The following is a 128889-nucleotide window of genomic DNA, read 5'->3' on the forward strand; positions in this document are numbered from 1 at the left end:
TTGGTGCAGCGCTGCCGATGGAGAAGGTACAACCACGTCGAGACAGGGCTCACAGAGGCATAAATGCCTTTAAAGAGATGCCTTCACTGGTAGGTGGCAATATCTCCCCACTGTGGTAAATTTCCACGGTAGAAGTGGGCTCCCGTTGCTGTGCGCCCGGTGTGAAAAGCATTGCTTTTTAATATCAACACAGTGCTCAAAGCTGCTATAAAACCATAAAGCTACACTCCAGCCCGGCGGCTGTTTATGGCTGTATCTCTGTAAAACTAATTATGAAATCACTCTTTCTTTCCAGCACTGCAGTGAAACAATTTTTTTTTATTTTTTACAATCGAATGAGTGAGCTCTGAGATAAAGCAAAGCTGCCTTATAGGATCTCTAACCGACTACACATACATAATATAGCATGATAACGTAACGTAACGTAAAGTAACGTACGTTATTGAAATTGTTGCACTGTTGCAACCATACCTAACGCCCAGGCTAAGGGCGCAGGCGCCCGGCTGCACAGCATCGCCTGTGGCGGGGCCCGCAGCTCCACCAGAGGTCACCGAGGGTTTCGGGGTGCCTGCCCCCCCGGAGCTCGCATCGGATTCGGGGTGGGGAGACCCGGGGCGCGGTGGCACGCCTGACACACACGGCGTGTGCGCTCCAGCCCCCGCGCCCCGGTCCACGAAGGACGAAGGGACCGCCACAGACACCCGCCAGGCCGGCCCAGACACCGCCGCCCCGCTCGGCGCCACCCCCCCACCCCCCTCTCCCCAGCCGGTGCCGAGACTCGAACCCACGGCAGCCAGCGCAGCCCCCTCGGGGCCTGTCCCCCTCCTTCGGCTGTCGGCTCCGACTGCGCATGCCCAGAGGCCCCTCCCCGGGAGGAGAGGCGAGGCGCACGTGCCGCCGGCGTGCGCCGAGGGGGGACGGGGGAAGAGGGAGCGGAGGGCAGCGCGCATGCGTAGGCGGCGTGGCCGCATCCCGGCGCACATGCGCGGGGGCGCGAGGGCGGGGCGGGGCGTGGCGGGGGGCGGACTCCCCGGAGGGCGGCGGGGGCTATAATCGTTGTTCCCGCGGGCTCCTTCTTCCCCTCATCATGGACGAGCAGAGAGTGAGTGCCGGCGGCGGGAGCCTGCCTCCCCGCGGGTCGCGGCGGGCGGCCGGGCTGGTCGGGGGGCCGGGCGGGCCTGCCTGCCCTGCCTCAGCTGGCTGTGCCGCCGGGCTTGGGCGCGGGGGCCGCGGCGGGCGCCCGGGCGGCTGCCGCTGGGAGCCGCCGAGGGGGCAGGCGGGGCGTTGCCCCGGTGCTCGGCCTGGCTGCCTGAGGCGAGGGGCGGCGGCTGAGGAAGTCAGACGTTACCGGCTGCGTTGTGGAAGGGCAGCAACGCGGGAAAGGCGCTTGCCCCCCTGGGGTACCGCAGGAGTTGAGGGAAGCCTCCTGCGGAGAGGCAGGGGAGCGGAGTGGCGGGGCGCCCAGCGAGAGGGGCTTCTCCGCGTCTGCTTGCTTGGCGTGCTGGCGTTACCGCTGCAGCTGCCGCATCTTAATGAAGTACGGCTCTGGTGTAGAGCTCTTTCACGTTGTGTATTCCTGTCATAAGTAATTATGGTGCCTACATAGGCCCTTCTGTTTCCCACTGATGTAAGCCCGTGTTGAAGGGAACTAATTAATAAAAGCGTTTTATAGTGGTGGTGTTTTTTTTTCCCCATGGCCGCTGCCCTATAATTCCCTCCTTCCCTTAATTGCTGTCTGCCCCCTCAGGGAAATCACAGAAGAGCAGAGATGTGCCTGGCCAAGGGCTTGGCTTTCTAAAAATGACACTCTCTGCAAAAAGTTCTGACTCAGCCTTTTGGCTTTCAGTCTCGCAGTCCAAAAGGGCTTCTGTTACTGTCTCTGTGAAGACTGTGCTTTCCTTAGCTTGGAAACTGGCTTGTGAGTAGGGTCTGGATTAACTAGCAGTACTAATGGCTTGAAATTTACAGATCGCAGATGTTTGCTATTTTAGTTAAGTGTTTGTGCACTGCCACTTCCTACTCATCTATGCTTTGGAAAGTGAGATGTGAAATGCCAAAAAAGTGTGCTTCTGGTAGATACTATGTGAATTTGAGTCTGTCTGCCTTTGCCTGCTTTGTGGAGAAGGAGTCTCTTGGAGAGGGAGTAAATGAGGGCCGCAGCTGTTGTAGGTGCTCTAGGTGGATGTTCCTGAGTGGTGTCATTGATCATATTTAAAATTCAGTGCTTCTCAGAGGTTCTGATTACAGTAGTAAAATTGCAGTTGATCTTGTATTTTACAATACTTTATCTGTTAATTTGCTATTGTCACCTGTATTGTCTTAAGTACTTCTTCAAACTCTGGCAACTTCAACGTGTGGACAAGTACAGAAGGTTAAATTAATGGAGGCTAAGTAAGTATGTCCTCTTGTTTGAAATTTGATCTGCACACGAAGGTTAGTATGACACAGGGTTTTGTCCTAAGCCCAAGGCTGCTTCAGAAACTCTGTTCTGCATCCAGTCATGTCATAAGACTTCAGTGTGACCTTGAGCAAGTTGATAACTGAACTGATGTAGTTGTTTAATTTATCGAAGTTTACTCTAACTTTTATGAGGTGCCTATCTGCTTCAACAGGTGCTGTGTGATGTTAGTTACTAGCTATTCAAAGAAGGATATACTGTCTAGTTTTATGCTCCTGGCAAGACTACAAGCCGCCATATGTTGCAATGTTTCCTATCCTTTTTCATATTGTTTTATGTTCTTCATCCCTTGCGCATCCATGCTGTTGCTTTATGAATGCCATGCATTTTTTTCTGCAAAGAGTGTATTAGATTTAGAGAATAAGAATAAGACATAAAAGTGAAGAGCAGTATGAAGCTCACTGATAGGAGCAAAAATGACTTCTGTAATAAACATGCCATAATATTTTGAAAATGAATTTGAAACTGACCTCACTTAACACATGCTAGCCAGAGAGAAAACTAAAAGACAATTATTTGTAATAGGATTCTATGAAATACTACATCTATCAGTGGGCAATAGATTTAAATTTCCTTCAAGTATAGAAATACCACGAAGTTTTACTGAGCTTGGTGTTCTTGTAATTCTTTTATGAAGTAACTTAGAATGTAAGCCTCAACTGCTGCTTATGTTGGTAATTTTTCTAGCACCCTTTTTGTTACAGGTAATTGTAGAGACTTTTCAGAAATTCCTATTAAAGGAAGAAATTGCAACAGTGCACTGTTTTGAATTTGGCATGTGTCTTGGTATGTTTGGAAGAAAATCTATTTATTACATACTAGTGATTAGAAAATTACATTAGAAAACATTATATGTTAGTGATTCCTAAAAGCTGACTTTCTGTTCTGGTGGCTTGTGCATTGGTATTTAAGAGAAGTTCTGTCTACTGCAGGTGGATATTTTTAGGCCTGTTGCGTCTGCGTTTGTAGAAGGTGTCTAAACTTCTTTGAGTTTGACCAAACTTGGTGGAATTTCTGTTTGGAGAAATTGGTAGCTTACTTAAAAAGAGCTGTACTGACCCCTGTTTAGTCAGTTGATTTTAACTTTAGATATAGTGGAAAACCTTGTTTGACAGCTATCTTCCAGTTGCTGCCATGTATTTGGCTCTGTAAAGGCTTTCTAAGCATTCCTCACATGTAGATTTTTTCCTTTAATCGTATGTAGCTATAAAAACCAAACACATTGTTCAGTGCCATGTACAAGAAGACTAATTTTTTTTTTTCCATGTGGTGCAACTGAGTAAGCCCTAAAATCCTAGCTGAAAGAGGATTGGGAGTTTTCTTGTTCATCCAAATTGACAGTTATGTTTATAGGATCTAAGGCTTAACTGTGGGCTGTCTGACATGCGAAAACAATTGCTTCTGGTCAGTAGTGAATGCAGAAGCAGCTGGTTGGACAACAGCATTTCGTCTGCCATTCTAATGTGTACAAAATTGTCTTTAAACATGTTCAGTTTTAACCAGACAATGAAAAGATTCTGTAATGAAGTGATCAAGACTTGCTATAGTTCTGAAATAAGCCGATCTGGTCTTATTTCTCTTCCTCAGAGTTCTGATTTCAGTCATTGCTAGCCAGTCCATTATATCTTTACGTAATATCATCGCAATGCCTGTGGTAAAAGCAGTAAAATGTCGCTTTCCTCTGCTAGTGGTTTAATTTTGTGAGCATGACACTCTGCAAAAAGGCAATGGGCTGGAGTATCAGTCAATACATCATTGCAGATTCGTTGAAAACTGCCAAGGAAAGGGTCAGAAGAAACAGGTACGAGCATGGCTTAAGGCTAGTGGAGAGATTCCTTATACAGGATGTAGTGTCGAGGTTCGCTGTGGATGTTGTGAAAAGATAATATTTTTCTTGCTTTTTAGTGAGCAAACAAGTGTGATCTAAGTAGTAAAAGGTTATTAAGAAATTGCTTAAGGAAGCAACCTCCGCAACATCTTTTTGGTGGTCTGGCTGTTTTTAAGGTGTGCTTATTAGCTCCCCATGCCTCAATTTCCTAAATGCTGTCAAGTAACAATATTAAGCTGAGCAAATTGAAACTCTTGAGTCCAATTAGTTAATAATGTTTTAATTATAACTAAGACAGGTTTTTAGTTTTTTTTAAAGAGCCAAATCTAGCATTTTAGAGTCAGATTTGTTTCTAGAACTTATTATCAACTAGCCTGAATTAAATAACAGAAAATTCTTAGTTACTTCCTTACCTTGTCCTTTATTTTTACTTAGATATGCGGATATGCTCTGAGCTTTGATTATACAACTTAACTTGGTTTTGACTACCAAGCATTGATGTGTTTTTGTCAAATTCTTAGAATATGTGACTGACTACTCAACCAAATTAGACTTGATAGTCTTATTTAATTTAAAAATGCATTTTGATGTGCTTAACAGTTTTGCCCGCTTAGTATATGTTTTGTAAGCTGAATCTACTGCTTTTAATAGCTGGAGTGGTACACCACAGAAGTAGCCTTGATTCTCTTTCTCAGCTATCACTAAGCTTTCCTCTTTGTGGTCACTTTTAATTGGAATACATAAGTTATTTGCAAAATATTTTACCACTTCTAGAATAACTTTACAAATCACTGTTACAGATTTATTCTGTATATATAATAAACTGTCAGCTTAGTTATTTAACACTAGCTTCTTTCGACAATAGAAAGTGGTAATTTTTCTTCTGGGTTAACTTTTACCAGCTTTTTTTTTTCTTAATTGGTTCTGTGTTTGGTTGTGCAAACAGTAGCTTTCTTACCTGGAGAAGTTGTATATGGCAGTGTGGTGCCAGTAGGTAGTCTAGGTTTAGATGGCTCGGGAGTTGCAGTAACATGGGTAGCAAAACATGTGAAACAGTGACATATTATAAAACAGATTCTTGAGTTCTCTTAAACTAACAACTGGAGATCTTTAGTTTGGTGGAATGCTTCTTAGACGTTTGATACTCTTTTTCTTTTCTAACCAAATGTGTTTCCTGATCCCATCAGAATAAGAGTTGAATTCACCATGACTGGAATGTGTATGATGAGTTTCCATATATGTTGAAATGGTGATGGTTAAAAAAATTACAAGGTTCTTTTACAACTTCTCTCACTTGTTTTTGTAATTCTAGGAGACTCTGCAAAGGATTGTCTCTACTCTAGCGAACAAAAATGATGAAATTCACAACTTCATTGACATGCTGAACCATACAATAAAAAATGTTCAGGTATATATATTAAGGCTCATAGGTTGTAGCTGAAAGGGTCGCAACCTTCCCGTTTTGTCAGTCTCAAACTGTTTGGGTAGTGTGTAAGGGATGGGCTGTAAGAATCAAGTTTAAAATATATCTTCATGTTGGAACCAGATAGAAAAATATGTTATTTTTTAAGTCTGTTTCTAGTTGAAAAGTATGGTGGTTTTGCCTTTCATGCCAAAAGCTAATGTAGAATTTGATTTGTGTGGAAGAGAATCTGGATTTTGATCAAGATCTCCAACTCCTGTTAGTTGGAAGTAGTCTATCTTTTTTAGACTTGTAATCTGCTTGGCAAACTGAAAAATGAGACCATCCTGATACTTGAGAGAAAATTCTTTGTTCTTTCTCTTTTCAGTAGTTGCAAATTGTTGGGCTTAAGTTAAGTTAGACCTAATTTTTAGAGCATCTACTCTAGGATAAGGTTTAGGTTCATTTAGCCTATCAATAAGCCGTAAGTTGTTTGTTTTGTGTTAAAGCTGGGCTAAGTTAACTGCAGAAATGGAAATCATCCAGCAGATTTCTAAGCTGGCTTCTTGAGTGCAGTTTTAATATCAAATTAAACCATTTTATATGGAACTGGGTAACTACCTCCTTATAAACATTTAGCAATCCATTTATAATTGTAAGAGGGAAATCAAGGCCTTTTGGCATGGAATGAAGTTGCCAGGTATGTTGGTTCTGTGCAAGTTTGAGTATCATGGAATTTTCATGGCTTTCAGTCTTCAGCGTCCTCATATAAAGTCTGCTTAGGAGGTGTCCATCATTCCTAATGTTTTTTCCCTTTTGATAAGGTGAGGAGCAGTGACAAGGTATCTAGTGGTCATGGCAAAGCATGTTTGGACAAACAATGTGACTTTCAGTGTAAAAGACTAGTCTGCATTGTTCCCAATATAGATTGCAGCAGTTTCAATTCTCTTCTCAGGTAAACTCTTCTAATGCAATCAGCGAGTTGGATGAAGAATTTGATGGTCTGTATTCTATATTGGATGAGATGAAGGGGAGTATGGCCAACACTATTCAGCAAGAAGAGGCTCGTAAAATTCAGGCTCTGCAGGTAACTATATAACTACATCTAAATGTTTGCAGCTGAGTAGAAGCAGTTTTAAACTGTTATTTTAAATCTGAACTGAAAGTGATATTTTGATAGTGTTGCACGAAATGCAGTAAGTGTAAGGTAAATGTTTTCTTTGATTAAAAGTACTTCTCTGGTCCCTTCTTCTAGGGCACTTCATGTTTCTAGCGTATTTATGTTCTCAACATTGTTATGTAGAAAGGAAGTGGCATTACTTGTAGAGCTTACAGGTGGAGAGTGGCTGCATAGGAGCAGGACTTAGATATATTTACTACCTTCAAACTAATGAACAGCTTCTGGATGGAAATTGGTTTCTTTCTCCAGTTTGGAATATGAACATCTGAACCTGTAAACATGCCTAAGTGACTTGCTTGGGCTTGAACTTAGAGTTGAGAATCATGCCAGGTATCCTAAGCACAAGGGCTGGTCTCCTGTTGGCAGTCTCCTCCACTTGTTAACATCAAGCAAATTGTATGTGCATACAGAAGGCATATAGGATTGCCTGGGAACAGGTTACACTGGTGCCTGCTACTAAACCTGCTACATGAACTTAACCAGCTTGTAGTTGTATGCTGTCATGCAGGAGAATCTTTCCAATGGGTTTCAGAAGAATCGAAACAAAAATGTAACTTTCTGAAACGTGTATCAAGTCTATGTTTTTCCAGTACCATGTAGCAAGTTGGCTCTAGCTTTCAGAAAGTCTAGTTGCATGGGGTCAAAGCACAGTTAAATATCTTAAGCAGAAGCTGTTTCTCTAGCTTTTTTCTTTAAATGATCCTAGTTGCCGTATTCTTCTGTCTAGTTCTTTTTGCTTATACAAAGCAATAAGGAAGATGTTTGTTCCTGAAAAAATTCACCTTCTGGTGTCTAGTCAGTTTAAAGAAGTTCTAGGAGTAGTTGCCTTAAACAAATTCCACAGGCTTCCTTATAAGGTCTGGTTTATGTTCATAATTAAAAACTGGGTGTTCTGGGTGCACAATTTAAGTTAAGCACTTAAGTGCACTTTTCCACCTCCAATTTAATCTTTCTCCCCATATGTCTGTTTAAATCCTTATGAAGTTTTTCAACAGACAGAGGTCTACCCAAATCCAGGGACACTTAGGACTGAAAGGCTTAAAGAGTAAGCGCTTCTCAATGAACAGCTTACAGGAAAAATTCAGCTGTGGCATGTATCAATTATTCTACCTTCTATTGAAGAAGAACTGAAGCTAATCTTGCAAGAAATTATTCTGGAACTGAAAACTGTTTTGATAGTTACTTATCTGGCAGTTTGACTTGACCATTGAAATCTTCTGTTAATTCTGTTAATATTTCTTCATTTGCTGGTAGTTAATCTAATTTGATCAAGCTCAGATGTGACTGTACCAAGTTCTTCTGAAAGCTTGTCAGTGTGGTACAGCTGTGTCAAGAATTGCTGCCGGGTATCTGTGTTGAACAGTTGAGCTGCTACTTGGTCAGAAGAGGATGAAGATGAGTGGAATGTTACAGATCACTGACACAGCTGTTAAGTGCCCTACTTGTCTTTCAGCTGAGGCTTTTCTCTAACTGCAGGCCCAAAGGACATTCTCTTTACTTGAAGACAGACCAAGCTTCCTCTAACTGAGGCACTGCAAGAGTGCTTTTCCTAACAGTCAATCTACCAAAACAAACTAACATATGAAAACTGTTGCATTGAGTGTATTAATCCAAGCCATTATCTTTGACTGGAACTGAAAATTAACTTTCTATGGGGAAACCAAGGAACTTCAGTGAGGTCTAAACATCCTGTTTAAAGGAACGGACTTGCTTAACTTATTGTCCTCTTAAAGTGCTTGTCCTGTAGTTAGTCTTCTGTAGTTGACTAGATGCTCTTGTTGAGAATAAGCTGTGACTTAAAATACTGGGAGTACATAATGGTGGAAAAGGGTGAGGATTTAATATTTAGATGACCCCTCCCAAATAATTTCCTTGGAAGTTAAGGCTGAAAATTAGAAATTCTCCTTAAACCCTTGCTTTGAAAATATATTGCTTCATTTTGGGGCAGTGTATTTTAATGACACTAAAGTATTTATTTTTAACTCCCAAATGCAGATGCATCTCAGTTAAGATGCTAATGGAAGCATCCAGTTACCATGTCATTTCTGCAAAGCTGTTTGAAAATGCCTCTGGCATTTGCTTCTCCCTGAGGTGTTTGCCTGGGACATTTTGGCAGTATCGTGGTGTATCTGAGTTTGTCAGTGTTGGATATCCTCCAGAGAGGAGAGCAGCTGATTAGATGAATGACAACTTGCGTTAATGGCATGCTTCAGAAGTTATCTGGAAACTGCGTACAAACTTCTAGCTGTTGGACTGTTTCCTTGCTGCTATTTTATCCTTGAACAGTAAATCTGAGGGGCAGCTGGCCCAGGTCAACTCACTGCACTTGCCAAAACTAGTTACACTTCTGAAGTGCTTGAGAGTGGTCTGTTCTCGAAGTTGATGCAACTGTTGGTTGCTTTTGAGACAGTGACTACTTTAGAGCAAGCTGTCTTTCCTAAAGTGTTTCAAAGAAAAATAATTACTTGCTGCTGACTTGTTTTGAGATACTACAGTAAGTATCACATGAGTAGAAAAACAGCTGTAGGTTGAATGGCATGCAAAAGCTGCTGGCTTTTAAAATGTGCATCCTGTTTAACCTACAATGTTTAGGATCCAGTATATTCAAAAGTAATCTTTTTAGGGATATACCCGTAGTATGTAATACCAGAAGTTCTCTGTGGACTGTTCTATATACAGGGAATGGTAGTTTGCTAATGACAGTTTTAGATAATCCTGAAAGAAGTTTCTCTTCTGCCCTTCTTCCTCTGTTCCCTTTCCTCTACCATCCCCATTTGTTATACAGTGTTGTGGTTTAACCCGGCAGGCAGCCAAACACCATGCAGCTGCTCGCTCACTCCCCCCACCCAGTGGGATGGAGGAGAGAATCAGAAAAAAAAGTAAAATTTGTGAATTGAGATAAAGGCAGTTTAATAGAACAGAAAAGGAAGGGAAAATAATAATAATAATGATGATAGAATATACAAAATAGGTGATGCACAATACAGTTGCTCACCACCTGCTGGCCGATGCCCAGCCAGTTCCTGAGCAGAGGTCACTGCTTCCCAGCCAGCTCCCCCCAACTTATATACTGAGCATGACATCATATGGTATGGAATATCCCGCTGGGGTCAGTTGGGTTAGCTGTCCTGGCTGTGCTCCCTCCCAGCTTCTTGTGCACCTGGCAGAGCATGGGAAGCTGAAAAGTCCTTGAAGAGTGTAAACTCTACTTAGCAACAACTAAAACATCAGTGTGTTATCAACATTATTCTCATCCTAAATCCAAAACACAGCACTATACCAGCTACTAGGAAGAAAATTAACTCTATCCCAGATGAAACCAGGACTTAGAGCAATATTGATTTTCAGGATTGTCTTTTTATTATTCTAGAGCTGGTTGGAAGTAAAATCATTGCCTTTTTCAAGGCTACTCCTACATTAAACAGTATCAGTTCGTTGATGAAGTGCAGTTCTGTAAATAGAAATTGGAGTGTGCACAGATGCAAGTATTTCTTTGCTTCTGAAATCCTGATGTTGGAGAAACAGGCCTTAAAATGAAATCTGGCTTTTAAATCAGACTTCACCTATGCAGCTTTTTCCTCTTTGGATTTATAGGATCTGGATTTATAGGATCTGCCACATATCACTGTGCACTTGTCAAGCACAGTGAAGTTCTAGTTAACATGTGATAGAGGTAATAGCCTTGATTAGATAAGTTAATGAGTTGTTACAAATGCATAGCAAAGCCATGTAGTTCTAGTACTGGTAGTTTATAAACTACTTTTGTAATGTGAATACATCAGATTATTCTTACTTTCTGTTTTTGCTTCAGGATCAGCTTAGCCAGTGTAGTAATGCCCTAGAGAGTTCTGAAGAGCTGCTGGAACTTGCTGCGCAGTCGCTGGACATAAAGGACTCTGCGGAATTCTTGAAGGTAAAAATCACTGAACGGGTGTGCATAAGGCAGATGTCTCAATTTGAAATAGCCTTTGCATTACTGTACTGGACCCTGCAAACTTACCAGGAATACTGAGAGTAAGGATAGAGAGGCATATAAAAGTACAGTTAATGCTCTGTTGAGGAGGCCAACTCAAGCACTGTAGTCCTGAATTTTTATGCAATGTCTAATAAGTAAGTTTTTTCTTATTTAGAGTGAGATGGGAGGGAAAGGAATGCCTTCTCCTGGACAACTGTCAGTGTTAAGCAAACTCGCACTGATGCTAAGTAAGTGAACACAGAAAGTGAGGGTGAAATAAATCTATAAAACTGAACCAAGACTTAAAAAATGCGTGATGGCCAGCATTCAAAGCCATGGCAAGTGATCAGTCCGTTGCCCGGTGCTGTTACATGACACTTGGAGAGAGTCTCTGTATTCTAGCTGCAGCCATCCATGGATGATAAGATGTTTGTTTTGCAGAACTTCATGCAATCTGTGGATCTTTAATTTGCAACCCTGAACTCTATAGCTGTTGTGAAAGATCTTATGAAACTGAAGTCAGGGCAACTCTTCCTCTATTCCCCAAAACCTTCTAATGCATTTGTATACTGTGTAGGCAAGAGCCTGATTTGGGCCTCAATTGCAATTCCAATACAAATAATGTGTACTTTACCACAGCAGACTTGTAAATAAGGCAACATGTATCTAACTGGAATAATATACTTACAAATTAATAAAGCAGTTCTACATATACACTGACTCAGTACAGTAGGCTTGCTGTAATAATCCTTGCATTAGTAGTGGGGTCAGCCACACCAAGTCCAAGAACCAATTACTTTTGCCTTTCTGCATTTTAACAGGAACAAGGACACAAATTATTCTAAACGAATGGGCAGGAAAGCTATCCTACTGTGTCAGTTGTACCTTTTGGCAACATGTTTGTGTGCTGTCATGCTTCCTGAGTGTCAGCTTTGATTTATTTGCCTTGAGAAGTGACAATTCCTAAACTGTATTTTTCTTAGCACTTCAGTTTGAGTTGTCCTTTCTGTCTTGTCATAGTGATGTGTAAAAATGAAGTTAGCTTTTGAGCACTATGCAGAATGTAGCTTTGAATTTATTGTAAGTTGTTTCTTTTCAGATATCTCTAATGCTTTTTTCAGTCGAATAAACTAAGGAAAGTTATTTGAGTGTTTGCTGGGTGGAAAATATCTTCAAATTTGGAGTCTGAGGCTTAAGATACTGAAATCCAATTCAGTGAACTCTAATATCTAGGATTTGAAACTTGTATTACACTAGCTTGCACTTGTAAATGTACCTTCAGATATGGCATTTAAGGTAATATTGTCTTGGCTGCTATTGCTCTGCTAATAGGAATACCAGGTGTTTCTGAAAGGGCAGCTCCAGCCCTGACTTTATTTTATTGGCACAAATTTTCTTTGGATCCTCTAGTAAATAGGGTCAGGAGAAACTAGCATAAGACTAAACTAAGAATATTTTTTAAAATTTTTTTCCTATGTTAGAATTTCAGTGGCTTTATTTGCTGAATTGACTTACCTGGAAGTCAAAAGAACATGAATGCCAGCAACAGGAAGATTCAGTGGTTAGATAGGACGTGATTTGACACTGCTGGGCAGCTCATCCGAGATGGGCTGATACCCTTCTTTGTCAGTAGCCTGGAAACAGACTAAATTCAAAGGAGTTAAGCCAGGACTGTCTTGCAGAAGGCTGTTCTTTGAGTCCTGGCTACCACATAATCCACAAGATGTAGGGGTGGCTTTTGCTAAATGTGTATCCCAATGCTTGAATGTCCCACCAACCATTGCTCTCAGTGTAGTCTTTCGCAGTCCATCGTATCGTTAAATTTTTCCAGAGGCTGGTGCATGATAGGGGATGTGATATACCCACTCAATGCCATGCTTTTTGGCCCAGGTGTCTATGAGGGTGTTTCGGAAATGAGTCCTGTTGTCTGACTCACTTCTTTCTGGTCACCATAGGACTTGCTTTTCAAGGCCCAGGATGGTGTTCCGGGCGGTGGCATGGGGCACAGGGTATGTTTCCAGCCATCTGGTTGTTAATTCCACCATGGTGAGCGCGTAGCACTTGCCCTGTTGGGTTTGTGGGAGCGTGATATAATCAATCTGCTAGGCTTCCCCATATTTATATTTCAACCATCGTCCTCCATACCAAAGAGGCTTTACTCGCTTGGCTTGCTTGCTCGCAGCGCACGTTTCACATTCATGGATAAGCTGTGCAATAGTGTCCATGGTCAAGTCCACCCCTCGATCACAAGCCCATCTGTATGTTTCATCTCTTCCTTGATGGCCTGAGGTGTCACGGGCCTACCGAGCTATAAATAATTCACCCTTATGTTGCCAGTCCAGATCTACCTGAGCTACTTCAATCTTGGCAGCCTGATCCACCTGTTGGTTGTTTTGATGTTCTTCAGTGGCCTGACTCTTGGGCACGTGAGCATCTACGTGACGTACTTTTACAGCCAGGTTCTCTACCCAGGCAGCGATATCTTGCCACAATGCGGCAGCCCAGATGGGTTTACCTCTGCGCTGCCAGTTGTTCTGCTTCCACTGCTGCAACCACCCCCACAGGGCATTTCCCACCATCCATGAGTCAGTATAGAGATAAAGCACTGGCCATTTTTCTCGTTCGGCAATGTCCAAGGCCAGCTGGACGGCTTTCACCTCTGCAAACTGACTCGATTCACCTTCTCCTTCAGCAGTTTCTGCAACTTGGCGTATAGGACTCCATACAGCAGCTTTTCATCTCCGATGCTTTCCCACAAGGCGACAGGACCCATCAGTGAACAGGGCATATTGCTTCTCGTTTTCTGGTAGTTTGCTATATGGTGGGGCCTCTTCAGCACGCGTCACCTCCTCCTCTGGGGATATTTTGAAATCTTTGCCTTCTGGCCAGTTTGTGATCACCTCCAAGATTCCTGGGCGACTGGGGTTTCCTATTCGGGCCCGTTGTGTGATCAGCGCGACCCACTTACTCCACGTAGCATCGGTTGCATGATGTGTAGAGGGGACGCTCCCTTTGAACATCCAGCCCAGCACCGGCAGTCGGGGTGCCAGGAGGAGCTGTGCTTCAGTGCCAACCACTTCCGAAGCAGCCCGAACCCCTTCATATGCTGCCAATATCTCCTTCTCAGTTGGAGTGTAGCGGGCCTCGGATCCTCTGTATCCCCGACTCCAGAACCCTAAGGGTCGACCTCGAGTCTCCCCTGGTGCTTTCTGCCAGAGGCTCCAGGTAGGGCCATTCTCCCCGGCTGCGGTGTAGAGCACATTCTTTACATCTTGTCCTGCCCAGACTGGCCCAAGTGCTACTGCATGAACTATCTCCCGACTTTAGCTTGTTGTTGCTCAGGGCCCCATTTGAAGTCGTTCTTCTTTTGGTCACTTGATAGAGAGGGCTTACGATCTGACTGTAATTTGGAATATGCATTCTCCAAAAGCCCACAATGTCTAAGAAGGCTTATGTTTCCCTTTTGCTAGTTGGTGGGGACATGGCTGTTATTTTATTGATCACATCCATTGGGATCTGATGATGTCCATCTTGCCATTTTATTCCTAAAAACTGGATCTTCTGTGCAGGTCCCTTGACCTTTGTTTTATGGCAAAACCAGCCTTCAGAAGGATTTGGACTATTCTCCCCCCTTTCTCAAAAACTACTTCTGCTGTGCTGCCCCACACAATGATGTCATCGATGTATTGCAGGTGTTCGGGAGCCTCACCCTGTTCCAGTGCGGTGTGGATCAGTCCATGGAAATGGTAGGGCTGTGTTTCCACCCCTGGGGCAGTCGGTTCCAGGAGTACTGGACGCCCCTCCAAGTGAAAGCAAACTGTGGCCTGCACTCTGCTGGCAAAGGGATGGAGAAGAACGCATTAGCGATATCAATGGTGGCGTACCACTTTGCTGCCTTTGACTCCAGTTCGTATTGAAGTTCTAGCATGTCTGGCACGGCAGCACTCAGTGGCATCAGGGTACACTGTGCGCCGGTGTGTACGAGAGCCTTATACTCCGGTGGATCTGATGTACCAGGCCGTCGAATCTACACAGTCCAGTAAACCCGGTTTTCCCTTTCCTCCACCTGGCTGGAGGCAGGGCCCCTCTAGTCCTGGTCATTGTATTCGCTACCCACTTCTTGTAAGTAGGAATCAAATAAGTCCCTTTATTAAGGTCATGTTGTCCGAAAAGCGGATTCGTGCCCGGCGTGCAAGTAACCAATTCCACACGCTCAGGAGAGATATTGTTTTATTCGGGCCTGGGTGCTCGGTGGACTTGCCACAAATCAAGCACACCTGGTCTAGTCACCTTTCTGTTTATATCCATGCTTCTCATACATATTTTAAATTTCTTTTTTACATATTCATTACATTTCTGAGAACTAATTACAATATTACATCATCTTAAACACATGCGTACTAAAGCCTTTAGGGTCTCCTTGAGGGTCTCGGGTGGTCTCTGGTGGTCGGCAGGGTAGTGAACTCTTCATGAACTTATTTCCTCTTTACCTTATAGGGTCGCAATTTGTCCCTGAGCCATGCTTGGACCACGTTTGTTTATAGTTTCCTAGGTTATTCTTCACTAGAGTCTAACAATGCTTCCAGGATACACAATTTAGACTAGTTACAATTCTACACACCTGCAAACACAACACCTGCTAGTTACCTAACTTCTAAGCAACAAGTCTTCATTATTTAGAATTACAGAAGCAAACAGCAGAATTACAGAAGCAAGCAGTATGGAATAGTAGATACTGTGCCTACTACATCAGTCGGAAGTGAAATCAGCCCTTCTACTCTGGGGAACTGCTCACTGGAGACTGGAGCAGCAGTTTTCCAGGAAGAACCCCCTTTTGTGATTGTTTTTCCTTGCCTCTAGGGTCAAGGTAGATTTTCCATCCGCCTTCCTCATGTCCTTTCTGTGGTCATGCAGGTAAAACCACAGGGTGCCCTGGGGTGTGTACCCATAATATCTTCTCTCTTGAGCAGAGGGATGCTCCAGGCTACTGGCCCTGTTATCCCAGCATAGGAGCAGCCAGGTGACAATGTGCTCACCTGGACACAACTGAAGTCTTTTCGCATATCTCGCAGCTCACTTGGGGATAGGGATCTGATGGTTACCATCTCATTTATGGGTTCTGCCTCCTCTTCCTCCTGTTCTCGTGATGGCCCTGGTTCATCTTCATCCCTTACTAAACGAGCTGATTTCCTTGTGTATTTTCTTTTTTGTATAGGGGCGACTGATACCGGCATGGGTTGGTTCTCTGTCGCAGGGGGCGGAGTAGCTGCCCTGCCTGCCGTGGGGGGTGGAGTACCCACTGTGCTTGCGATGAGGGTTGGCGTAGCCACAGGGCCTGTTGCTTTGTCATCAGCTGCAGAGATGTTTCCTTCCCCTTGAGGTTCTGAGTGGTGTTAAGCAGGGCTTGGTAGGCGTGGGGCAGGCCCCAGCACATTGTAGTGATTTGTGTCTCCCTAGAATGACCAGGGTGACAGCATGCTTTTTCCAAATATTCTACTAATTTTTCAGGATTCTGCACTTGCTCAGGGGTGAAGTTCCAAAACACTTTATATTTAAACACGGGGTGCCCACCGTCCTAGGCATTTGCCCATGCTATCCCACTCACCCTGCCACTCATAACTATCCAGCCTCGGGGCAGATCTCTGGGTGGTATTCTTAAATTGCTTATTAACCTTGGACAAAACCACAATATTCCCAAGGAGTACCAATAAATGTATCTTAACTACCCAAGGACGTTTTTTAATGTAGTTATTTTAACACAGGAGACGACATCACAGAGGAAGGTAGTGAAGGTGCCATCCTGCATTTCCTCCATAAAAAACCTCTCAGAGGAAGAGGTATAATTGCTGATTGTCTCCAAGAAATAGTACCTGAAATACAGTAATGGCTTCATTACAAATCCCAAATACCAAGTAATGCCCAAGGCCAGTGTTTTAATAACAAATCTCCCAGGCAAAACATCACTAATCACTGCAGAGCACAGCAGACTGCAAAAATTGGTTTTATAGCAGGGACAACTGTGATTTTGAAGTTGTTTCTTTTTGAGTGTACTTCGTATTTAATGAAATATTTGGGAGTCCTCCACATCTGTTTGACGTTAAACTGGGAAGCTACCTGATGTTTCTTGTCTTGTCTTTGGAGGGGAAAGTAGTTCAGCTGAATGGCAACTAGATCAAGTAGCAATGTTAAGTCCAAGCATGGATTCAACAGACCTAACTAAGCTATCACTGCTTCAACAATAACATTTTGTCTTAGTTTTGCAGTTCCTTTTGGTGAAGGACAGGGATTTTGTCTTTCCAAATGCCAGTTAGTGTTTATCTTTGAAATGTGCTGTCACCACTTCTGCATCTGTGTCAGTGGTATCATTTAAATGCTTGGAGAAACTATGTTCTGTGGTTTTGAATAGTGACATATGGAGAGAGCCTTTTAGGAAGTATTGTTGGAATAGTACAGTAACTTTTGGAGGAAAAATTAAAGCAAGTCCTATTTTTTCTTCTTTGTCAGAGTATACATCCTATGATGTATAGCCAAACAAGTCAGGTATGGTTACATGCCACTAATAAGCACTTTATAGTTTCACAGAAAATACCATGGTAGTTAAATTTTACTGACTTGGTCATACAGCTCTTTTAAAATGTGATGGAGAGTAACTTAACTGATTAAGAGAAATCTGAAGGGACAAATTCACACCCAGGAAGTTGAGTAATTTGGAATTGGTTTGGTGTGGTTCTTGAGATCAGTTTTTTCCCAGGTGATACATTGTTGCAATTCTAACCAATATTTTTAACATGCTTTATGAGAAAATTTATCTTGATGAAAATGTTAAACTCATTTTGATCTTTAAATCTAAGCAGTACAGCTGAGATTTTTCTCAGCCTTCTTGCATGTTACTGCCATTGATACTTGCATGGAAATACTAACTACTTTTTCTCTCTTCTTCCTGACATGCATCAAGGCTGCCAGACAGATCAAAGATAGGTACAGTACAAAGTCTACCACTTTTGTGTCTTTGAATTAATCTTATCCTTGAAAATGCATTCATTTTGAAAGGGTCATAGTCAGCTTTAATCAAATTCATTGACTCTTTGCTAAGTGTTTGTTGTGATACCACAACTTTTGAGGGAGCTAAAAACTTCTATGCTTCTTATGTAGTGTTTTTCCTTGATGACTGTTGGCCTTTCATACTTTAGTAAAGAGTAAGATGTTTTTAATTCAGGGAAGTAGAGCTCTGCAACAGCTATTATTATTATTTCTTTGAGTATATATCATTAATTATTATTAATAATAAACTTCTGGTTTATTATTAATACTTGATGGCTGAAATTTAATGTTTCAAGCTGACTCTGTCCCTTTAAATTATGAGAAAATCTTACTGTTTGTTTTTTTTTAAGTACTTACAGACTTTTGCTGGCTAATTTTCCTTTTGAATGTAAAAAGTCTTGTAGCTGTTGAAGTATTTCTGGTGACATCACTCTGACTAATGTCAGTGAAATTGCTATTTCTGGTAGCTTTTCTTTGAACAGTGTCTTCAAACTATTGTTTAGAACGCAAAACTTCACTGTTTCAAAATAAATGCTAAGACCATTTTTCTTCACTTGGAAGAATGACAACTATGTTCTGAGAGTCTGACCTTTGGGTTCAGAAAACTTACTATGATGTGCATAATGTTTTGAAAGACAGCTCACAGAGTGTTTCCAGCATATGTTGCTCTTATGGACCAAACAGGCTGGCTTTCAATTTACAGGTTTTCAATTTACAGGAAGAGTCTGATTGTCTAAATTCTCTGAAGTTTTGTGTAAAATGGGTAATTGCTAGAGAAATTAATCTTTGCTTTTCCAAGGGTAAAGATTTAGTGTCCTTAACAAATCAGAGAGATAGTGGCAGTGATAATAATCTTAATACTTCTATATGTAATAAACATCCTCTTACTCTTCTAGTTTCTCAAAATGCTGTGTGATCTAATCCTTTTGAACCAATTGTGGCTGGTTTTCTGTCTAAGGTTGCCTAAAGAGAAGTTAAAAAGCTGTCTGAAGCTGACTACTCAGTGTTCTCTTACTGCTAATCAGAGGATTATTCTTCCTTAAGGAGACATTTACTCTACCCATCTGATTGAGCAGTGGAATCTGCTAGGCAGCCCATACTACATTTTGGAATGTCAGTTCTGTCTTGGAAAATCAATTGACCTGTCTCTTTTATGATGATCAGTTCAGTGTCATAATTGTCTTATATCCCAAAATTGAAATGCTTGTCACTCTCAATATGCTTATATCTTTAATACTCAACTTCATATTTCCTCCCCCTTCTTCACTACCAAGAGTTTTTTTGTTTTTCACCATTCTTTGGTGTACCTGTAGTTAGCACACAATCTCTCTTGCATACTAGTGAAGTACTTAATTCGTATCACTTCCTGTGAGCTATTAGGTGTTCTAAAGGTGCCACAGATCTGTAGATGTAAATTGGATACAAGTGTTTGCAGTTGACTTTATTGTGGTGTGTATATTACTTTCTAGTTAAGAATCTCTTTTTTTTTTTAAAGCAGGAGTTAGGGCCTGTGTGCTGTCTGAATCAATGTTATTCAAATTCTGCTGTGTGGCCTGATGTCTTCAGAGTTACAGAACTATACAAGAGACTTGTCCTGCTTCTTTTTTTTTGGTGGTGTAGTTGGAGTACAGGAGTGTCTTAGGAGTATTCAGAATAAGGTCTGAGCTAAGATTTCAGAAGTGGAAATGAGAGTTGTGCTTCAGTGTATCTTGTAAGACTGATCTGATACTTGCATGTTCCAAAGCAATATGGTGTCTGCAACTTAAACGTTTCTTCATCCCCTGATAACATCAGAGGTAGATATGAAAGTAGAATATTCAGCTTGTTCATTGGTATTTATAAATGCCTTCTGAGCAATATTTGACATGTGAAAATGCACTTTGGAGGTAATGAATGGATCTTGTTGAGAAGAAAAGTCTTTGGACCTTTTTAAACTAAAGGTTTAAGTTTCAAATTTCTAAGTACATAAAATATGATCCTGATTCTGCAGTGCTTTAGATTTTTCATATAGTTTTGTTTTGTTACTTATCCAAGTATTCTCACTAGTAAAAGAAGTTTTAAGTGCTTTTTTAGTCACTTCTGATCTTTCTTTGCCTAGTAATGTGGAACAACTGGGAGTTTGCACCATGTTCTCTTTGGGACAGTCACATCACTCTATTTTGGAGTCTGTGCTAAGTGATAAACAGTTATCTGTAGAAAAATGTTCTGGTCTTTGATTAGTATTTTGGCTAACAGTTTGACATTAACAATACAGATGATCTGATTGCTGTTTTTGTTTAAGTCCTATAGCCATTTTCAATGGAAAATACATCTTACTAATGCTGCTTTCTTGACTTCAGAGTCACAGTGGCTTCAGCGTTCCGCATCTCTCTGAAACCAAAGGTCAGTGATAGTATGACTCATTTGATGGTGGACTTCGCTCTGGAAAGGCACATGCTCCAGGCTGTAAAGTTTTTGCCAGGTAAAAACTGTATGCAGTGAGTGTAATTTGTTACTACGTGAATAACTTACTATATTTAAACAAACAAAACAAAACCAGACCTCTTGCACCCTAATGAGCAAATTTTTCAGAGTACCTAAACTCATTCTTATTCATTGGATGTTAAGCTGAATACCTTGAGGGTAGAAGAGTTTTCTAGCTTTGTGTTAATTTCTACATAATATAACATTTCAGAAAATAACATTGATCTCAGAAGTGAGAATGAGTCTTCCAGACCATGTTTTTTCTTGAGTTGTAAGTTCCTCTGTACTTCTTGAAGTTACCTTAAGTTTCTCAAGCCTGTACCTGCTAGCTTGATGCTTAGTGACACTCTGAAATACTAGTCATCTGCAGTAGTGTTATGCATGGAACTGTAATCTAACATATTGCTTAGAAGTGATATGATCTGAAATGCAAGAGAGGTAATCTCCTAGAGCAGTGATATTACCGTGATACAAAATGTGTGTTGATGCATCTGTTTGTTACTGTTTGAAAGTAGTTTGGGTGTAGTATTCCAGCATGTCTTTCATGTCTCTTTATTCATATTTTATTCATACTGCTTTCCTATTTAAACCACTTTGCCCTTGACTGATACTAAGAATATACTTTATTGTTACTTTCCCTTCCTTTTCTGTCCTATTAAATTTTCTTTATCTCAACCCATGAGTTTTTTCTGATTCTCTCCCCCTTCCCACTGCGGGGGGAGAGAGCAAATGGCTGTGTCGTGTTTAGCTGCCTGCCGGGTTAGATTCTGTGTGGCAATCATTGCTCTGTATTTCATAGATAAGGGAACAAGGTAGGTAAGCTGATCACAGTACACCTGTTTAACAGGAATGGGAGCGTAAAGATCTAACAGCAACCATGCATGAACAAAGTCTGGTATCTAGATGAAGATATTATTTAGTATGACCCTTCTTATATGTGCATTTTCCTTATCAAATACGTAGGAATTTAAATTGTATGGACCTTTGATTTGTAAATAGGAAAACTAACTATCTGTGTAACAATCTTGCTTTCTTCTACTGTAGTGCCAAGCTATCAAATTACTCTGACACATACTAATAGCTCAAACTGTTGCAGGCAAAATTGCATTGAGCATTGATAGACCTTCATATATCAGGAGGAAGATTCTTTATCTGGTATCTTATACCATGACAAAAATAATTGGGGTAGGTAGCTGAACTTACAGGTATATGTTCTGAAATACTTGTCCTCATCTTAATTTTTCTTTTGCCTAAGAAGGGGTCGTACTGATATTATTCTCAAACTATTGTTGTATGACTTCAAAATTTGATGGCAAATGCATGTGATTAACACTTGAGAATTTATTGTGGTTTAACCCTGGCAGGCAGCTAAGCACCACACAGCTGCTTGCTCATGCTCCCCTGCCGCGGTGGGATGGGGAAGAGATCAGAAGGGTAAAAGTGAGAAAACTTGTGGGTTGAGATAAATACAGCTTAATAGGTAAAGCAAAAGCTTTGTGCATAAATGAATTAATTCGCTACTCTGCATCAGCAGGCAGGTGTTCAGCCATCTCCAGGAAAGCAGGCTTCCATCACACGTAATGGTTACTTGGGAAGACAAAATGCCATAACTCCAAATGTCCCCCCTTCCTTCTTCTTCCCCCTCAGCTTTTATTGCTGAGCATGACACCATATGGTGTGGAATAATATCCCTTTGGTCAGTTGGGGTCAGCTGTCCCAGCTGTGTCCCCTCCCCTTGTGAAGCCCCAGCCTACTTGCTGGTGGGGCAGTGTGAGAAGCAGAAAAGGGCTTGGTGCTGCTCAGCAATAACTAAAACCCCCGTGTTATCAAAACTGTTTTCATCACAAATCCAAAGTGCAGCACTGTACAAGCCTCTATGAAGAAATGTCCCAGCCAAAACCAGTACTGACTAGAATACTTTTGCTTTCAGTCTCTTCTGTGCTGCTTATTTGTTCTCAAGCATTTTAAATGTATACTACCCGTTTCAGTGTAATTCCTGCTTGGCTTAAACATCCCCTCACAGGGATGTGAGGGATAAAAAGGTGTGTTTCAGTAGTGCTAGGTTAAAATATTTGAACAGATCATGAAGGGAAGGTGTGCGTAAAGCAAACTAGGCCTTCTGCTTGTAGTGGACCTGGTATAGCTAGGAGGTGTTTCTATCTAGATGGTAAAATTACACATCTCTAAATGACTCAATGTCCTGGTTCCAGCTGGGACAGGGTTAACTTTCTTCCCAGTAGCCTGGGGGGTGCGCTGTGTTTTGGGTTCGGTGTGAAAGGAGCGTTGATGGCCCATTGATGCTTTGGCTGTTGCTGGGTGATGCTTGCACCGGGAGGGGGGAGCACAGCCGGGGTGGTGGACCCAGCTGGCCAATGGGGTATTCTGTACCATGTGACATCATGCTCAGTATAAAAACCAGGTGTGTGGGGGGGGGGCTCGCCCCCTGTTCGTGACACGCGGTCGGTGAGCGGTTCTGTTGTGCATTGCCTGCTTTGTGTATTCTGTTATTGTTGTTGTTCTCACTGTTATTATTACTGTTCTACTTAGTTTTATTTCAATTATTAAACTGTTTTTATCTCAACCCGGGAGTTTTCCTACTTGTGCCCTCCCAATTCTCTCCCCCATCCCACCGGGGGGGGGGGGTGATCGAGCGGCTGCGTGGCGTTTATTTTTGCTGGCTGGGGTTAAACCACGATAGTCCTTTTTGGCGCCCAACGTGGGGCACGAAGGGTTGAGATAACGACAGATTATTTAGAACATATTAAGGAATTTATATCTGGTAACATATTCGTTTGTTCTGCACCATGCTCTTGTTTTTACTGTACCTGTTAAAAATTGGAGTTGGGTTTTGTAGTCTGTTGTGCTCTGCCGTGATTAATGATGTTTTGCCTGGGAGATTTGTTACTAAAACGCTGGCATTGGGGGTTATTTGGTATTTGGGATTCGTAATGAAGCCGTTTCTGCATTTCGGGTACCACCTCATGGAGACCATTAGCAATTATACCTTTTCCTCCGAGAGATTTTCTATGGAGGAAATAGAGAATGGCACCCTCGCTACCTTCATCTCCTTTGTTAAAATAACTTGCCAGTACCTTGAACATCCCTGGGTAGTTAAGATACATCTCTTGGTTCTCCTTGGGAATATTGTTGTGGTTTTATCCAAGGTTAGTAAGCAATTTAAGAATGTCATCCAGAGATCTGCCCCAAGGTTGGATAGTTATGAGTGGCAGGGTGAGTGGGATAGCATGGGCAAATGCCTAGGGCGATGGGCACCCCCAGTGTTCTGGAACTTTACCCCTGAACAAGTGCAGAATCCTGAAAAATTAGTAGAATATTTGGAAGAAGTATGCTGTCACCCTGGCCATTCCAGGGAGACACAAATTACTACAATGTGCTGGGGCCTGGCGCACGCCTACCGAGCCCTGTTTAACACCACTCAGAACCCGCAAGGGGAAGGAAACGTCTCTGCAGCTGATGACAAAGCAACAGGCCCTGCGGCTACCCCACCCCCCACGGCAAGCACAGCGGCTCCCTCACCCCCCAGGGCAAGCACAGCAGCTACTCTGCCCCCTGCGATAGAGAACCAACCCATGCTGGTATCAGTCGCCCCTATACAAAAAAGAAAATGCACAAGAAAATCAGCTCGTCTAGTAAGGGATGAAGATGAACCAGGGCCATCACGAGAACAGGAGGAGGAGGAGGCAGAACCCGTAAATGAGATGGTGACCATCAGATCCCTATCCCTGGATGAGCTGCGAGATATGCGAAAAGACTTCAGCTGTCGTCCAGGCGAGCACATTGTCACCTGGCTGCTCCGATGCTGGGATAACGGGGCCAGTAGCCTGGAATTAGAGGGTAGGGAAGCCAAGCAGCTGGGATCCCTTTCTAGGGAAGGGGGCATTGACAAAGCAATTGGACAAGGGGCACAAGTCCTCAGCCTCTGGAGGCGACTCCTGTCAGGTGTGAAGGAAAGGTATCCCTTCAAGGAAGATGTTATATGCCACCCAGGCAAGTGGACCACCATGGAGAGAGGTATCCAGTACCTGAGAGAATTAGCTGTGCTGGAAGTGATTTATGATGACCTGAACAACGAGCAGTTATCCAAAGACCCAGATGAGGTCAAATGCACCTGACCCATGTGGCGGAAGTTTGTACGGAGCGCACCAGCGTCACATGCAAACTCATTGGCAGTAATGACCTGGAGAGATGGAGAGGAACAAACAGTGGATGAACTGGCTGGCCAACTCCGGCAATATGAAGAAAGTCTCTCTTCCTCCCTACGAGCCTGTGTCTCTGCTGTGGAGAAACTGTCTCAGGAGGTCCAGCAACTCAAAGAGGATATGTCCTGCTCCCCCCCTGCACGGGCCAGCGTCTCAGCCATTAGGAGCAAACGTCCCTCTGCTCAAGAGAGGAGACATCGTGGGTACACAACCCGGGGCACCCTGTGGTTTTACCTGCGTGACCACGGAGAGGACATGAGGAAGTGGGATGGAAAACCTACCTCAGTCCTACAGGCACGGGTACGTGAGTTGCAAGGGAAAACAACCACAAAAGGGAGTTCTTCCAGGAAAACTGCTGCTCCAGTCTCCAGTGAGTTCCCCAGACAGAGTAGAAGGGCTGATTCCACTTCCGACCTTAACAAAGGGACTTCTGACTCATACTTACAAGAAGTAGATAGCGAATATGATGACCAGGACTAGAGGGGCCCTGCCTCCAGCCAGGTGGAGGAAAGGGACAACCGGGTTTACTGGACTGTGTGGATTCGATGGCCTGGCATATCAGAGCCACAGGAGTATAAGGCTCTCGTAGACACCGGTGCACAGTGTACCCTGATGCCACCAGGCTATAAAGGGGCAGAACCCATTTGTATTTCTGGAGTGACAGGGGGATCCCAAGAGTTAACTGTATTGGAGGCCAAAGTGAGCCTAAGCGGGAATGAGTGGCAGAAGCACCCCATTGTGACTGGCCCAGAGGCTCCGTGCATCCTTGGCATAGACTACCTCAGGAGAGGGTATTTCAAGGACCCAAAAGGGTACTGGTGGGCTTTTGGTATAGCTGCCCTGGAGACGGAGGAAATTAAACAGCTGTCCACCTTGCCCGGTCTCTCAGAGGATCCTTCTGTTGTGGGGTTGTTAAAGGTCCAAGAACAACAGGTGCCGACCGCTACCACAACAGTGCACCGGCGGCAATACCGCACCAACCGAGACTCCTTGATCCCCATCCATGAGCTGATTCGTCGACTGGAGAGCCAAGGAGTGATCAGTAAGACTCGCTCACCCTTCAACAGTCCCATATGGCCAGTGCGAAAGTCCAATGGAGAGTGGAGGCTAACAGTAGACTACCGTGGCCTGAACGAAGTCACGCCACCACTGAGTGCTGCCGTGCCGGACATGCTGGAACTTCAATACGAACTGGAGTCAAAGGCAGCCAAGTGGTACGCCACCATTGATATCGCTAACGCATTCTTCTCCATCCCTTTGGCGGCAGAGTGCAGGCCACAGTTTGCTTTCACTTGGAGGGGCATCCAGTACACCTGGAACCGACTGCCCCAGGGGTGGAAACACAGCCCTACCATTTGCCATGGACTGATCCACACCACACTGGAACAGGGTGAGGCTCCAGAACACCTGCAATACATCGATGACATCATCGTGTGGGGCAACACAGCAGAGGAAGTTTTCAAGAAAGGGGAGAGAATAGTCCAAATCCTTCTGAAGGCCGGCTTTGCAATAAAACGAAGTAAGGTCAAGGGACCTGCACAGGAGATCCAGTTTTTAGGAATAAAATGGCAAGATGGACGTCGTCAGATCCCAACAGATGTGATCAATAAAATAACAGCCATGTCTCCACCAACTAACAAAAAGGAAACGCAAGCTTTCTTAGGCGTTGTGGGCTTTTGGAGAATGCATATTCCAAATTACAGTCAGATCGTAAGCCCTCTCTATCACGTGACCAGGAAGAAGAACGACTTCAGATGGGGCCCTGAGCAACAACAAGCATTTGAGCAAATTAAACAGGAGATAGTTCATGCAGTAGCCCTTGGGCCAGTCTGGGCAGGACAAGATGTAAAGAATGTGCTCTACACCGCAGCCGGGGAGAATGGCCCTACCTGGAGCCTCTGGCAGAAAGCACCAGGGGAGACTCGAGGTCGACCCTTAGGGTTCTGGAGTCGGGGATACAGAGGATCCGAGGCCCGCTACACTCCAACTGAGAAGGAGATATTGGCAGCATATGAAGGGGTTCAAGCTGCTTCGGAAGTGGTTGGCACTGAAGCACAGCTCCTCCTGGCACCCCGACTGCCGGTGCTGGGCTGGATGTTCAAAGGGAGCGTCCCCTCTACACATCATGCAGCCGATGCTACGTGGAGTAAGTGGGTCGCACTGGTCACACAACGGGCCCGAATAGGAAACCCCAGTCGCCCAGGAATCTTGGAGGTGATCACGAACTGGCCAGAAGGCAAAGATTTCAGAATATCCCCAGAGGAGGAGGTGACGCGTGCTGAAGAGGCCCCACCATATAGCAAACTACCAGAAAACGAGAAGCAATATGCCCTGTTCACGGATGGGTCCTGTCGCCTTGTGGGAAAGCATTGGAGATGGAAGGCTGCGGTATGGAGTCCCATACGCCAAGTTGCAGAAACTGCTGAAGGAGAAGGTGAATCGAGTCAGTTTGCAGAGGTGAAAGCCGTCCAGCTGGCCTTGGACATTGCTGAACGAGAAAAATGGCCAGTACTTTATCTCTATACTGACTCATGGATGGTGGGAAATGCCCTGTGGGGGTGGTTGCAGCAGTGGAAGCAGAACAACTGGCAGCGCAGAGGTAAACCCATCTGGGCTGCCGCATTGTGGCAAGATATTGCTGCCAGGGTAGAGAACCTGGCTGTAAAAGTACGTCACGTAGATGCTCACGTACCCAAGAGTCGGGCCACTGAAGAACATCAAAACAACCAACAGGTGATCAGGCTGCCAAGATTGAAGTAGCTCAGGTAGATCTGGACTGGCAACATAAGGGTGAATTATTTATAGCTCGGTGGGCCCATGACACTTCAGGCCACCAAGGGAGAGATGCAACATATAGATGGGCTTGTGATTGAGGGGTGGACTTGACCATGGACACTATTGCACAGCTTATCCATGAATGTGAAACATGCGCTGCAATCAAGCAAGCCAAACGAGTAAAGCCTCTTTGGTATGGAGGACGATGGTTGAAGTATAAATATGGGGAGGCTTAGCAGATTGATTATATCACGCTCCCACAAACCCAACAGGGCAAGCGCTATGTGCTCACCATGGTGGAAGTAACCACAGGATGGCTGGAAACATACCCTGTGCCCCATGCCACCGCCCGGAACACCATCCTGGGCCTTGAAAAGCAAATCCTGTGGCGACATGGCACCCCAGAAAGAATTGAGTCAGACAACGGGACTCATTTCCGAAACACCCTCATAGACACCTGGGCCAAAGAGCACGGCATTGAGTGGGTCTATCACATCCCCTACCATGCACCAGCCTCCGGAAAAATTGAACGATACAACGGGCTGCTAAAGACAACACTGAGGGCAATGGGTGGTGGGACATTCAAGCATTGGGACACACATTTAGCAAAGGCCACCTGGTTAGTGAACACCAGGGGATCTGTCACTCGAGCTGGCCCTGCCCAGTCCAAACCCTTACGTGCTGTAGAGGGGGATAAAGTCCCTGTCGTGCATATGAGAAATATGCTGGGGAAGACGGTCTGGGTTGCTCCTGCCTCTGGCAAGGGAAAACCCATCCGTGGGATTGCTTTTGCTCAAGGACCTGGGTGCACTTGGTGGGTGATGAGAAAGGATGGGGAAGTCCGGTGTGTACCTCAGGGGGATTTAATTTTGGGTGAAAATAGCCAATGAACTGGATTGTACGATGTTAGTTATTACATAGTACTGTATGTCATCACTTTTATGGTTACCATATGCCATATTAACAGTATTACAGTAAGAATCACCCAGATTAATTTAGGATGAACACCGATGAAACTGAGCAAGGTGCAACAATGATAGAACCAGACGAGCGCCCAGAACTGGCCTCCGCATGCAACAGTCCCACACCACACACCATCTCTCCTGCCCTGCAAGACTGTTACGACAGGTGGAACCCGAAGTCATGGACTACATGAACTCAACGGACGTTTTAGAGGGATGGCCCATGGACTAAGGGAATGATATCTGTGTGTGTATATATCAAAAGGCAGGGAAAAGTAGCGGTGACTAATTGGAATGTATGGGAAAATGTGAGACCTGGGCATGATGTAGATGGTATAGACTAAGGGGTGGATATTGTCCTGGTTCCAGCTGGGACAGGGTTAACTTTCTTCCCAGTAGCCTGGGGGGTGTGCTGTGTTTTGGGTTCGGTGTGAAAGGAGCGTTGATGGCCCATTGATGCTTTGGCTGTTGCTGGGTGATGCTTGCACCGGGAGGGGGGAGCACAGCCGGGGTGGTGGACCCAGCTGGCCAATGGGGTATTCTATACCATGTGACATCATGCGCAGTATACAAACCAGGTGTGTGGGGGGGCTCGCCCCCCGTTCGTGACACGCGGTCGGTGAGCGGTTCTGTTGTGCATTGCCTGCTTTGTGTATTCTGTTATTGTTGTTGTTCTCATTGTTATTATTACTGTTCTACTTAGTTTTATTTCAATTATTAAACTGTTTTTATCTCAACCCGGGAGCTTTCCTACTTGTGCCCTCCCAATTCTCTCCCCCATCCCACCGGGGGGGGGGGTGATCGAGCGGCTGCGTGGCGTTTATTTTTGCTGGCTGGGGTTAAACCACGACACTGAACCATAATTAATGTGATGCTGATTGTCATCAGTCATTGTGAAGGGAATCATGACTAACAATCTGTTCAAAAAATAGTTGTTTCAGCTGCATAAAGGCAATCTGTATGTAATTAGGACTTGGTCACTGGGACATAACTGTACAGAACAACACAGTTAAGGGTTTAGTGTTATGAAAAGGGATGATTTTTGACAAACAATCTGTAGGTCTATCAGTTCCACAGATGCATCAGAATGTACTTTTTTGATGTTCCTGCTTGATACATTGACTTGCAAACCACTTTTATATCTATTTCAAGCTTTTGTGAATGCTGAAACAAAGGAAAAGCTTTTGCAGATCCTTCCTCCAAAAACTGCAAACAATAAAATGTCTTTTTCACTTCCTCCAGCAAAAGTCTTCCTTGAATGTGCTTTGGACACTATGAAGAGTATATAAATGCTGTCTTTCAAAAAACATTTTCCAGTGACTTAAGTGCTCTTTGATTTCATGGAAATAGACTTATATTGTCTATAAACAAAACACCAGTCTTTTCTTTAGTGAATCTTAGGAATTCTTTCCCCTTGTTTCAAGACAAAGGATGAAAAAAAAAAGAAAACTAGGTAACTGCTGACTGGTTAGTGGAAACTATTACACTGTTAGTTGTCTGTAGTGATGGAAGTAAACTTAAGTGATACTGTGAGAGGGCTGCAGCTGTCCTTAACCTTCCAAAGACCCAGAAATAAAAGTTTGCTTCTTAATGTTCTTCCTGTGTAGTGTTATTCTAAACGCAGGTTCATAATTGTAAGTCCACTCTACTCTAGCATGTCCTTCTTACTGCTTCCAGAAGGGCATCAGCCCAACTTACTGACTAAACAAATGTCTGGAAAATGTGATGCAAATGCTCACTTTAGAGGTAATGCGTATTTTTCATTTTGTAAAATGCGTGTTAAGTGAAAGTGATATGCCTAGTCTTTTATTGTGCTTTGCTAATCAAATAGATTCTCTAAAAGGAATGAGTATTCCTGGGCCAAGGGCAACTTCTTAACTATAAATCCAAGGAGAATAAATTAATATTCAGTCCATTCTTTTTAAACTGATCTGTGTGTTTGTCTTTCTGCAGTCCCTAAAGCTCCAGAGATAGATCTAGCAGCGTGTCTGGTTGCTGATAACTGCATAACAGTATCATGGAGAATGCCTGAAGAAGACAGCAGGATTGATCATTTTGTGCTGGAGTATAGGAAAACTAACTTTGATGGGCTTCCTCGAGTGAAAGATGAACAACGTTGGGAACTGATAGACTATATTAAAGCTACTGAATATACATTATCAGGTAAAGTTTTTTTATACTTCAAAACTAAGAGTATTGATATAGCTCTCTGTGCTTGGAAGTTTTGCAAAATACCTATTTTCCTGTATGTAAAGAAGCTTCCATTGTTTCACATTAGTCTTGGGTGCTTTGTACAATAATGGCTCTGCCTTTTATTTTGGTTTTGAGGTTTTGTAAAAAATCGTGTTAAATGAAGTTCACACTGATACTTAAGCTTGTTTTTTGCAGATTGAGATAAATGGAAGACAGCTACATGGAACAGATCTTAGTCTTGTAAAAATTGTCAGTAATTAATATCAATTCAAATTTCTAAACATTTACTTTTTAGGTCTGAAATTTGACACAAAATACATGAACCTTAGAGTACAAGCTTGCAACAAAGCTGTGGCAGGGGAATACTCTGATCCTGTGACTCTGGAAACCAAAGGTAAAATTGGAAAGACTCTAGCCTTAGATGTAGTGAAACCGCTGCACTTACTGTTCTGCCTTCATATATGAACTGGTATATTAAGTCTGCTTCTGCATGAGCACTGCTGAAACATGCGTCCTAAGTGAAAAGGAAAACAACCATTTCTGTAAAGGATTAAGAAGCTTATTGGCACAAAACTGGCCTCTTAGCAGTCAGACACTAAAAATGAGGTAGTGATGTAACTTTCTCCAACACAACTTGATATTGGTTGTTTTGACAGTATTACGTGCTGCTACATCATGCCAACATATAGCAAGAGAAGATGAATGTTGTGCTGAGCATTGGTAGGACTCTTAGGGCCTCTGAACAGTTGTAGCTGGCTGGTTATTGGTACTTAGCATGTGACAGGTAATAGCTTTCTGTAAACAGAAGGTGCTGAAAAGAATTTTTTGACTTTGTAGCTGTAGATTCTAATCACTGTCAATATTAAAAAAAAAAAAGGCAGCTCCAAATTGCTAAAGTTACTAAGTCATTGTGTTAGAAATCAGTTGGTCTGAGGATGGTGGCTTCCTAACATAGCTTTGTAAATAAACTAGAAGAAAAATTTCTTGCAAGTGATGTTACTATTATGGTGGAGATAATGATCCTGAGGCTTTAATTATAGCCAAGTCTGTAGTGTAAAGGGCAAAATGACTCATATGAACTGGATAATTAAAATATAAATTCTGTTACTTGTGAATGTTACTTCATAAAAACAAAGCTATATGCAATTTGAATGAGCTGATGGGCATTCTGGTAACTTTTCTAAAACTATTTTAATGATCTTAAGCAACAGTCATTGTCAGATACATAGTATACATTAACAGTAACTTATATTCCTTACTCCAGTACCAGAAAAATAATTCTGATTTTGATTGTTTGGGCAGTTATTATGCTTCCCATGTTTTCGTTATTTCTGTGTGAACATTTAGTTCACTTTCTTTAATAATCAGCCCATAGAAACTCAGTATCCTCATCCATGTGCTTACCTTATTGGTTTTTAGACTTGTGTACTGTTGAGCTCTAAACTCTTAATCTCAGTATACTTTCTTTCAGAATCAGACTATAATATCTGATGGTATTGGGACCCTTACAGAATAGTCTGTAAATAAACATCTTTAGGGAACCTGGCATGTTGTGTTAGTTTTGGTTTTTTGGATGAAGGACTTGGCTGCAACAAATACCAAGTCTCTTCTAGTTGCGTGCATCCTCTACTGTTTTTGTATCTGCAGTTGACTTCACAGTTCAACTCTGTCTGCCTGTATGTGCAACCCTGTCAATTTAGTATTCTCCAAGTTTGCAATCCTTATTAATCATAAACACCTTGTTGGAGAATCAGTGCTGCAGAGCATGGAAAATAAGCATACCTTTTTAAATCATTCATGATTGTAAGAATCTAGGGAGGAGGCTGTGACTAGCAGAAAGCATTAGCTGAATTTAATTGCTGATGCTGCAATATTATAGACGTGAAAAAACTTACTTTGATGTAACCTATGCACTGAAGGTAGATAGTTGGGCTTTATTTAAAAGGCTCCTTGCCTTGATTACAAGCATCAGACTAAAAACCTAATGTTTCTATTAAGTCAAATAGTTGCTCTGCTACAATTTTACTACTGTTTCTGTTGTTTTCTATGAATAGCCATTGTTGGGAGAGAGCATTATACCATTGCACTGTTTTCCATTTTGTCTTGACCAGCATTGGTGTTCCATTTGGACAGTACTTCGTCTCATCTGAACTTGAAAGTTGAAGATACCTATGTTGAATGGGATCCTACTGGAGGCAAAGGCCAAGAAAAAATAAAAGGGAAGGAAAATAAAAGCAGGTAAGAACTCTGGAAGAAACTTTAATTTTATTTCCCTTCCCCTGTCACACAGATGCGGAGGCTGTTTATGGAAGCTATTAAAAATGTGTCTTAATCATTAAAGAGGATTTTAAAAATACATTTGCTAAAGTATCATTCAGGGTACTGAAATAGCTTGTAGATGTGGGTTGACCTTGCTTAGCTGCCAGGTGCCCACCAAGCTGCTCTGTTGCTTCCCCTTCTCAACCGGACAGTGGGAGATCACTCTGCAATTACTGTCACAGGCAAACTAGACTTGAGCTGGGAAATTTAAATTACTTTATTGCCAATCAAAAGTCAGAGTAGGATAATGAAAACTAAGAACTTAAAATATTTTCCCCCCACCCCTCCCTTCTTCCCAGGCTCCATTTCACTCCTGACTTCTCCACCTCCTGTGAGCAGTGCAGGGGGACGGGGAACAGAGGTTGTGGTGGGTTCATTGTGTGTTGTCTCTGCTGCTCCTTCCTCCTTACACTCTTCCCCTGCTGCAGCGTGGAGTCCCACCCACAGGCTGCAGTCCTTCATGAACTGCTCCAACATGGGCCCTTCCCACGGGCTGCAGTCCTTCACAAGCTGCTCCAGCATGGGTTCTTTCCACGGGGTGCAGTCCTTCAGGAACGGACTGCTGCAGTGGGGGTCCCACACGGAGCCACAGGTCCTGCCAGTAGTCTGCTGTAGCCTCCTTCAGGGCATATCCCCCTGCTCTGGTGTGGGGTCCTCCACAGGCTGCAGGGTGGCTATATTCTCACTCCTCTCTCCCAGCTACTCTTGCGCAGCAGTTTTCACCCTTTCTTAAATATGTTATCACAGAGGCACTACCACCATTGCTGATTGCTTCAGCTTTGGCCAGCGGCGGGTCCAGCTGGCACTGGCTTCGTCTGACGTGGGGGCAGCTTCTGGTGTGTTGTCACAGAAGCCACCCCTGCAGCCCCCCTGCTACCAAAACCTTGTCATGTAAACACAGTACAGTAGATAAGGTAAATGTCAGCAAGCAACTGATGTAATTCTATGTTTAGTAGTGTTGCAGGTCAGTACTGGTGAGCAGAGAGCTTTTCTACTATAAAAAATAAAGAGCAAGCTGGCTGCTTTGTCTTTTGAAAAAGCTAAGGTTAAATAAAATCGGTACTCTAGGCAGTGTTTAAATTTGTTATCTCATAACCCTCATTGGTGAGGAAAACGTACCAATAAAACAAACCAGATAGCAAAAGATAACAGATAATGGAACATAACTGTTGTAAAAATGTAGCCCTAAACATATTTACCAACTATTTTCATCTAGGAAAAGTACTTAAGTAACTTCAACAGAATTCTTGGTAGACTGTTGAGAGTTAGGCGATTAGATGTGTGCTATTCAGAATCACTGAATAAATACAGTTGGAAGAACATCATTAGATCAGCCTACTCTGGCTGAGCCTTGAATATATCCAAGGATGAAGAACGTGTTAACTCTCTGGGCCTCTATTCCAGGCCACCTTCATGGGAGGGGAGGAATTTCCTGTGGTGCAATGAGTACCAGCTGCCTCTCAGCTGTCAGTATGCACCCCTCTGAGAAAAGCCTGGCTCGATCTTCTCTGTACCTTCCTGTTACGTCCTTAAAGACAGCAATTAGCTTTTGTCTTCCTGAGGCTGAGCAAACCCAGTTGTCTTCCTGTGCTCCAGTCCCTTAATTGTGTTGTTGGCCCTCCACTGGACTTGCTCTATGTTAGTGTATAGTCCTGAGGAGCCCAGACCTGGACACAGGACTTGAGGTTCAGTCTGACAGGTGCCAAATAGAGAGGAACAGTAGCTTGCCTTTGACCTCCTGGTTGCTGCCTTGCTGCTACAGCCCAGGCTGTGGTTGGCCACCCCTGCTGCAAGGGCACAGTGCAGTGTGTTGTCTACTGTTGTTGTCCACTTGTTGTCAGTTCCTGTTGTCCACCAAGACTCCCAGCTGCTTTTCTGCAGAATTGCTCTTCCCTCAGTTGTCCCCCAGCCTGTCCTATTGTGTGGGGCGCTGTCATCTGGAGGGCACTATACACAGGTGTGAGCCTGGTGTTCAGCTGTTTCTGTACACAGCTTATGGCCCACTACCCAGTCTATATCTCACCTCTTGAGGTTTGGGAATACTGTGTGGGAATGGGTCAAAAGCCTTGCTGAAGTCAAGGTGTGAACAGTGTCCATTGCTCTTCTCTTATCCACAGAGCTGGCTACTTCTTCCTTGAAGACAATTGACTTCCAACATGTGCTTTTTGGTATAAAGAGCACCGCTTGAGATAATTTATGAACAAATACCTTCCCTATAGGCATATACTGCCAGAAGCATGGTAGAATAAGTTTTAGTGGCATCTTAAAAATGGGGATAATTTGTTGTAGTAATAGAACAGTTGTTTAATAACTAATTTCTGTTGACAGTGGTCAGAATCCTCTGCTGAAGAGCAATAAAAGGTGATAATATATCTCTTATTCCTAGGATCTAGCACCTAGTTTTGTTGGGAGCCTATGCTACTTTCCTTTGCTTGATGCAGTGAGAAATAAATCTAATAGCCTTTATCAGTAACAGTACACATATGCTTTTAAAAATTATTTTGAAGTTTAATTTGGATTTATAGAGATTATGTATGTATTTTCTAGTGACTAGAAAACAGTCGTCCTGGAAGGATGCGTCCTAGTGTGTGGGAGACTGATTTGCAATGGTTGGAAGAGCATTATATATTCTAGTGTTGATACAAAGATCCCTGTTATTTACAGATATATTGATGCTTACTTAACCTTCTAGCACATGATGGCACACTAATTTTTTTACAAATGCAGTAAAGAGTTCCTTTCTGAGAACTTTGAAATAATTTTTTTGTTCTAATTTTTGAATCTGAAAACCCTTTTGCCTCTGAACCTGTGCTATAGCTGTTACTAGACATCAGAGGAAAAGAAATAAGTGTTCTTACACTTTCAAAGAGGATGAAGTTTAGCCTGATGGCTTGTGTAAAAAGCTTCATGGCAATTCTACTTGCAGAACCAATTGTTCAAATGAGAGCCTCTTTTTGATATGTAAAGGCAGCTAAAATATTCTCCTATTCATTTTTCTAATAAAACTCCCATTTGAGAAATTACTTCTCCTGTTCTTGCTCTCTTGCTCTTTTTCACTGGTTTAGAAGTTGTGGGACCAAAACAAATGCCCAGGTACCTTATTTTTTGTAGGTTTTACTCCTCTGTATTCACCCATTAGGTGCATAGATCTTTGGCTTGAGATCGGCAGTAAAGAAAAGTTTGTATAGGCAAAACAAGCTCTTGTTGAAGCTCTGCAGTGTCGATAGTTCTACTAAACAAAGCATATCAATTTCTGCTAAACTAAGTTTTAAAACTGTCTTGGAGATATCGCTACTTGCTCAACAGACTCTGAGAATCTTATACCTTGGTCTGTCTTTGTAGTTGTCAGTAAAGAACTTCCCTCGTCTGGCCTTTGCGTTGGTAGAAGGACACGGTCATGTGTTCAACTGTGCACCTCAGGCTGACCTTTTCTAGCAGAAGATTTAGATGAGCTTTGATTCTTGTAGGAGGCTTTTGTTCCCTGTTAAGAGTATCTGTGTCAAGTTGTCTGCATTAGAGGAAAAATTTGAAGCTAGCTCCATAGTGGATAGAAAAAGTTGCAGTATGGTTGTTTTAAACATCAAGTGTGCAGCTTTCAAGGGTTGGAAAGACATGATAGCCATAAAATGCTTAATGATCTGTAACATATTTATTAAACTAGAAAAAAGCCTCTGGATAACTTCTGATATCCCTTGTTGACCTTTCTTCTCCAAAAGAGAATACATATTGCTTGGAATATGTTTTATTTGCTGAAATGGAAAAGAAAACTGAGACTAACTACAGTGTTGTAGGCAACAATCCTAACCATAAGATCAGAATATCTGGTCACTGAATAGTGGAAGGAATGCATCAGTTACTATACTAGCTAATGAAGACTGTGCTGTATTGGAAAATGGGCACCAAACTGACTTCCTACTATAAAATTTCCTGCCTTTTCTTATGGGAAGGGAGACTTAAGAAAAAAAAAACCAACTGTTTTTTCAAACTGTTATGCCAAAAATTTAATGGCATTGTCTGAACTGTTAAAGGCTGTTAGATTTTGAGTGGACGAAGCACATGCAGCGGCCATTTACAGAAGACTTGAACAAAATAAATGATATTGAGGACCCTTGAATGTCTTCCTAACTTTGAGAAAATACTAGCGAAGCACCTGCATTTTTCTAATGGTGATTCTCTAAATGGCCACATTGCTTTCTGCATAACTCATTTATACTGAATCTAATAGAAAAATTTCAGCAGCTTTTGTTGGAAGTGTGAGTGAATGATCTCTGATGCACTTGAAGCAGGTTGGAATCTGCAAAGGGTGGTGGTTCCCCCTGAAATTATGCTTTAATTCTTGGCTTTGCTTTCTTTTCATGCTATCACTTGTTACCTTTTTCTTTGGTAAGTAAACTACAGCTTCCTCCATGTGAACAAAGTTCAAAAGCATTTGATGTGGTACACCTGCACAATATACACCTACACCCTTCATCTAACTCTTGCAAGCAATTTAGAACTTAGCTGTCTTCTGATCAGTACTGGCAAATTTATATGTTAAATGGTGATGCTAAAGTAGACAACCTTTTCATCAGTGGTTTCTTGTAGACTTCTGTAACTGGAATAAAACAAACTTAGTCATGAAGATGAACCAGAGATCCTAGCATACTTGTGTATGACAGCTTAATACCACTCAGCTTTTCATTCCCATGTCACTTTATTTTAATGAAGGTATTAGGCAAAAGGGACATTTTCTAAGCCTTTATAAATGGTATTTGAGGACAATTCCAGAAAACTTGAAATCATTATTGAATGAATCAGAAAGGAAACAAGCTAAACTTCACTGCATAGTGGACATTTAAGTAGCAATTAGCTTCACCAAATCGTAGCTGAAGGAGAAGTTGGAGAGAACTTTCTTTTGTGTGTGGTAACTGTTCTAAGACTAATCTATGACAGACTACAGAGAATGAGGATTTGAAAATGACTTCTCACGTGTATTTCAGAGACTTATTTTGTACTTTAAAAATGAAATTAAACTGTAAATTGCAAACTGCATAGCTATTTCTGAGGAGTTAAAATTCTTTGCTACTGATTGCCTTTAAAATAATAACCAGATGTGATTCCCTGGCTGCTAAGGTTTAATATTCACTGTAACTTGCAAATAGCGTTTGTTTCGGTTAATGGTTAAATTGCTAGGGATTATTTTTGAGGGCATAACCGAGGTAAAATAAAACGTTTGAAAACCTCATTAGGTTAAAATTATTCTTTTATGCAACTGATTCCTCATTAGAAGATTCCTCATTAGAATATTCTCCAGAGCAAAGTGTGTCTTCATTTATTTTGCTATTGCTTCCTGAGAATGCTTTTGAAAAGAATGATTAGAAAGTCTAAGCCTTTCTTGATTGGGATTAGACTTAAATTTTGTAATGATTCTTGAGGACTTGCTATGTGCTTCTTAGCCCAATATGTTGTGACACAATTTTCTTTTCTGTAGTCTCTATGATAGAGTTAATATAATCAAATAAAATCCCCACCCTTCAATATATTTTTGGTGTTTGATTTTTTTTTTGAGGAAAGTTGTGATCTGTTAAACTCTTGAAGTCTCTCTTCTTTTTTTTAAAACAAATTGTGTTTAGATTTGACACCCTTGGGTTTTGTGTCATATTCAGTCTGTGTATTTTGAAATAAATTATTACAGCTTCATTCCTTTCATTCTTCATTGGGTTATACTTTTTCCTGGGATTTCAGTCATTGCATATACAAGCCATACATGTGCTGAAAAACCTTACCTTTAGCACAACTGATGTTATTTTCCCATTCACTGATATTTAAATTCTAGTGAAAATTAGGCATTTTGGCATTGAATATCAGCAGTGTATTCATATTTATCTGATTGTTGTAGCTGATCTACAGGACTTATTAGAAATCATCTGTGGAAAACCAGGAACATGAATTCTCTAATTCTCTAAGGTTCTGCATAGTATAGGCAAAGCATTGTTTTATGCAGGCGTTTGTTCAAACCATGTGCCACACATCTGCTTTTTTTTTGCTGTTTCCTTTCTCAGCTGCCTCTGAGTTTGTTTTTTACAATGTCTTGTATTTTTTCTGGCTGTTATCTCTTTTCTCTCAGTTATTTTGCATGCATACTGTTAGAGGTGTGAAGTGGCTGAACTAATGTGTCATTGCAGTAGCTTATGTATGTTTATTGCACCCTAATTGACTCGGGAAAACTTGTTTGAGTGTGGATTTCTGTAATTGCGTCCAAATCTTGAATGGTTCATTTCTTCTTAGAAGTGGTGCACCGTCTCCAAAGAGGACATCTATTAGCACAAGATCCTCAGTGAGGGGTAGCAGAGATCGTTTTACTGGTGAATCATATACAGTGTTGGGTAAGATGAACTTTTTACTTCTGTTAGAGGTGTAATGCTGTGGAAGGGCAGATTAGGTAAGAATTTGAGGGAAAATTTGTGGTTGTTCAAGGCGGTGTACTTGATGCTGCCCTGCACAGGGGTAGTTTTGCCTGTATAACAGCAGAATTTTGTGCTACAGCAAGTGTCTTCAAGTCTGTCGGAGCTCTTCGTTACAAAGCTCTTAGTGACAGACGTTCACTGTTATTAAATGTGAATTGATGTTAAATGTATCTTGTCTCAATGGATGTAAGTAAAAACTGTCTCATTCTGGTTTATATTTATATTCTATTTTCTTGTACATTAATTTTTTTGTTCCTTATAGTTCAGATTTTTGTATTTCTAAGTCTTCGCCTTAAAATAAAAACAGAAGACATCACTAATGCCTATAAGGAAGCAAGCATTGTAAGGTACGCTTAATTATAGCAACTAAATGTATTTTTTGGTAGGAGACACTGCTGTTGAAAGTGGACAGCATTACTGGGAGGTGAGAGCCCAGAAGGACTGCAAATCCTACAGCGTGGGAGTAACATACAGAAACCTGGGGAAATTTGACCAGCTGGGAAAGACTAATTCAAGCTGGTGCATCCATATCAACAACTGGCTGCAAACCACATTTTCAGCAAAACATAATAATAAAAGCAAGACTCTAGATATACCTGTTCCAGACAGAATAGGAGTATACTGTGACTTTGATGGAGGTAAGTTATAACCTTATGAGATTTAGCTAAAAACTTAGCTAAAGTAGTATGTTACTTCCAGATTGATATAGTCTCTATTGTGGTTTAACCCCAGCCGGCAACTAAGCCCCCCACAGCCGCTTGCTCACTCTGCCCCGGTAGGATGGGGGAGTGAATCAGAAGAGTAAAAGTGAGAAAACTTGTGGGTGGAGATAAAGACAGTTTAATAGGTAAAGCAAAAGCCGTGCATGCAAGCAAAGCAAAACAAGGAATTCGTTCACTACTTCCTATCGGCAGGCAGGTGTTCAGCCATCTCCAGAAAAGCAGGGCTCCATCATGTGTACTGGGAAGACAAACGCCATCACTCTGAACGTCCCACCTTCCTTCTTCTTCCCCCAGCTTTATATGCTGAGCATGATACCATATGGTATGGAATACCCCGTTGGCTGTCCTGGATGTGCTCCCTCCCAGCTTCTTGTGCACCTGGTAGAGCATGGGAAGCTGAAGGGTCCTTGACTAGTGTAAACACTACTTAGCAACAACTAAAGCATTAGCGTATTATCAACATTATTCGCATCCTAAATCCAAAACACGGCAGTATACCAGCTAGTAGGAAAAAAAATTAACTCTATCCCAGATGAAACCAGGATAGCCTCTTATGAAAATAAGGCCCAGAGCTGTTTGTGTAATAGTGCTTGTAATGTCAAATAACCCAGGTTCATCTATGTGACAGAGCTACTAACTGAGAATTTTTCAGTCCTGTGGTCTGCATTTAGTGTGTTCTGGAAACCTTTCCCTGGAAAGGAATCAATTTTACAAAAAGTTACACAGCAATAGCATTTAAACATGTATTTCAACTTATTTTCTGCCTCTTTTAGGTCAACTCGTATTTTATAATGCAAACTCGAAGGAGCGGTTACACACCTTCAGAACAAGGTTTACCCAACCATTATTACCAGGGTTCATGGTCAGTATCTATAAAATTTTGTTCAGTTTCTAGCACTGAATTTAGTTTACTGAAGACTTAATTGTTTTTTGAAGGAGGAAACTGGAGCACCGTTTTTGGCTGACTGATGACTTTTAAAAATGTTTGACTCTTTTCTTTTTGATTTCATGTAGCACTTATAATAGCACTCCAATAGAACTCTGCTGATGTGTCAGCTATGGAAATAACAGTCATTAAATTTTCGTAGGGTAAATCATAATAGCACATTCCGATAGCTGATGAGCCAGCTACAATAATTGACTGGAACTGATGCAGATAGGAGCCCAAGATGCTGCGAGCTGTCAGAGCAGGTGTCATGAGACAGAACACCACCAGGTGCTTCCTTCTGAGATATGAGACTCTAGCTTTCAAATCTTTAAAAGCTCAGTGGGATTTTCTTGCCAGTCATTTCACTGGTCTGCATAACTTTTTTGTGGCTCTAAGCTAATCAGTGGAAACTTGCTGCAATTCTAAAGACTCAAACCTTGCAAAAAATGCACAGGAAAAGGATTAGTTACTGTGTATTGGTTTTCCTTTAATGATTTAAGTAATTTGTTTGAGTAACTAGATTTGGAGGCCTCCACTGCGTTACAAGGTGCCATCAAGTGCATCATCCTTTGGGAGTAGGGTATGGGTCTGGGAAAGCTTAGGAATCTGGAGGATTCATACTGGTTCATACTAACAACTCAGCTGCCTAGGCACTGACCTCTAGCCTCTTGTAATTCAGCCCATAGGAAGAACAGCATGGTAATTTTCAAGTGTGATTAGGCCAATTAATAAAGTAGTTCTTCTTTTGGGCATGGAGAAGGAATGGAAAAGTAGTAACTTGCCCAGGCAGCCTTACATCTAGCATTTCCAAACGCCTGATTTTTCACTTTTATCAGACAGAATTCCTTTCACAAATTCTACTGTTAGCTAGATGTACTGACAATAGGAGTCTAGATTTTTAATAGCTATTTATTTGGAGGTTACCAAGCAAATTGCCTTACTGATCCTTTTCAACATACGGGGAACAGAATAGCTTCAAACTGTTGGGATACATGTGTTAGTCATCCCTCTAGCTTTCCTAAGGCTGACTCATTAAGTCAGTTCCTAAGGCAATCCAAGGAGACATTTGCTTACCACACTTTAGCCCATTAGTCTGCATCTCATACAGCCCCTAGTACTGTGGTAGCAGTCTTACAGACACTACTTAAAAACAGTTAAAATAAAAATGACAAGCTACTTAATTACAGCTCTCAAATTTATTCACAAACATGGAGATAACATTCTTTCATGTAGCTCAGTTGTAGAATAGAGGTCACTGGCACCTGTGCCCCTGAAGCTTCTCAACTTTTTTTTTGTACTATGTTTACCTTGACACAATTCTGCCATGTCATACTAAAACTAAGCGGTGCTTTCAGGTACTGGACCATAGTATTGCTCTTCATTGTCATTCTAAGTAGTTACTACTAGCACATTGGTCTTCAAAGAAGTTTTCCTATTAGGAGCAAGACTTTTAGTATTAGATCTTAGACTTGGTTATAGACTTAATCATAAAGCATAGTATGTGAAGCTTCTGTGTGATTAGAATGTTTTATAGAGTGCTGTGACTAGAGAGCAAGAGAGAAGACATGCGTCTGCAGGATAAGTTTTGTGTTAGTTCCTTTGTGGAATGGGAGAAAAGAGATGTAGATGCTTCATAATGTTCAGAATATTGATTTTTTTTTTTTCCTCCCTTAGATCTGGTGTGGTGGGCTTACAGTGAGTACTGGATTGCAGGTGCCAAGTGCTGTGCAAACACTCCAGAAAAGTGAAAATGGATTGAGTGGTTCAGCAAGCAGCCTAAACAATATGGCCTAGTAATGTCTATTAAACACTTCTATTGCTGAATGTTTTTTTTTTTTCTGTGTAGCTGCTACTCACAGAAGCTTGGGAGCATTGGATTAAACTGGGTTTGCTACCTACTGCTGTTTAAGGCCTGGGTACTTGATAGTGCAAAGGTTTGGGGCTAAAGTGTTAGGAACCTACTGTGAATCCAGACAGAAATGTCAGACAGAAAACTGAACTGTTGCCTATTTGAAAAATAAGTGGAGAAATAAGAGCTGTAACTATGTACTTTTCTAATACTGTATGTAAGCATTTTGTTATGGGCTTGAATATTAATTTTGTTATGAATATTATTTTTCTATGAAGAATAAAACAAGTACCATTTTCTTAGCTCTCCTAACATGATTTACTATGTATTTTATTATTACTGGGCTTCCCATTAGAACTTGTGATATCAAACATGGATTTCAAAAGAATATTGATTTGCGAGCCTAGCCTGGCAAAATATCACAGCAATATGATTTCAAAATAATATTATAAGAAGTTGTAGGCCTGATATGAAGAAACAGTAAGAGCAGTCTGCTATTTTTTTTCTGATACAAAATCCTCCTATTTCCCATTAATAACTCATTTAAATATCATGTATTTAGAGTTTGGCTCCCATTTATCACAAATTACAGAAAATGTAAAAATTTAAAGGTATTTAAAAACATTCTTATGTCCTCAGTGAAGATGGATTATGATACCCAGCCATTGAGCTAGGAGGTCTTTAGGTAAGAGGTTCAGAACCAAAAATCCAGAGCTTTCTAAAAAACTACAGCATGGTACTGCTCTCTCAGAAGCTCTTAATTTTGAGTTATCTCTTGGCTTTCCAGTTTTGTGGCATTATTCTAATTGGATTCTGATAATCAGCAATTCATATTGTTCATCAGGTGCAAATGACAAATTAAATATTTGTCTGCTGATAGCAAAGCTGCAATGCAGCCGAGGCTGGGAACAAGGGTGTGAGGTTCAATTTAAATGCATCTCCCCGGGGAAGATGATGGGGCTGTGGGGGCTATTGCTAAAGCATCTTTCGGGTTTTTCTCAAGCCAGCTTCAAGGCTGGCTAAGACTTCTCAAACAGCTGTGTCAATATCAAAGCTTTGAGCAGGAGTGGCACTAAATTCCTGGTGATAGGGCAGTATCCTCTGAGCCCAGGCACACATTTTTGCTGCCTCTTTTGACTAGCATAGTGAGGATTCCTGGAACTTTCTGGATAACCAGAGAAGGCAAAAAATTGCATGATTTCTTTATCCAGCAGAAATGTAGCTTATATATAGCACCCCACACTTAACATGCTAGCCATGTTATGTGTGGCTATGAGACTGGCTTTCAGAGGATCATATTCTAAAGGATCTCTTTATAGCCTCCAACTTAATATCTTCCCCTTTTGTAAGGGCAAGGAAAAACTGGAAAGTGAGCAAATGCTTTGCCAACTAACATACGATCTGCTTCTGGATCTGTGGTTGTAGATTTTTCATTCACAAATCAAGTGAAATGTTGAGCCTGGGTGTTCCATCATCTCAACTCCTAATTGGAAGCTTAGTAATAATAGTCAAATGACTCGTAGTAGTGGGAGAGCTAAAAAATATCATGTTATATTCTTCATGGAAAATCTCAACTTTTCAATGAGAATTACTTGTGTATTATAGACTGTTTAAATCTGCTTTCTTCCCTTTAATTGAGGCCAGGACCCTAGAAATAATTTTCAGATACACACTTGAATTAATTGTTTCCTAACTGAAGATATTTTCCTAATATCACCTGAAAACTGTTTCAAATTCATGCTGATAGGGTCCATCATGAATTGGCTCCTTTCCTACAGGGCCAAAGTACTTTTTCTTCTGTATGTCTTTTAGTCCATAAAAACATGACCATCTAATCATGTTAAATCTTGTTAGTATCAATGGGTCCTCTGTGTCCATCAAGATTTCTCAAGAGGAGGAGAAATTCCTTGAAACAATTAGTAATAAACTGGTTATGATATTCAGTGGAAAACTTGAATTTTCTTCTTAATTTTAATACCTGCTCTAGAAAGTTTTCTTTCTCTTGAGAAATCATGAAGTTGACAGGATGGTTGAGCCCTTTATGTGGAACTTGAGCACCTTTAAATATTTGCATTGTGAACAAAGTTAGCTGTAATCTCTTTTATAGAGGAAAGTGCAAAACAATTCTGAGTTTAACTGTACCTTCCTCTACCAGTTTACTCTTTTGGGTCTTGAAACAAAGATACTCGAAGGTGACATGGTTCTTAAATGAACAGTGTCTGAATCTGTTTCACACATTATCTACAGATGTTGTTTATTATCCAAATAGTCTGTGTAGTAATCTCAAATATTTCTTCCTCATTTCCTTCCTTTTTACTGCAATGAATACCTGACTGGGAGTTCTAGGGGCTCAGCTGTTATGAATTCAGTGTGAGGGAGTGAGACTTGCATGCTTGGACCCTGGTGGTGTTTAGAGAGAGGAGGGTTAAGATGGATGCTTCTTGTTTTGAGACTTATTCTGTTGAATGACTGTGGTAAACAGACATCGAAATAGGCTAGTACCTGTTCACGCTGCCCAGTTATTGGCTTGATCTTGGGTGTTCAGCTACTGTTCCCATTTAAATTTCTTTTTTGGAAAGAAAGGGAATGTTTACAGTAAGTTAATGTGTAGTGAGAAAGAACCATGAGTCATCTACAACCCTACATAAGAGCATTTAAATGACGAAGTTTTTCTAGCAAAATGTAGTGCAACCTGCAAGGTAAATTTGATATGCACAATGTAAAAATGTAATTTTTCTTTAACACTTAGTTGAAAGAAAGCTTGCAGTATTTCATACTGTGACTTGTGACTTGCAAGTTTTATTTTAACTGATGTCCTAGATGAACTTAACATGTGACTTTTTACCCTTAAAGGATGAATTTGTTATATAATAGTTTGCACAGATGTCAAATTTTTGCTGCTAACAGCTAGTCCAATTGTTTCTAGTAAATGGGGATATGAAGAACTGCCTTAAGCACTTTAGATTTTTTTTAGACTCTTCCTTTTTTCTGAGCTAGTGTCTGTCCAGTACCAATATATTGGTGATACTTTGTTGCAGTTGGTGCACTGTTTGTACTGCAGCTAGAGAGGGACGCATGCAGCCTGTGAGGTGACTTTTTCCTAGGGGAATCCAGGTCAGGCATTGGAGCAGTTGTTCTTTGGCAATGGGTTAGACCTTTTGAAGGTCTGTAGTTTTGCCCTGTAGTTAACACAAAGCATAATATGCCTGGTGACTTCGATACTCGCTGAGCCTTGCTGCTGTGGAGTTGATGCTGTTCGGTGGCTAGAAAGGAGTTTTCTTCTGTATGACCAAAATGAGATTTAAAAGTTTTTTGTTTTAAAATAGTGATTACTGGTAGTCTTTCAGAGTTAAAACAACTTCAGAATAACTTGTGAGGAACTGAAGGTTCCCTTGAGTTCTTAATGCATCAGAAAACTGTAGCTTTCATTGTTTCTATGGACAGCTGTATGAACTGGAGGAAGGGGTGTTAATTTCAGAAAGGATGATTTAAAAGCAGCCAGTGAGAGGTGCTTCTCCAGATACCAAATATGGATGGCAGAGGATGACAGGTTTATTTCTTCAGCCATACTCTCAGCAGAGAAAGTAGAGGCTAATGTACAAATCCTGTTTCCTCCCCTCTTGCACTTTCCCGTGTTATTGCTGTTTCATATTAAGAGTTCCATATTAAGACTGGGGAAACCAACTGGTTCCCGCAGGAAGAGCATCTGACTTAGCAGTATTTTTAGTCTGGTAAGGATCAGAGCTTATGAACGTGACGCGGGGTTTGATAGAGAAGGGTAACGAGTTCTGTTGATCGTCCTGTCCCCCCCCCCCCCGCCTCACTTTACCCCGAGCAGTCCGAGTGCCCCGTGGGAAGGGGAAGCCTGGATGTGGTCCTCCCTCACCGCCTCCGCACGGGGCGGAGCAGGGGCCTCCATCGCCTGGTGCCATCGCCCGCCACGCCCGTCCGTGCGGCGGCGCTTCCGGGCGAGCGGCCGGTGCGGGATGTGCCCGGCCGTCACTTGGCCGCACCTCAGGGGCCCTCTGTCAGCGCTGCGCCCCTCGCCCCTGCGGAGAGCACCCCGAGGAAGGAGCCCTCTCGCCGTCCGCGCCGAGCGGCAGCGCTGCCTTGGAGACCGCGGGGTGTTTCGGTGTCTTTGACTTGTGTGTGACGCGAGCTTTTTGTATAAATACAGAAGTTTGAACTCTGACGTGCCTACGTGTCCTCGTTCTCTCTTCCTCCGCGGCGGGCTGGGCTGCGGGCGGGAGCGGGGGGCGCTGCTCTTCTCCCACGGACCCGCCGTCGCCGGCAGAGCCCAGCTGCGGGGGCGAGCTCGGGCCCTGTCGCGCATGCGCGCACTGCGGCGGGGAGCGCTTTACGGCCGCCGCGAAAGGCTGCCGGCTGGCAGGGAGCCGCACCGCGGGTGAGGGCGGCGGCAGCTTGCGGTGCCCCGGCGCCGTGGCCAGTGGGTGGGAGCGGGGAGAGCCAAGCCGGGCGGGGCGGGTGGCGATACCCGGGGGCGCCATAACTGAGACCCTGCCGCGGGTCCGCAGGGCTGCCCTGGGCCGCCGCGACGCCCGGTTCGGGCTGGCGGCGCGGCCTGCTCAGCGCCCCGTTTTCTCTGCCGGCGCGCAGAGAGGAGCTGGGAAACCGGAGAAGATGAGCGACGCCGCGCTGCTTCCAGGCGGTGATCGAGAGTGCCGCGAAGACTAATGCAGAAAATCAATAAGAACGTGGTCCTGGCGCTCCTCTCTCTGACCAGCCTGGTTTTCCTCCTCTTCCAGTTGTACTATTACAAGTTCTACCTATCGCAGAAGGTAAGAGAGAGCTGTCCTGCACAGGCTCGCTGTTGTGGAATAACCTAGTGTAATGCCTGCTCTCTTCAGAGCCCTTTAGCAGCATTAACGCCACCCCCACACTTCCCTCATACAGCTAGCAGTCCCTGTAGTATTGATGTGAAGCGGGCTAGGTAGCCCGAGCAAGTTTCTGGTAGCAGGGGTACAATCAGATTTCAGTTGTCAGCCTGATATTCAAGTCTTTATGTCAGCCAGAGGCATCCCATTAATTCTAAAACGGGATGCCCTCCAGTGTTCTCAGCTGTGGGTTTGAGCCACCAAGACTTTCAATCTTCGGAAGCCTTCCTACTTTTGTTGTTAAGTGACTTTTACTGATAGCGAAGTCAAACCAAGTGCTATCTTAGGGCTTTTCTGAAGAAACAAACATTTATTGCTTACAGGTTTTTCAACGGTGGTGTTTTTAAAAGAAAACCCAGCTTTTTCTGCAGTTTTCTTAGTGCTTTGTGATTCAGTGTTCATAGTTTTCTAGATGTTATAGATTAAATCCTGCTTCTTTACCACTCGTGGAATGTTTAGCTGAGTGTGATTTTCTGTAACGGAAAAAGAGGTAAGTGTTACTATAAATGAAATACTCTGTTTTTTGTAGTTTACAGTTGCAATGCAGATCCAACAAAGAAACTCCTTGCAACTGTATGCCTTCATTTTATTTTTACAGAAGAACCGTGTAGGTACCACGTTTCCTAAGTTTCTTTTCTTTTGGTGAGGACATTCTCAATAAATGCAGGCAGTCTTAGTGCTATCTGATACCACAGCCTTTTACTTCTTTCTTATAGTTTCTGATTGTAAACAACAAGGCTGTGAATGAGAAATTCTTCATACTTTTGAAAATCTAAAAGCTGAGCCACTGACCACCTTGGCTCTGTGATACGAATATGCTCTCTTTCAAATTTAATTCTCTAGGATACGTCTGGAAAGACTGAGGCACAGTCCTGCTGTCTTTCCCCCAGTGGTATTTGCCTAATCGTGTTCTCTTCCTATTTTACATTTACTGGCACATTGACATAGAAACCTGAGGCCTGGTCATGCAATCCTTGCATGTCTCTAAGTCCCCCAGGGTGGCGTTGTCCTTCTAAATACACTGAGCCAGAACAGTTGTTCATGACTTCCCATTCAGTACTGTAGTTTAGTGATCAGAGGCGTAACCACAGCCATAATTATAAAGTGCTAACTGGATAAATGCCCCTGAATGTCCTGTTAAGAAATCCTAAGTAGGGATTCAACTGAAACTTACTTTTTTTTTCTTTTCTTTCTCCCTTCCCCTCCCCTTCTTTGGTTTTGAAAGAATGGAGCAGTTTTTTCAAACGTCAGAGGAAGCCAGTCAGGCCAAGACAGCACTAGATGGGTATGTACAACATTATTGGTTCATACCGTTCTTCTGCAAGTCTCAGAGAACTCACACGGAATTGCAAACTCAGGGTCCAGTTCTCTTTCCTCTTCACTGGGGATTTTCTAGTATTAAGGACTAAGATTAAAGTTATGAAGTGTTTCAAAACATCAGTTTAAAGTGGAGTTGAGAAATGGTTACAGCTTAGCAGCCTTTGCCTGTGCAGTCCTTAGTAGTGTTGTTAATATTTTAAGAAGCAAAACTTGTTCTTTCTGGTTTTGAGGTTTTGACCCAGGCTTTTGTGTTCTGTCAGACTGAATATTGAAAAGATTGGCTTATTTGACGTGCAGCTTGTTTGGTAGTTAGTAGCATGGTGAAAGAATCGGTTGCAGGTCTCAGGTGACAGAATACCTCTTTGCTCGCTCCAGTTGTTTAACCTGCTGCTCAATGTTTCGTGTTACTTGCTTATGCTGGGTCATAAAGCTCTTCACAAGCAGGAAGATGTTACATTTCAGCATTCACCAGTTGCTGTATTCCAGTGTTTAGGAGCAGTGTTAGTGCCATTTGAATTGGGGTATTTTTTGTTGTGTCTTACTTAAGATTTGCAGGATTGAGTGCAACCAAAACACCATGTTGGCCTCAGGGAATCAGAAGCTCAGTTATGATATTTGTAGTTAGCATTTGTTTGGAAACACTTTTATGGAAGTCTTTTGTTAACAGATCTCCCAGTGGAAGAGCAGCACAGATGGTTAAAGAGAACGATGCCCTGGGAGCTGGCTGCCTTTCGCTTTGGATGCAATATGATAATGTTGTTAGTTAACAAAATAGCCGTTTAAATGCCTTGTTTCTGCTGAGCAAGACGAAAGGTGCTCTGGTTAGGAGCTGTTCTTAGGAACAAACCAAACCAATTGCTCTGTGCACTGCTTGCTTGAGCCAAGAATGTCTCACTATTCTTGGAGGTGGCACCCCTTGGAACTACCTACTAGATGTTAAGTGACATGGTCACAGTGGGCTTCCAATCTGCCAGTCTGTGGACAGAGTTCTCATTAAGCTTTAGCTTACGGGGTCATTCGTAGCAAAGCAGAATGCTCCAAGGTGCTGCCAGGGACCTGTTGCACTCCAAGCTTTCTTCAGAGTCCCTGAGTGATGAGTCCAAAATACTCTATTTGAATTAATTTCTCTTAGCTGCTTGGTATCATTGCCATCCCTTTCTACCAGTTATTTAAGCTTCAACTAAAAGCATCTGTTTCCCTGGAGAAGTGACGGGGGCGGTGGGGGGAAAGTAGGTATTTTTGCACAGATTTGCTTCCTGTTCATCATTCTGATCTGCTAGTTTTAGTTACAGAAATAATGCTAGCACATCATTTGCCTTGCAGCTCCATATAGTTGAAGTCACTAAGAAGGTGGTCATGCCTCTGCCTGTGCTGCCTAAATTCTGTTTGTTGATCCACATTCTGTCTTCATTCATGTTTTTACGCCTCTCTGAAGCTGAAGCCCTGTGCCAGAATTGGAGGTTGGCCTGTGGACTCTGGTTGAATAGACTCAGCAGCTGGACAGGAGGAAGGTTAGAGCTTCAGTTAGAAAGCCAATGTCAGCTTGCTGAGCAGGTAGCTTGGGCAGTAGATCATTGTTTTCCCTTATACCTTTTCTAGAAACCTTGAGATGTAACAGACATAAAGCCTGACAGTGCTGTTCTAAGCAAATATCTTTCTCTGAGTAGAATGGTACTTTTAAGCCATTGAATTTAGCTGTTACAGTTAAATACATCAGCTATATTTTTAATAGCAGGGTGGCTATGATTGCTGTAAATCTTCCGTGTGCCATGGACATTTAGATGTACTTGACTAAAATTCTCCTCTGAGTCACGTTAATAAATCCTCTCACCAGGCACAGGACCTTCTTGCTACGGCTTTTAACCCCTTATGCAGTGTTGCAATGGATACACTAGTATCCAAAGACTGGATAACACTTCCTACCTTCTCACTGAATCACCCTTCATATACAGCAGACATCATGCCTGAGGTCTGGGGATACTCTTTGGGAATGGGTCAAAAGCCTTGCTAAAGTCAAGGTATTGAACAATGCCCGTTGATCTCGCCTTGGCCACAGGCGTCTTCAAAGGCAGTCGGCGTGATTAGGTGCAGTTTGCCTTTGGGTGGCTTTCCCAGTCACATCCTTGTCCTTCATGTGCTTGGATGTGACTTTCCAGGGGCTTTGGCTCCAGAAGCTTCCTGGGGGCTGAGATTAAGGCGACTAGAGTTCCCCAGATCCTCCTTTTTGAAGATGGCATGAGATTTGCTTTGTCTCAGATTTGAGGAACAGCTCCTGACCACCACGACCTTTCAAGATGTTGCAGAGCAGCCTTGGAATGATATCAGCCAGCTCCCTCAGCACCCATACGTGCATCGCATCTGATGCTGTAATCTCTAGTTTATTCAAGTGCTTTCCGACGCAGTCTAGAGCTGGAAAGAATCCAGAGTTTAGCCTAGAGTCCATTCTCAAGTCTAGCACTCTCGAGTTAGAGTGCTTTAACTTGTAGAAAGTTCTAATCGAAGCTGAAAGATTTTTCCTCTAGTCTTAGAGACCTGGAAAGCCTGAGAGCAGCCTGTTCTTCTGAAAGAGAAAATTTCCATTTCCACAGTTGTCCGTGGAAGTAAAGTGCACACTCAGAAAATGTATTGGGAGATAAGATTTCCTTCTGTCAGTGGGTTGTGTTTTTTTTCCTTCTGTCAAAGAGTTTTAATGTATTAACCTTTGTACGCTTAAAGATGGTGTTTTATCCTCTGTTAAACAGCACGTGATTAGGAAGTTCCTAGGCTTAATATCCAGTCACAATATACCAGTGTATTTGATTGATCCTTTGATTCTGGGACTGGTTGATAAAGACATTGAGCAGATCAGAAGTTCTCCTGATGGTCCTAGTCCGGAATGCAAGTACTTTTGTGCTCAAAGAGACTTTACTACGTTTGCACTACTGGACAAAACATGGAAACATGAAGTAAGTGCCTTTTCTTCAGTTCACATTTGTGTATTGTAATGCATTCAACTGTTCTATGATTTTGTGACATAACGCTTTCATGTTTGTATTAAGGCCTCTGAATTCATTGTGTGGAAATCTCGTAAAGGTATTGGTAGAAGAAACATTTTTTTTAAAGTAAAGTGACATTAAGAGTTATGTACAGATAACTAAAAGTTTTTAGAAGCTGTCTGCAATATTCATGAATGCTTGTAGTAAGAGGCCACACCAAAAAGAAAAAACAAAGTGGTCTGTTAGAGAGGAAGAAGGAAAACTTTAAGCCTGTAATGTAGGTAGAGCCGTAATAAATCTCAAGTTTGGGGATCTGTCAAGGAGGAAATGTGACAAGGCTAGAAAGATTATCATAGTCTGCTGGTTTACATTTCTTTTAGTACATCCTTGTACTTAACACCATTTTATTTTGTCACTTAGTGTATTGGTATCTCTGCTTTTCTTCAGTGTTCTGAGATTTTTAAATGGATGTGTTAAAAATACAGGGGTAGCATCTGATGGACAAAATAGAATCCAAGATTATTTCATGAATTAAGTGTCATCTGAAAATATTTATTAGATTAATTTTTACAGACTAAAGATACCAGTGACAGCTGCCTTTTTTTTTTTTAAAGAAAAAACAGGAGACATTAAAATGGTCTGTGACTATTTTACTGAAGGAATCCCACTCAAGTGAAAAATGGTGGCACTCTGCATCTGATCAGGCAGTTGTTTTACCCATAGCTATAAAGGAATTAAAGAAACTGAGAATAAGGTGGTGTGGCAGCACACTAATATAAATCCATCTCACCATTCCTTTGTGGCTCATTGATAATATCTGTAGCATCCAGAGGAGAAGCTGATGTGCCTGTATGAAGCGGTGTGTTTGAAAGGGTCTTCAGATTCTGAGTGGTACTTTTCTTAGCAGCCAGAATTTCATTCCCTTTTTCTGTGGAAATATGAAAGCCTGTTACCTAGTGCAACATTCGGTGTTTGGTGAGATTTAGACAAATGTTTATGTACATAATAAAAGAAGATTTTGCAGTATCACTTTTGTATTAGTGGTATCATTATTCAAGAACTTACGAACGGCAAGTTCGGCACAAGAATAACTTTAGAGAACAGTTTGGGGGTGCAGAGAAGGGTGCTATGGCAAGGAGCAAACCTAGTCCAAGCATGGCTTACAAGATTTATTTGTTGTTTTATTGAATATTTTAAGGGACAAAATTTAAGACAAGGAAATACAGTGGTTGGAATTGCTTGTGGTTGCTTGATCTTTAAGGTCTTAAAAATTTTTGAGTAGTTTGTGCTTAAGTCTGATTAGAAAATGAAAATTGGGAATGAAGTCAGTTGCATTTAGCATTCAATTTTGGTTTCTCTAATCTTTAGCTTCTCTCTTTCTTTCCTTCTGTCTCTCCCTCTCTCTCATTTTTAGGTGGGCCTTTTTAGAACTGCTGAGAAAATGGGGTTCCAATGGCTAAAAATTATAAACAAGGACCCCCGCTTGGACGGGATGGATGACCTGTCTGGGATTGAAATTCCCTTGCACTACATATTTAAACTGGCATCTCATGCCATTCACCTGGTGGTCTTCTATGAGAGGAGCGGTAATTATCTCTGGCATGGCCCCCTGAGGCTCAAGCAACATATGGACAGAAAGTTTGTGCCTTTTCGGAAACTCCACTTCGGTCGCTACCCTGGAGCATATGAAAAGTGAGTTCAAAACAGAGGAGGCAAAAAGCCATAATGGCGCTTCCATAATAACTTCTTTCTCCTGTATACAAAATTACTCTCTTTCCTAAAGTCAGGTTGTAAAATTTAGCTTATGTATAATTCAGCCTTCGAAGTGCAGGTAAATTAAGGTATGAAAGTAAATCCAATTCTGTTTACCTGAAAACAAGAGCTTTCTACCATTTGTAAATTAAGAACTACATTTTAGAGGAAGTTGCTGTGTAGCCAGGTCGAAGCAGGCCGAAAGATGAGAGAGGAAGCCATGATTGAGGATGAATGTACCAAAGGATCTTCTGCTAGAGTCAGTGGTTTACCATTAATATATTTAAAAGTTTGAAATCTGTTGATAATCATCTGTGCTATCAACACAGGGGTAAAGTAGAAATGGCAAAAGATTTAGGACTAGCTGATGCTTACTTGGTGTTCTTTCTATAACGATATGTATCCAAAAGTTTAATACAGATATGGAACATTAAATGAAATAAATGAAAAGGGGAAGCAACAGAAATCCCTTCAGTAATAGGTCAGATAATCAGTGTGTCGTGGTTTAACCCCAGCCGGCAACTAAGCCCCACGTAGCCGCTCACTCAGTCCCCCGCAGTGAGATGAGGGAGAGAATCGGAAGACTAAAAGTGAGAAAACTCGTGGGTTGAGACCAAGGCAATTTAACAGGTAAAGCAAAAGCCACGCACGCAAGCAAAGCAAAACAAGGAGTTCATTCTGTACTTCCCATCGGCAGGCAGGTGTTCAGTCATCTCCAGGAAAGCAGGGCTCCATCATGTGTAACGGTTACTTGGGAAGACAAACGCCATCACTCGAACGTCTCCCCTTCCTTCTTCTTTCCCCAGCTTTATATGCTGAGCATGATGACATATGGTATGGAATACCCCGTTGGCCAGTTGGGGTCAGCTGTCCTGGCTGTGCTCCCGCCCAGCTTCTTGTGGACCCCCAGCCTACTCGCTGGGGGTCTGGTGTGAGAAGCAGAAAAGGCCTTGACTCTATGTAAGCACTGCTGAGGAATAACGAAAGCATCCCTGTTATCAACACTGTGTGTTTCAGCACAAATCCAAAACATAGCCCCATACTAGCTATAATGAAGAAAATTAACTCTATACCAACCAAAACCAGCACACAGTGTTAAAGAATACGAATAAAGAGAGGTGACGTTTGTACCACAAAGACATATGCCAACCATTGCATCTAACCTGTGCTCTTAACATGCTTAGGGGACTCCTTTCTTGCATAAATGTTTGAAATGGTGGTGTTATTTTGCCAGTCTTATGCTTAAACTCTGCATTACATTGATAAAGTTACAGTAAATGTCTGCCTTTTCTTACTTTGCTTTCAATAGTAGTATTTCAGGAAATACAGATCATGGCAAATCTTGTCACTATTTTCAAAGCCAAGCACATACGACTAGGCTTTGAGAACAGCATTCCTGTAAGGTATGTGTATATGTCATAAATCAGAGAAAAACAGCCAAACATTTCACAGGTCAAAATAAATCTGTTTAACTTTTTCCTTAAAACTGACACTGTTCTTTCCTCCTTTTAAAACATGGAAGCTGTACTGGTTATGGCTAAACATTTGAAATCGACTGTGTAAGCTGTTAAATATCCTATTTCATTCATTTTGAAGGCTGAACAGTTTTTAAATTTTAAATGCAAATAGCCTCAAAGTACAGGGTAAAATTTGGTTCTTAAGTGCGTCCCATACTTTAGACAACCAAATGAATAGCCTGAATTTTCATATGCACTGAATAGCTCTGAACAAATTCAGTGCAAGTCATAAGTCAATAAAGGAATCGGCGATCTGACAAACTAGCTATGGGGTAATGGGCATCAAATTTCTTGTAAATAAAATTTGGAAGTGTGTTTGGAATTTGTGGAAGCTCTTGTTGCTCTTCTTTTATAACCGTTTTTGGGTGTATTTGGACAGAGGAATCGCTGCCAGTAGTATGCATTAAGATTTTAACCTGAGCTAGAGGAAAAAGTGGCTTGTAGGTTGTAAAGGAACTGAATGGGGTAACATATCATCTTTCTTTCCCTGCAGGCCAGAACTTGTGCTTGTTTCCATTGATGACTTAAAAGTTCAAATTCCAAAAAATCCGTCCAGTTTTCTAGAGGAGATGTCACACTCTAGATTTCTTGAATGTAGGTACAGAGAAGCTCGGGCTTTCTTTCAGGTTAGTGGTAATCAGGTAGTGTCTGTGAGATGTAATGTACGTTTTCACTGATTGACCCCAAACCTACAAACAGTTAATTGTTTTTTACCTAGATGGGACTGTTCGCATACATAAAGCTAAATACAGCTTCTGAGACTCAATCCACAGAGTAAAGTAACCACTAAAGTAAGTGGTAATAAAACTAAAACTTTAGCTGAAAATCATGGTCTGTCTTATTTACTTGTGAGTGCATTTTTTTCCATTTTCCAAAACTCTGAAAAGAAGAGGTAACCAACATGTCCATTTGTTTCACACATTGTTACTATTAAATAGATTTCACGTAAATAAGACTAAGATCTTGTGTATCTTTGTGGTTGAAAATTTTCCTTATGGCAATTCTCAAAGTTCTGAGTAGTATTTCATTTTATATTCTTTTGAACCGTGTGCTGCAGTTTCATGTTCCTAGTTCGGTTTATTTGAAATGGTATATTCATTCTGAAATTACTTATTTCCTTGCTTTTTGACCATGTAAGCTAATGTTTTCACCACTATTTAGAGCATTATTTTTAGAATATTGCTACCCGAGTTAGCAGATGGTAGAAAACTTTCTGCTGCAGTATGGGGAGCATTTTGTCCTAACTTGAAAAGGGCCAAGATATAAAGTGTTCAAGAATTACCACAATTAAGTGTAGCAGGACGATTACTATACCCAAGGGTACCTGTGTGTTGTCACTTCACCTGTAAAGGAGAGAAATTGTAAGCATGCTCCATTTCAGCTCTAAAACCTCCAGGCAGTAATCTCCACAGGCAGAGAAAATGTGCCTCAGAAGGTACATTGAACTTTGCTGGAGCTTTAATATTGAAATAAGCAGCTGGCATCTGTTTTGAAAAGGAAGTATTCATTTAAACTGTTTGTTGCCCAAGAGCTCTTAATGAAACCAGTCATGAAGCTGAGTGGTGTGTTGTTCCTGTGTTTGATTTGGTAATGTTTGCCCAGGCTGCCGTGTTGTTTTTGACTTTGCATTACAGAAGATCTTGCCACAGTTGTACCTGGAAGATGGGCATGATTTTCTGTTCACATTGTTTCTACTATATGGCAGAAGTTGTCAACATCGAGTTGTAACACTTGGTGGAGCCAAATAAACCAATGTGCTCGAAGTAACTGATTCTGTCCCTGTTTTCCCCCCGGACTGCGGGTATTGGCTTCAGTGCGTGCAGAACTAGGGTTCATCTGTGTTGTTGCCAAGTGCTGAGAATCAGTGTCTAATACATATATTCTTATTCTATTTTACTGTGACTTTACATTCTGCTAGTTTGGAAAAATGAAGATTGATGTTTCAGAGTTTAAATTTTAACTTGTCATTCTAGTGCATGTTCTCAAACTGGGCTGTATATGTGAAAACACATACTGCCCAGATATTAGTTAGGTAAATTTTTAAAGGTCATTTTTCCTTAGGACACTGAAAAATGAAGGGACAAGTTTGCTCTCTGACAATAGCTTGCTTATTCTTCCTTTGCCTTCCAGCTGTATCCTGATGATGCCTCTCTTGATGCAGTGGAGTTCAGGAAAAAAGCAAAATCCTTGCTCCATCTGGCTGCCCTGACACTGAATAACTTAGGAGTAAAGTTCTGGCTGAGCAGCGGAACATGCCTTGGTAAAACATTTGTGTTACGTTGCATTTTTAAACTCATCTGAAATTTTAAACATTTCATTCTCTATTGCTTGTGATGTCAGGTGAGGTGAGCAGCTAAATGTACCGCGTTGGAAGGTAATACGTGGCATTAGCTGTTTTGAAATAGGCCTTTTTGCTCCTGACAAAATGCTTTTTCTTTAGAAATTTGAGCCTTGGAGAGTCTGAGCAAATTTCCAGAGAAGTATTTAATGTTGTTATCAATTATCTGTGTTGTGTTGATTACTGCTTAGAAAGTAATCAGCAGTTCCCTAAATTGTGTGGCTTAGAAATTACTGAAATGCTGGTTGGAAAACACAGTGATGGGCATGTATTTCTGCTGTCCATGTAGACCCTCACCTGATTTTTCTTCCCATGCAATTTGGTGCTTATTGCCGAGTTTTAAAATATACTTTACATTTATTTATTTATTTTAAAACACATCCTTTTTATAAAATGTCAGCCTATTAGAGTAGGTACTGCAAGTTTTCAATTCTGCTGAAGGTGGAAGTAGTATCTTATCTGTGGTGAAGATTCTTTTATTATTGAAATAGGTTTTGAAAACTCATGTGTGTGCACATTCAACTTGTATTTGTTTAGTTCTAGGGAATGAACAGTTCTAGAAGCTGCTTTAATGAAACAGTCAAAAGGATGTTCCCCTTCTTGTCTTACTGTTTTGCAGTGGTGCTTGAAAGATGATTAATGTCTCAGGTACTATTTAAAATAATAGTTTCAAATTAAAAGCATAGCTGTAGCCGTGTAACTCTTCATTGCTGATTAGATTTGGGCCCAGATAAAGAATATTTTTTCTTTGAAGACATTTAGATTAGAAAGCTGAAGCTATTTTATCTTTGAAAGAGTTAGTGTTTTCTCTCTCATTCTTGGCTTTCTGGAGGAAAGACCTGGCTATAAGTGCAGTAATATTTATTTTCTTCGATGTGGTTCATTTCATACTAGAGAAAGGCAGAAGTCTTGTTTATGGCCTCATTCAAAGATCTCTGCCTGGTGGTGACCTTATGGCAGATCATTTTTATGTTACTTTTGTTCTATTGATATATTTCTTATGTTCCTGAATTAACTAGTTTGGTTTTTTCCTTTTTTTTTTTTTTCTTTTCTCAGGCTGGTATAGACAGTGCAATGTCATTCCTCATAGCAAAGATGTGGATTTGGGAGTCTTTATAAGGGACTACAAAGCAGATATCATTCCAGCCTTTCAGAAAGCAGGGTTACCACTAAAGCACAAATTTGGCAAGGTACATAGATAATGAACGATTTGCTTCATGTGTCTTTTCTGTAGGTTCGTAAGTTTGAGTACAGCTGCAGATCACTTATGTAGAAGTAGGTATCTGAAGTCTCCTCGGCAATTTACTCATTACTCATAACTAAACTTATAATCTTGTTGATTTTTGTGTGTTCTCTTGGACAGTGTGTGAGAAAACACCTTTCTTAATAGCTTCAGCCCTGTTTGGGGAGTCTGAATTCCACCTCAGAAGAAGCTTTTACTAAGTTTTAAAGGGGTCTGTGTCAGTGGTGCTAGGGAAACTTAAGAATCAGGATAGGATTTAGTCTTTGAGATTGGATGGGCCTTATCATACGGGAGGATTGGTGATAGTGCTGAGATGATCTGTAGCCCTGGATGTAAAACTAGCAGAAAGGGAAAGGTGGCTTGAGGTGGGCACTGGGCTTGTTTGCTATTAGCTTATGTGGATCTTTATTTAGCTTTTTCAGAGTGTAGGCTGCAGAAGGGTAGAGAGAAGAAACAAAATCACAGGAGTATGAAGGTTCAACCACAGTTCAAGTGATATATCATTACTCGTGCTAGTGAGTGTTTTATCACAGAGAAAGTGTGTTGAATGAAGACAGCTACTAATCATGTGTTTATTCACTGACATTATTTTGCTTGTGGCAGAGGACAAGGAGATGGTGCTGAAGCTTTGGGGCTAAAGGTAGGAAAGAGAAGGTGGTCCCACTGAGGGGCAGAAAATTTTCAATGTTCTCAAGGCATCAAAAAAAAAAAAAAGAAATTGCAGAATTAGTGTATTTTCTTCAGTTAGGATAGGAGTCACTCTGCATATCTGACCAAAATAAATTTGTTTTCAGAAACCTGCTGACATAAGTAGCCATGTATTTTTATGAGTATATATAGTGTGTATTTTTGTCTTGCAGGTAGAAGACAGCTTGGAACTCTCTTTCCAGGGAGAAGATGATGTGAAACTTGATATTTTTTTCTTCTATGAAGAGGATGACTACATATGGAATGGAGGAACTCAGGCCAAATCGGGCAAGAAATTTAAGTATGAGCTGGATTTGTACCTCTAATAGGAAAGAAATTAAACAAGTTAGTGTTTAGTGTTGGCATTTTGTGTGTTGTGTGTTGTTGCCTGGCAAAGTCTTGTGCTCTTTGTGGGAAAGGCAGTTATCAGAGGAGAATCAGTGGAGATTTTGCACTTTGAGACCAGAGAAGTAGAGGGAAAATAGTATTGTGCCTTACTAGAGAGGTGCTGGGCTTGTCAAATGTCAAGTCTCTTGTGAAATCGAAAGCAGTGCTGGTGTGTCACGTATCAAGCAGATCTTATCTGGACTGTGACAAGCTCTGAGTTAAACAGCTAAGATGAGAAAGAAGTCTTTAAAGCTGTGTTTGTTGCACAAACTAATTCCACAGTAAAAAATGAATCCTTAGGCATCCGTCTTGATGTCTGATGGCAGAAAGCCTCAACTGTCCTTGCAAAATAAACCCCATAGTTCTGGATTTTGTGGTAATGATTTCGAATACTTTATTGACTGTAATGTTGTGACAGCAATGCAGATGACTACTGCAGACTTTGTTGTTGTTCATGTTCTGAAAATGGAATTTTAAATAGGAGCCCGCATTTCTTGCTTCATACCTTTCAGTATTAAATCAGCAAATAAGTACAACAGCTTCCTAATCTACTCAACAAACTGAATATAGGTTTTGATAATTAGATTTGTTTCTTTCCATCACCCACCTTAAGTCAGAAAGAGACAGTTGCAGACTAGTTGAAAACCTTGTTGACTTCTGTAGGATTTCATTATCTTTCATGTTTGGCCTGAACTGTATTTGCTTATGTTTAGCTAATGGGAACTTAGTGAACACTGCCATCCAGATGGTGGTAATGTCTGGGTCCTTGTCTTAGTTATCTTTGTTCTGAAATGATAAACCAAGATTGGGGAAAATATTTTGGTGACCAGAGTCAAAAAACACACTTACAAATAGACTGAAGGAAGAAGTGTTGGAATGTTCCCACAGAAAATGTAGTGTGTTGCAGAGTGTTTTCCTTAGAATACAGCAACCATTTTACAGTTTTCCAAAATAGGCTTAATGTCTGTTTTTCCATACAAGATTTTGTGATGCATTCTGAGGAGGAAGCTGACCAATACATTCCTTTCCTTTTCTTTGTGCTTCTGTCGTGTCTAAATTGCAGTAGCTGTTTCCATGCCAGTGGAGTTGACATGCTCTTTCAGAATTCCACTGTAGCATCAGACCTTGGGTACTTGAGAGCTGCTTTTTTTCCCCCTTTGATATGACTGATCCAAGGCATGAGAATGGAAGGTAGATGTGAACCTGTGCTATGCTCCAGCTCCTGTATCCTAGAATATTACAGCTCTTTTGGAGCTCCAGCTTTCATAAAACACTTTTCTTGTAGCCTAGTACTTATTTTTGGTGGTAATTTTTTTCAGTTTACAAACATGGCTTTCTAGTTCAATAAGAACTACTTTGCTTAGACTTAATAGCATAAGGAAGCCTCTAATTCTGAACTGATGTTTCTTAGGCATATTTTACTGTACTTAATCCATACAGAAAAGGAGCAAGAAAACTGCTTGTTTACCATTATAAAGGCCCCAAGTTCTGGCAGAACATGGCTGTTCAGAATGCTTAGCCAAATAATTCCAGATATGTATTATTCCAAATACATTCTCAGAAGGAGAAAAAAGATCACAGCTTTTTAGCTGTGAGATGTGGTGATTTAACATGCTTGATCTGAGTGCCTGCAACACCAGAATGACCTTCAACTTTGCTTAGTCTTCAGCCCTTTAGAAATTTTGGGGGAAGGTAAAATGAGGTGGTCAGTCAAAAGAGAAGTGATTGTTTGATCATGCTGAATCCTAAATCCACTTTAACCATTTTAAAGGAATTTCACCAGCTGTTTATGTGGTATCAGAAGAGATATTGGTTGCTACTAGATTGTCCCAGATAAGGATGGGAGTTCTATTCCAAGATATTTATGTTTTTAAAAATGAAGGGTAAAAGACATTTTCTTCAGAAAGCTAAATATTTGCACAGGCATACTTTCTATATATCTTGCTAAATAAAAGTATGAAGAATGAAAGTGTTTCTCATTTAGTCTCTAAAATATTTTTCAATAGTCATTTTTAGTCTCTTTCCTTGGAGAGCTAGTTTCTAAACCTTACCAGTCCAGCTGCATGGTTTGCATTTTCATGTACGCAAATAGTTCCTCAACATTGCAGACACAAGCAAGCACCTACATCCTCCTTATCTTGTCTTGGAGTTACAGCAATCGGGACCTTCTGTTTGTTTACACAATTAATGCCGGACAATTGCATTCTTCAGCAGAGTAGTAGTATTTACAAAAACCGAATCTGGGAATCAAATCTATACTGTATGCTTTAATCCTTAGAATGAGTTAATTCTGTAGGTTCCTAATGTAGAGAACATTGTGTAAGCATAAAATCTTTTCAGTACTTTTATGTCCAAAGATTGATGAGACTGAAATTGGAAGAAAAAGTAGTGAGAGTGTATATGTACAAGAGTACGTAGCCTTATCCGGGCCACTTGGAGTGAGCAAATGATGTGCAAGGATTCCACTAGTGTGAAGCATCACTGAAAGCTACATTTTTTGTCAGTGAATGTAAACATTTGATTTTAATAATAGTTAAATAATTATTTTGGTGAAATTTCCAACTGACTTTTTAATTTGCAGATTAGTTTATTTAAATTATCTGTTGGGTCTCCTTAGAATTGTTATTCAGAGTTCAGTCTCTGGAGGATGTATTATTTCAGTGGTTTGCTGATAGCTTTTGCATACGCACGCCCACTGCAAATTCTGATAGATGAATGATTTCCTGGGTTAATAACAGCCAAATAGCTATTTGATGATTATACAGACTTTATTACTAATAAAGTTTGTTTACCTTGTTTTCCCCTTGGTAGCTGGCATTTTTTTGCTTTTTGGTTTAGTTTAGAGCTAATCAGTAGTCTCTGGATATATATCCGAAAGTGCTTGATCACTTTTTTCTCTTCCTCCATTTAAGGCATAAAAGCAAGGTTGTTTCATTTTCTGAAACTGTTTGCTCAGCGCTTAGAAATAAAATTAACTTTATGCTTAGAGGAACACGTGGGGTTTCTAATTCATGCAAACGCACAAATCTTTTAACCTTCTTTTTCAAAAGGTCTAAGTGCTTATGGTTTCATTTTAACCTGCGAAAAGGAATTTTAAGATCACTTTTTTTCTGTGGAAGAATTCACAGCTTTAGAAGTGGGAGTGGCCCTCTGCAGGAATAGTACATAGTCTTTGGTATTCACTTGTTTAACGCATTGACTCTGACACTGGGCTGCTATAGGATGTCATTCTGATCAAACTGAAATTTGCCTGTGAACTTCCACTGGTGTAAGCATACTTATAGGTAGGGCTTATGTTGGTCCTTCTACAGGAAAAAAGACAGGTACAGAACAAGGTCAGTTTGGTAGAATAATTTTTTTTAAAATTTGAGTGGGCTGAGAAGGTTTCAGACAGTACAGGGTGACAGCTATATCTTAATTCTTTGCAGCTGCTCCAAGTCTGGCACCATGTTTGAACATGGGTACTGAAGGGGAATTGCATACTTTGTTTGGTAAGATTGAAGAAAAGTAAAAACTTGTTTTTAAAAAAGGCCTGACTCATAATAAAGTATTTAATGCTGCTTTTCTCAAAATCTCCGCTACCAAATAACATGTATCATCCTCTTGACACCCTTCTAAGTGAGGTAGCTGTTAAATCCAGTTTGTAAATGGAAAAGTAGAGAGAGGGACTAAGTGATTTCCTAGAGGTAGCAGAATTATATGGGAATAAGCAGCAAAAGACTTAGAAGTGCTCCTTCCTAAGAACATGTGGCATATCTTAACCAGTTACTATTGATAATAACACCTCTGTCCAGGATGCAAGTAATATTTTGTAGATAGGAAGCTATGAAATAAGAAAAAAAATATTATAGATGTAACACGCACACTTGCTGCAGTTGCTTGCTTTCTCCATAAACTTATTTAGAGGTGTACTTCAGTATTCCGCCAGTGACCATGTTCTTTTGTTATGACACAGGTATCTCTTTCCAAAGTTTACTCTCTGTTGGACTGAATTTATAGAACTCAAGGTACACGTGCCCTGTGAAACCCGTCAGTATGTTGAAGCCAACTATGGCCCAGACTGGAAGGTTCCTGTGAAGACGTGGGACTGGAAGAGCTCACCATCCAACGTGCAGTACAATGGTGTCTGGCCTGTCGATGAATGGGACGATGTCATTCAAATCTACTGACTACCTGACTGCTCATAGAGCACGCCTGCTATCCTTGAAACTGTCAGTCTGTAATTTCCTGTTTCCCTAAGGCATCACGATCCGTTCCTTTTGTAACTTCTCATCTGTTTCCTAAGGAGACATTTACCTTTTTTTGCATAACAGGTATTTTTTTCACCTTCATCATGCATTTTCCAGGTAGTTAAAGGAAAAGGTTAAAGGCAGGACATGGCAACTGAAGAGAAGGGAAGCTGAAAGAAAAGCTGCACAAAGGGAATAGAGAAGAAACGTTGTAGTAAACTTATGGGCAGTAAACAGTGGCCAGGTGGCTTAGACTTTCCTGGGATCATCAAAACCTTGGGACTGTTCACTTTTCAAGCTTAAAAGAGGGATAGGATGGAAAAGTCCCAGAGAAGTTCCTCTTTTTTCAGAGGAGATCCTGTGAATATTCAACTTTTAAACACCAGAGTTACGAGTATCTCAAATGTGCTTGATTTGAGGCTGATATATCCCTATGATATGTAACAGGTTGCTCTTGGAGTGGAATCTTTCTATTACACAGAACCCGTGTGACCCACCTGCTTTACATGTAGGAGGTATTGGGTAACAGTGTGATACTAAATGAATGGAAGGAGAAACTACCCATATCGGAAATCTTCCAATAACAGTTGGGTTTTTTGTAAACTAACTACTGCATGCAAGTATGACGAGGAATGTTATCTAGTTTTTTTTTCCCCTCTTTTTTTTTTCTTTTTTAAGGACATGAAGGTGTATGACACAGGGATGTCTTTCCCATGAAAAAAAAATGTTCTGGTTTTGATGTCCCCATTAGCATGTTCTCCATGTAAAAGTTTTGACTAGATTTTAGAAAATTGTAGCTATCCCTTTCTTACAAGTAGATAGAAATGGAGATATTCATAGTTTCCTGTTTAACATGGGCTCACAGAACAGAGATCTTGGAGAATTACAGCTCTTTGCTCTAAGTGTAAGCAGAAGTGTGTACAAATACCAACTGTTCCATCAAATTTGCAGTAGCATAATTGCAAGTGAAGTGTTGGTGTCACATTAGGCTTTGGATAGGAAGAAAGTGGAAGCCTGACAACTCTCTCCTCCTGCTTCTGCCTGTGCTTTTGGTCAATGAAGTAAGCTTTCTTCCTCAGTATTTTGGAGAGGGGTAATAGCTTTCATATGAGCGTGTGTGTCCAAGTTTGTTCCAGTCCTCCTGTGCAGGGAAGACAAGGGCACTAGAGCCGCTAGTGAGTTACGACTATAATACACGGTACAGACCCAGGAGAACTTGTGAACCAGTGTCAAGGTACTGAATGGAGCTCATGTTTACTTGCAACAAACCTGTATCCATTCTTTCCTTGCTAAAGCAGAAAGGCTGTCTATGGGTCGCAGCTTTTCCACCTTTCACTGGGTAGAGGTAGGTTGAGTCTGTGGTTTGCGTTCTCTTGATCTGCAGTTTTTGGCTGCGTATTCAAATGTGTACAGTTGTGGAGAGATGAAGTAGCTACTGCCGTGTGGCGGTTTTACTACTGTATCATTCCAGGTGTACTCTGGGGCTTCCCTGCTGTTTTGATCCTGGAATGTGCTGCATGCTTTTTCCTGCCAATCCTCTCAGTTCCAGCAGTCTCCTGCCACCGAAGCACTGGAGTAAATTATTCTGCTTCTGGCAACAACTTGTCATGCTGGCTCTTCAATTGGTGTGGTAACTTTGTTAGCTTTGCCTAATTAAGAAGAGAGAGATGTAAAATCCTGCTAATGCCATTTACTCTGTAAAATACACATTACATCATAAGAGATAATTTCTCAGGTAGAATTTTTTAATTTTTTCCTTAAAATGAAAAAGCCAATATCCTTATGATTTTCGTGTTCAGAACTCTGTTGTCGTGAACTTCTTTGTTTAATAACGTACAATAAGCCTCTAAGTTTTTCAAATGTGATAGGTGTTTAAGAGTGAAAGAAATACTATCAGAAAATTTCTTACTTTGTATTTGTAGATGGGAAGACTAATGAAAAAAATGCATGTCCCTGAAAGGGAGGATGTCTTAAATAGTTGATCATACCTGTAAGTTATTCTTCAGGTTAAAATATTTTCTCTTCAGAAGTTACATGTGTATATTTAACACTGATTAAAACAAGGAGAGTCTAATTTGCAACTCAAGATGTTGTTTCATCCTTTGTTTTGTCACCTTGTAGTTACTGTGACATAACGCAGAGAGAAAAATTTTGAACTATTTCTTACACTGCTTATTGACTGTCTGTCTTAAGCTTTTATTTTTTAATAAAGATACTTGGACACAACAAAGATATTTGGAATAAAGCAGGTGCCCATATGTAGAAGAAAGGATCCTGCAATTGCACAAACAAATTGCACTTCTGCATGTCTCCTGTCATGCTTTGTGCAGTGCCCTGACCGCAGATTTCCCACTTGTAGGATTGTGTCCCAAGGAGCAGTGTAAACATCATAGAACTGGTGCTCTTCGACAGCACACGGTGTGGCTGAAGCCTTACCATTCCCCATGGAAACACCCAGTTTTGGCATTTGTTTCCTGTTAGGTTCTCCTGAATTGCCTCATCTTTAATGGATTCTTAATTTTGTGTTACTTTCCTAACTCACTACCTACCTTCACTTTGAAAGTGCTCTGGAGAGGAGGGCAATTTCTAAATTCTCTTAATCGCATGCATTTAAGGTCTTAGGCAACAACATGCAAAGTACCTTGACTTTCATGTAGCAAATGAAGCACATTACATATGTTCAACTATTAAAGACAGTAGAGCCTGTCCAAGGAATGCCCATGAGCCGAGAAGAAGTAGCAAGATGTTCAAAGCTCTGGAATAACTACAAAGAAAGATTGAAGAAATAGGTTGACCTGAAGAGAAGGCACCATAAAGAGCCATTTTCAGATGATGTAAAAGATGGTGACAGAAAGGAAGGGATGTGTGTGCTCCCTTTCTGTGATTGGTTGGAAATAGAAGCAAATGGGGGGAACGCAAATTGAGGTCACCTGTGTAGAATACTGGAGTATTTTACATATGGAAATGTGTGAAGCCTTTGACTTTGGGGGGTCTCTGAGAACACATCAGACAAATGTCAGCCAAGACTGACTGTAGTTAAGGATTGACTGTAGTTAATCCTATCTTCCAGCTGGAGGGAATTCCTATTTTCCATGATTCTGTAGCAGTTTTCAGTAACTTCATGCTTTTACAAAATGGAAGTTGGAATAATCATTTGTATATGAGCTTAAGAAAGGTGGTATTTCTAGAATTAGATACTAGAGCTCACAGTGGGAGTGATGGCGAATTGCCACCCGCTGTGGAAATGATAGGAAACTGCAGCATCTTGAACACTTGAAAAATGTGATCGTTTACAAGAAGAGTGCAATGCAGCTCTTCCAAAGGATATGTCTGAGACAAACTGAGGCTGTAGAACAATCTTGTAATTCCTGCACAGAACAGACGATGCTTGGCCACGCAGAGCAGTGAGCGTCTGAGGGAGATGCCGATGCTTTTGATCTGTCCGGAAGGAATCTTCTGATAGAAGAAGGGCCTCTCTATGTTCCACCCCACTCGTCTTTTAAAGTCAGATATGGAAGGTAGACATTTGATGACACAGATAGGAGAGAGTCCTGCAAATATGATTGAGTCTTTCTCTGCTGTCCAAATGAAAAATTAGCTGATTTTGTTAACCGCTTTCCCTTGAAACAGAGTCTGGGAGATGCTGGTTCCCAGTGTTAAAAACAAACAGTTTGCATTCTTTGCTGCTTTAGAATTCTCTCCCCTCGTCATAAGTCTTAAAATCTGTCAATTCAAGAGAAAAACAGCCTCTGCTTTGCACTGTCCGTTGGAATTGTTTGTTTTGCACAGATGAATGAGACGTTAAAGGAGTAACATCTGTGTAATAATACAGATACTTTCCTTCCAAGGACTGGCTTGTCACGGTGCAATGACTTTCAGGAACTTAGTTCTGTCCTTTATTACTCATTGGCAGAATTCTCTGAGTTTACGCAGCAGTTCAAGAAATTCAGGGGCAGCTACCTCACTGCTTAGGTTTGTTTTCTTTCTCTTCATGTAATTCTATCCCACTATGTATTTCAGAACAAAATGCGGCAGCCTGGGAAACGGCATGCAAGCACATAGAAGACTATCTAGCACTTGTATTTAATGATCTACATTCTCTGTTTTAATAAATAGGCACCAGCAGCCGATTTACATGAGCTGATAATCTTGCTTAATAGCATTAGATTGCCTAATGGCGAGTTCTCTACTGAGGCTAGTTTTATACATAAATGTCCTATTGATTTATACCGCAGCAGAGCACGTGAGTTATGAGCTGAATGAGTCTTATCAAATTCGAGTTACCGCTGTAATTAAGGGGCGTGGGTGAGAGCTTTCCCCTTGAAAAAAGGAAGGGACAATGAAAGTTTTGTTCTTGAAGGAAGGAAACTAACACTGTTGTGGTTGTGCCTGTTTTCCTGAAATAAATCTTTCTTACACTTAAAAGAGAAGTCACATATTTTATCCAGAATTTACTAGGTGAAATGTCATGCCTGGTGCTTTGCAGATCATGCTGCGTGCTCATAATGTTCCTCTTCCAGTCCTAAAACTTCTGAATACCTTCTTTTATCATCAGAGTAGTTAGCTTGCATGTTAGTGGGTACAATGTACCTGTACTTCAGACTGCAGAGGCGCAGGACATTGGTATCACTCAGGGCAGTAATATGTCTGACATAGCACCATACTGTGCAAAGATACTGAGGTTAGTTCTGAAACAGAAAGCAATTTAGAGCTATGGCTGAGAACAAGCTGAATACGTAGTAACTTAGGATGATGTTGTGACCAAAGGAAATCAAGTGGGATGTAGAAAGAGTGCTGGCATCTACAGGAAGAGTGAAATGAAACTTTTGTTACTATGTTCAGCATTTCAGCTGATGCATAGAGATGAGTGCAGGCCCTCACCTGTTAAGGTGGACCAGCTGGGGAGTGTCGAGAGGAAAATAATAGGCTATAGAAAACCACCTACAAGGAAATTTTGAAAGAGCTGGGGTTGTTTAGGCCGAGAAGGATGTGGCAGGTACTCCATCCTGTTCACTTGGTTGATAATGCAAGAATGAAGAAGCTTAAATTTCACCAAGGAAATTGGTGGACTGTAGGGAAAGTTTCTGGAATTTTAAGGAGAGGGTAATAGTTTTGGGGAAGGGTGTAGTATCTCTACCCCTGGAGGCCTTCAAGAATGTGGTTGGTTGGTCTGTGTCTGGAATAAACGATGTGATTGCTTGTCTTCTTGCCATTACCTGGAAGAGGGCCTGACTGAGTTTAGGAAATTATTTTCTTATTTCTTTGTTTTCTTTTAATTTCTTTATTTTCTTACTTTTGGGTTTTTTTTGTGGCATCTAAACAATATTTGACCTGCACAATTCAGCCTGCTGAGAGACTCAGTGGAACATCTGTATCTCATGAGATATGGATAGTGTTAGCAGGCTAGGGGTGCTATTCTCAGAAGTTTAGTTTGCTGTCCTAATAGTGATTAATAGTGCTTATTTCAGAAAGTCCAAGTTTGCCAGGTAGCATGGGGGTGAAAGGTTACAGGTAGGTATGGATCCTTAACTTGAGACAAAATCCCAGAATCACAGAGTGGTGTAGGTTGGATGGGACCTCTGGAGGTCATCTGGTCCAACCCCCTTGCCTCAGCAGGGCCACATACAGCTGGTTGCCCAGGACTGTGTCCAGATGGTTTTTGAATATTTCCAAGGATGGAGACTCCACAGCCTCTCTGGGCAACCTGTGCCAGTGCTCCGTCACCTTCACAACGCACAAAGTGTTGCCTGATGTTCAGGAGGAACGTCCTGTGTTTCAGTTTTTGCCCATTGCTTGCACCCTCTCTTCAAGTTTTTATATACATTGACAAGATGCCCCCCGAGCCTTTGGTCAGAAGAGGAAGGTTAAAGAAAATATACCCCCCCCGACAAGTCATAGAATCATAGAACCATAGAATGGTTTGGGTTTGAAGGGACCTTAAAGATCATTTAGTTCCAACCCCCTTGCCATCAGCATGCACACCTTCCACTAGATTAAGATGCTCAAAGTCCTGTCCAGCTTGGCCTTGAACACTTCCAGGGATGGGGCATCCACAACTTCTCTGGGCAACCTGTTCCAATGTCTCACCACCCTCACGATCAAGAATTTCTTCCAAATATCTAATCTACCCTCTTTCAGCTTAAAACTGTTACCTCTCATTCTATCACTACCTTCCCCGATAAAGCGTCCCTCCTCATCTTTCCTTTAAGTACTGCAAGGCTGCTATAAGGTCTCGCCGGAGTCTTCTCTTCTAGAGGCCGAACAACCCCAACTCTCTCAGCCTGTCCTCACAGGGAAGGTGCTTCAGCCCCCTGATCATCTTCATAGCCCTCCTCTGGACCTGCTCCAACAGGTCCATGTCCTTCTTATGCTGGGGGCCCCAGAGCTGAACACAGTACTCCAGGTGGGGTCTCACAAGAGAGGAGTAGAGAGGGAGAATTGCCTCCCTCGACCTGCTGGCCACGCTTCTTTTGATGCAGCCCAGGTTAAGGTTGGCTTTCTGAGCTGCGAGCGCACATTGCTGACTCATGTCCAGCTTCTCATCCAGCAGTATCCCCAAGTCATTCTCGGCAGGGCCGCTCTCAATCCACTCGTTGCCCAGCCTGTATCCATGTTTGGGATTGCCCTGACCCATGTGCAGGACCTTGCACTTGGCCTTGTTGAACTTCATGAGGTTTGCATGGGCCCAAGCCAGTCAAGGTCCCTGTAGATGGCATCCCCTCCCTGCAGCGTGTCGCCCGCACCACACAGCTTGGTGTCATCAGCAAACCTGCTGAGGGTGCACTCAATACCACTGTCCATGTCACCGACAAAGATGTTAAACAGCACTGGTCCCAATACCGACCTCTGAGGAACACCACTTGTCACTGGTCTCCATTTGGACATCGAGCCCTTGACCGCAACTCTTTGCGTGCGACCATCCAGCCAATTCCTTATGCACCAAGTGGTCCATCTGTCAAATCCACGTCTCTCTATTTTAGAGACAAAGATGATGTGCGGGACAGTGTCAAATGCTTTCCACAAGTCCAGGTAGATGATGTCGGTCGCTCTTCCCTTATCCACCAACACTGTAACCCCATCATAGAAGGCCACCAAATTTGTCAGGCATGATTTGCCCTTAGTGAAGCCATGTTGGCTGTCACCAATCACCTCCTTATTTGCCATGTGCCTTGGCATAGTTTCCTGGAGGATCTGCTCCATGATCTTGCCAGGCACAGAGGTGAGACTGGCCTGTAGTTCCCCAGGTCTTCCTTTTTTCCCTTTTTAAAAAGTGGGGTTATGTTTCCCCTTTTCCAGTCAGTGGGAACTTCACGGGACTGCCACGACTTCTCAAATATGACGGATAGTGACTTAGCAACTTCATCTGCCCGTTCCCTCAGGACCCTCAGGTGCATCTCATCAGGTCCCATGGACTTGTGCACTTTTAGGTTCCTTAGATGGTCTCAGACCTGATCTTCTCCTACAGTGGGCGGTTCTTCATTCTCCCAGTCCCCGCCTTTGCCTTCTGCGGCATGAGCGGTGTGGCTAAAGCACTTGCCGGTGAAGACTGAGGCAAAAAAGTGGTTGAGTACCTCAGCCTTCTCCTTGTCGGTTGTAGCCAGGTTTCCCGTTTCACTCATCACAGGGGGTATAGTTTCTTTCATCTTCCTTTATTGTCCTGCGTACTGAGGAAGCCCTTTTATTTTTTACATCCCTAGACAAGTTCAGCTCCAGCTGTGCCTTGGCTTTCCTGAACCCCTCCCTGCACTCACAGGCCATATGCCTATAATCTCCCCAGAATGTGTATCCCTGCCTCCACTACCTATGCATTTTGGTTTTGTTTTAGTTTAGGTAGGAGGTCTTGACTTAGCCAAGCTGGCCTCCTGTCTCCCCTGCCCGACTTCTTGCATGTTGGGATTGAGAGCTCTTTCACCCTAAGACAAATATCTTTAAATATCTCCCAGCTCTCGTTCGCTCCTTTATCTCTGAGGGCAGTTTCCCAAGGGATCCCATGCAGTAGCGCCGTAAACAGCTGAAAGTTTGCTCTTCTGAAGTTTAGGGTCCTGACTCTATTTTTTACTCTGTACCCCTCAAGATTGAGAATTCTAGCAGGGCATGATTGCTGCAGCCCAGGCTACCTCCAATCTTCACCTCTCCAACAAGTTCTTCCACGTTAGTGAGCAACAGGTCCAGCAGTGCCTCTCCTCTGGTCGGGCTCTCCATCACCTGTACTAGGAAGTTGTCCTCAGCACACTCCAGTAGTTTCCTGGACTGCTTGCAGTTCACTGTGCCACTTCTCCAGCAGATGTCTGGGTGGTGAAAACCCCTATCAGGATCAGGGCCTGCAAGAATGATGCTTCCTGGAGTTGTACAAAAAACTCTTCATTGACCTCCTCTCCTTAATTGGGTGGCCTGTAGTAGACAGCAACCACAAAGTTTCCTTTGTTGGCTTCGTCTCAAATTTTCACCCATAAGCTCTTGATCTGGGCATTACTGTTCTTCAAAGAGAGCTGTGTGCAATCAATCCTGATTTGGGCATAGAGGGCCTCCTAATGCCTCTGTAGCCCCTGGCTCTTCTCCAGTGCTTAGAACTCCATCCCCTTCCCCGGCTAAATCTAGTTTAAAGCTCTGTTTATAAGTCCAGCCAACTTGTTGCCCAGGACACTCTTGCCCCACTTGGTCAGTTGAACCCTGTCAGCTATCAACAGGCCCAGTTTCTCAAAGGTATGCCCAAGACTGTAGAAGCCAAGACCTTGAGCATGGTACAAGCTATGCAGCCAGTCATTCATCTGTTCAATTCGTCTCTCTTTTCTTGAACCTCGTTCTCGGACAGAGTGCATAGAGAAGAACACCACCTGTGCTCCCCTTTCCTTTAACATTGTTCCAAGGAATGTAAGGTCTCTTGATATTTCTGAGTCGCCTCGTTGCAGCATCATTCAACCCTACTTGGAATAGTAGGAACGGGTGATAATCTACAGGTTTTGCCAGGCTTGGCAGCCTCTCCATGACACCATGGATGTGAGCTCCTGGCAGGCGGCAAACTTCTCTAGAGGCATTGTGTCCTAGTTTCGGCAGGGATAGGGTTAAATTTCTTCCTAGTGCTGTGTTTTGGATTTAGTATGAGGAGAATGTTGATAACACACTGATGTTTTCAGTTGTTGCTAAGTGCCCTCCTAGTCCAAGGACAGCTCCCGTGCCTACTGACTGAGCTAGGTACACAAGATGGGAGGGAACATAATCAGGACAGCCAGCCCAGCTGGCCAATGGGGTATTCCATACCATGTGACGTCATGCTCAGTATATGAAGGGTAGGCGTGATCCAGGAAGTACCGATCGCTACTTGGTTATTGGTCAGCGCGGGTGGTGAGCAATTGCATTGTGCATCACTCATTTTGTATATTCTATCATTATTTATTATCATTATTCTCCCTTTTCTGTTCTATTAAACTGTCTTTATCTCAACCCACGAGTTTTTCTCACTCTTACCCTTCCGATTCTCTCCCCGTCCCACTGGGGGGGCGGGGGGAGTGAGTGAGCGGCTGCGTGGTATTTGGCTGCCTGCCAGGTTAAACCACGACAGTCCTTTTTGGCGCCCAACGTGGGGCAAGAAGGGTTGAGATAACGATAGATCTGACCAAAGTGTGTTAAGGCAAAATTGTTATAAGCATCCATTATATTGATTGGTCACAATGTTGATGTATTGGCTGTCAAAGTTGTGGGGCTGGCTCTCAATGTTGGGTCATGTAATACCTTGCTTGCAGTATGTGTTCCCTTTTGTGCTGTTTATCATCAGTCGGAACTGGGCCAAGATTATCATTTTGTTGCTGTTTTATGAGGTGATAAAATCATTGGTCGTAAGTCTAATCTGGTATCTGTACTCGGCACTGCCGTCATTTCTGTACCTCGGGAACCACCTCTTAGAAATTATTAGTAATTGCACTTGTTCCTCCTCGGAGAATGAATTTAAGGGGGAGACGGGATGGGACACTCTCTCCCACTTGTTCATCTTCCCTTCCATATCGTCAGAAACTCCTTTTTCTTCTATCCTCTTCACAAAGATGTCCACAATATTCCCTGAGAATTTTGAATATCCTTGGGATGTTCAAACAAGCATGTTCATATTGCTATGTATCCTGAATGTGGTTCAGGCCTTGTTTAGGGTTAAACAACTATTCAGGAATACTGTCCAGAGATCAACCCTCAGGAACAAGAAAAGAGGGAGGGCAAGCAGCGGTGCCTCATCGGGGTGGGCGGAGCGGCGAGTCTCGGGGGCGGCTACAGACACGGTGGCTACTCAAAACCCCACGACAGGCACTGCGGCTACTCCAACCCCCATGACAACCCCTGTGGCTACTCAAACCCCGGCAACAGTCACCGTAGCTTCTCCAACCCCTGCGACAAGCACTGCAGCCACTCAAGCTCCGGCAACAGGCACTACAGTTACTCCAACCCCCATGACAAGCACTGCAGCTACCCAAACCCCAGCAACAGGCACTACAGCTGAACCAGAGGACCAACCCTTGCTGGTATCCGTTGCCCCTGTACAGAAGAGGAAATCTTGGAAGCGGAGATCAGGTCGTTTAGAAAGGGATGATGAAAGAGCAGGGACATCACGAGGAGAGGAGGAGGAAGAGGAAGAACTCATAAACGAGACGGAAACCACCCGATCCCTATCCCTGAGTGAGCTGCGAGATATGCGGAAAGATTTCAGCCGTTGTCCAGGCGAGCATATTGTTACCTGGCTGCTCCGATGCTGGGATAATGGGGCCAGTAGCCTGGAATTAGAGGGGAAGGAGGCCAAACAGCTGGGATCCCTTGCTAGGGAAGCGGGTATTGACAAAGCAATCGGAAAAGGGACACAGGTCCTCAGCCTCTGGAGGCGACTGCTGTCAGGCGTAAAGGAAAGGTATCCCTTCAAGGAAGATGTTATATATCGCCTAGGCAAATGGACCACTATGGAGAGAGGTATCCAGTACCTGAGAGAACTAGGCGTGCTGGAGGTAGTTTATAGTGACCTGGACGATGACCGAACACCCAAAGATCCAGATGACGTCCAGTGCACCCGACCCATGTGGCGGAAGTTGGTACGGAGCGCACCAGCATCGTATGCCAGTTCGTTGGCAGTACTGTGCTGGAAAGAGGAAGAAGCACCAACGGTGGATGAGGTGGTTAACAGACTTCGGGATTTCGAAGAAACTATCTCCTCCTCCCTTGTCTCGGCTGTAGAGAAACTATCCCGAGAGGTCCAGCAACTCAAAGACGATAGGTCCTATTCTCCACCTGTACGGACCAGTATCTCAGCCATTAGGAGTCAGCGTTTTTCTGCTCAAGAGAGAGGATACAGAAAGTACACACCACGGGGCACCCTGTGGTTTTACCTGCGTGACCACGGAGAGGACATGAGGCAGTGGGATGGAAAACCTACCTTGACCCTAGAGGCACGTGTATGTGAGTTGCAAGGAAAAACAATCACACAAGGGGGTTCTCTCAGGAAAAATGCTGCTCCAGTTTTCAGGAAAACCCTGTCTCACGACGGTCCAGTTTCCAGTGAACAGTTCCCCAGACAGAGTAGAAGGGCTGATCTTGCTTTGGACTGTAATGAAGGAATTCTTGACTCACGTTTGCAAGAAGTGAGAAGCGGATACTATGACCAGAACTAGAGGGGCCCTGCCTCCGGCCAGGTGGAGGAAAGGGACAACCGGGTTTACTGGACTGTGTGGATTCGATGGCCTGGCACATCAGAGCCACAGGAGTATAAGGCTCTCGTAGACACCGGTGCACAGTGTACCCTGATGCCATCAAGCTATAAAGGGGCAGAACCCATTTGTATTTCTGGAGTGACAGGGGGATCCCAAGAGTTAACTGTATTGGAGGCCGAAGTGAGTCTAACCGGGAATGAGTGGCAGAAGCACCCCATTGTGACTGGCCCAGAGGCTCCGTGCATCCTTGGCATAGACTACCTCAGGAGAGGGTATTTTAAGGACCCAAAAGGGTATCGGTGGGCTTTTGGTATAGCTGCCCTGGAGACAGAGGAAATTAAACAGCTGTCCACCTTGCCTGGTCTCTCACAGGATCCTTCTGTTGTGGGGTTGTTGAGGGTTGAAGAACAACAAGTACCAATCGCTACCACAACAGTGCATCGGCGACAATACCGCACCAACCGAGATTCCCTGATCCCCATCCATGAGCTGATTCGTCGACTGGAGAGCCAAGGAGTGATCAGCAAGACTCGCTCACCCTTCAACAGTCCCATATGGCCAGTGCGAAAGTCTAATGGAGAGTGGAGACTAACAGTAGACTACTGTGGCCTGAACGAAGTCACGCCGCCACTGAGTGCTGCCGTGCCGGACATGCTGGAACTTCAATACGAACTGGAGTCAAAGGCAGCCAAGTGGTACGCCACAATTGACATTGCTAATGCCTTCTTCTCCATCCCTTTGGCAGCAGAGTGCAGGCCACAGTTTGCTTTCACTTGGAGGGGCGTCCAGTACACCTGGAACCGACTGCCCCAGGGGTGGAAACACAGCCCTACCATTTGCCATGGACTGATCCACACCGCACTGGAACAGGGTGAGGCTCCAGAACACCTGCAATACATCGATGACATCATCGTGTGGGGCAACACAGCAGAAGAAGTTTTTGAGAAAGGGGAGAGAATAATTCAAATCCTTCTGAAAGCCGGTTTTGCCATAAAACAAAGTAAGGTCAAGGGACCTGCACAGGAGATCCAGTTTTTAGGAATAAAATGGCAAGACGGACGTCGTCAGATCCCAATGGATGTGATCAATAAAATAACAGCCATGTCTCCACCAACTAGCAAAAGGGAAACACAAGCTTTCTTAGACATTGTGGGCTTTTGGAGAATGCATATTCCAAATTACAGTCAGATCGTAAGCCCTCTCTATCACGTGACCAGGAAGAAGAACGACTTCAGATGGGGCCCTGAGCAACAACAAGCATTTGAACAAGTTAAACAGGAGATAGTTCAGGCAGTAGCCCTTGGGCCAGTCCGGGCAGGACAAGATGTGAAGAATGTGCTCTACACCGCAGCCGGGGAGAATGGCCCTACCTGGAGCCTCTGGCAGAAAGCACCAGGGGAGACTCGAGGTCGACCCTTAGGGTTCTGGAGTCGGGGATACAGAGGATCCGAGGCCCGCTACACTCCAACTGAGAAGGAGATATTGGCAGCATATGAAGGGGTTCGAGCTGCTTCGGAAGTGGTTGGCACTGAAGCACAGCTCCTCCTGGCACCCCGACTGCCGGTGCTGGGCTGGATGTTCAAAGGGAGCGTCCCCTCTACACATCATGCAACCGATGCTACGTGGAGTAAGTGGGTCGCACTGATCACACAACGGGCCCGAATAGGAAATCCCAGTCGCCCAGGAATCTTGGAGGTGATCACGAACTGGCCAGAAGGCAAAGATTTTGGAATATCCCCAGAGGAGGAGGTGACACGTGCTGAAGAAGCCCCACTGTATAATAAACTACCAGAAAACGAGAAGCAATATGCCCTGTTCACTGATGGGTCCTGTCGTCCTGTGGGAAAGCATTGGAGATGAAAAGCTGCTGTATGGAGTCCCATACGCCAAGTTGCAGAAACTGCTGAAGGAGAAGGTGAATCGAGCCAGTTTGCAGAGGTGAAAGCCGTCCAGCTGGCCTTGGACATTGCCGAACGAGAAAAATGGCCAGTGCTTTATCTCTATACTGACTCATGGATGGTGGCAAATGCCCTGTGGGGGTGGTTGCAGCAGTGGAAGCAGAACAACTGGCAGCGCAGAGGTAAACCCATCTGGGCTGCCGCATTGTGGCAAGATATTGCTGCCCGGGTAGAGAACCTGGCTGTAAAAGTACGTCACGTAGATGCTCACGTACCCAAGAGTCGGGCCACTGAAGAACATCAAAACAACCAACAGGTGGACCAGGCTGCTAAGATTGAAGTAGCTCAGGTGGATCTGGACTGGCAACATAAGGGTGAATTATTTATAGCTCGGTGGGCCCATGACACTTCAGGCCACCAAGGGAGAGATGCAACATATAGATGGGCTCGTGATCGAGGGGTGGACTTAACCATGGACGCTATTGCACAGGTTATCCATGAATGTGAAACGTGCGCTGCGAGCAAGCAAGCCAAGCGAGTAAAGCCTCTTTGGTATGGAGGACGATGGCTGAAATATAAATATGGGGAGGCCTGGCAGATTGATTATATCACGCTCCCACGAACCCGGCACGGCAAACGCTATGTGCTCACCATGGTGGAAGCAACCACCGGCTGGCTAGAAACATACCCTGTGCCCCATGCCACCGCCCGGAACACCATCCTGGGCCTTGAAAAGCAAGTCCTATGGCGACATGGCACCCCAGAAAGAATTGAGTCAGACAACGGGACTCATTTCCGAAACACTCTCATAGACACCGGGGCCAAAGAGCACGGCATTGAGTGGGTCTATCACATCCCCTACCACGCACCAGCCTCCGGGAAAATCGAACGATACAATGGACTGCTAAAGACAACACTGAGGGCAATGGGTGGTGGGACATTCAAGCATTGGGACACACACATTTAGCAAAAGCCACCTGGTTAGTCAACACTAGGGGGTCTGTTAATCGAGCTGGCCCTGCCCAATCAAGACTTTTACGTACTGTAGATGGAGATAAAGTCCCTGTCGTGCACATAAGAAATATGCTGAGGAAGACGGTCTGGGTTACTCCTGCCTCTGGCAAGGGAAAACCCATCCATGGGATTGCTTTTGCTCAAGGACCTGGGTGCACTTGGTGGGTGATGCGAAAGGATGGGCAAGTCCGGTGTGTACCTCAAGGGGATTTGATTTTGGGTGAAAATAGCCAATGAACTGAATTTTATGATGTCAATTGTTATATGATATTTTATATCATTATTTCTATGGTTGCTATCAATGGTGTAGCAGTGAAAATCACCCAGATTAATGAATGAACTAACTCCGATGAAACCGAGCAAAGTGCAACGATGATAGAACTGAACGAGTGCAGCAGTACCGAAATGAGAACTGGCTTCAGGATGCAACAGCCCAACACCACACACCATCCTTCTGGCCCTGAAAGACGGTTATGACAGATGGAGCCCAAAGTTGTGGACTAAAAGAACTCAATGGACATTTATATATATTTATGTATATATATGTATGTATATGTATTATATGTATATATGTATGTATATGTATTATATATGTATATATATAAAAAAGATAGTGGTGATTAATTGAAAGATATCGAAAAATGTGAGACCTAAGCATAACGTAAATGGTATGGAATAAGGGGTGGATACTGTCCTAGTTTCGGCAGGGATAGGGTTAAATTTCTTCCTAGTGCTGTGTTTTGGATTTAGTATGAGGAGAATGTTGATAACACACTGATGTTTTCAGTTGTTGCTAAGTGCCCTCCTAGTCCAAGGACAGCTCCCGTGCCTACTGACTGAGCTAGGTACACAAGATGGGAGGGAACATAATCAGGACAGCCAGCCCAGCTGGCCAATGGGGTATTCCATGCCATGTGACGTCATGCTCAGTATATGAACGGTAGGCGTGATCCAGGAAGTACCGATCGCTACTTGGTTATCGGTCAGCGCGGGTGGTGAGCAATTGCATTGTGCATCACTCATTTTGTATATTCTATCATTATTTATTATCATTATTCTCCCTTTTCTGTTCTATTAAACTGTCTTTATCTCAACCCACGAGTTTTTCTCACTCTTACCCTTCCGATTCTCTCCCCGTCCCACTGGGGGGGCGGGGGGAGTGAGTGAGCGGCTGCGTGGTATTTGGCTGCCTGCCAGGTTAAACCACGACACATTGTCTGGATGATAAATGGGTGCTTTGGTGCCTCTCAGCAAGGAGTCTCCAATTACTAACACCTTACATACTTTTCTGGTGGCACTGGTTCTAATGCGAGTTGGTTGGACCAACTCTGCACGGTTGGCCTTTCCTGGCTCTTGCACGTTACTCACACTCTCTTCATTCTCCAGACCCAAGGCACCATATCTGTTATGCAGGGGCACTTCAGGGGGAAGGGAAAGATTCCTCCTCCTGCCTCACGCAGAGACAAGAATCCAGTCTCCTTTATCTTGTTAGTTAGTTGAGTCTGTCAGCTCAGGGTTGGAAGCAAGCTTACCTTCCCTTTGCAAAGACTTAAAGCAAGGCTGTCGCTTAGCTTGTGGCAGCGCATAATATCACACATCAATCTCTCCCTCAGATTCCCGGATACTGCGCTGCCTGTTAAGCTCCTCTTGTAACATGGCTAATTGCTCAAGAGTTCATCCAGCTGGGCATACTTGCACCCATGACATCCACCTCTGTCTTTGGACCCTAAGAGGACTTCCACGTTCTGGAGTTCCATGCAACTTTGGGTCTGGGCAGCTCTTTCAGTTCTTGGGAGGCCAGTCTGGGTGTAGGTGTCCAGATAGCGAGGTTTTATCACTTCCGTCTGGGTTTCAGCCACAGCTATGTAGTTGCGGCAGGTGGACACCATTTCGTTTCAGCAGGACGCTGCCTTTCTTCACCTCCCAGAATAGTAAATAAAACAGTATATAAATAAAAATAGTAAAAAAAATGATGATAACGGACATGGAGAAGGCTGAGGCACACCAGAATTTTTTGCCTCAGTTTTCAATGGGAATCTCTCTCCCAGATCTCTTGAGTCCCTGAATCTCAAGGCAGGGGCTGGTGGAATGAAGTCCCACCCATCGTAGGAGAAGATCAGGTCTGAGACCATCTGAGGAACTGAACATACGCAAGTCCGTGATGAGTTACATCCCAGGGTCCTGACAGGACAAACAGATGTAGTGCTAAGCTGCTCTCCATCCTATTTGAAAAGTGGTGGCAGTCAGGCAAAGTCCCCAGTGACTGGAAAAAGGGAAACTTCATGCCCATTTTTAAAAAGGGTAAAAGGAGGACTCCGGGAACTACCGACCAGTCAGCCTCACCTCCGTGCCTGCTAAGATCATGGAGCATATCCTCCCGGAAGACACGTTGAAACATATGGAAGACGGAGGTTATTAGAGACAGCCAACGTGGCTTCACCACGGGCAAATCGTGCCTGACTAATCCAGCGGCCTTCTATGCTGGAGTGACCGCGTTGGTGAATAAGAAAGGAGCAACTGATGGCATCTATCTTGACTTCTGTGAGGCCTTTGATAGCGTCCCTCAGAACATCCTTGTCGCTAAATTGGAGAGCTATGGCTTTGATAGGTGCACTGTGAGATGAATAAGGAATCGGCTGCATGGCTGCATCCAGGGAGCTGCAGCCAACAGCTCAATGTGCAAATAGAGATCAGTAACCAGTGGGGGTTACTGACCCCTGATCAGTAACCTCAGGGGTCTGTCCTGGGACTGGTGCTGTTCAATATCATAATTAAGGACAATGAGAGTGGGATTGAGGGCACCCTCAGCAGGTTTGCAGGTGACACCAAGCTGAGTGGTGCAGCTGATACCCGTGAGGGAAGGGATGTCATGCAGAGGGACCTTGACAGGTTTGAGGAGAAGTGGGCCAAAGTGAGCCTCATGAAGTTCATTCAACAAGGCCAAGTGCAAGGTCCTGCACCTGAGTGGGGGCAATCCCCAATATCAATACAGACTGGGGGTCTGCATTTAAACTAAGAGAGGGTAGAGTTAGATTAGCTATAAGGAAGAAATTCTTTACTACGAGGGTGGTCAGGCACTGAAACAGGTTGCCCAGAGAAGTTGTCCCTGGAAGCGTTCAAGGTCAGGTTGGAGGGGAATTTGAGCAACCTGATCTAGTGAAAGAGGTCCCCGCCCATGGCAGGGGGGTTGGACTAGGTCATCTTTAAAGTTCCCTTCCAACACAAACCCATTCTATGGTTCCGTGATTCTAGGATGCTGTGGTTCTATGAATGTACCAGAGTCCGCACCAGGCTCTTGGAGTGATCTTGGGCAGAAGAGAAGAGAAGAGAAGGGATTTTGCTGGGAGCAGTGTCTTCCTGACAGCCAAGCGCTAGGGTGCTGGAGCAGATCTTCCCATGGTGATGGGTATCATCAAAAACTTCACAGCTGGAGTATGGCTGACAGGAATGACTTTTGGCAGACTCTGTAGAAGTCACTGCCAGACCTTGCAGGCCAGGCTGAAAGAAGGCTGAGCCTTGCAGGTAAAGAAGAAAGCACATCTGACATAAAGATTTTGTTGGCCTTAACCCTAAGCCTCCTGTTGGTCACCGTCAGCGTGAGCTGGCAGGGAGCAACTGGGAAAAATGAGTTATTCCTGAACTTGCTGCCCCCTGTCTTGCGTAAACGAACCTGCCTGTAAGGTGTCTAGGACAGGGGCATTTGTTGAAAGGCCTCTGAAGACAGACTAAGCAATCGGTCTGTTTGGAGCAAGAAGAAAAGCCAGAGGTTTCAAGGAAAGCTCAAGCCTTGTTGTGGTGAACAAGAAGCAACAGGTTGACATTGCAGTGAAAAAGAGCCGCGTTGCATTGGGGAAACCTTGAGCACGCTGGTGGGGTACTGTTTACAGCAGCAGCCTGTAAACTAATTTTCGTGCCCTGGGAAGAGCGGATCCTGCCCAGGGCAAATTGGTAAGCACTGGGGAGGGACAGATGACCTCTCCAGGCTGCCCTCTAGGCAGCAGCTCTCTATGCCCAGCGGCTGGGATGCGCTGAAGATTTGCAATAGAAAGGATGCACTGTAAATTTGCAATAAAAGGGCCTGGAGCGCGTGCGGGCAGTGCCATCCTGCTGTACTCGGGAGAGGGGTATGACCTGGTCGCTGTGCACTGTCACCTTGCACAAGCAGAGATGGTACTGTGGAGCAGAGACACCCCAGGCTCCTGAGGCATGCAGCATGCTGGAGAATGTGCAAAACTGTCACAGAGCTTAAGTAGCGTGATGCTACTCAAATGAATCTCAATCCTGAAGAAAAAAGATAATGAAGAGAAAAGGGCGAGAACTGAATGCATGTTAGCAAATCATACCAAGATGCCAGGAAGAGCCTAATGCGAGCAAGGAGAAACCACCACCATTAACATCCCACCCTTTAATTCTGTTAGTAGAGCTGAGGACCTTTTTCTGTGGTCTTCAATCCTTTCTTCTCTTGTACTGTCGAAGAGTTAGACCTAGACTACTACTGAGAGCCTACCGGTCTCCTTGCTGGCTGTGAACTGCACAGCTTTTCCACTGCCAGGTCAGAACAAGCCCCCCAGCCCGTCCTTTGTGGCTGCAGGCATAGGTTTTCAAAAGCAAAGACAAGAACAAATTGCGGATTCCTTCCCAGGAAAGCCCACCCGCACACTTGGAAAGACTCTGCGGAGGCGAGAAGACAGAGCGGCCTGATGGCATTGCAATTTCTATGGGTTGACATGCATTAGGAAACCCTTGCTCTGTCCCTGACCCACAATGCTCTCCCTCCGTGCGCTGCAAAGGGCACCCGTGCCAGGGCTCCACACAGTCCTCCCTGAAGCACTTGTAACACCCCCAGATCGCACCGGGGTAGGGTTTTTCCAAAGAACAACAGCTCTGCCTTAAACCAGAGCAACCTGAGGAAAGGGCTGGCGCAAGGCGTTGCCACCTTTTGCCAGGGGAACCGAAGCAGAGAGGCTTGTGCCTCTGCTCCTCCACGGAGGAGCCTCGTCCGGTCTCCTGCCCCCGTTCCACGGCCCCGCGGTGTGACAGGACCCACCGTGCGTGCACCCCGTCCCTTGAGTCCCATAGCCCAGGAACACGGCACTGCCGTTGCTAGCACCCGACCGCAGGCTCTGTACCGAGTTTGCAAGGCTTCTGGGCGGAGGAGGTAGTAGGGTCCAGCAGACACGTGAGGAAACGGTGGGCGAGGCAGCAGGAGAAGGGGGAGAAAGCAGCACGGGTGGGGATCGCAACGCCGCCGAGATTGATGGTAATACTGAGACTTTTTCCGCGGTTTTCATGCCTTTATTTTCTTTTCTTGCAACATCATTAGATTTAGGGGGCCGGGATCTCTTGCAGACCAGCCTGAGCCCCAGCTGCCGGCCCGGATGTGGTTTGACCAGCCCCTGAGGCAGCCTCCCAGTGTCACCGATGGTGGGGTGGCTTCTTGGGGGGCTGGGAGGGGTCCTCAGGGCTGCCGGCCCTCCTCTTTGGGGCTCGCCGGGGCCCCCCAGGGCAGCGTTCTCTGCCCTGGCTGCTTGTGGAGGGCCCGGGCGCAGGCTCCTCCTGCGGCTCTCCTTGTTCCCTGTGGGTGGGAACGTGGGCGGGAACGTGGGCGGAGGGGGGGCTGACGGCACCCCCAGGAAGGGCTGGGCTGGGGGCAGGAGACCCCCCTCGGGAGGCAGCGGGCGCCTCCTCGGCAGCACGGGAGTCCCCCAGGCCCATCCAACGTCGGGCCTCGCCGCTGCACCGGCGCATGATGGTGGCAATCAGCTGGCGGACAAATATCCTCGTGTGCCTGCCCAGGGCAGCCCACAGCCGCTGGAACAGCGTTTCCTCGTCCAGGCCAAAGAGGTGCAGGCTGGATAGGATGAGCCTCCGCGCTGCTGCTTGCGCTTCCTGGGCAACCTGGAAGATCACCCGCAGCTTCCGTTGCAGCCAGGGCACCAGGGGCCGGAGCAGAGCTGGGTGCTCTCGGAAGAGGAACGCCCAGGCGTGGGGATGGAGGCTGCCCACAGGAGCCCTGGGCACCAGCCCCAGAGCTGGTGGCTGGGATGCTGCGGGGCGATGGAGATTGTGAGCGGCTGGGTGTCCAGGAGCTCCTCCTGTCATGTGGACGACGACCGATGGTGCTGCAGGTGGTGGGATGACATGCTCTTTAAAGTTGCCGTCTGCCCACACCGAGTGCAAGATGGAGGTCACCGTGCTCCTGCAGAGGGGGCACTTGGGGCTCCTCTCGACCCATTGCAGGATGCAGTCGTAACAGAACCGGTGCAGGCACGGCATCGCAAAGCTGGCCTCCTCCCAGCTCTCCAGGCATATGGGACAGCAGTTCTCCAGCTCCATGGCCACGCTCTCCCTGTGCTGCGATGGGCTGGGGGGAGGTGGCGATGTCAAGATGCTCCCTCTCACCGGCGCAGCAGCGAGTGTCGCGCTAGAGAAGGAAGAGAGGCCACGGTCATTGGCTGCTCCAGGGAGGGGTGGAAGAAACGCGCAGGTCCCTCAAGAAGGGAACCCTCCCAGCTCCCCATCCCAGGGTGACGTTTCCCCTCCCAGCTCACCTCTGTGGCTGCGAGCGCACCTCCTGGCTGCCCCGGCTGCCTGAAGCTTCAGGGCCAGGGAAAATCCTCTGATGGCTCTGGGGTCGGGCACCGAGAGCTGCAGTGAACAACTCCCCAAGCACGACACCAGCACCACCAGCAGCCTTGCACGACACTCCAAACCTCGCAAACTGCTCAGCTGGAGTGTGGGCACAAGCCAGCTGGGTGAGACTGGGTGCCCGAATATAAGCAGCGAGGGACGCCTGGTCACAATCCGTCGCTCAGGGACGTCACAGTCCATCGCTTGGAGATGTCACAGCCCATCCCTTGGTGATATCAGAACCCATCGCGTGGTGACGTCACCGTCCATTGCTCAGGGACGTCACAATGGGCCGTCCTTGCCCGCACCCCATAGCGCTCGCACACGTGTCCAGCGTTACCGCAACGCCAGCGCCCACTCCAGTCCGCCACCTCTTGTCTTGTGCTCGGCATCGGTGTTTCATGCCCGTCACCGAGGCCTCGGCCGTGCTTTCCCAGGGCCCCGTCCAGTCGCTCTGGCCGTGGCAGGCGTCGCCAGGCACGTGCAAGAGGGTTCATTGGATAGCACCTCGTGCCTCCCGGGGAGGCTGCAGGAGCAAGTCCCACAGGCCCTCCCCTCACTCCAGCACCACTGGCCAGCCCTCTGGGCTCCCCTGCTTCCTCCCATAGGAAGGACTTGGCTCGCTGTTGGGGATTTTCTCCTACTTGTAGAGCCATCAAACTGATGCCTCCTCCAGCCCCAAGCTCTGGTGTCCATCGCCAAGGGTGCTTGCACCCCTCACCCCCTGTGGGGACACCCACAGGAGGCGGTCCCTTCTCCAGATGGGGTTTTGTGTTCAGTTCCTGATGCCCCTTGGGCCAGGGAGGGGCTGGATGGGGCCCAGCCTCCCCGGGTCGGAGTCTGCAGGGCGATGGGGGGACACAGCGCCAAACAGCCCCAGTGCCTCTGCCTGCCGTGAGCCATCAGAGCAGGCTTTGGGAAGAAGGTGGAGCCTTTTCCCTCTCAAACCTCAGCTTGGTCTGGGGGCTCGTGGGCGGAAATCGGATCAGTAAACTCTGCGGTAGGCAGCTCTGGATATGCAACCCTGCATGGACATCGGCATCGCTTCTGCATCACAGCTGCATCGCCGGGCAGGGCTTATCATGAAGTATGAGGACTCCAAGACTCTGACTCCAAGAGTTCAGAGAACTTGCACTTGCCCGACCTCACAGTAGAGAAATCCCTCTCTGTTTCAGGCACTGTAACACCGCAAGTTCACAGCGCTGTCCCTTTCCCTGCCCCTCCACATGATTATGGATACCTTGTCACCTCCTGTAGAGTCCTGAGCTACCTCTGTGTCACTGTTCCAGTGGAGATAGCATAGGAATGAAAAAAGCACTGTGGATTGAACTGGCTGGGGAGATAACCCGTCATACTCTCACCTTCCCTCTAGTGCCTCAGAGCCTGATGCTGCACCAAGATGGCCTCTCTTTGACAGAGCTCGGGAAGGGAGAAAAGCGAGAGCAGAACTGTCTTTCTCTCTCTTTGTGACCTCGAGAGAGATAGGCGAGGCGAAAAGGGTAGTCAAGACCCTAAAGCTTAGGAAAGCAAACTTTCAGTTGTTCAAGGAACTGGTGGGTGGGACCGCCTGGGAAACTGCCCTCTGGGATAAAGGAGCAGAAGAGAGCTGGCAGCTACCTAAAGCTATTTTGTCTTAGAGCACAGCAACTCTCGAGTCCCCTGTGCAAGAAATCGGAAGGAGGAAGGCAGGAGACCAGCATGGCTGAGTAAGGACCTCCTGGTCAAACTGAACCACACGAGGGAAATGCAGAGGCAGTGGAAGCGGGGACACGCATCCCGGGAAGAGTACGGGGACACTGCCGGGAGTGTAGGGATGGGATCAGAGCCGGAGCTGAATTCGGTAAGGGATGTGAAGAAGAATAAAGAGGGCTTCTACGTTAGTCGGAAAAGGAAGACAAAAGAAATTGTACCCCCCCGATAACTGAGACAGGGGATGTGGTGCCAACTGATGTGGAGAAGGCTGAGGGACTCCAGAAATTTTTTGCCTCAGTTTTCCATGGTCTTCTCTCTTCCCACATCTCTTGAGCCCCTGAATCTCAAGGCAGGGGCTGGGGGGACGAAGTCCCACCTGTTGTAGGAGAAGATCAGGTCTGAGGCCATCTGAGGAACCTGAACATACACAAGTCCATGGGACCTGATGAGATACATCCCAGGGTCCTGACGGGACTAACAGATGTAGCCGCTAAGCTGCTCTCCATCCTATTTGAAAAGTGGTGGCAGTCAGGCAAAGTCCCCAGTGACTGGAAAAAGGGAAACTTCATGCCCATTTTTAAAAAGGGTAAAAAGGAGGACTCCGGGAACTACCGACCAGTCAGCCTCACCTCCGTGCCTGCTAACATCAAGGAGCAGGTCCTCCTGGAAGACATGTTGAAACATATGGGAGGTGATTAGATATTGAACAGTACCGAAGAGTACCAGTCAAAGGACAGACCCCTGAGGGACACCATTTTTTACCGATCTCTATTTTCACATTGAGCTGTTGACTGCAGCTCTCTGGATGCGGCCATCCAGCCAATTCCTTATCCTTCTCACAGCGCGCCCATCAAAGCCATAGCTCTCCAATTTAGCGACAAAGATGTTCTGAGGGACGCTATCAAAGGCCTCACAGAAGTCAAGATAGATGCCATCGGTTGCTCTTCTCTTATCCACCAACGCGGTCACTCCAGCATAGAAGGCCACTGGATTAGTCAGGCACCATTTGCCCTTGGTGAAGCCACGTTGTCTGTCTCTAATCACCTCCCTGGTGATTAGAGTGTTCAAGGTCAGGTTGGAGGGGGCTTTGAGCAACCTGATCTAGTGAAAGAGGTCCCCGCCCATGGCAGGGGGCTTGCACTAGGTCATCTTTAAAGTTCCCTTCCAACCCAAACCCATTCTATGGTTCCGTGATTCTAGGATCCTGTGGTTCTATGAATGTACCAGAGTCCGCACCAGGCTCTTGGAGTGATCTTGGGCAGAAGAGAAGAGAAGAGAAGGGATTTTGCTGGGACAGTGTCTTCCTGACAGCCAAGCGCTAGGGTGCTGGAGCAGATCTTCCCATGGTGATGGGTATCATCAAAAACTTCACAGCTGGAGTATGGCTGACAGGAATGACTTTTGGCAGACTCTGTAGAAGTCACTGCCAGACCTTGCAGGCCAGGCTGAAAGAAGGCTGAGCCTTGCAGGTAAAGAAGAAAGCACATCTGACATAAAGATTTTGTTGGCCTTAACACTAAGCTAAGGTACTACAGGAGGACAACATACTTAAGAGGTATTTGGAATTGAAGATCCCTTGGAGTACTGCCAGAGTGAAACAGGGTTTGGCATGAATGAAAACTGGGCTTGCTGGGCTGCCAAGGATGAAGGAAATAGACCACCGTGAAGAAAACAGACACCTTAGGATGGCTTTACAGAATCAGACAGCTGCCATCTTACAGCTGGGTAAGATGAAATGAAATCTAATGGGACGCTCTTGAAGCTCACTTTTTGTTTGAGAGTTTTCTTTTTTTAAGTGTTACCAATTTTTTCCTTCTTCCAGTAAGAAACAAAGCTGATAGAAATACTGCATATGAGCTTTTACTGTCTAGATCTGTATGAAATGCCCTTTAAATAGCTAGCTCCTGGAGGACTACTCGACTGTCATAGGATTAGTGCTGTTTGCTGTATACTCCTTGGGCCACCTTTTGTGTTGATGGCCACAGCCAAGTGAGAGCAGTTTATGATGGGACTTGAGTTTTAGCTGGCGTTGATTAAAAAGCACCACAAGCACAGACCATTTTGGAGGATGGAGGCTTGAAATGGGCATCAAGGCACTCTGAACTAGGTGATGTCAAGCTCAAGTGTCGGCCATGGCTTTACACATGGCTTTACACGGTCTTCATCTGCGTGTGAAAGATTTCCTCCAGGTGCTGGAGGGAAGAGGCAGCAGGTGCAGGTGGGATCCCCTTAAACAATCTGTGCTCTTCTTTATCTAATGCACCCTTTTATCTAATGCACAGGTCCCTTAGCCTTGACTATAACCATGTCCAGGACGATGTCTTCTGATCTTGGATTCTTGCCATCACAGCGCTGTCCCAAGGACTAGGCTCGAGACCCTTTGAACACTAAAGCCAGGGCCCTGAGTCCACCAGCAGCCTCTATTTGCCATGCTTCGCCTACAGCTGCCTTTTTCTGCAATCCTCCCATCTCTTACAGGGAAGTTGGCTGCCTCCTGTTGGTCACCGTCAGCGTGAGCTGGCAGGGAGCAACTGGGAAAAATGAGTTATTCCTGAACTTGTCCTGCTGCCCCCTGTCTTGCGTAAACAAACCTGCCTGTAAGGTGTCTAGGACAGGGGCATTTGTTGAAAGGCCTCTGAAGACAGACTAAGCAATCGGTCTGTTTGGAGCAAGAAGAAAAGCCAGAGGTTTCAAGGAAAGCTCAAGCCTTGTTGTGGTGAACAAGAAGCAACAGGTTGACATTGCAGTGAAAAAGAGCCGCGTTGCATTGGGGAAACCTTGAGCACGCTGGTGGGGTACTGTTTACAGCAGCAGCCTGTAAACTAATTTTCGTGCCCTGGGAAGAGCGGATCCTGCCCAGGGCAAATTGGTAAGCACTGGGGAGGGACAGATGACCTCTCCAGGCTGCCCTCTAGGCAGCAGCTCTCTATGCCCAGCGGCTGGGATGCGCTGAAGATTTGCAATAGAAAGGATGCACTGTAAATTTGCAATAAAAGGGCCTGGAGCGCGTGCCGGCAGTGCCATCCTGCTGTACTCGGGAGAGGGTATGACCTGGTCGCTGTGCACTGTCACCTTGCACAAGCAGAGATGGTACTGTGGAGCAGAGACACCCCAGGCTCCTGAGGCATGCAGCATGCTGGAGAATGTGCAAAACTGTCACAGAGCTTAAGTAGCGTGATGCTACTCAAATGAATCTCAATCCTGAAGAAAAAAGATAATGAAGAGAAAAGGGCGAGAACTGAATGCATGTTAGCAAATCATACCAAGATGCCAGGAAGAGCCTAATGCGAGCAAGGAGAAACCACCACCATTAACATCCCACCCTTTAATTCTGTTAGTAGAGCTGAGGACCTTTTTCTGTGGTCTTCAATCCTTTCTTCTCTTGTACTGTCGAAGAGTTAGACCTAGACTACTACTGAGAGCCTACCGGTCTCCTTGCTGGCTGTGAACTGCACAGCTTTTCCACTGCCAGGTCAGAACAAGCCCCCCAGCCCGTCCTTTGTGGCTGCAGGCATAGGTTTTCAAAAGCAAAGACAAGAACAAATTGCGGATTCCTTCCCAGGAAAGCCCACCCGCACACTTGGAAAGACTCTGCGGAGGCGAGAAGACAGAGCAGCCTGATGGCATTGCAATTTCTATGGGTTGACATGCATTAGGAAACCCTTGCTCTGTCCCTGACCCACAATGCTCTCCCTCCGTGCGCTGCAAAGGGCACCCATGCCAGGGCTCCACACAGTCCTCCCTGAAGCACTTGTAACACCCCCAGATCACACCGGGGTAGGGTTTTTCCAAAGAACAACAGCTCCGCTTAAACCAGAGCAACCTGAGGAAAGGGCTGGCGCAAGGCGTTGTCACCTTTCGCCAGGGGAACCGAAGCAGAGAGGCTTGTGCCTCTGCTCCTCCACGGAGGAGCCTCGTCCGGTCTCCTGCCCCCGTTCCGCGGCCCCGCGGTGTGACAGGACCCACCGTGCGTGCACCCCGTCCCTTGAGTCCCATAGCCCAGGAACACGGCACTGCCGTTGCTAGCACCCGACCGCAGGCTCTGTACCGAGTTTGCAAGGCTTCTGGGCGGAGGAGGTAGTAGGGTCCAGCAGACACGTGAGGAAACGGTGGGCGAGGCAGCAGGAGAAGGGGGAGAAAGCAGCACGGGTGGGGATCGCAACGCCGCCGAGATTGATGGTAATACTGAGACTTTTTCCACGGTTTTCATGCCTTTATTTTCTTTTCTTGCAACATCATTAGATTTAGGGGGCCGGGATCTCTTGCAGACCAGCCTGAGCCCCAGCTGCCGGCCCGGATGTGGTTTGACCAGCCCCTGAGGCAGCCTCCCAGTGTCACCGATGGTGGGGTGGCTTCTTGGGGGGCTGGGAGGGGTCCTCAGGGCTGCCGGCCCTCCTCTTTGGGGCTCGCCGGGGCCCCCCAGGGCAGCGTTCTCTGCCCTGGCTGCTTGTGGAGGGCCCGGGCGCAGGCTCCTCCTGCGGCTCTCCTTGTTCCCCGTGGGTGGGAACATGGGCGGGAACGTGGGCGGAGGGGGGGCTGACGGCACCCCCAGGAAGGGCTGGGCTGGGGGCAGGAGACCCCCCTCGGGAGGCAGCGGGCGCCTCCTCGGCAGCACGGGAGTCCCCCAGGCCCATCCAACGTCGGGCCTCGCCGCTGCACCGGCGCATGATGGTGGCAATCAGCTGGCGGACAAATATCCTCGTGTGCCTGCCCAGGGCAGCCCACAGCCGCTGGAACAGCGTTTCCTCGTCCAGGCCAAAGAGGTGCAGGCTGGATAGGATGAGCCTCCGCGCTGCTGCTTGCGCTTCCTGGGCAACCTGGAAGATCACCCGCAGCTTCCGTTGCAGCCAGGGCACCAGGGGCCGGAGCAGAGCTGGGTGCTCTCGGAAGAGGAACGCCCAGACGTGGGGATGGAGGCTGCCCACAGGAGCCCTGGGCACCAGCCCCAGAGCTGGTGGCTGGGATGCTGCGGGGCGATGGAGATTGTGAGCGGCTGGGTGTCCAGGAGCTCCTCCTGTCATGTGGACGACGACCGATGGTGCTGCAGGTGGTGGGATGACATGCTCTTTAAAGTTGCCGTCTGCCCACACCGAGTGCAAGATGGAGGTCACCGTGCTCCTGCAGAGGGGGCACTTGGGGCTCCTCTCGACCCATTGCAGGATGCAGTCGTAACAGAACCGGTGCAGGCACGGCATCGCAAAGCTGGCCTCCTCCCAGCTCTCCAGGCATATTGGACAGCAGTTCTCCAGCTCCATGGCCACGCTCTCCCTGTGCTGCGATGGGCTGGGGGGAGGTGGCGATGTCAAGATGCTCCCTCTCACCGGCGCAGCAGCGAGTGTCGCGCTAGAGAAGGAAGAGAGGCCACGGTCATTGGCTGCTCCAGGGAGGGGTGGAAAAAACGCGCAGGTCCCTCAAGAAGGGAACCCTCCCAGCTCCCCATCCCAGGGTGACGTTTCCCCTCCCAGCTCACCTCTGTGGCTGCGAGCGCACCTCCTGGCTGCCCCGGCTGCCTGAAGCTTCAGGGCCAGGGAAAATCCTCTGATGGCTCTGGGGTCGGGCACCGAGAGCTGCAGTGAACAACTCCCCAAGCACGACACCAGCACCACCAGCAGCCTTGCACGACGCTCCAAACCTCGCAAACTGCTCAGCTGGAGTGTGGGCACAAGCCAGCTGGGTGAGACTGGGTGCCCGAATATAAGCAGCGAGGGACGCCTGGTCACAATCCGTCGCTCAGGGACGTCACAGTCCATCGCTTGGAGATGTCACAGCCCATCCCTTGGTGATATCAGAACCCATCGCGTGGTGACGTCACCGTCCATTGCTCAGGGACGTCACAATGGGCCGTCCTTGCCCGCACCCCATAGCGCTCGCACACGTGTCCAGCGTTACCGCAACGCCAGCGCCCACTCCAGTCCGCCACCTCTTGTCTTGTGCTCGGCATCGGTGTTTCATGCCCGTCACCGAGGCCTCGGCCGTGCTTTCCCAGGGCCCCGTCCAGTCGCTCTGGCCGTGGCAGGCGTCGCCAGGCACGTGCAAGAGGGTTCATTGGATAACACCTCGTGCCTCCCGGGGAGGCTGCAGGAGCAAGTCCCACAGGCCCTCCCCTCACTCCAGCACCACTGGCCAGCCCTCTGGGCTCCCCTGCTTCCTCCCATAGGAAGGACTTGGCTCGCTGTTGGGGATTTTCTCCTACTTGTAGAGCCATCAAACTGATGCCTCCTCCAGCCCCAAGCTCTGGTGTCCATCGCCAAGGGTGCTTGCACCCCTCACCCCCTGTGGGGACACCCACAGGAGGCGGTCCCTTCTCCAGATGGGGTTTTGTGTTCAGTTCCTGATGCCCCTTGGGCCAGGGAGGGGCTGGATGGGGCCCAGCCTCCCCGGGTCGGAGTCTGCAGGGCGATGGGGGGACACAGCGCCAAACAGCCCCAGCACCTCTGCCTGCCGTGAGCCATCAGAGCAGGCTTTGGGAAGAAGGTGGAGCCTTTTCCCTCTCAAACCTCAGCTTGGTCTGGGGGCTCGTGGGCGGAAATCGGATCAGTAAACTCTGCGGTAGGCAGCTCTGGATATGCAACCCTGCATGGACATCGGCATCGCTTCTGCATCACAGCTGCATCGCCGGGCAGGGCTTATCATGAAGTATGAGGACTCCAAGACTCTGACTCCAAGAGTTCAGAGAACTTGCACTTGCCCGACCTCACAGTAGAGAAATCCCTCTCTGTTTCAGGCACTGTAACACCGCACGTTCACAGCGCTGTCCCTTTCCCTGCCCCTCCACATGATTATGGATACCTTGTCACCTCCTGTAGAGTCCTGAGCTACCTCTGTGTCACTGTTCCAGTGGAGATAGCATAGGAATGAAAAAAGCACTGTGGATTGAACTGGCTGGGGAGATAACCCGTCATACTCTCACCTTCCCTCTAGTGCCTCAGAGCCTGATGCTGCACCAAGATGGCCTCTCTTTGACAGAGCTCGGGAAGGGAGAAAAGCGAGAGCAGAACTGTCTTTCTCTCTCTTTGTGACCTCGAGAGAGATAGGCGAGGCGAAAAGTGTAGTCAAGACCCTAAAGCTTAGGAAAGCAAACTTTCAGTTGTTCAAGGAACTGGTGGGTGGGACCGCCTGGGAAACTGCCCTCCGGGATAAAGGAGCAGAAGAGAGCTGGCAGCTACCTAAAGCTATTTTGTCTTAGAGCACAGCAACTCTCGAGTCCCCTGTGCAAGAAATCGGAAGGAGGAAGGCAGGAGACCAGCATGGCTGAGTAAGGACCTCCTGGTCAAACTGAACCACACGAGGGAAATGCAGAGGCAGTGGAAGCGGGGACACGCATCCCGGGAAGAGTACGGGGACACTGCCGGGAGTGTAGGGATGGGATCAGAGCCGGAGCTGAACTCGGTAAGGGATGTGAAGAAGAATAAAGAGGGCTTCTACGTTAGTCGGAAAAGGAAGACAAAAGAAATTGTACCCCCCCGATAACTGAGACAGGGGATGTGGTGCCAACTGATGTGGAGAAGGCTGAGGGACTCCAGAAATTTTTTGCCTCAGTTTTCCATGGTCTTCTCTCTTCCCACATCTCTTGAGCCCCTGAATCTCAAGGCAGGGGCTGGGGGGACGAAGTCCCACCTGTTGTAGGAGAAGATCAGGTCTGAGGCCATCTGAGGAACCTGAACATACACAAGTCCATGGGACCTGATGAGATACATCCCAGGGTCCTGACAGGACTAACAGATGTAGCCGCTAAGCTGCTCTCCATCCTATTTGAAAAGTGGTGGCAGTCAGGCAAAGTCCCCAGTGACTGGAAAAAGGGAAACTTCATGCCCATTTTTAAAAAGGGTAAAAAGGAGGACTCCGGGAACTACCGACCAGTCAGCCTCACCTCCGTGCCTGCTAAGATCAAGGAGCAGGTCCTCCTGGAAGACATGTTGAAACATATGGGAGGTGATTAGATATTGAACAGTACCAAAGAGTACCAGTCAAAGGACAGACCCCTGAGGGACACCATTTTTTACCGATCTCTATTTTCACATTGAGCTGTTGACTGCAGCTCTCTGGATGCGGCCATCCAGCCAATTCCTTATCCTTCTCACAGCGCGCCCATCAAAGCCATAGCTCTCCAATTTAGCGACAAAGATGTTGTGAGGGACGCTATCAAAGGCCTCACAGAAGTCAAGATAGATGCCATCGGTTGCTCTTCTCTTATCCACCAACGCGGTCACTCCAGCATAGAAGGCCGCTGGATTAGTCAGGCACCATTTGCCCTTGGTGAAGCCACGTTGGCTGTCTCTAATCACCTCCCTGGAAGTGTTCAAGGTCAGGTTGGAGGGGGCTTTGAGCAACCTGATCTAGTGAAAGAGGTCCCTGCCCATGGCAGGGGGCTTGCACTAGGTCATCTTTAAAGTTAGCTTCCAACCCAAACCCATTCTATGGTTCCGTGATTCTAGGATGCTGTGGTTCTATGAATGTACCAGAGTCCGCACCAGGCTCTTGGAGTGATCTTGGGCAGAAGAGAAGAGAAGAGAAGAGAAGGGATTTTGCTGGGAGCAGTGTCTTCCTGACAGCCAAGCGCTAGGGTGCTGGAGCAGATCTTCCCATGGTGATGGGTATCATCAAAAACTTCACAGCTGGAGTATGGCTGACAGGAATGACTTTTGGCAGACTCTGTAGAAGTCACTGCCAGACCTTGCAGGCCAGGCTGAAAGAAGGCTGAGCCTTGCAGGTAAAGAAGAAAGCACATCTGACATAAAGATTTTGTTGGCCTTGACACTAAGCTAAGGTACTACAGGAGGACAACATACTTAAGAGGTATTTGGAATTGAAGATCCCTTGGAGTACTGCCAGAGTGAAACAGGGTTTGGCATGAATGAAAACTGGGCTTGCTGGGCTGCCAAGGATGAAGGAAATAGACCACCGTGAAGAAAACAGACACCTTAGGATGGCTTTACAGAATCAGACAGCTGCCATCTTACAGCTGGGTAAGATGAAATGAAATCTAATGGGACGCTCTTGAAGCTCACTTTTTGTTTGAGAGTTTTCTTTTTTTAAGTGTTACCAATTTTTTCCTTCTTCCAGTAAGAAACAAGCTGATAGAAATACTGCATATGAGCTTTTACTGTCTAGATCTGAATGAAATGCCCTTTAAATAGCTAGCTCCTGGAGGACTACTCGACTGTCATAGGATTAGTGCTGTTTGCTGTATACTCCTTGGGCCACCTTTTGTGTTGATGGCCACAGCCAAGTGAGAGCAGCTTTATGATGGGACTTGAGTTTTAGCTGGCGTTGATTAAAAAGCACCACAAGCACAGACCATTTTGGAGGATGGAGGCTTGAAATGGGCATCAAGGCACTCTGAACTAGGTGATGTCAAGCTCAAGTGTCGGCCATGGCTTTACACATGGCTTTACACGGTCTTCATCTGCGTGTGAAAGATTTCCTCCAGGTGCTGGAGGGAAGAGGCAGCAGGTGCAGGTGGGATCCCCTTAAACAATCTGTGCTCTTCTTTATCTAATGCACCCTTTTATCTAATGCACAGGTCCCTTAGCCTTGACTATAACCATGTCCAGGATGATGTCTTCTGATCTTGGATTCTTGCCATCACAGTGCTGTCCCAAGGACTAGGCTCGAGACCCTTTGAACACTAAAGCCAGGGCCCTGAGTCCACCAGCAGCCTCTATTTGCCATGCTTCGCCTACAGCTGCCTTTTTCTGCAATCCTCCCATCTCTTACAGGGAAGTTGGCTGCCTCCTGTTGGTCACCGTCAGCGTGAGCTGGCAGGGAGCAACTGGGAAAAATGTTATTCCTGAACTTGTCCTGCTGCCCCCTGTCTTGCGTAAACGAACCTGCCTGTAAGGTGTCTAGGACAGGGGCATTTGTTGAAAGGCCTCTGAAGACAGACTAAGCAATCGGTCTGTTTGGAGCAAGAAGAAAAGCCAGAGGTTTCAAGGAAAGCTGAAGCCTTGTTGTGGTGAACAAGAAGCAACAGGTTGACATTGCAGTGAAAAAGAGCCGCGTTGCATTGGGGAAACCTTGAGCACGCTGGTGGGGTACTGTTTACAGCAGCAGCCTGTAAACTAATTTTCGTGCCCTGGGAAGAGCGGATCCTGCCCAGGGCAAATTGGTAAGCACTGGGGAGGGACAGATGACCTCTCCAGGCTGCCCTCTAGGCAGCAGCTCTCTATGCCCAGCGGCTGGGATGCGCTGAAGATTTGCAATAGAAAGGATGCACTGTAAATTTGCAATAAAAGGGCCTGGAGCGCGTGCCGGCAGTGCCATCCTGCTGTACTCGGGAGAGGGTATGACCTGGTCGCTGTGCACTGTCACCTTGCACAAGCAGAGATGGTACTGTGGAGCAGAGACACCCCAGGCTCCTGAGGCATGCAGCATGCTGGAGAATGTGCAAAACTGTCACAGAGCTTAAGTAGTGTGATGCTACTCAAATGAATCTCAATCCTGAAGAAAAAAGATAATGAAGAGAAAAGGGCGAGAACTGAATGCATGTTAGCAAATCATACCAAGATGCCAGGAAGAGCCTAATGCGAGCAAGGAGAAACCACCACCATTAACATCCCACCCTTTAATTCTGTTAGTAGAGCTGAGGACCTTTTTCTGTGGTCTTCAATCCTTTCTTCTCTTGTACTGTCGAAGAGTTAGGCCTAGACTACTACTGAGAGCCTACCGGTCTCCTTGCTGGCTGTGAACTGCACAGCTTTTCCACTGCCAGGTCAGAACAAGCCCCCCAGCCCGTCCTTTGTGGCTGCAGGCATAGGTTTTCAAAAGCAAAGACAAGAACAAATTGCGGATTCCTTCCCAGGAAAGCCCACCCGCACACTTGGAAAGACTCTGCGGAGGCGAGAAGACAGAGCGGCCTGATGGCATTGCAATTTCTATGGGTTGACATGCATTAGGAAACCCTTGCTCTGTCCCTGACCCACAATGCTCTCCCTCCGTGCGCTGCAAAGGGCACCCATGCCAGGGCTCCACACAGTCCTCCCTGAAGCACTTGTAACACCCCCAGATCACACCGGGGTAGGGTTTTTCCAAAGAACAACAGCTCCGCTTAAACCAGAGCAACCTGAGGAAAGGGCTGGCGCAAGGCGTTGTCACCTTTCGCCAGGGGAACCGAAGCAGAGAGGCTTGTGCCTCTGCTCCTCCACGGAGGAGCCTCGTCCGGTCTCCTGCCCCCGTTCCGCGGCCCCGCGGTGTGACAGGACCCACCGTGCGTGCACCCCGTCCCTTGAGTCCCATAGCCCAGGAACACGGCACTGCCGTTGCTAGCACCCGACCGCAGGCTCTGTACCGAGTTTGCAAGGCTTCTGGGCGGAGGAGGTAGTAGGGTCCAGCAGACACGTGAGGAAACGGTGGGCGAGGCAGCAGGAGAAGGGGGAGAAAGCAGCACGGGTGGGGATCGCAACGCCGCCGAGATTGATGGTAATACTGAGACTTTTTCCGCGGTTTTCATGCCTTTATTTTCTTTTCTTGCAACATCATTAGATTTAGGGGGCCGGGATCTCTTGCAGACCAGCCTGAGCCCCAGCTGCCGGCCCGGATGTGGTTTGACCAGCCCCTGAGGCAGCCTCCCAGTGTCACCGATGGTGGGGTGGCTTCTTGGGGGGCTGGGAGGGGTCCTCAGGGCTGCCGGCCCTCCTCTTTGGGGCTCGCCGGGGCCCCCCAGGGCAGCGTTCTCTGCCCTGGCTGCTTGTGGAGGGCCCGGGCGCAGGCTCCTCCTGCGGCTCTCCTTGTTCCCCGTGGGTGGGAACGTGGGCGGGAACGTGGGCGGAGGGGGGGCTGACGGCACCCCCAGGAAGGGCTGGGCTGGGGGCAGGAGACCCCCCTCGGGAGGCAGCGGGCGCCTCCTCGGCAGCACGGGAGTCCCCCAGGCCCATCCAACGTCGGGCCTCGCCGCTGCACCGGCGCATGATGGTGGCAATCAGCTGGCGGACAAATATCCTCGTGTGCCTGCCCAGGGCAGCCCACAGCCGCTGGAACAGCGTTTCCTCGTCCAGGCCAAAGAGGTGCAGGCTGGATAGGATGAGCCTCCGCGCTGCTGCTTGCGCTTCCTGGGCAACCTGGAAGATCACCCGCAGCTTCCGTTGCAGCCAGGGCATCAGGGGCCGGAGCAGAGCTGGGTGCTCTCGGAAGAGGAACGCCCAGACGTGGGGATGGAGGCTGCCCACAGGAGCCCTGGGCACCAGCCCCGCAGCTGATGGCTGGGATGCTGCAGGGCGATGGAGATTGTGAGCGGCTGGGTGTCCAGGAGCTCCTCCTGTCATGTGGACGACGACCGATGGTGCTGCAGGTGGTGGGATGACATGCTCTTTAAAGTTGCCATCTGCCCACACCGAGTGCAAGATGGAGGTCACCGTGCTCCTGCAGAGGGGGCACTTGGGGCTCCTCTCGACCCATTGCAGGATGCAGTCGTAACAGAACCGGTGCAGGCACGGCATCGCAAAGCTGGCCTCCTCCCAGCTCTCCAGGCATATTGGACAGCAGTTCTCCAGCTCCGTGGCCATGCTCTCCCTGTGCTGCGATGGGCTGGGGGGAGGTGGCGATGTCGAGACGCTCCCTCTCACCGGCGCAGCAGCGAGTGTCGCGCTAGAGAAGGAAGAGAGGCCACGGTCATTGGCTGCTCCAGGGAGGGGTGGAAGAAACGCGCAGGTCCCTCAAGAAGGGAACCCTCCCAGCTCCCCATCCCAGGGTGACGTTTCCCCTCCCAGCTCACCTCTGTGGCTGCGAGCGCACCTCCTGGCTGCCCCGGCTGCCTGAAGCTTCAGGGCCAGGGAAAATCCTCTGATGGCTCTGGGGTCGGGCACCGAGAGCTGCAGTGAACAACTCCCCAAGCACGACACCAGCACCACCAGCAGCCTTGCACGACACTCCAAACCTCGCAAACTGCTCAGCTGGAGTGTGGGCACAAGCCAGCTGGGTGAGACTGGGTGCCCGAATATAAGCAGCGAGGGACGCCTGGTCACAATCCGTTGCTCAGGGATGTCACAATCCACTGCGTGGAGATGTCACAGCCCATCCCTTAAGACATCAGAACCCATCACTTGGTGATGTCGTCGTCCTCGCCCGTGGTGCTTGCACACGTGTCCGGTGTTACTGCAGCGCCAGTGCCCACTCCATCCCCCCATCTCTTATCTTGTGCTCAGCATCGGTGTTTCATGCCCATCACCGAGGCCTCGGCCGTGCTTTCCCAGGGCCCCGTCCAGTCACTCTGGCCGTGGCAGGCGTCGCCAGGCACGTGCAAGAGGGTTCATTGGATAACACCTCCTGCCTCCCGGGGAGGCTGCGGGACCAAGTCCCACAGGCTCTCCCCTCACTCCAGCCCTCTGGGGTCCCCTGCTTCCTCCCACAGAGGGTCACAGGCAGCTCTTGGGGATTTTCTCATGGGACCTGGTGTCCACCAGGACCCCCAGGCCCTTTTCTGCCAAGGTGCTTTCCAGCTGAGCAGTCCCCAGCATGTGCTGGTGCCTGGGTTTTTTCCTCCTGAGTTGAAGGACTCCGCACTTCCCTTTGTTGAACTTCATGAGGTTCCTGTCAGCCCATTTCTCCAGCCTGCTGAGGTCCCTCTGGATGGCAGCACGATTCAACCAGTCCTCCCATTTTTGTGTCATGTGCAAATGTGAAATTCCAGCAGGGACTCCCACATGGCAGGGCACGTCCCATGGATTTACATTCTGTTCCAAAATCAGTTCAAGGAAGTTTTATGATGACTTTGTTGCGATTTGGTTTAGGTCCTCAGAGTGGACTCGTAACCTGGAGTGCCAAAATTACGACCTTTGAATGGGCGTGGTGCTTCAGTCGCTTTGCTTTTCACCAGCTCAGACATTTCTGTCCCTACCACTTCAAAACCAAGATAAACCAAGTGGCCCTCCTTGACATAAAGCAATAATTACAGCGCCTGTTACCCAGTCACCTCCTGTCAGAAAAGTCAAAACTCTTGAGTATAGCAGCTTCCACATAGAGCTACTGTTGAACTCTATGACCTCTCGTCTTCAGTTGACACTAGCCCTTGTTTATCACTGCCGCACTCTGGAGCAGTATCTCAGAAGCCCGTTGGGGCAGCAGGAGCATATTCTGTTGAAAAATCTGTGTGTTTGCTCTTTGGGCACTTGTAATCATCTCACATTGTCAGCATTCAGGCTTGGTCGCCCGTTAGTAACAACCTTTCCAGCTGCACTGAAAGAGAGGGATTTCTGAACAAACATGGAAAGGGAGAGAAGATTAAATAGGTGGCAGCCGGTAAAGACAGGAGCTAGGCCAGAGCTGTTTTTTTTTAATTAATTATTTTATTTTGGGAAGCCAAAATACATTTGTGGCATTGGGGAGGGGGCCCCCCATGATTGACCGGCCATATGGTGCCTTATCCCCTGGGGAAACTGTTTTTCTTTATCTGTACCCATGGATGCCTTGCAAATTCATTTTTACACGTTGCTTTCCAGCCATATTCATAGAGGAAATGCACAGAAATTCCAAGGTCTTGTCTACTCACGAAAAGATGCTGCTTAAAATAAGCAATAGTATTCCCAAGCACACATATTATGATGGCAGTTATACTGGCAAGCAGGCATTTATTCTATAGCAGATACACTTTAGCAGGAGAGGGAGTAAAGCAAGCACACACCTGCAATCTGAACTCACATTCTGGTCCACAAAGGAGGGGTTATACCAGTACAAATTATACTCCTATATCATGCCAGGTAAGGCGATGCAGTGGGTTCTGGTGCATTACTTGGAAGAAAAGGAGGCATTTTTCTTGGTGCATGCCTTCTCAGCCCAGGGGCTGACCTCTTCTGCAGCAGTGTAATGTAGCCTCTACCCTTTTATAGCCAAAGGACGTGGCATCCCGCTCCGCACTTGGAAAGAAAAGGCACATTTCTGTGACTCGTAGTCCTAGCACAGACGGGGAAAAGGATGTCAGTAGGGCTTCTGGCTGGGAGTCGGAGCTGACTTTGCTGTGTTCTTGGGTGTTGGCATTTTGCTCTGCAAGCCTGATAAAGACATATAACACACCTGGGAACACGGGAACAACACCAGTGAAGGAGCTTGGGGCCCACCTCCAGTAGAGACCTTGGCATGTGCTGCCTGTAGCCATCTGTGATGACTTTCCTGCATTGCTGATGCTTTTAGCACCCTGCAGCTGCTTGCTGTAGCAGCTTCTCTGGGTTAATGATACCTCTGCAATGCGTTCATTGTTTGTTCAGAAAAAGTACCTTTTTTTTCCTGCTGAGATCAAACTGTTGCTAAGGGGCAATGTGCTGAGACCATCTGTCCTGATTCCGGCTGGGACAGGGTTAACTTTCTTCCCAGTAGCTTGGGGGGTGTGCTGTGTTTTGGGTTTGGTATGAAAGGAGCGTTGATGGCCCATTGATGCTTTGGTTGTTGCTGGGTGGTGCTTGCACCAGGGGGAGCACAGCCGGGGTGGTGGACCCAGCTGGCCAATGGGGTATTCTATACCATGTGACATCATGCTCAGCATAAAAACCGGGTGTGTGGGGGGCTCACCCCCTGTTCGTGACACACGGTTGGCGGTCGGTGAGCAGTTGCATTGTGCATCGCCTACTTTGTGTATTCTCTTATTGTTGTTGTTCTCATTGTTATTATTACTGTTCTACTTCATTTTATTTCAATTATTAAACTGTTTTTATCTCAGCCCAGGAGTTTCCCTACTTGTCCCCTCCCGATTCTCTCCCCCATCCCAGCGGAGGGGGGTGTGAGCGAGCAGCTGCTTGGGGTTTATTCGCTGCCTGGGGTTAAACCACGACAGTTCTTTTTGGCGCCCAACGTGGGGCACAAAGGGTTGAGATAACAACAGATTATTTAGAGCATATTAAGGAATTTATATCTGGTAACATATTAATTTGTTCTGCACCATGCTCTTGTTTTTACTGTACCTGTTAAAAATTGGAGTTGGGTTTTGTAGTCTGTTGTGCTCTGCCGTGATTAATGATGTTTTGCCTGGGAGATTTGTTACTAAAACGCTGGTATTGGGGGTTATTTGCTATTTGGGATTTGTAATGAAGCTGCTACTGTGTTTCAAGTACCACCTCATGGAGACGATTAGCAATTACACCTTTTTCTCTGAGAGATTTTCTATGGAGGAAATAGAGAATGGCACCCTCGCTACCTTCCTCTGTGATGTCATCTCCTGTGTTAAAATAACTTGCCAGCACCTTCAACATCCCTGGGTAGTTAGGATACGTCTGTTGGTACTCCTTGGGAATATTGTTGTGGTTTTATCCAAGGTTAGTAAGCAATTTAAGAATGTCATCCAGAGATCTGCCCCAAGGCTGGATAGTTATGAGTGCCAGGGCGAGTGGGATAGCATGGGCAAATGCCTAGGACGGTGGGCACCCCCAGTGTTTTGGAACTTCACCCCTGAACAAGTGCAGAATCCTGAAAAATTAGTAGAATATTTGGAAGAAGTATGCTGTCACCCTGGCCATTCTAGGGAGACACAAATCACTACAATGTGCTGGGGCCTGGCCCACGCCTACCGAGCCCTGTTTAACACCACTCAGAACCCCCAAGGGGAAGGAAACGTCTCTGCAGCTGATGACAAAGCAACAGGCCCTGCGGCTACCCCACTCCCCACGGCAAGCGTCTCCCTCGCCCCCCACACCCCCCACGGCAGGCACAGCGTCTCCCTCACCCCCCACGGCAGGCAGGGCAGCTACTCTGCCCCCTGCAACAGAGAACCAACCCACACTGGTATCAGTCGCCCCTATACAAAAAAGAAAATGCACAAGAAAATCAGCTTGTCTAGTAAGGGATGAAGATGAACCAGGGCCATCACGAGAACAAGAGGAGGAGGAGGCAGAACCCGTAAATGAGATGGTGACCACCCGATCCCTATCCCTGGGTGAGATGCGAGATATGCGAAAAGACTTCAGCTGTTGTCCAGGCAAGCACATTGTCACCTGGCTGCTCCGATGCTGGGATAACGGGGCCAGTAGCCTGGAATTAGAGGGTAGGGAAGCCAAGCAGCTGGGATCCCTTTCTAGGGAAGGAGGCATTGACAAAGCGATTGGACAAGGGGCACAAGTCCTCAGCCTCTGGAGGCGACTCCTGTTACGGGTGAAGGAAAGGTATCCCTTCAAGGAAGATGTTATATGCCACCCAGGCAAGTGGACCACCATGGAGAGAGGTACCCAGTACCTAAGGGAATTAGCCGTGCTGGAAGTGATTTATGATGACCTGAACAACGAGCAGTTATCCAAAGACCCAGATGAAGTCAAATGCACCCGACCCATGTGGCGGAAGTTTGTACGGAGCGCACCAGCGTCACATGCAAACTCATTGGCAGTAATGACCTGGAGAGACGGAGAAGAACAAACGGTGGATGAATTGGCTGGCCAACTCCAGCAATATGAAGAAAGTCTCTCTTCCTCCCTACGGGCCTGTGTCTCTGCTGTGGAGAAACTGTCTCGGGAGGTCCAGCAACTCAAAGAGGATATGTCCTGCTCCCCACCTGCATGGGCCAGTGTCTCAGCCATTAGGAGCAAGTGCCCCTCTGCTCAAGAGAGGAGATATCGTGGATACACACCCTGGGGCACCCTGTGGTTTTACCTGCGTGACCACGGAGAGGACATGAGGAAGTGGGATGGAAAACCTACCTCAGCCCTACAGGCACGGGTACATGAGTTGCAAGGAAAAACAACCACAAAAGGGAGTTCTTCCAGGAAAACTGCTGCTCCAGTCTCCAGTGAGCAGTTTCCCAGACAGAGTACAAGGGCTGATTCCACTTCCGACCTTAACAAAGGGACTTCTGATTTGTACTTACAAGAAGTAGATAGCGAATATGATGACCAGGACTAGAGGGGCCCTGCCTCCAGCCAGGTGGAGGAAAGGGACAACTGGGTTTACTGGACTGTGTGGATTCGATGGCCTGGCATATCAGACCCACAGGAGTATAAGACTCTTGTAGACACCGGTGCAGAGTGTACCCTGATGCCACCAGGCTATAAAGGGGCAGAACCCATTTGTATTTCTGGAGTGACAGGGGGATCCCAAGAGTTAACTGTATTGGAGGCCGAAGTGAGCCTAAGCGGGAATGAGTGGCAGAAGCACCCCATTGTGACTGGCCCAGAGGCTCCGTGCATCCTTGGCATAGACTACCTCAGGAGAGGGTATTTCAAGGACCAAAAAGGGTACCGGTGGGCTTTTGGCATAGCTGCCCTGGGGACAGAGGAAACTAAACAGCTGTCTACCCTGCCCGGTCTCTCGGAGGACCCTTCTGTTGTGGGTTTGCTGAAGGTCCAAGAACAACAGGTACCAATCGCTACCACAACAGTGCACCGGCGGCAATACCGCACCAACCGAGACTCCCTGATCCCCATCCATGAGCTGATTCGTTGACCGGAGAGCCAAGGAGTGATCAGCAGGACTCGCTCACCCTTCAACAGTCCCATATGGCCAGTGCGAAAGTCTAATGGAGAGTGGAGGCTAACAGTAGACTACCATGGCCTGAACGAAGTCACGCCACCACTGAGTGCTGCCGTGCCGGACATGCTAGAACTTCAATACGAACTGGAGACAAAGGCAGCAAAGTGGTACGCCACCATTGATATCGCTAACGAGTTCTTCTCAATCCCTTTGGCGGCGGAGTGCAGGCCACAGTTTGCTTTCACTTGGAGGGGCGTCCAGTACACCTGGAACCGACTGCCCCAGGGGTGGAAACACAGCCCTACCATTTCCATGGACTGGTCCACACCGCACTGGAACAGGGTGAGGCTCCGGAACATCTGCAATACATTGATGACATCATTGTGTGGGGCAGCACAGCAGAAGAAGTTTTTGAGAAATAGGGGGAGAATAGTCCAAATCCTTCTGAAGGCCGGCTTTGCAATAAAACGAAGTAAGGTCAAGGGACCTGCACAGGAGATCCAGTTTTTAGGAATGAAATGGCACGATGGACATCATCAGATCCCAACAGATGTGATCAATAAAATAACAGCCATGTCCCCACCAACTAGCAAAAAGGAAACATAAGCCTTCTTAGACGTTGTGGGCTTTTGGAGAATGCATATTCCAAATTACAGTCAGATCGTAAGCCCTCTCTATCAAGTGACCAGAAGAAGAACGACTTCAAATGGGGCCCTGAGCAACGACAAGCCTTTGAACAAGTTAAACAGGAGATAGTTCAGGCAGTGGCCCTTGGGCCAGTCTCGGCAAGACAAGATGTAAAGAATGTGCTCTACACCGCAGCTGGAGATAATGGCCCTTCCTGGAGCCTCTGGCAGAAAGCACCAGGGGAGACTCGAGGTCGACCTCTGGGGTTCTGGAGTCGGGGATACAGAGGATCCAAGGCCCGCTACACTCCAACTGAGAAGGAGATATTGGCAGCATATGAAGGGGTTCGAGCTGCTTCGGAAGTGGTTGGCACTGAAGCACAGCTCCTCCTGGCACCCCGACTGCTGGTGCTGGGCTGGATGTTCAAAGGGAGCGTCCCCTCTACACATCATGCAACCGATGGAGTAAGTGGGTCGCGCTGATCACACAACGGGCCCGAATAGGAAACCCCAGTCGCCCAGGAATCTTGGAGGTGATCACGAACTGGCCAGAAGGCAAAGATTTCAGAATATCCCCAGAGGAGGAGGTGACGCCTGCTGAAGAGGCCCCACTGTATAACAAACTGCCAGAAAACGAGAAGCAATATGCCCTGTTCACTGATGGGTCCTGTCGCCTTGTGGGAAAGCATCGGAGATGAAAAGCTGCTGTATGGAGTCCTATACGCCAAGTTGCAGAAACTGCTGAAGGAGAAGGTGAATCGAGTCAGTTTGCAGAGGTGAAAGCCGTCCAGCTGGCCTTGGACATTGCTGAACGAGAAAAATGGCCAGTACTTTATCTCTATACTGACTCATGGATGGTGGCAAATGCCCTGTGGGGGTGGTTGCAGCAGTGGAAGCAGAACAACTGGCAGCGCAGAGGTAAACCCATCTGGGCTGCCGCATTGTGGCAAGATATTGCTGCCAGGGTAGAGAACCTGGCTGTAAAAGTACATCACGTAGATGCTCACGTACCCAAGAGTCAGGCCACTGAAGAACATCAAAACAACCAACAGGTGGATCAGGCTGCTAAGATCGAAGTAGCTCAGGTAGATCTGGACTGGCAACATAAGGGTGAATTATTTATAGCTCGGTAGGCCCGTGACACCTCAGGCCATCAAGGAAGAGATGAAACATACAGATGGGCTTGTGATCGAGGGGTGGACTTGACCATGGACACTATTGCACAGCTTATCCATGAATGTGAAACGTGCGCTGCGAGCAAGCAAGCCAAGAGAGTAAAGCCTCTTTGGTATGGAGGACGATGGTTGAAGTATAAATATGGGGAAGCTTGGCAGATGATTGATTATATCACGCTCCCACAAACCCGACACGGTAAGAGCTATGTGCTCACCATGGTGGAAGTAACCACAGGATGGCTGGAAACATATCCTGTGCCCCATGCCATCGCCCAGAACACCATCCTGGGCCTTGAAAAGCAAGTCCTATGGTGACATGGCACCCCAGAAAGAATTGAGTCAGACAACAGGACTCATTTCCGAAACACCCTCATAGACACCTGGGCCAAAGAGCATGGCATTGAGTGGGTCTATCACATCCCCTACCATGCACCAGCCTCCGGAAAAATTGAACGATACAAAGGGCTGTTAAAGACAACACTGAGAGCAATGGGTGGTGGGACATTCAAGCATGGGGACACACATTTAGCAAAAGTCCCCTGGGGACTTTTAGTCAACACCAGGGAATCTGTCACTCGAGCTGGCCCTGCCCAGTCCAAACCCTTACGTGCTGTAGAGGGGGATAAAGTCCCTGTCATGCATATGAGAAATATGCTGAGGAAGACGGTCTGGGTTACTCCTGCCTCTGGCAAGGGAAAACCCATTTGTGGGATTGCTTTTGCTCAAGGCTGCACTTGGTGGGTGATGCGAAAGGATGGGGAAGTCCGGTGTGTACCTCAAGGGGGTTTAATTGTGGGTGAAAATAGCCAATGAACTGAATTGTATGATGTTAGTTACTATATAATACTGTATGTCATCACTTCTATGGTTACTATATGCCATATTAACGGTATTACAGTAAGAATCACCCAGATTAATGTAGAATGAACTCCGATGAAACCGTTGCAAAATGCAATGATGATAGAACTGGACGAGTGCCCAGAACTGGCCTCCGCATGCAAGAGCCCAACACCACACACCATCTCTCCTGCCCTGAAAGACTGTTATGACAGATGGAACCCGAAGTCATGGACTGAATGAACTCAACGAACATTTTAGAGGGATGGCCCATGGACTAAGGGAATGATATCTTTGTGTGTGTATATATCAAAAGGCAGGAAAAGTGGTGATGACTAATTGAATGTATTGGAAAATGTGAAACCTGGGCATGATGTAGATGGTATAGAATAAGGGATGGATACTGTCCTGGTTCTGTCTGGGACAGAGTTAACTTTCTTCCCAGTAGCTTGGGGGGTGTGCTGTGTTTTGGGTTTGGTATGAAAAGAGTGTTGATGGCCCATTGATGCTTTGGCTGTTGCTGGGTGGTGCTTGCACCGGGGAGGGGGGGTGGGGTGGGAGGGTGGGGCACAGCCGGGGTGGTGGACCCAGCTGGCCAATGGGGTATTCTATACCATGTGACATCATGCTCAGTATAAAAACCGGGGGGGCTCGCCCCCATTTGTGACACGCAGTTGGTGGTCGGTGAGCAGTTGCATTGTGCATCGCCTGCTTTGTATATTCTCGTATTGTTGTTGTTCTCATTGTTATTATTACTGTTCTACTTTGTTTTATTTCAATTATTAAACTGTTTTTATCTCAGCCTGGGAGTTTCCCTACTTGTGCCCTCCCGATTCTCTCTCTCATCCCAGCGGAGGGGGGTGTGAGCGAGCAGTTGTGTGGGGTTTATTTGCTGGCTGGGGTTAAATGGCAACACCATCGTTAGCCTCTTCATTGCTGGTCTTTTACGGCCACTTCATTACAAGCAGCTAATGAAGCCAGCCAATCAATCTGCTGCCCCTTGGTCCTCCTCAGACCTGTTTTTCTCTGTTGTACAGTAGGGCTGTTCTGACCTAGGAGTAGTGGTCCACAATATCTCCTGTGAGCAAGCCAAGGAAGGGCCCAGAACATAGCATTATCTGTTCTTGTTTTGACTGCCCTATCTTCCAAGTCCTCCCCAGTATCACTTCTGAGCCTCTCTGAGTGTTAACCAGTCCTTACTAATATCTTATCTGGCAGACTGACATGAAGTTGGTTGATACCCAGAGCTGGATGCTTTTGATTTTGTCCAGAGTGGTGACCAGACTGCTACATCTCCCATTTCACTTCTTGAAGTAAGGAGTTTCAGCAGAACTTGCACTGAAGAGATACAAGGCTTTGCCACTGGAGCCACACAGATTTCACCTACATACAGCCCTGAAACGGAGGAACCTGTGTTTGAAATTGGGCTAATGCAACTTTTGTGCATGGTCACTGGTGCTCATGCAGAGGGTTGGAGTCCTTAAACAAAAGGTATGAGTAAGACAAAGTTGTCCCTACTCGCAGTAGTAATTGGTGCATTACTCCACAATGTGAGCAAGTACTAAGGTAGAAATGCTGAAGGTCTACCAGAGTACTTTCTGTCTTGCTAAGGTCTTTCTGCCAACAAACCCTAATAACAGTGTGTGCAGCAATGGTGGCTGGAAACAACAGATTACATGCGTTAAGTGACTTTGTACTTGCGCTGGCTGTCAAAACATAGAAGAGATTGTTGTTAATAGTTTGTATTGGTGTGACTGCCTTTCCCCTGGGACTCACGATCCAGGGTGGACTGGAGAGGGACTTTGAATTGCTGTGTGATACCTGACTAATGCCCAGGGTCTGTGCAGAAATGGGCATCTACCCCCTGGAAAGGCAGCACTGTCCAAACAGAAGAGCAAAATGCCTGTCGAAATCCAGTTTGTAGAGGGAAGAAAGAAGCCTGCCAGGGGTTTGGGAGTCCCCAGTACTTTGCATGTTAGGGGCCATTTTTTTATATGTGAGGAAAGGGGAAAACATGAAGTAGAGGGAAATATGTATACACTCCTCCTTCCTGATCTGATCCTTAGCTGGTACAAAGTGGGATGCCAGCCCAGCTGCTCTGGTTTACACCAGATGGGGCAAATCCAAACCACCCACCAGGTGGGCATTGCTGCCCTCCCATATAGGGTGGATCAGGACCACAGCTCTAACAGTGACCAGTCGCAGCTGGGAGGTTTTAGGCTATTCTTCCTTGTCCTCCCCAGCCCTCCCCCACTGCTTCTCATCCTCAGTCTGCACTCCATCCCAGAGAGCTGGGACACAAGCAGGGAGCTTATTTATAGGGAAAAAAAATGTCAGCGGGGGCAGGCAGAGGGGTGTGAGTGGAAATGAGTTGTGCTGATAAGCCTTCTGACTGTATTTTATTTTACTGAGGTTCTTAACAAATAATCTTTATGAAATGCAAACCTGGCTTATCAGGCTAATGCAGATTGTCTGAAATCCTTATCTCCACGGGCCAGTTAGCTGGAGTGATCCCCTTTTCACAATGAATAGAGAATGAAGAGCTACACACAAGCCTACCCCTCCCTCCTTCCAATCATTGCCATTTACTGGCAGTGAACCGAACGGCTCTGGTTTCCAAACTCATAAATAACGCAGGGGCTTCAGAGCTGAGCTGTCCTGTGTTTTCAAACAGTGGCTCAGCTGCGCAGGGAGGCCGAGTCGGCCGGGAGGGGCACGGGGGCAGGGCTGGAAAAGGAAAAAAGGAAGAAGTCCCTGGTTCGTTGCACCTTTCTGAGAAGAACAGTCTGCGTTTAAGCTGACTTCTAATGCTAGACATAGCACCATCTCCTCACACGCACAAACGCATCCCTTCCTCTAACTGTTGTCAGTGGATCCGGCCCCTGACTTTTGAATGTGTTTCCTTGGCATGCTTTTTGCTCCACAGCTTTGCCCGCTGTCTGCTGGGGAGCACATAGCTCACAAATAGCTGCTGCTGTTTGTAGGTTGAAGATTTATGGTGAGAAACGTGCCTGCTGCTCAGGAGAAGGTTTTTTCTTCATTCTGTTCATGTTGTATATGTATTTTCTGTACCTCCTGTAGGTCAAGTTTGTGTACCTGGGGAGCAGATGACAGCTAAATAGCTCTGCTGCCTTCTCCGGGGACAGAAGCATGGAAAAAAGTAATAGCAGCTGTGAGGAAGTTTTATTGTTCTGGCTGCTGAGCTCTGGGGAATACATTTAAAAGTCTGTCTCTGGGAACATACGATGGAGCAAACAGATGCTGCTGTTGTCTCTGTGTGTCTGTGATCTGTGGCGACATTCTCCCTTCCTGGGACACCATGAGATGCCAGGTGATCTGCACCAGGTCCTCGTCCTTTAAGTCTAAAATAAAGAACAGGCCTGTACTAAAGTGACAAGACCTAATGAAGAAGGGGCCTGACTTTTATCCACTAACATGTGCAAGTTCCCTCACCTCTATTTTGACTCTTTCCCTTTTGAATGTTTTTCTGCTCAAGAGGCAAGGGTCTAGATTCAGCATTTGGTGCAAGGGGACCTCACTAAACTACAGTTGTACAGAGAAATAAGGTTCTACAGGAAACAAGTTTCCCACAGCACGTGGCACAGAGAAATGCTAGTGGAGTTGCTGTCATTTCCTCATTCCTCTTGGCATCTACGCAGTGCCAGTATGAAGGATTAGTTCAGCAACAGAGATGAACTTTCTCAAAGCAGAAGAGCTTTTGTACCCCAGGATGCAGTTTATCCCTTTGTATTGATACTAGTTAATTGCTAAATCCAGGAATATGAATTACACCAAAGCATGGAAATATCTTGGTGATACCTCTACCATGGAGCATGGAGATATCGCTACTATATGGTACATTAGGCACCTTGCACAACATGCTACATTCCACAGGTGCAATTGCTGTCCAGCTTTGCACATTACTATCAGCCAGCAGCTGGGAGGAGTTACTGTTTCTAGGTAGCACTAAGGTTTGAGCCCTGGTCCCTGTGCAACATACAGCAAAAGGGCAGCTCTCTGTGTCACAGCTCCTGAAAGAAAAACACTCAGTGGAGATGACTGTGCATGTGCTGTCAGCACACACAAGGTCTCATCTGCTGGCTGCTTCCCAGCTTTTGCTCTTGTGCTTTTTCCCCAAAAGCGAGAAGTGGCTTCTACTTCTTGCTTCAGAAGAGAAATTGGAGAAACAAACAGGCAGGATGACTTCATGATACTCTGCAAGACCATTATGTAGCATTACTCATTCAGACTGCTGTTGGTAGGAGTAAGAAAGACACATTGCATTGCACTGTTTAGGTGGTATCTGTGAATGGCAGCTGTCATGCAGGTCTTCAGAGACGCCCAGACAAATACAGCAGGCATGAGTGAATATGTAAAGCAACATCAGCATCTCCAGACCTAGCTGTGAGGATGGAGCGTGCTCCTGGAAACAAAGACTTACAATTAGTCTTGGGTGATTATATTGCAGCATTTCTACTGGAGGATTAAATTTAATTGTGTCTCTTTTCTTCTAGAAAGTCCAGGTTTTGTTTCATTGGAAAGCTCAAAAACCTCTTATAGTTGCCTGGCCTTACAGATGTCCCTCTGTACAATGGAAAAATGTCCACATTCTTCCTCTTTCCCTGGCTTTGATGCAAATGTGTGTGGGAGGGTCCAGTTCATGCTACCTGCTATTTCTCCTAATCTGGAGATCTGTGTCACCAGTTCTTTCCATTCTACAGATAACGTGTTTCTCAGCTTGGAGTTTCACCCCTTCATCATGGGTGGACATTTGGGGTACAGACCTGATTCTGCTGAAACCAGCAGCTGAACTCTTCTTGTCTTGCCAGGACCTGAAATTCACCCATCTCCCCATCTTTCTGGGAGAGTTTGACTCAGCGCCCATCGATGCCCTTATGTGCTGCTGAGTATTGTGGTATGTCCAAGGAGCTATGGCGTTCACCTTCTCTTCTCTTCAGGTTTTTTTTCAGCCTGCCTGCTGAGTTGCTACAGGAGAGTTAGCTGCTTTTGGACTGTGCTTGTGGGAGAGCTGTTTTGCAGGCTTGTTCCTTCTCCACTGAGCATACAGCCGGGTTGCTCTGGTGGGTCCCTGCTGCCCTTCCCACAGTTGTCACCTCAGCCAAGTCCCTGGATAATTTGGACCATGTGGGCAATTGCTCATGGGCAATGAAAAGATAACATGTTGGGTGTGAGGCTTCGCAAGCCCTGAGCATACTCATCCCCATGTCACTACCTTGTTCCTGGGGGGACAGGTGTGGGCTACAGCCTGAGAAGCTCTCTGGTGATGTTAGAGCAAGGCTCGGGTCTGGTTTGCTCCCAGCTGAGCAGGGTACTGGCGAGCACAGGGGAAACTGTGCTTTTGGTTCTTGTGTGTGCAGGACCCTTCTACTCAGCTCCTTTCTGCGGTGGGTCTGGATGGGCCCCACTGAACTACCCATGGGGCAACTGGGAGGAGCCACACAAGCTGGCCCTTTTCAAAGGTGATGGCTGTTCCTGATAATGCCAACTGGCTCAGCTTCCATTTCAGCTTCCTGAAGACTAATGCAGACAGATCAATTAGGGACTGTACACAAGAAGCTGCAGCTCCTCAGCCCTCCCCCAGATAATAACAAAAATATGCCCCCGCTTTTCTCCTTCCTTGAAGTCCCCAGGAGAGAATTAGCTGGTGCTGCAGGTGCAGTTGTCCTGCAGGGTGGTGAGAGCAATGAATAGTAAGGTTTTTAGCTCAAGCACACTAAGGCTGTTCAGCAGCCATTGGATAATCCTCTGTTAATCAGATTATGTAAATTACTACTTCAGCATCCCTATCCCATCTCTCGTCCCCCTGCTCTCCAAGCTGGAAATAAAAGGCACTCTAAAAAGAAACATTTAAACTGCAAAAAGGCAGCGTTGCTGAAAGGGGTGGGCAGAGGGTGCCAAGACAAGGAGCAGCAGAGCTGGGCTTTGTTTCTGTGCAGACCGGTGTTCCTGCTTGGCAAAGCAGCGGGAGACAGCAGCAAATCAAAGGTCAGGAGTGGGCGCTGCCTGTATGTTAAAGATGTCTCAGTTCAGGGTTGAGGAGGGCAATGCCGGTGCATTCCTGGAGGCCAGCAATTTGCCCTGGGATGTTACTTTTGGTGCACTGAAAGAGCATCCCTGACCTCCTTGGAGCAAAGTGACTGCCTGCCCTTTCTTTTGCATTCATGATGTGTTACGAGTTCATTCATTCAAGCCCAGCATCCCGAACAAGGTTTGTGTTGAGAGGTGCTGTCGTCAGTCTGGACTGAGTCACTGAACACAGCGACCAAACTGAATAAAGGGACAGATCACCAAAAATGGCCATTGAAGCTGTGTCTGCAAAGCCTGGACATGCAGGCACTATATCACCTAAAACCTGCACTTGTGCTTTAGTGCGTGCAAGGTAACCACATCCTCTGGCTCTGGGTTTCATATTTCAGACAGGATTCTGTCTTCCTGTAACACTTGTCAGGAGCCCTGGCAATCACAACAGCATCTTACTCAAGTTTCACCAGCCCTCAAACTATGGCTTATGGCATGCACTTGGTCTCTGAGACTGTCACACTTTCATATAGGTAGGAGTGGTGGTGGTTTTTTTACAAAGTGGAGTAGAAAGCTGAGAAAGGCAAGAAAGGTCAGTTACAACTAAAACAGAGGAGTTGAGAGCTTATTTATTCTTTGTGTGGCCACTGAAAGCCACCCAGGAAGCTGAGCTGACCTACATTTGCTATATAATACACCTGGCTAAAAGCAATTCCTTTTGCTTGTGGCAAAGATGAGGCTGCCTCTCTCATGGCAGACGCAACACATTGGAGACAAGGTTTCTACCCCTGACAGGGTTTTCCACTGGGCTTTTGGTACTCACAGATGATCAAGAGAATTTGTTCCCCAGCCCTTCTCCACACTGTTGAACACACATCCTGATACTTAGATCTTGTTCTTACATCTTGTGGGTAGGCAAAGCTGTCTGAAGGGCTACTCACGGGCTATTAAAAATAGTGCACACACAGAATTCAGACCCTGCTGGTTTGATGGATCACAGGACATGTCTTGGTTTCATGGGCTCAGGTGACACAGTTGGGGTGAAAACATGCTAAAGTGTACACGAAGGACTTTAATGGTCTCAATGGAACTGCTTCCCTGTGCTGTGACAAGAGAGGCTGGGACGCCAGCTTTGCAGGAACGATACTCATGGTCAGGTGAGGAATGGACATCTTGGTCCAAACTATTAGGAGCTTCCGGCTGACTTTGCAAAATCATTTTGAAAATGCAGGTGGTCAGATATGCAAATTGCACAGTTCTCACCTTGAGGAATTTTGCCAAAAATTTGTCTTCCTTCCTCTGGCTGCTGTTGGCTTTTGTAGAGCAGTGGAAAGTAGAGAGATGTATAGCAGGGTCATATGATGGAATACAGGTGAATTGAAAGAGTAATGGAGTGACTTCTGCATGCTGTGGATCAGCGCTGTTCTACAGTAACCGATGAAAGTACATCAGTTTACACCAGCTGAGCATCTGAAATATAGAGATTTATTTAAAAACATTGGAAACAAAGCAATTGAAAATGAAATTTGAAATTAATTGTACCATCTCTCCATCATCAAGACAGTAATAAGGGCATACATTCATAACTGAGAAAAAATAAGATGGCAAAACTTCAAAAACAAAGGAAGAAATCTATCTTTCAGAGTCAGAATAGTGAGCAGGTCTGTTTTTTCTATGGGAAACGGACTGCATAATCACAACAAACTCCTGAGAGGCCGGGTTTCTTGGAGTTTCCCTTTGCACACACATGCACTGCTGGTCCTGCAAGAGGAGCAGTCCCAAGCACCAAATATGGGACCTCTCTTTTGAGGATTTCAACCTCAGCCATTCCCAAGCAGCAACCTGCACTAAGGAGAGACGTTAGGGAGATTCAGAGCAAATTCCCTTGTTCCTTGCAAGAGCTCACCTCAAAGAGCAAGCCACATGGTTTCAAAGACTTGCACATGAAGAAAGATAACTTGCCAGACTGTGCAAAAGTCTGGTGATTCCCAACACATCGAATACGCATGGCTGGGAGTTGAGTGTTTTGCTTGAAGTCATACTGGAAATTAAATTTCTCGGTCCCTACTTTTTGTCATTAGTTAGCAGACTGTTGTAGAAGGCGCAAACACATTTATGGCAAAGACCCATATGCAGGGTTTATAATCTGGCCAGGAAGGTTTTCTTACATTCAACTTCACGTTTCTTTGAATCCCTGCTTTGAGTGATGCCTATGTGGTGACCTTACTGCTGCACGCAACCTGGCTGAGCTCAGCAACGTGTGCCAGTGAAAATGGCAGCTGCTGATTCTGTGAGGTGACTGCCTTGTTTTTCTCTATTTTAGGTGATTTCCAAAGAACTTTTAATATCTGGGTACATCTGTGTCAAAGGGAAAATGAGCTGCTTGTCTCTTCTCTCTTGCTCCTAGTAGAAGGTTTAGAGAAACTTTAGGTTTTCAGTCTTTTTCTTCTATGGCTAAACATTTTCTTCAAGGCTATCAGCAAGTTTCAGCACTAAAAAGGAGAAGATTTTTGGCTTCTGGAATTAAGCCGTAAAGTGTGGCCAGAATTTAAAGCACCCCCTGATGTGAGTGTTTTGTTAACACTAATAAGAGATTCAAAATGTTACAAAAAGCTTCAGATGATGGAAGTTTAATATTTCAACAGTCTGCACGCAGCTGCTGTTCTGAACCTCAAGCAGCCTCCTCCAGCTCACTATATTCAAAATCTATTGATCTAAATTTTGATTTTAAAGGGCAGGAGCCCAGATGTGTATAATTGCTTCTTATTGTTCCCATCTGTAGAGCACGGCTCTGAACTCACAGCGATAATGTGGCTGTGTGTTTGCAGCCTCTTGCTGTCCTTTTTCTGTCCACCACTTTCTGTGTGCTGCTTTCATCAGTCTAAAAGGGGTCACCTCACAAAGGGGGAAAAATAATTTGCACTCAGGCCCATCTTCTGAAATCTCTGCCCATATTTAGGCAGGATTCTCTTTGATTTCCTGCTCATCTGCAGTAAGAGTTTTGCTGGAGAAAGACAGGGTTTGAGGTCTGGCCCAGTATGAAACACAAACATTTTTTTTCCATCTGACCATTACTCTATCTTGGAGAGGCTTCTGTTGGCCCTGGAAGCTGTATAGCAGCAGGATAGAGCCTTTTGCTCCTGCTTGCATACTGCACAGTCATATATGCCAGGAACAGCTTTTCTTCCTTTTAGGAAGAGAAATATCTAGGGTTACTCCCCTAGGATGTTTCAGGGGCTGGAATTTAAATGCTGGCATGCCAAATTTAAAAAAGGACATGAGAAACCCAGTTTTGAGGACACTTTGCAACCACCCACGTGTTCTTGACTTCTTCAAAGTGGCCAACTCTCACATCTTCCGCTTTGCAGAGCCACATGTGTAAATGCTGTTGCATAAATGACTGACAATGCAGGCAGCCTGTTGCTTCATCCAGGTCTAACTGTTACCGGTATCTGTGGTGCCGAGGCAAGCTGATGAGCTGACAAAAGTGTGGCTCTTCAGAAAGTGAGTGCACTAAATGTGAGTTTAGCACTGCCTCGGGTGGGAGGACATGCTGGGCATGATAGCAGAAATGAGGAAAGACAGTGACCTTCGTTCTCCTCTTCAGCCTCAGTTCTTACGCACAAGAGGGCTGAGACTACATTTTCTTTTCTCTCCCTGCTTTTGTTTCATCAAACTTGCTGAGGAATGTCTCTCTGCTAGGAAGAACATGTACCTGCCTGGCAGAGTAGGTCTGCATTTCAGCAAGGGCCCGCCAGCACTGCAGCAATAAAGCAGCGGTTTCTGCACCTGCAGACACAACAGCTGTATGTCCCTAGTTACCCCATTTCCACATGCAGCGTTCCCCACCCTCCTCTCCTTGTCGGTGCTGGAAGGGCACTGGGACTCTACTTTCTGAGAGAAATGTCTCAGGAGGGAAAATGCGGCCATTATACCAGCAAACATGCTAATATCAACCGCAGTCTGGAGGCAGAGTGCAAGTTACAAAATACATTCTGTTTCCCTTTGACTTTTCATGAACTGATAATGGGTGGCTGCTAAAACCCAGACCCATTGCAGGTAAAGAATTGCCCCAGACTCCAAGAAAACTGTCAGGATGCATCCTGGCAGAAATTTTTGTGAGGAAGAGCATGGCGAGGGTGCAATATTGCTTTCACCGCTCTTGTTCCCCTCTCCTTGCCCCTGGCTGAGCTATATTATCCTGGCAACTATGGATTGCTCTAGGGAGAAGCAATCCCAAGACTGCAGGGATGTATTGTTAACGTATTCCCCCTGCTGCCATGTCACTGCCAAGTATGATGAGGAAGCTGAATGAGACTGGTGTAGTTCATCAGTGCCAAGTAATCACAGTTCAATAGGAAGCTTAACAAAGAGACAGTGAAGCAGACCCTCATGTACGACGCCTTCAGCAATCTGACAGGGTGGAAAAGACCCTTAAGGTTGGCGTAAAAGTCAGCATCCCCATGCTATCTCATCAGCATTCCCAATGACTTGATACCAATGCCGTCTTGGGACCTCCTGCCCAGGGCCTGACAGTGGGTCACGGCATGTCCCAGCAGTGCAGGAGAAAGTGCCACTGTGCTTGCAGCAGACGCAGAGCTTTGCTGCGGTGGTCTCTCAGAGGAGGAAAGAAGTTGGGGCTGCAGGGTGCCAGGTGATGGTGGGGAGCAGGAGAGCGAGGGGAAGGTGAGGACCTCCGGGGTGCTGTGGGTTGCACAGCCTCAGCCGGGCTGCCACAGAGATGTTTAGGAGTAGTACCCTTAGTGCACTAACAGGAGGGAGATGAGGAGACCTTGGAATGTGGCTGAAAGATTAAACAGATGCAGTTGGTGGCTTTTCTGAAGTACATGGGAGAGGGCTAGGATGTCCCTTTTTCTCCTCATGTTTTCCCAGTAAGGCAGGTTTCTCACCATGGACCTGCCTCTGGAGAGGCCATGTATATGACAGCAACAGGAGCAGGATCCAGCTCTGTTGCATGGATACTCATGTGAGTGAGAATGAAGAGCAGCCCATCCAGCCCCTCTCCCTGCAAGGACAGACACTTTCCTGGCTGTATATTTTATAGCGCTTCGTCTGGCCAGGCTTTGAAAGCCCTCGGCAGTGAAGTGTCCCAGCAGTTAGGGATAAAGAGTGTCAGGTCCCTCCCCTTTCTGGACTGGCAAGCCCCCTTCCCTACTGTTGGGTGCTGGCTGGAGCATCTTGGCAGATTTTGGGTAAATAATGGGTTGGAGGAAGTAACAGAGAGGAGGGGCACTCCGCAACTTTCCAATGTAAATTACATGGAAATTCGGCTTCTGTGAGGCCAAAGGCCCCTCTGGAATAGGGCCTTTAGTTAACATAACACTTGTGCTAAATGAAGCGGTTGACACGGCTTTCAGGCTGTAGTGCCGCTGTTAATTTACCGTGTGAAAGGGCTGAACCTTCAGTCGAGCTCTGCGGGAACGACTTGCCTGGGCGGGGACCTGGGGCTCCTTCTCTCTGGAGACCAACCACATCATTCCACCGCTGGGTTGTTAATATTTATGGGGACAATCCTGTTAACTGAAACATTCGCAATGCTTTTAAAAACCCAGTAGGTGAGCCCTACCTAGCCAGCTTGCTGTTTTTGGTGAGGTGATCTGGGTAAGAGCTGAGCTTTCTTGGGGCTTGGCAGAAGAAAGCGGTGGAGTGCTTAAAACTGCCTTATCCTGGATGCAGATGTTTTCCTGCCCCATGACTGTAGTGGGGTGATTAGCTGGGGCTTCTTCTTCCCCACCCCTTGTTCCCCTTCAGTATCCTATTGCTCCCAGTGCCTAAATAGATATTTTGCTCTTGTTCTCCCTATTTACTCTTATCTCCACCCAAAGCAAACTCCAGCACCTAATGGAGAAGTGGATGGAGGTGCAGATGAGGTCATATGGGTCCCAAAGGCTTTGTATGTTTGTAACAAGGCTATGCCCTTGTTGGCTTGTGCCTGGGGCAATTTTGTGACTATTTTCATAGAATCATAGAATCATAGAATAGTTTGGGTTGGAAGGGACCTTTAAAGGTCACCTAGTCCAATCTCCCTGCAACGAGCAGGGGCATCTTCAACTCGATCAGGTTGCTTAGAGCCCCGTCCAACCTGACCTTGAATGTTTCCAGGGACGGGGCATCTACCACCTCTTTGGGCAACCTCTTCCAGTGTTTTGCCTATGCGGAGAGTTGTTACCCAGGGGGAGGGTGAGGCTGGATGGACCAGTCTCTGTCATGGACACAGATGCGTGTGCTCCAGTGATGGAGATGGTGTTAGTCTGCAATTTTTCATTTTTGCAGTCAGATGTCAGCTTAGTTGCCTGTTGTCCCTGAGCTGTGAGGAAGTTTTGGGGACACCCCAGCAGTGGAGAAAGAAGTCTCTGTTTCACTGACCCTGCGTCTTAGCCACAGGGGTATGGAGCCGGCTCATTTTTGCTGTAAAAGAATTAATTAAGCCTACCCTTAGTGCACTGCGTGGGCCCCAAAGTGAAGGGCAAGCTGGTAGATGTGTGAATTCACACCTGCAGCCTCCTGTCGTCACGCGGACTCAGGCAGAGGGCCAGTGCAGGGCTCGGGACAGCGCTGGGACTGCAGCAGCTGTAGCTGGCCTCCAGATTGCAGAAGGTGCTCGCCATGACTCTAAGTGAAAGGGAGCTTTCCCCAAAAAAGGTAGTGCAGGATCGATTTGCCTGCACACGGTCACCCCCACAACTTCCCCACACTTACTGCCAGAACAGAGAGGGACTCTCCTGCTTAGGAATAGAATAAATACACTAGTTCCTCAGTACTCCGTCATGTTAAAGCTGGCTTTTGAATGAGCACTGTGTCTCTGTTTCTGGAAACATCGGCAAGCTCAGAGCTGACTAAATACCTCCCTCCCCCCCCCCAAAAAAAAAAAAAAGAAGAGAAAAACTAGATTCTTGCCGCAAGCAGCTTCCATCCTTTCCCGCAAAGTGCACCTGACCTAGCCGGAGTCGCTCTCAGGCTAGTAAGCACAGTCTCAGCTACCGCCCCATACCAGCCCCAGACAAGGGCAGAGGGCGTGCGGTGAGAAGAGAAAAGGCAGGATAGAGAGAATCTCCTGGGAGATGCAAAACAAGCTCCCTGGATTGCTAGGACTAGTGGTGACACGCGCCAGACAAAGGACCTGCTACTCTATAAAGGAGGCAGCCAGGACCAGCGCTAGCCTGACTCCAGCGAGAGCAAGCTCTGCTGCCAGGCACTGCAAGAGCAGTTGGGAAAGAAAAATAGGAAGCGTCCAATTTTGCTGTCCGTTTGCCTGCTGACCAGGTTTCAAAAGCCACCTGTGACCAGAAAAGTAAGTGACAATGGCCTCTTCTCTTTACAGTTGGCTCCCCTCTTTTGGGCTTATCTTGCAACTTTCTGAGGAATGCCAAAATTTCCTCTCGGAGCAGGGAATATCCTTAAAGGAAGGAATTTCTGCAATAGGCTTTTACCATCCACTGGATTTTTATTTCTTATCATGGCACCTCTGGATCTTGTCATCAAAAAGTTAAGAGTAAGGCACCTGATCTGACAAACAGAATAGTTACAGAAACGGCCACTTGCAGGTGGCTGCATTTACTCAAGCAAAGTAACTGTGTTGCCCTATTTTTGTGCCTGGACTTTTTAAATTCTTAGTATCTGCAGAAACTTAGTGAATCGGAACTCATGCCAGGAGAAATTATTAATTGTTTTTACTGCTTTTGAAAGAAATGTTAGTGCTTAGATGTGGAGCAAACTAATGTGATTTTAAAATCGCTGTCTTACTATTCCTAGATCTTCTTGCATCATAACTGTATAATTACACACTAGGCAAACTCATTTATACCACTGCAAAGTGCTGTAAATCAGTTACTGCACTGGTGCAAAATGATTACACATCATAGACTCTCTGAGTTTCAAACTAAAACTTAACAGAATTCTCCAATGGTGTCTGATATTTAACACAAATTATTTGCAAAAGCACAGATAATCATGCATTCGTTAGACTTTACTGTATGCTTATGCACTAAACTGTGTGGAAATCCTACGACGGCGTCAACAGGTGAAGATGTAAAGAAACAGTTTCAAATTCCAATCCTCACATATGTAAAAATATCCCTACTACTTTATTGGTTGTCTGTCTTACAGCTGATGCATATGTAAAATACATAAGCATCTGAATTTTGCTCAGTTCAATAGTTCACTTAGGAGGAAAAGCTTAGCAATTTTATTAATTTCGTTTCTGCCGGTAAATATTAATAACACTCAGATTTGGAAAAAAACTTTTGAAACTGCCAATCTAGAATATGTTTATATTTCCAGCGGTAGTCTTCTGCATAAAGCTGTATTTGCCTGAGAAAGCTAATAAACAATAAACCAACCATTTTTCCTAAGCAGCTGTCTCTATCCTTCCTGATTTCCATATAACCGTATAGGACGATATTTGATTTTTAGAACCTTTTTCCACCATGCGTTTCTCTATCATTTCACAAAAAATAACTAAAGTAAATGCAGCTTGTTTTTACTGCCTGTTTACATAAATCATTAATGTAGTTGTGATAGGAGTAGCTGATCCAAGAAATTAAGTGCTCACAGAGTCAGCACGCCAGGTAGGAGGCTTGGAGACTAAATGCAGGTGCCCTCCAGAGTGTGGTTGAGGCAGGGATGATCTTCATGCTGATCTTTCTATCGGGCGTAGCCCCATGGAGGTTAGCGGCATGACATTTAGGGGAACACAGGATTGTGGTCTTTGTCTTGCAGTGGTTTGTATCACACTTTTGGAAGTTATGGTTTGCTGTGGTGGTTACATTTCTCCATGCTTATGGTGACTTCTACTCTTACGCAGAGCAGACCCAATTAATTCCTGGGGTGATGCCATGGTGGTCAGCAGGCTGGTTTTAACTTGTGTTTGGTAAGAAGACAGGGCACTGCATGCCGCTATCAGGATGCTGTCAAACTTTCAGTCTTGCTTTTGCTGAAGTGACAGAGAGATTTGCTATCAGCCTCAGAGCAGACCCGGATAAAATGCAAAAGCAAATATTCTCTGGGGGTCATATCCAAACGTAATACAAGATCTACCTTCCCCTGATGCAAAAGTCCCTTCTGGGCTCCGAACAACTCCTGGAACAGCGTGAGCTGCTGCAGCCCGGTCTTTGCCGAGTTGTAAGACATGCAGCATCTGGTCCCCCTTCCTCCTTTACATAACAGACTTTCAGTAAGGAGGATGTGGACTTTGCTACATATGCAGGCAAGGCAAGGAAGTTAAAGCAACCGTGGACATGTTTGTGCTATTGACAGCTACCTTACTCCTCGTAGTGGCCGGTGCAGAAAAAGGCATGCAGGAAGGAGTGCTGTAACGAGGTGGGAGCAAATATCTGTGTGGAACAGGGTTTTGCACACTGGGTCTGGAAAAAATGAGTCCCTGAAGAACTCGCAGAAGACCACCAAGCTGTTTTTCTTCTCTGTGTTAACCCTGAAGCATAGGGATAGTGTCTGCATGTAGCATTTGGGAAGTTAATTTGGCAGAGACTGTTTTTAAAGGAAACCCACTGGAACTGTAGTTCAGACCGTGACACAAGAGGGCCTTACTGGAGATGGAACCAGGAGGACAGAGAAGCACTCTTCCACGAAAGACTCTCAGATCTCCTAGAACAGAAAATAACACAAGTGCAAGTTTAGCGAACACAGGCTAAGCCTCCTGGCAGAGTGTTCCTTTTTCATCTTTGCAAGCTGTCATGTCCATGCCAATACACTAGACCTCCATTTAGCAAAAGCTGTTGCAGCCCATGAGTGGGTGCTTTGTTCTGCGCAGAGCTGTGGTATAATTTGACTTTACTGCAAAGGAACATAAAAAACATTTACAAGAGGGAAGCCACAGGAAAAAAAACCACAAACCCACTCCCACGTGCAGAGTAAGCCTTTTGTCGAGTAAACCTCTTCATCACTATTGGTAAGTTCTTAGCCACACATTTTGTGCTCTCCCAAATGCCTGCTGGGTGGCAGCCCATTAGTTTGCGGACCTACCTTTCCCAAGGCAGCTTCAGGGTACACGATGCCAGGGTGTCCAGGTTAGAAAGTCTGCAGGCTAGGCTGATTTCTCAGAAAACAGCAAGCTCTCTCCCCCACTGAAGATCTGCACCCTCTAGGAGGACAACGCGATTACAAAGCTAAGCAACCCAGGGGCAACACTGGGTCAGGTGAAAAACTTGCCTCTTGAAACTGTGATCACATCTAGACTAGTATCCCCAAACACGAAGGCTGACTTAAGTTTGATACCTTTACACAGTTGCTTTTGAAGACTCCAGCAATTTTCTTTTTCTAAAGGTTCAACGAGAGCACCATGTAGCTGTGCGAGTTTCTGTAAATGCTGCCCTTAGACAGGAGGGCTCCCAGAAGCAGAGATTCCACTGTGTGCATTTTGTCCCAGATTTACAGACCCTAAAAAAAGTAAATCAGTCTGTCAGCGCTGACTGGTTTTTATAGCGCTTTTGCTGCTATGCTGTTCTTTGTATCATGGTATGGTTGTCGGATTACGCTCCCAACAGAGGTGTGAAGCAGTGAAAGGAGCCCTTGTTTACTCCTGAAGTAGCGCCTCTTCCCACATCTTATTTGAAATAAAATGAAGTTCACTGCTGGTTTTAGGAATCGCCCTGTGAGAGCTGGGAGAGGCTCTTCTCGTTCATTACACAAACACAGCACCTACCAATGCCAAGCAAGGCTGGGCCACTGTGTGCTGGCAGCTGCTCTAACACACACACACAAAAATGCTTTCCTTTCCACAAACCTTGCAGCTGAGACAAACTAATTACAGACAGGAGGGACACGGAGGTGCAGCAAAAAAAATGGAATTTGCCTGTGGCAAAGCAACAGCAGAAATGAGGACAGAAGTTCAATTCCCTAATTGCCAGCCCAGCGTTCGGCTCACTGCACTGTGCTCTCTCTCTGAGCCCTCGTCCACCAGCACACCTGGGGGATTTCAGGTGGGGGGCACTCGGGCAGGGATATAGTGCCGAGATACAGGGAGGCGGTGATGGAGAGATGGGGCTGAGGAAAGCTGGGAGGGAAGAGCCTGTACCTAGAGGTGCGCTGCTCCTCTTGCAAGCCGTCAAGCTGGGATGCATTGTCCCCTTTCCTCTTCCTTCCCCTCCCAACCCAAAGGAAGTCCTTGCAATCCAAGCAACCGTGCAGCGAACAGGGCATGGTTCAGCTGAAAGAGTTTGAGCTTATTCTTCCTAAGGGGTGGTGAAAAAACAAGTCACACGTTATGGATAGGCAGTGTAATGTCTTGTGACATCCATGCTCAGTCTTCCCCTCTGCATGGAGCTGAGCGCCATGCTCCGAGGCTCGCGTGAAACTGAAGAGGGAAACAATGAGCTTCCTCTTTCTCCTCTTCTCAGATCACACGGATGCAAAGCGCACAACGCACAGCAGCAAGGAGTGATAGCTGGGGAGTCTTTGCTCCCTGTGGTAGATCAGGCTCACAAGCACCTGCCTGATACTGGAAACAGGCACCATGTGCTCTTCTGTTGCCATTTACTTCAGGGCTGAGGGGACTTCACAAAATCCGATGCAATGAGTTAAATAACCAATTTTAGCAGGCACGGGGTTTCCCCCGTGGAGTAACAGTGTGGCACTGCAGGTATACTAGAAGCACTACAATTCTTGCTGGCAGCAGGCATCTGCTGTCTGATTAAGATTTGCAGGAGTAGGTCTCCAGTGGCCAGTTTCAACATGGATTTAACTTCACTGAGGTCAAAGGTATAACTTGAGGGAGGAACTTTCTCATCCAAGATCTTTATTTAATAGCAGCCTGCTAATTATGACTGAGTGCTGGGCTCCTGGCGAGTCCCCTGCCAGCCCTCAGACATTAACCGCTGGCTTGGGGGCCATTTGCCAGGGAATGTCCTAGCAGAGATGGTGCTTTGTGCCTAAGCTGCGCTGCTGCTGCTGCCTGAACTGCCTGAATGGCTTTTGCATAGCGAGGCTGTGAGAACTGCTGCTACCGAGAGAGAGATCTTCATCTTTTCTATTGTTTAGTCTTTTGTCTGGTGACACTTGCGGCTGCATTAATCACAGAGAGTATTTCCCCCTCCCTCCCCTCCCTCCCATTTTTATATTTTTCAAAGCAGTAGGCAGGGGGGTGGAAAGAGCTTCAGTTATCTGTTTGGTGGGTGGTGTTGTTTTGTTTTTTCTCTTTCTAGCTGTTGGAGTAGATTCACTGCTGGGCTGGGGTTATTTCTTTGCACAATTCTCTTTACACACTGAAGATGTGGATCTTAGCTCATGACTACTACTGCTGGACACGTCTTCTTGATCTGAGTTAAATCCTGTCCTCATGGGCAACATTCTGCCCTTCAGAGTAATTCCTCCAGTGAAAATGGTGTAACCTTCCAGATCTACATTCTGGAGAGCAGAATTAATCCTCTTGAATTTAAGCTGCTGTCTTCCTGGGTTTCTTCATTGTCAGCTAAATGTGGGGCTGTTAACCTGTGGTTAGGAAAGGTGACCAGAAAGCCTGGACAGAATCCAGGCTTGGAGGTTAATGCAATTTATCTGTCCGTGATATGTACAAGTGGGTGATTTCTGCACAGATTTAAAATGGACCAGTGGGATATAAGCTGCACGCAGCCAGTAGACAATACATATTTTATAGAGTGCACCAGAGAAAGCTAAAGAATACATTGCTCAGATGTGCAACATTAGCAAAGACATGAAGCTGCAAGTAATATCATACTGAAAGCCAAGCTTGGTGGGGAGCGTTGGAGAAAAGGAGGGAAGAGGAGAAAGGGAATGAAACAAAACGAATGGAAATCAGACCCATTGTCAATAAACTGGCTGCATTTTAACTGGAAGGTGCTGTGGTTACAGAGAACTCGAGGGACGTGTAGGTGACAATAGGAGAACAGAAGCTGTGCTGAAACATTACATCACTGCAGGATTGGACCAGGCTTGTTTTTTCTCTTACATTTCTAGCTGAAACTCTGAGCACAACAACAGGAAACCCGCACCAGTAAAGGGAAAAAGGAGAGAGGAATTTAAGGTGGAGAGGTGTAAGGAGGTGGATTACACCTGAAATGAAGCTCCCTGTAGAGCTATCAGTGCAAGAGGAGGCAGTGGGAGAGGGAAGGAGCTGTGGTTTGCTGATCTTGAATAAATGTCAGAAACACAAACACACGTTTTTGAAGTGTAAAGCAGGAGCTGGTCTCACAAAGGCATCTGTTTGCTGACAAGGCTTGTGACCACAAACATAGTATTGTCCTTTCCAAAGGCAAGAGAAGAGAGACAAAGAAAGCATGGTGTGAAGGGGTAGGCTGAGGTTATTTTTAGTGCTAACAAGACAAGATGACACGTTCATAGCGCCAGGGCCGGACGCTAACCTGCTTTCCTGGAGTACTGCGCTGGGGACTGTCTGCAGCAGGAGAAAGAGAAGGAGCAGTCCCTCTGTTGGTATTTGTAGCTGAGATGTAAACCCAGACCCACATACCTGAAAGGCCTGGCAAAATACAATCCACCCGACCCATTAGAAGAAACAAGGAAGCCCAAATAACTTTCCCTATATTATAAAAAATAACTGCCTTTGTACACGGATAAACGTGTCTTAAAAAAAGAACCAAACAAACACCAAAACCAGAAAAGACAGTCAGAGAAGCAGGTGGCACTCTGAATTTCACGTGGATCCAAGAAGTTGCTTGGAAGAATAAAACTGTAAAGGCAGAAGTTTTGCCTTGGGGAGGGAACACGCTGCAGTACAGAGGAGTACTGGAAGAGAGTGTTTAAAATCCGTATCACTGATGCGGCAGCATTCTTGCCAAAAAGGTACGTGCTAGCTGTTTCAGGTAGGTGCAAAGTACCAAGTAGATTTGTTTCTGTAGCACAAACTAAAAGTAATACATGGAGTAGAGGAACAATACAAAAAAAAAAAAGGGAGATACAATCCCCACTCGGATCAAGCAATGGGTTCCAAGATAAGTCTACTAAAATATGAAAAGCTCTCAGCAACCTGGAATATGAGGATTTGTTTTTTAAATGAGCCTTTCATGAAGCAAGGACATTTGATGAGACAATTTTCTCATCCCCTAAAGGCAGAGTAGACAACTGGGCCTGACAGTAATTTCAGACTTCTACCAAAATAGAAATGTGTTCGCTCTCTCTTTGGCCGAGAGGAGCCTGCGAGGTATGGGTGGCATGAGCGTAGCCATATATAGTGTACATGGGCGCATCTGTATTAGCTGCACCTCTGACCGAGGTCTCTGAACATGGCTGTGACATAATGTACGACGCTGTAACTGTGTTTCCCTGGTGATTTGTAATCAGTGCTGGACTGGGACTTGAAGGAGCTGGGAGGGAACTTCCCCGTCTGCCATGCATGTCTTGTCTCCCTGCCAGGGCACCTCAATTAACCTCTGAGTCACAGTGAGATTTCTTTATTTACCCGGACTATTACCATGTACTTTGGTGAACCCGAGTGTCTTGCACGGTATGAGGCTGCTTCACATGGACACGGGATCACAGCTGGGCTGTCACCCCAAAGTTTCCCTTTTCTGCGGGTGAAGGGTGCTATCCCTCCTGCTCCCCAGTCCCCCGTGGGACTGCTGTAAGGATGGGTTTGCCAATGAATATAAAAAGCTGAGGTTTTCACATGCATAAGAGGGTAAGTGGAAACATTTGTCCTTTAGTCTCTTGGCTGTGGATAGTTTTTCCCTGCTCCAACTGTCTGTGTGCCATTGGCATAAAAAGCAGCTTCAGAAGTGGAGAAGTGAGTGTCTCCTGCAGGGCTGTGGGAGAGAAGACTCTTTCCAGTGGCGGTGGGAGCAGGGTTAGGGCAACCCCAAGAGCTTTTGACAACCTTTCTGGTGAATAACA

At 45.7% G+C, this 128889-nt stretch overlaps 2 protein-coding genes across 9 annotated transcripts; both read left to right on the top strand.

The window, feature by feature from the left end:
• The first annotated feature begins 1007 nt into the window (after positions 1 to 1007).
• On the top strand, positions 1008 to 46933 carry FSD1L (fibronectin type III and SPRY domain containing 1 like). Of its 3 annotated transcripts, XM_075138358.1 has the most exons (14): positions 1008 to 1102; positions 5599 to 5694; positions 6644 to 6775; positions 10680 to 10781; positions 17779 to 17801; positions 20204 to 20325; positions 30238 to 30447; positions 30773 to 30871; positions 32589 to 32715; positions 35125 to 35157; positions 39064 to 39161; positions 39629 to 39880; positions 40738 to 40826; positions 42567 to 46933. In XM_075138358.1, the coding sequence occupies exons 1-14, from the start codon at positions 1088 to 1090 to the stop codon at positions 42684 to 42686; spliced, it is 1518 nt and encodes a 505-aa protein (XP_074994459.1). In that variant the 5' UTR covers positions 1008 to 1087; the 3' UTR covers positions 42687 to 46933. The 3 variants fall into 3 exon arrangements, with proteins under 3 accessions (XP_074994459.1, XP_074994460.1, XP_074994461.1); XM_075138359.1 differs by lacking the exon at positions 35125 to 35157; XM_075138360.1 differs by lacking the exon at positions 35125 to 35157 and having other exon boundaries at positions 39067 to 39161.
• A 176-nt stretch (positions 46934 to 47109) lies between these two features.
• On the top strand, positions 47110 to 69330 carry FKTN (fukutin). 6 transcript variants are annotated; one of them, XM_075137661.1, is made up of 10 exons: positions 47110 to 47540; positions 48862 to 48921; positions 51698 to 51901; positions 53346 to 53623; positions 55694 to 55826; positions 57331 to 57460; positions 58595 to 58728; positions 59642 to 59769; positions 60919 to 61046; positions 63811 to 63884. In XM_075137661.1, exons 1-9 carry the CDS (start codon positions 47436 to 47438, stop codon positions 61019 to 61021), a joined length of 1275 nt encoding a protein of 424 aa, XP_074993762.1. In that variant the 5' UTR covers positions 47110 to 47435; the 3' UTR covers positions 61022 to 61046; positions 63811 to 63884. The 6 variants fall into 6 exon arrangements, with proteins under 6 accessions (XP_074993762.1, XP_074993764.1, XP_074993759.1 ...); XM_075137663.1 differs by lacking the exon at positions 60919 to 61046 and having other exon boundaries at positions 47112 to 47540; positions 59642 to 59813; positions 63811 to 69330; XM_075137658.1 differs by lacking the exon at positions 60919 to 61046 and having other exon boundaries at positions 47112 to 47540; positions 63811 to 69330.
• Positions 69331 to 128889: the final 59559 nt, after the last annotated feature.

Source organism: Calonectris borealis, chromosome Z (genome assembly GCF_964195595.1).
Source record: "Calonectris borealis chromosome Z, bCalBor7.hap1.2, whole genome shotgun sequence".
Classification (NCBI taxonomy): Eukaryota; Metazoa; Chordata; class Aves; order Procellariiformes; family Procellariidae; genus Calonectris; species Calonectris borealis.

Coding starts and splice junctions, on each gene's coding strand:
- FKTN (XM_075137658.1), top strand. CDS start 47,436: ATGCAGAAAATCAATAAGAACGTGGTCCTGGCGCTCCTCTCTCTGACC. Junction 51,902..53,345: donor ACAAAACATGGAAACATGAA/GTAAGTGCCTTT, acceptor TCTCATTTTTAG/GTGGGCCTTTTTAGAACTGC. Junction 58,729..59,641: donor TAAAGCACAAATTTGGCAAG/GTACATAGATAA, acceptor TTTGTCTTGCAG/GTAGAAGACAGCTTGGAACT.
- FSD1L (XM_075138358.1), top strand. Junction 10,782..17,778: donor ACTCTGCGGAATTCTTGAAG/GTAAAAATCACT, acceptor ACATGCATCAAG/GCTGCCAGACAGATCAAAGA. Junction 39,162..39,628: donor TGAATCATATACAGTGTTGG/GTAAGATGAACT, acceptor ATTTTTTGGTAG/GAGACACTGCTGTTGAAAGT.